The sequence below is a fragment of the Gossypium hirsutum genome, chromosome D07 (assembly GCF_007990345.1).
Source record: "Gossypium hirsutum isolate 1008001.06 chromosome D07, Gossypium_hirsutum_v2.1, whole genome shotgun sequence".
Taxonomy (NCBI): domain Eukaryota; kingdom Viridiplantae; phylum Streptophyta; class Magnoliopsida; order Malvales; family Malvaceae; genus Gossypium; species Gossypium hirsutum.
In genome coordinates this window covers 7,333,496-7,477,674 of record NC_053443.1, presented here as the reverse complement: position 1 = coordinate 7,477,674, position 144,179 = coordinate 7,333,496, and the positions used below count along the sequence as shown (strand labels likewise).

At 32.6% G+C, this 144,179-nt stretch overlaps 11 protein-coding genes and 1 long non-coding RNA gene across 24 annotated transcripts; 8 read left to right on the top strand and 4 right to left on the bottom strand.

Moving 5' to 3' along the window:
- Positions 1–2,637: 2,637 nt before the first annotated feature.
- Positions 2,638–11,607, bottom strand: LOC107953321 (uncharacterized). 2 transcript variants are annotated; one of them, XR_001699181.2, is made up of 9 exons: positions 11,288–11,540; positions 9,289–10,542; positions 6,310–7,663; positions 5,300–5,579; positions 4,754–4,861; positions 4,393–4,671; positions 3,291–3,434; positions 2,841–3,161; positions 2,638–2,751 (listed from the first exon to the last, which is right to left on the bottom strand). XR_001699181.2 is itself a non-coding variant. In XM_016888593.2 (8 exons), exons 2-8 carry the CDS (start codon positions 10,487–10,489, stop codon positions 2,973–2,975), a joined length of 3,555 nt encoding a protein of 1,184 aa, XP_016744082.2. In that variant the 5' UTR covers positions 10,490–10,542; positions 11,288–11,607; the 3' UTR covers positions 2,638–2,972. The 2 variants fall into 2 exon arrangements, 1 of the variants encoding a protein (XP_016744082.2); XM_016888593.2 differs by having other exon boundaries at positions 2,638–3,161; positions 11,288–11,607.
- Positions 11,608–25,235: 13,628 nt separating this feature from the next.
- Positions 25,236–33,905, top strand: LOC107953322 (uncharacterized). 9 transcript variants are annotated; one of them, XM_016888598.2, is made up of 12 exons: positions 25,236–25,643; positions 25,726–25,804; positions 25,885–25,978; positions 26,078–26,227; positions 26,431–26,562; positions 27,289–27,439; positions 27,535–27,573; positions 27,657–27,731; positions 28,443–28,502; positions 29,148–29,212; positions 31,213–31,303; positions 33,649–33,905. In XM_016888598.2, the coding sequence occupies exons 1-12, from the start codon at positions 25,569–25,571 to the stop codon at positions 33,673–33,675; spliced, it is 1,038 nt and encodes a 345-aa protein (XP_016744087.1). In that variant the 5' UTR covers positions 25,236–25,568; the 3' UTR covers positions 33,676–33,905. The 9 variants fall into 9 exon arrangements, with proteins under 9 accessions (XP_016744087.1, XP_016744085.1, XP_040953251.1 ...); XM_016888596.2 differs by having other exon boundaries at positions 25,388–25,643; positions 25,885–26,018; positions 26,100–26,227; XM_016888599.2 differs by having other exon boundaries at positions 25,406–25,643; positions 25,870–26,018; positions 26,100–26,227; positions 29,148–29,157; positions 33,649–33,669.
- Positions 33,906–35,741: 1,836 nt separating this feature from the next.
- LOC107953323 (peptidyl-prolyl cis-trans isomerase FKBP42) lies at positions 35,742–39,359 on the top strand. The gene is made up of 6 exons (XM_016888602.2): positions 35,742–36,264; positions 37,419–37,508; positions 37,642–37,826; positions 37,908–38,030; positions 38,140–38,292; positions 38,884–39,359. The coding sequence occupies exons 1-6, from the start codon at positions 35,967–35,969 to the stop codon at positions 39,208–39,210; spliced, it is 1,176 nt and encodes a 391-aa protein (XP_016744091.1). The 5' UTR covers positions 35,742–35,966; the 3' UTR covers positions 39,211–39,359.
- Positions 39,360–40,444: 1,085 nt separating this feature from the next.
- On the top strand, positions 40,445–42,221 carry LOC107953324 (54S ribosomal protein L24, mitochondrial). The gene is made up of 2 exons (XM_016888603.2): positions 40,445–40,778; positions 41,593–42,221. The coding sequence occupies exons 1-2, from the start codon at positions 40,585–40,587 to the stop codon at positions 42,032–42,034; spliced, it is 636 nt and encodes a 211-aa protein (XP_016744092.2). The 5' UTR covers positions 40,445–40,584; the 3' UTR covers positions 42,035–42,221.
- Positions 42,222–42,661: 440 nt separating this feature from the next.
- On the bottom strand, positions 42,662–49,088 carry LOC107955921 (putative 3,4-dihydroxy-2-butanone kinase). The gene is made up of 12 exons (XM_016891702.2): positions 49,080–49,088; positions 48,629–48,684; positions 47,003–47,133; positions 46,840–46,932; positions 46,355–46,419; positions 45,508–45,651; positions 45,373–45,416; positions 44,051–44,134; positions 43,893–43,966; positions 43,711–43,823; positions 43,532–43,627; positions 42,662–43,222 (listed from the first exon to the last, which is right to left on the bottom strand). Exons 1-12 carry the CDS (start codon positions 49,086–49,088, stop codon positions 43,067–43,069), a joined length of 1,065 nt encoding a protein of 354 aa, XP_016747191.1. The 3' UTR covers positions 42,662–43,066.
- Positions 49,089–51,241: 2,153 nt separating this feature from the next.
- On the top strand, positions 51,242–52,591 carry LOC107955922 (uncharacterized). Its single transcript, XM_041097735.1, has 2 exons — positions 51,242–51,442; positions 51,527–52,591. The coding sequence occupies exons 1-2, from the start codon at positions 51,242–51,244 to the stop codon at positions 52,589–52,591; spliced, it is 1,266 nt and encodes a 421-aa protein (XP_040953669.1).
- A 14,074-nt stretch (positions 52,592–66,665) lies between these two features.
- LOC107953325 (annexin D5) lies at positions 66,666–71,185 on the top strand. Its single transcript, XM_016888604.2, has 6 exons — positions 66,666–66,961; positions 68,795–68,940; positions 69,085–69,303; positions 69,702–69,917; positions 70,002–70,091; positions 70,688–71,185. The coding sequence occupies exons 1-6, from the start codon at positions 66,886–66,888 to the stop codon at positions 70,889–70,891; spliced, it is 951 nt and encodes a 316-aa protein (XP_016744093.1). The 5' UTR covers positions 66,666–66,885; the 3' UTR covers positions 70,892–71,185.
- Positions 71,186–73,313: 2,128 nt separating this feature from the next.
- LOC107953326 (transcription repressor KAN1) lies at positions 73,314–96,942 on the bottom strand. Of its 4 annotated transcripts, none has more exons than XM_041097313.1 (7): positions 96,105–96,942; positions 95,915–95,991; positions 95,520–95,565; positions 95,133–95,268; positions 78,578–78,679; positions 74,933–75,017; positions 73,314–73,778 (listed from the first exon to the last, which is right to left on the bottom strand). In XM_041097313.1, the coding sequence occupies exons 1-7, from the start codon at positions 96,742–96,744 to the stop codon at positions 73,662–73,664; spliced, it is 1,203 nt and encodes a 400-aa protein (XP_040953247.1). In that variant the 5' UTR covers positions 96,745–96,942; the 3' UTR covers positions 73,314–73,661. The 4 variants fall into 4 exon arrangements, with proteins under 4 accessions (XP_040953247.1, XP_016744096.2, XP_016744097.1 ...); XM_016888607.2 differs by having other exon boundaries at positions 95,133–95,265; XM_016888608.2 differs by lacking the exon at positions 78,578–78,679 and having other exon boundaries at positions 74,933–75,014.
- Positions 80,230–88,369, top strand: LOC121219348 (uncharacterized). The gene is made up of 3 exons (XR_005916041.1): positions 80,230–81,431; positions 87,098–87,190; positions 87,673–88,369. It is a non-coding gene; the product is annotated as an uncharacterized lncRNA (long non-coding RNA).
- A 17,234-nt stretch (positions 96,943–114,176) lies between the features above and the next one.
- On the bottom strand, positions 114,177–118,477 carry LOC107956533 (spermidine synthase 2). The gene is made up of 9 exons (XM_041097312.1): positions 118,098–118,477; positions 117,159–117,235; positions 116,448–116,570; positions 116,166–116,270; positions 116,018–116,090; positions 115,511–115,582; positions 115,233–115,428; positions 115,010–115,139; positions 114,177–114,462 (listed from the first exon to the last, which is right to left on the bottom strand). Exons 1-9 carry the CDS (start codon positions 118,276–118,278, stop codon positions 114,400–114,402), a joined length of 1,020 nt encoding a protein of 339 aa, XP_040953246.1. The 5' UTR covers positions 118,279–118,477; the 3' UTR covers positions 114,177–114,399.
- Positions 118,478–128,417: 9,940 nt separating this feature from the next.
- Positions 128,418–130,398, top strand: LOC107953328 (protein DSS1 HOMOLOG ON CHROMOSOME V). The gene is made up of 3 exons (XM_016888609.2): positions 128,418–128,613; positions 128,742–128,844; positions 130,079–130,398. The coding sequence occupies exons 2-3, from the start codon at positions 128,751–128,753 to the stop codon at positions 130,210–130,212; spliced, it is 228 nt and encodes a 75-aa protein (XP_016744098.1). The 5' UTR covers positions 128,418–128,613; positions 128,742–128,750; the 3' UTR covers positions 130,213–130,398.
- A 4,684-nt stretch (positions 130,399–135,082) lies between these two features.
- LOC107956534 (bidirectional sugar transporter SWEET5) lies at positions 135,083–136,667 on the top strand. Its single transcript, XM_016892157.2, has 6 exons — positions 135,083–135,288; positions 135,406–135,442; positions 135,541–135,757; positions 135,841–136,002; positions 136,089–136,208; positions 136,355–136,667. Exons 1-6 carry the CDS (start codon positions 135,246–135,248, stop codon positions 136,481–136,483), a joined length of 708 nt encoding a protein of 235 aa, XP_016747646.1. The 5' UTR covers positions 135,083–135,245; the 3' UTR covers positions 136,484–136,667.
- The last annotated feature ends 7,512 nt before the right edge of the window (positions 136,668–144,179 follow it).

Sequence of the window (144,179 nt, the reverse complement as noted above, 5' to 3'; positions counted from 1 at the left end):
GTTGGGTTGGGTTGAATACTTGGGTTTGGATTGGGTTTAGGTGAATAGTGGGCCTATTTATATATTATAGTTTTATTTATTAATTTTTTCAGTTAAACCGAAAAAATTCGGTTAACCGACCAGTTTCGAACCGAATTAACCTTTAACCGAAAAATTAAAAAATAATTAACTGACCCCCGATCGAAAAAATTCGGTTAACCGACCGATTAGCCGAATTCGGTCGGTTAACCGAATTTTTCCGGTTTTACCCGAATTTTGCACACCCTTACGCTTCACCAAGTAGTCTTCTCCGCTACCCTCAAGCTCATGTCTGTTGAGTGTGCGTTCGCTTTAAATCAAAAAAAATTTACAAAATTACCAATGGAGAAATTTCACAATTTTTCTAAACTTTTTGGGTCAAGTTGTAAATATAAAAAGTATCTCTAAAAATTTTATGGAATAATTTCTTCAGAGAACTTTCTCTCTAAAAATTTTCTTTAATTCAAGTGTGTGTATGAATAATGACTCAAGCTCTCTTATATAGGGAGAGTTTAGAGAGAGTTCAAGGATTAAAATTTATCACCTTAATATCAAATTAATAAAATATTATCAAGATAAATATCAAATTAAATAATATTATAAAGATAAATATTTAATTTAATTTAATATTAAATAACATTATCAAGATAAATTAAATTTAATATTAAGTTCGTTAAAATAATATTATTTGTGGAAAAGTTAATTTGAAATCAAATTATCCAGTAGAGTCTCACTAAGAGTGTAATTCTTCCACTGCTCTACCGCCGAAGAACCATCATCGCTGGCCATCGATCGGCTACTAGATCATCGTCATCATAGCCATCATGCCTAGTGGTGTCGTCGCTAGTGCCACTTCCCCCGGCACCCCGAACTGTCACCATTTTGTCTAAATGGGCTTGGCCGTTCGGTCCAAGTCAATGACGACCTAACCGATCTAGCCCAACCACCAGTCGGACCGTTGGCTCAGTTACATACACAAGGCCCAGTTCAACCAGTTTTAGGTTTCGGTCTCAAGTTTTGGTTCTCAGATTCAATTTTTCGATTTCGAGTCCAATTTTTAAATTCAATTACCCATTAGGCCAATTGTTTGACTTGAAAATTAATTTTCAAAAATATCATCTTTATTTTAATTAATTTGATTAATTTAATTGTACTTGATCAAAATTAATTTTTCCAAAAATAACTAAAATTTTCCAAATTAATTTTCCAAGAAAACTCTTTAATCAAGTTCTCTAGTTGAACAATTCTCACAACCACCTAACTTAATTTCATATTGAATAAATTGACCCAATTAAATTATTTCTAAAGTCATAGAATTTTCTTTTGATTCAAATGCAGTCTGATCGAACTTTTGTTAAGATAACAGAGGGACCAATCATACATATACAATTAGGCTCGAATAATCGCAATTATATCCAGAAGCATTATTCTAATAATTTGCAATTTACTTAATCATGGAGTCAGTCCTTAAGATGTACCATGATTGAAAACTCCTTGTTGTGTACTATTTACGAAATCAATATATTCAATTGCTTTGTCCAATGATCTCGCCATGTATATGTTATCTTCATATGATATCCTTAATTCCTTTGAGTTAAATTTGTTCCCTCAATACAATCATATTTTATCTCAATGTCATCATTGTGTCTTCTTAATGATTAATATTACCACTTCCAACTAATACCTATAATAAATTGCTTGTTCGAGAACAAGCAACGGGTAACCACGTTCCATATTTATCAATCAACACAACGCCAATGAGAAGATATCATTAACTCTTTAATTGAGTTATTAATTCAATTATTGCTAGTAAAGCCATGTTATACACAAATCATGTACCCAATGTACCAGTTATCGGCTCGATCATCTTTAGAGTATAAGCCTCCACTTATATTAAAGCACATGAGTTACATATGTATGGTTAGTGACTAACTCAAGATTTAGATAAGTCATACCATAAACATCACAAGTGAATTAATTAATTCACAAACAGATTCAAAATTAATTCAACTTGAGTTCAACCTAACGTATCATTCGTACAATGAGTACATAAAAAAAATTTAGACTATATAGAAACATTTTTTAATCTCTTTCTATTTTTCTCTTTTGAGTTAAATTCTCTCATCTCTCCACTCTTTTAGATTCCTCTATTTGACTAATTTAAAATTTACAATTAAATTAGCAGCCCCTTTATGCGACATTTTATAATCAAATGTTTTAATTAAAAATGAAGTTTCAAAATTAATAAATATCAATTAACAATTTGTTCATTAAATAAAGTAAAAAGACTAAATTTTAAAAGTTTGAAAAGTATAAAGATTGACAGATAATTATTATTTTTCTCTGGTTCCAACCCAACCCAACCCAACCCAAACGAGAAAAGGAACGTAAAGCCACACTTCTACAGTACTGCTATGTTCCTTGGTTTTATAGATGATATATGCGTGTGTGTATATAAACACACAATGGTGATGCCAACCTTAATAAAATGCGAAGATGTAGGAAGCAGCAATGAAAGTACACTGAATGCAGCAGTGTGAGAAAAACTAACTTGGGGTTGCAGGTTTGATTGATGAAATAGTGCAGTGAAGCAGAAAAAAAAAACAAAACAAAAAACTATTTCACAATCTAATTCTAAAAGAATTATCACACCATGTACAACAAGATCAGATTCCCCTTCCACCTCGTTGATGAAGGAAACCTCTTCAGGATACACCGTTTCAAAATTACATCCTTCATAGTGTTGAATTAAGTACTACTTTAATATGGGGGGAAAGGAAATAAAAACATAAATATTTATAACCAAACAAAATCAAACACACCTTTCAATTGCATTTTGCAGGCATGTGAAGGGGGCTGACAGTGATGACTTCAAATAGATCAAAACCAACTCCGAGCCAGTAATAAAATACACCTTCCCCAGTCAATAAGAGTCAAGCAAATCTGCATGCAACTCAAGCTGATATCGGCTCATATGGGTATGATAGCCATGGATGCTTCAGAGCCTCTGATGCAGAAGGGCGCTTCTTTGGGTTTACTTCAAGCAAATGAGCAACAAAATCGATAAAGCCCTGGTCCCCCATAGGCAATCGATGCCTCAGCGATGTCTTCTTGGGTATCAGATATTCTAGTCTGTTGGTCTCCTGAGATATTGGCAAATACACACCACTTTTAAACCCAAATGCATTAGCACGAAAACTACATTCAAGTGGGAAGCAATGTCCAGAATAAACTACTTTTAACCAACAAGTAAAAAATTAGAAAATATGGACCTGATTACGTTCATAAAGCATGTGATTCTTGGTAAAATATTTGTATGTATCCCGTCCTTTTGCAAGCATGCCTTGTTCAATGGGACCTATGATTCCAATTACCCTCGCAAGTAATGTCGCAGGTGAATCATTTTGGAACAGGACCTACACCATCAAATTGAGATCAAATTGTACCAAGCATTCATAGACAGGTGTAGCAATAAAATCGATAAATTATAAACGGTAATGAATATATCCTACACTTGAGGCTAGAGAGAAATAGAACAGAAGGGGAAAATAATTCTCCGAGAATATTATCCATATTTCATATACACATATATACATATGTATCACAATGAAAGAATACCGGTAAAATTAAATAAAGAAATCAATCAAAGTTGTCAGTACACAAACCAACTATATTGATTGTCCTAGGGTATGCCACATGCGAGTATGTAACTGATACGGATATGTTCAATTTTTTTCTTTTTTTCCAGTATATAGCGGATCATATCTTCAAACCTATGTCTAAAATTGTATCTAGCATGGGTTATGAACATGGGTACTTCAAGAAAATGACAAGTCCGAATAACATATAAGTCAATGAAATGAATGAACGAAATAGATCTCGATACCACAACATAAGAAACATTTTCTTTTGGTCAAGTTTGTGCCACAACTTATGTCAGGCAACTTACATATCTTCACTTTAACAACTCAAGCAACTAGTCTTCCTGAATTTTTTTAACCAGAGACTTGCAAATAGTAAAGTTCCAAAATTTAATCCATCCAGCATTTATGGATGAGGACATCACCAAATGCAATTACAAAGAGGTCATAAAATTGAACAATATTTTATTCCTCTTCTTGTTTTAATTTTTTCAGTTTCAGAACCAGTGAGTTCACTTCAAACCTAAATCATGTTCAGTCGAGTCTTTTTTCCATCGAATTTAATGATTTGTTCAAATGCATGATATTCCCAAGCTTTTTTGTTTATAATACTTTTTCTCCAAAGTAGTAAAAGAAACAATGAAAAAAAAATTAGGTGGTAGAAAACCACATATCATAGCATGATTCATAAGAAGCAAATACTAATTAATGTCTAAAGAAGACCAATACTTACATTGCCAGTACAAAGTTCAGCCAAGATGCAGCCAAGTGACCAAATATCAATCTTCTTATCATATTGAAGCCCTAGGATAACCTCTGGAGCCCGATAGGACCTGGATTGAACATAGGAGCATAAATGATCCGTCTCAAAACAACTGCTCCCAAGATCAATGACCTTCACCTCACATCTACTATAGCTTTTCACTAAGATATTTTCCGGTTTCAGATCACAATGTACTAGGCCAAGGCTGTGCAAAAACTGAAGAGCCTCCAAACACTGAATGGTAATTGACTGCACAGAAGAATTTAAAAGAAGATTAAGTAATGGCAAGACATAGACTAGATGCTCTTCTGAAGAAAACAGCTTTCCAAACCTGCAATCTTGGCATTGTGAAGTAGACTTCTCCACCTGATTCCCTATTAAATTTATGAAACTCGTATAAGTTTGCCTTGAGAAGTTCACACACTATTAGCAAATGCTCCTGGAAAATAAAGAACAGTCAGCTGCTACTCAATTCAACATGCATTCTTGAGTATGTACAGGACACTATGATGCATTAGCCCAAAGATAAAAATTTTAATTTCACTATCAGAGAAAGCAGTTATAACATGCCAACTTGAACTTCAACAAATATAACCATTTGCCTCTGGGAGCCAGATTTGTTTAGAAAAATTTCCGCATTAAATGTATGTATCAATAGGAACGTGAAAGAATTAGGACTAGAAGATATAAAATAAAAACTATAAAATAAAAACTAAACATGTAAATGTATGTATCAACAAACTTGCAAACATCTAACCAATGGTAAAGAATATAAAATAAAAACTATAAAATAATAAGAAAAGGAAGTAGCCAGTATCTAGGAACATTAAAAAGCATGTACAAGGAATAAGACAGTTATTGGCCAGCATTTTCTTACTCGGTAGTAAAAGTAATCATACAATCGGAGAAGGTGATGCTTATCAGCTGGATCATGTTTGTTAACATACTTGAGAAGCTTAATTTCATCAAGGCTTTGATCAAAAAAATCCTTGTTGTTCTTTATAATTTTGACACAGACATCCATGCCAGTGTGTAGGTCATGTGCTTGTATAGCTTTACTAAAAGCAGCTGATCCAAGATACTCGGTGACATGATAGCGCCCAGCTATAACAGAGTTCAAAACAACATGGAAATTCTTGTCCTCCTCAAATCCAGTTCTGAAAAGCAAAAAGAGGGCATAACTAAGTTAGTCTGTTTGTAAGAACTCTACAGTATAAACCATACTAGGGAAATATTTCAAGCAAGTAGAAAAGATTAAGAAGATATGCCATAGGTTGTAAAAGCAGTAGAAATTTAGATATTTAGATGTTAGTGCCATCGATAACAAATAGCTACATCTATGAATATTCAAGCAAGTAGAAAAGATTAAGAAGATATGCCATAGGTTGTAAAAGCAGTAGAAATTTAGCTATTTAGATGTTAGTGCCATCGATAACAAATAGCTACATCTATGAATATTCAAGAAGCTTCTTTCTTTTTGGGGGTGTGTGTGTGGTCCAACGATAATTGCTATCAATCAATAGCAATCATTTAGTGATCAAGTTATAAGTCAATCATCATCTTACAAGTTAAACATCACATTAAAAATTAATAACAGGACAAATAAGTGAAAGAAAACTAGTTTCAACTGCCAAACGGTGAACTGGGTAAAATTTAAGCTAAGAAACAAAACATGAGCTTGCTAAATACTTGGTAAAGGAGTAGTAGTCAACAACGAGACACAAATTAGTTAAATGCTATGGTGCATAAAAACATTAATCTAAAACTCTTGTCAGTCAGAAAACTAAAAGAGGGAGCTTGCAACCAGCTTTGTCTCTCCAACCTCAAGCAGAGTTCATGGAGATACATCACACCATTTATGCATCATTGAAATTTTGAAAAACATGCCTGTTTTTCCTATGCACAATCTTCAGGTTGAAGGTCTCAAATTCCTCCTCCTGCACTTTAATTTGCCTCACTTGCTCTTGGACAGCAGCAACCTCTTCATCCTCAAGTGAGATCCCAGGATCTTCTCTCACACCACTAGTTTTCCCTTTTTTTATCTTTGTCTGCTCTTGTTCATCATAACAATAATTAGATAGACTAGAAGGACTGGAATTTGCAGATATTACAGCATTGCCATTGTTTTCATCCCTAGAACATTTTCCGGCTGAAGAATCACTGCTTTTTCGTCTCCATGTAGCAAGCATATCATCAGACCCCATCAAAGCACTCAAACAATCATGTTCATCACCAGCTGCATTACAATTACTTGACCATTGAGACTTACTAGAACCAGCCTGCACCGACTGCCCATCTCTTAGTGGAGGGGGAAAAGAAAATCCCCTATCTGCAAGATTCTTCACCTGGCAAGTCAGACCTTTATCATTCCCAGTAACATACTTATTTGTATCATTTTTTCCAGTTTTCCTTTTATCCCTAATTGATTTATCAATATTTTTCCTGTCTTGCTCATGATGACTTTGTCTAGACCCTCCAACAACATCGTGATCATGAAAATATTCAAAATCCCCTTCACTACTTTCTCCAACTAAACTTTCACGTACTTCACTGCCAATATCAGCAGCATCACTGTTGATTCCCACACCAATAGACCTAACTGAACCATGCTGTTCATCATCTATATATATATCATCCAGCCGAGATCTCCCACACTCGTTAAGAACTTTCCCATCCTCTAGCATGATAAGGTCATTTCTCTTAGTGACAAATCCCTGCCAAACAGGTTCAGAGCGAATCAAATTAAGCTCCCCTTCATCCATTAACTGCCCATCATATTGGGCAATTAAATCATTCTCACGGGTCCTGCTATTCATTTCAGTTCCAGACAGCCCTATAGGATCATCAGAAGCTGCAACAGGTTCAACATTCTTTGCCTGGATATAATGTTCACCAGAGAAGTAAGAATCATCCTCCGCAAATGATTGATCATCTTCTTCATCCTTGGTTTGACTTCTTTCTTGTGGATCAGGAATACTGGCATGCCCAGTTCCCTTCTCATTGTCACTAGGATAATCAATTTCATGAGCTAGAAACCAGGCTTCATCCTCGATAGGTTGCCTCATGTAACCAACATCATCATCATCATCATATTCATCAGAGTCCCAATACTCATTTGCATAATCGACAGGTTCACTCAATCCATCACCAATAGTAGCAAAACCAGAAACCAGATCAGATGCATCTTCTGCAATGCCCTGACTCACAGAGAGCCAACTACCTCCAGCATTCCTTTTTCCACCTGGATCATCATAAAATGGATTTACAAGCTTTACTCAGCAGAGTTAAAAGAGAAATAACCAACTGCTCTAAACAAAAGCATCATCGATAGTTATGAACTTTATTCAGGTCCAGACAAAGAAAACTTAGCATCCTACTCTAGGGAACCAGAGAATGCCACAAGTTGAATCCCTTTTATGAACATAAAGGGCTAAAGTGAAAAAGATTAAGCATGAAAATCAAATTAGAGTTTGGAGAGGAGAAATTAGACTATTGTTCCCTTATTATCCTACAGCAATTGGCTATAATTTTTTTAATGGCTGTCCAAAAGATTTAATATTTGAGTTAGAAGTTTTAGTTGTGGGATGATATATATAATCAAGGAAGAAGATTAACCACAGTCATTCACCCTATATGTTTACACTAGATAGTAGCAAGACTACTTGACATCAAATTGAATTTAACTTTTCCGGCATAGAATCTTAGTAAATTAGCAAGTTCAGCATTAGTGCAATACTCCAAATACAGCCACTCTTAAATTATTATTGAATATATCTGTCCTCTAAAATGAATTGATACTTAGCCTATGTTTGGATTGGAGGTTGGGAAAGGAAAGGAAAGTAAGGGAAAGGGTCATGCTTTCCATTGTTTGGATAGACTTGATAATTTAAGCTATGGAAAGTGAGGGGCATTGAGTATCCCTTGCTTTCCCTTAAAAGTTAAAATTTTTTACTTAGCCGAATTTGGGGGGAAAGCTAGGGAAATGAAAGCAAAACAAAATTTTAAGATGTAGAGTGTCTTTTTTCTCCTCTATTTCTTTTATAAATAGTTTTATAAAAAGGTTATAATTGTAAAAATTTATTATAATTATTCCTTTCCTTTCCTTTCCATTGTTTATCCAAACAAAAATTATTAAAATTACTTTACTTTCTTTCATTAATTTTAGTTATCCAAACAAGATAAATGTAATCATTTACTTTCTTTAGCTTTCCACTCTTTTACTTTTCCTTTCTTTTCCTTCACTACTTTTAATCCAAACATAGTGTTAGTTTCTGTGAGGTCTGAAACCTGAATTTGTCATTTCTCTAGTGAGAAGTACTTCTGTAGCTTATTAAAAATCGTTTTCAGAGGCTGGGATGCTGGGATGATGGGTTGAACTCCTCTTTGCAAAACTCAAGTGAGAAGATGTTTCTAAGCTTTTGTGTTTACTTTCAAATCATCATTTTTTTCTGGTTTCTATAACAAATATTAGGGATTAGTTTATGCGAACAAAGGCATAACTAAAGAAGTAAAAGGAAAAGGAATATATAGCATGAAGACAGCTTAACCTGAAAGTAACAAATATCTAAAATGTATTTAAATAACATTGTGGAATGTTTTAACCCACCAACTGCCAGATGGAATCTTTTCAAGTTAAGAAAGACTTTACTACAACAAATTGGACATGTCTTAAAGTCTAGACAATGCATACATATAGACACAGACAGAAAATTCATATTTATCTTACCAGCACATATAATAAAATGAAAAGGAAAAAGTAGAAACATTAGAAGTTCGGACAATTAGCTAATTGCAATCATTAATTTAAATAAAATCAACTATCACTGTAAGTATTCATCGAATAACCACATAGTTATATGAACCAACCTGAAGAGCTTATCTCTTGCCCAATGGGAACGTCCAGATAGGACCCTATAAGGAATGCATTGTCAGCACTAGTGAGCTTTGCACCTGGGACATCACGCTCATATTTTTCCTCCCAATTGACATTCAACGACTTCTCCTCCGACTTGAGTTTAACTGGTGGCAACCTAGGAAACTCTTCCTTTGGATTTTCAGATGCAAGAGGGACGACTAACCCATTTTTTCCTTTTTGCTGAGCAGCTCCTTGAGACTTCCCAAAGAATAGAGCCCTTCCAACCTCATCTACCTGTTCCTTAATTGCTGCCCTAACATCAGGTGCACATGCCTTCTGTTTCCCTTCTCTCTTTTCTGAAGTATTAACAACATCATATCTGATAGAAACATCCCCCTCAGGGAATGGGAAAACAGTCTTAACAGAACAATTTTTCCATATCTCTGAAGACGCACTAGCGGGTTCCTCAGTTCTAGACCATCTGCTATTATCAGCAAAGTTTTCCATCAAGTATGCACTGGTTGTCTTATAATGCTGATCAAGCTCCTTAGTTTCACTGGCATGAAACTTATCATACTTGGAATCTACATTAGCTTTGCTAGTATTCCGAAGCCATGAACTTTTGACTTCACCTGGAAACATAATCTCTTCTCCATACTTAACATTACCTTTATCTGTTTCAGAAGCTTCAGCTGTACCACATCTTGACAGGTCTTGTTTCTCTAGCTCCAAAAAGCTAGTGCGATTATCAAAACCACCATTTTTGTATAGATCAAAGTGATTGGTAGTATTTAAGTTCCTTGACTGCAAATTAAGTACAGTCTCCTCTGAATTTTTAGAGAAAGTGAAACTCTTATCACTTATCACTTTTGCTTCATTAGGTTTATTATGCTCCCCAGTAGAAACAGCATTTCTCGATTTGCTTTCAGACCCATTTCTGCCAGCCCCACACTCTATCTCTTTTATTATAAGTTCCTTAGAAACCTCACCACTGTTTTGAGAACCTAACCCATGACTTTCACCCACTGTTTTTTTCCCCTTTTCTTCTTCTAGAACCTTGCCAGAGTCCTTTTCTTCAAGGGTAAGTTTCTGAAGGAATCCATTCAAATCAGGTCGGTTACCGAGTTCACTACGCAAAGCCGCCTCAGCTCTAGTAAAGTGATTTCTCCTCAGAAAGTCCAAAATCACGTCTACTGAGCTTGGTTCCGTCATTATGAAGTGCTATAGATCTATATGCAGGGACTAGAAGCAATAAGTTACTGAACCTGAAATACCCAACCAAAAGAGACAAACAGTTTATTTATTTTAAGTCAGAAACGAAGTTGAACAAAAATGCCAGCTTCGAATGCTCTTTTCACATTAAGAAAACAAGCTTAGGAGAAGAAATCAATAAATTTTGAAACATTCAGTTTTCTCCATTTCCTACAAATTCAAATATAAGAAAAGTAGCCGAAAAGAAAAAAAACAGAACCTGGAATATCCATCTAGCATTTTATTTTCTTGGGCTGCCAGGTGAAATTTGATTTCTTTTTTGGTTTTCTTTTATAGTAATGGCCTAGTTCCTAATAATAATAACTGAATCAAGGTTAAATAACAATTGCAAATCCAAGAAAACAAAACTGCTACTATTAACTAGAAAATAAGGGTAGCGGTGATTTTTTTCTTAACTGGCATTACCTACTTGTTTTAACTTCAATTACTAAGAAGTACAAATCCGAATCCGATATTTCTCATTCTTTTTTTTTCCTTACTACTGAAGTGTAAAGTATTCCTTTTTCCCTCTTTAAAAATCTACTCCTGATTCCGAAAAAGAAAACATAATATTGGTACATTTTCGCAGACCTAGAGAAATTCCCAATCTAGTGAATCAAATCTAAGGATGACAAGATCCAGGGCTCCAACCCAAAACCCTAGAAATTGACTAGAAAACCTTAACAAAACTGAGATTCAAATTTTAATTGAGTCGGTCAAAACCGGAGAAGAGATTCAAAGAAAAAACAAAGAACTTACAGATCGACGAAGAAGAAGAGCAACCGCACCGATCTCTGTTGTTGGCCTTGGATTCCATGGCCCCATTCCACATTAAAGCTTCAAATGCCTAAAAAATTTACATCGCTTTTTTTCTTCAACTCTGCCCATCGTTTTATTTTTCTTATAGTTACTATTTTTCGTTTTTCTCTTCAGCTTTTTTCTTGGGGGGGGGTGTGGGGGTCGGTATTGAATTATTGGTTTTTGGCCTGCAATTCTCTCAAGCCTGCCATGGCACGTAAGAGCAAAAAATTTTAGAAAGGAAAAGAATACTAGTGTTCGATAATAATAACTAAAGAGGCAAAATACCATTTTAGCTCTCAATACTTACATTTTTATCAACTTGGTCCTTTTTAGCTAAATTTTACTATTAACTTCTCAACAACTGTTAAGTCGTTTTAAATAAAAATACTACTATAACATCAATTTTAACAATATTGGTATAAAACTTTGGATAATAATCTACTATTTTTTTATATGTTATGTCAACAAAAAATTTTAAAACTATAAAAAAATTTTCGAAAAAATAAAAAGTTCATAAAAATTCAAAAGAAAAAAAAAGCATGAAGTAAATGTGGATTACTATACAAGATATTATGTTTAAATTTTTTATGTTTTAATCAGTATTTTTCTTTAAAAAGTGACTCTTTTTAAAATATTAATATTTTTAAAAAAAGTTGAGGTCAAATCTATCTAAAAAGATACGGATCAAATTGATAAAGATATAAAAATTAAGGACTAAATTTACAATTATGCCTAACTAAATAAATAATTGTATATGATTTCAAAAAATAATAATTGTATAACGGATGCTTATGCCTCGGTTGCTTGGCAGTTCTGACATTGTCCCGTCCATGATCTCATAGGTTCGATTTAAAATAGTTTGAATTTACGACAGATTCTTAATAATTTAAATTAGTTCAACTTTTCTATAAAAAATATTGTTGAATTGTATTTAAATAATAGTAAAATTATTTTATTTAAATTTAATTATAAAAATTTTAAATACAAGTTTTTAAATATGCTTTCATATTTACTGGAATTTACATTGTTAAATTAATTTTATTTAAGTTTAAATTGAATTGATCCAATCTAAGTTACGTTAAATATTGTTATACATAAATATCAACTTAAGGAGGTTTTTCATGTTTTCCGCCACCATACATTATTTTTGGGCTCCTAACATCATAGGATTTGTCCACTTCTTCTCCCTTTCATATCAATCACTGACAACTCTCCGCTCTACACAGGTGAACTGTCTCAAACTTCTCACTATATTCTCCTCTCTTGTTGAAATCTTGCATAACAATTAATGCAATGAGAGTAGATCAAAATAAAATTAGGTAAGATGACTTTGTCCAACAAAAGAACTCCCAAAATACTTGTGTTTGTTCACAATAATTTCATAACTAAATCAATTTAGCCTCTCTTACCCTTTTCTATTCGATATAGATTTCAAATATGTAAGCCATTGGATTTCAATAGCTAATCTTAGAAAAAAAAAGTCGTGAATTCCTTGTCAAATTTAGGGTATGAACCTTCTCCGACCATCATATGCATTCATATATTTTATATATTTTAGGGTACGAACCCAACGAGAAATGTAACCCTCACTTATGCATACATAGTATATATCTTAATATATTAAGTGTTGGAAAAATTACTTTTATGGGAACTTTAAGGCATATTCCAATAGGTAAAGGTAAAGAGATGAATTATAAAATTATGGCTTTATATTCTACTCCATGAGACCTTTACAACAGTATATCATATGCTAAAAATGGTTAAGTGATGAATGAGAAATTAATACTCAAAGTAAGCTACTTGGAAATATTGTTGAGGAAAAGTAAAAGCTTAGATACCACATTGGTAAAATACCAAGTGTGAGATGTGTTTATATATGTGAACTCTCTTGAAAAATAGTTGAATGACTAAACTTGTAACATTTCCTCGTGCACAGGGGGGATGTAAGTGCAAACCTAATGAGGTTGGGGGGCACCGCACGATCTAGGTGACACGAAATGTACGAACCGGTTCCGGCCAAAATGGGCCTATGGATTAAGTCCAACACGAATTTATCTGCTTATATATGGACAGTATCAGATTTGATTCGATTTTTAAATCAATTTGAATTTTTGGCTCCTTAATGGCAGATTTTATTGTTATTTTCAAATTTTCGACTATCCTAAATGCCTATAAAAGGTTGTGTATTCTGTAGGATTAAACCTACATTCAAATAATTTCTTATACCGAAATTCTTTTCATTTCAAAACTCTTCTTTTGCCTCTCCATATTTTTACAATATTTCAGTGATTAAAAAAAGGCAAAGTTTGTTCATTGATCATTGTAGAGGTGCTACTATTTTGATCACTGCTGTTGTTGTATCTTGGGAGACATTCGACCAATGTTTCTCCAAGTACAGTAGGAGCGACTGAATCTGTCTTAAGGAAACTATGTTTCACAGGCTTCAACATTTCGTAAAATCCCTATTTTTCCTTCTGATTTAAACTCTTGTTCATTTTAATTTTGATTGTTTTTCATATTTGATAAATTAAATATAAATTATTTTATATTTATTTATATTTAATTTATTTTATTCGCTAACATATTTTATCTAACAATAAGAAACACCCACAAGGGTGTGTAAGGAAAACTCATAAGGGATTTTCCACGAGGGATGTACACCCCTCCTCTCATGTATGCATGTATGTATATATCATATTTTTATTAGAGAGATAAGGGCACCCATGAAGGGTGTGTAGAAATGGGGTATCCCACAAGGGGTTTGCACCCCTCCTATATATTACATATATTTAAAAAAAAACCACAAAGAGGTACAAGAAGAGAAAAACTCGCACGGGGTTACACCCCACACGCATATACTTTATATATTTATTAAAGAAAAGGAAAATGAGTGTTGTGATGTGATAATTATGTGTATATAAAAGGGATTGTCACCCCTCGACACTTTTAGGGTATGAACCCCTCATGCATATATATATGTAAGTATATATTAGTCATCCAAAGTTTTTATGTTCGATTGGTTTTACTGAACGGTGGAACCTTCCTTGCATTATGACCTCAAATTTGCATAATCTTGGGTAGTTCAATTGTTGATGATTGCACCTCCGCTACATTGGTAAATTGTGTAAGTAGTTCAACTATTGACAGTTGCACCTATGCTACTTTCTCCAATTGTGTAATACTAGGTCTAGCAGCATCATTTACAAAATTCTCCAATTGCGTAATCTCGAACCTATCAAGTCAATGGTTGTATCATTCATGAAATTCTACAATTGTATAATCTTAGGCAAGTCAACAGTTGTACGTTTTGTAAAATTCTCTAATTGCATAATCAAACCTGTCAGGTCAACGATTGCACCCTATGCGAGTTCCTCCAATTATGTAATCTTGGGCCTATCGAGTTCGGTTACACCTATGAATTTTTTCAAATGCATAAACACGAGTAAATCAAGTCAATAATTTCACCTTCTGTAAAATTCTCTAAATGCGTAAACATAAATATATCAATCAGTAATTGCACCCCCGCTATATTAAGGGTTCATCCCTCTAAGGGTGCAACTCTTTCACCCTTCCACTAAGGGTACAACCCTCTTACCATTCCAAAAATTTTTTGAGAATGATGGTTTAGAAAAAAAAAATTACGAGGAGTCAAAAGTACTTTGTAGATCAAAGAGTTTAGAAGATAATTTAGAAACAAAAAGGGAAAATCAAGGAAAGGGATCAAAATTGTTATGCCATGCACTTTTGAAAAGGATTGAAAGCCCACCGATGAAGGAGAATGGTGGCAAAAGGCAGTGACAACTGGTTGTGTTATGAAAGTAATAGAAGTTTTTTGGATTTTTTTATTCAAGGGAATGTTCTAAAGATTAAGAAACTTGAGAGTCGGCTAATGATAAAAAAAGCAAACTAAAATAATAATAATGTGAAAACTCTTTAGATTTAGGGTTAAATACAAAATTAATACCCAAACTTTTCTGCTTCTCCTAGATTGGTACCTATATTTTTTTTGTCCCAAATTAGTATCTGGAAATTTTTTTCTGTCCACTAATTCGATACCTGAGACTAACGTCGTTAATATTTTACTGACGTGACAATGCTAATCACTCATGCACCGCCACATGGCATCCTATTTGGCCTTCTTTTTGTTTTTGTTTTTGTTTTTATTTTCCCTCATTCTTTTCCCTTTTTCTTTTCTTTTCTTTTTTTTTCTTGCTGGGTATGCATTCTACACTTTTTTCTTTCTTCTTTCCTCCTTAAACCCCCCCAAATTTTCCCAATATTTAGACATGACAGTAGTTGCTCAATAGCTGGTGTTACTCAGCGATAAAGATTACAACAGTAGCACTAGTTACTGCTTCTCTTTTTTTCCTCCATCCTTTACTTTTTGTTCTTTTTCTAGCAATATTTTATAGCTAGAGAACCCAATATTCTTCAGTTTTCGATGATGGTGCACGATGGCCAACAAAAATAATCTCTCTCTCTTTTTTAAATATTTTCTTCTACTTTCCTTGAAAACGAAAAAAACAACTAAAAATATTTCTTTTGTTCTCTTTCAAGAAGAATTTTGAAACCTAAATAGCCAAAATTTTCTCTTCTTTTAAGCTCACCAAATCTATGGAGATGGTGGCCCCCTCATGGCTTAAGGGTTAAACCTAGGTGAGGCAATTATCATCGAAGACTCCTCCCTTTGTCATTCAAAAATCGAGCCTAAAATCCCCTCAAACCCCAAAAGCTTAACATGCATGCAAGATTTTTTTTTGTTCTGAGATTGTGTGGCCAATTGGTATTCTGATATTAGTTTCTATTTTTTGTTGATTTTTAGAGTTTCTATTTTTTGTTCCGAGTTTGTGTAGTCAATTGATATTCTGATAGTTTTTATTTTTTTGTTGATTTTTCGATCAATTCTTTTTTCTCTTGCTCTGCAAGTTTTTGTAATGTTCGAAAAAGTTTTTCAAAGATTTTATTTTAAACATTGATTATGTCTCTGGGTTCAAGATTTTCCATAAACATGTTCATCAAACATCAAAATTTTCAATCTTGCATTATTGATCAGGTAAAAATTTTAAGAGCGATAAAGAACCCAATGTGAAAAGGAAAATAACTCAAAAAGGTTGAGCCTTGAGAGTATCGAAGAAACAGCCTTCCATGGATTACGTAGAGGAAAATTTTGAAACTTGTGTGAATATAACAATGAAAGAAAGAGATCTAAGGGGATATACAATAGCAAAAAAGGGGATTTTGTGGTGATTGGATGGTGAAAAAGTGAGAGAAAATTTTGAGAATTTTTTTCCAGAAGAAAGATGAAGTGCAGAAGCAGGCTAACAAAAGAAAAAAAAAAGAAAAAGAAAAGAAAAAGGGAAGAGGAGGGAAAATAAAAAAGAAAATAAAAACAAAAACAAAACGGAGGAACAAAAGGATGTCATGTGGTGGTGCATGAGTGGTCAGCATTGTCACATCACTAAAAAATTAACGTTGTTAGTATTAGGTACTAAACTAGTGGGTGGAAAAAATTTCGGATACTAATCTGGGACAAAAAAAATCATAAGTATCAATTTGGGAGAAGTGGACAAGTTTAAGTACCAATCTTGTATTTAACCCTTATATAAATAAAGTGATTATTAAATATTTTTACATGAGAGATATAATTTAGATATTATATCATTTATATTATAGTATTTTTTAAATATAGTTTTATATTTACCAGTTAAGTTTTAGCTCGATTGGCATTGGCATTGTTGCTAGTGCAGGAGAACGTGGGTTTGAGTATGCTGAAGCGCGTTATCTTCCTATTTAAAGATTTGGGAGGGGTTACGAGTAGTTCTAGGCATTATATTCTATCAAAAAGAGTAGATATAATAAGAACTTATACTGAGATTAATGTTAAAAATATATATTTTTATATTTTAATAGTAATAAATTTAAAATATTTTATCATTACACATTTTAATATATTTGATTGTAAATAATATATTATAATTCTTTAAAAAAATATTAAAATTATAGAATAATATTTTTAATATGTTATATAATAAAACTTTTATTAAATTAAACTTTATACTTAAAAAAAATTCTTTTTTAATTCAAGGGTAAAAGTGACATTTTCATTTATTCTTTCTATATTCTTTAATATCATTCCATTCAACAAAACAAAGTAATGCAATTTCTCATCTATTACATTCCACTAAACCAAACTACATAATATCTATTGCATTCTTATCGAATACCCACTCCATTAATCTTCTATTATATTCCAGCAAACTAAACATACCATAAAGGTTCATTCCACTAAGAGTACAACTCTCTCTCCTTACCAATAAGGGTTCATTCCGCTAAGGGTATGTCTCTCACCCTTCCATCAAGGGTACAACTCTTTTACCTTTCCACTAAATGTTCATTCTATTAAGGGTACGAGTCCTAAGGATGCAACTTCCACACCTTCCTAAGGTCTAACTCTCACACCCTTTTAAAGGTACTGCTCCTAAAGGTAATATCCTCATGTACTTTATCTGTTTTTTCTTAATCTTCTTCATTGGTCTGGATGAAGGAGAGAAAGATTGTGAGAGGTCTACATGGAGGAAAAAAGCTAAAGTTTGTAATGGATAATTTATTAAGTTGGCAAGTTTCTTAACCTTTTTGTGTCACGGAGTTAAGTAAAGGAATGAAAGTTAAAGATTTCAGCTATCTATCGATTCTGTTTTGTATTGGATAAGGTTGTGGGTGATCATTTTAATAGCCTCTGCATGCAAAAGAAATTGGTTTTTATGATGATGAAATATCTCCATTGAAGATTCTGAAATAGTTGCAAGTCTATCTATGAGGTATAAATAAGATGTTTGGTGTAATTTTTGTTGGTTATGTTTAGAGGTGAGCATTCGATCGAATCGAATCGAAAATTTTTGAGTTAATCGAGTTTTTGAATCTTATTTTATCATCCTAACTTTATTTGAAGTTTTCTCGAATCGAGTCGAGTGAGATGGAATTCGAATCGAATAGAATCGAATATATTTGTTCGAGTTAAACTTTAAAAAATAATTTTGGGTCCTTGTAACCATTGTCACCCATCGTAATAAAATTTGTCCACCTTAATCAAATTTTTTATTAACTTTCATCACTTCATAATTTATTTATTAATTTTTTACATACTGGTTAGCTTATTTGCTTGCTTAGTTGTTTCAATTATCTTCAGATTCTTGTCACTATGTATTTTAGAATTAAAAATATATATTAAATGTAAAAATATGATTTTTTAATAAAATTTATTTTAAAAATAAAATGTGAAATTGATGCCAATATAAAATTTTAACACGAATATTTTATGGCATACTTAATAATTCAATTTTAATATAAATATTCAATATGACTAAACAATTCAATAATATAAATAATATAAAATGTGAAATTTAATTTAATAATATAAATAGTAGATATAAATAAAATTATTACTATTTATGTTTAGTGATTTTTTTTTGGATAATTTTAATTTTTATTTGACAGTAAAGGGTGAGAAGTAAAAGTTTAGGGGAAAAATAAAAAGTTTTGGGGAATAAAAGTTTGAGGGAAAGTAAATAGGGGGAGTAAAATTTTGGAGGGAAAATATTAAAAAAAAATTGGAGGGGGAGGGTTTGGGATGATAGATGGGAGGTGGGATGGGAAGGGAATAAAAGTTTTAGGGGAAAAGTGGGAGGGAGTAAAAATTTTGGGGGAAAATAAAAGGTTTTGAGGGTTTTTGGGAGTAAAATTTTGAAAAAAAAATAAATGGGAGAGTAAAATTTTGGTGGGAAATGGATTTTGGGTAGATTGGGGAGTTGGGAGGGGAGGGGAGTAAAAGTTTTGGGGGGAAAGTGGGAAGGAGTAAAAGTTTTGAGAGAAAAGTAAAAAGGTTTGAGAGTTTGGGGTAAAAATGTAAAATATTATACTTTGATATTCGAATTATTCAAATTATTCGAGTTATTCGAATTCGAAAACTCAACTCGATTCGAACTCGAAATTCGAAAAAAAAATCGAGTTGATTCGAATAACTCGATTCGTTTAACTCGAAATTCGAATTTTTTTTTATTTTTTCGAGTCGAATCGAGTTTTGCTCACCCCTAGTTATGTTGGTTGAGTGTTGAGAAAATGTTGCGTCATCTTATGGCGGGATGTTGTGTAATGATGAGTTACTCCATAACAGAATATTGATGTATCGTGAGGTTTGTTGTGTTGAAGTGAAAAGTTTATGAAATGTTTGGCATAATGTGTGTCGTGCAAGAACAGTAGTGTTAGTAGAATGCCTGTGTATGATTATGCGGAGTTGTAGAGGGTTGTTTGGCGGATGATAGATGAAGAAATATCACGATGTGCACTCTATGCCATGTGTTAACTAGCATTGCAGAAGTTTGGGCAAATAGCACAGAGAATGTATATGCTTAGTTTTTGAATTTGCGGAAGTTCAGGTGGATTGTACGGAGATATATGTGCAAATGAATATGATAACCCAATGTGGGTTCTATGTATGTATGAGACTCTACGGAGTCTAAGGCTTTAAGCCTCATATGTGTAAGCAAGCCCATGGCCATGACACATGAAAGTTATGAAATATATGAAAGTTTGCCTGATTTAATTCATAAGTCCGCCAATAATGAGTTATCTGTTTATGCGAGTCCGTATATGCAAGTTATGACAGTCCATCAGAACTATTTTACGTGAATGATCTTGCATTAGAAAATTCACTCCTAAGTATCCGCTCCCATGTTATTTGTTTCTAAAAGTATATCACTATGAATGGGTTACCTGTGATTTCAAAACAAGGGCAAATATGAAGGTCTGCCAAATTTGTTTGTTTGATTAAGATGTGTTAGTTTTCTTTAATGACCCGTTATGGGGAGTCTTCTTTATGAATCCGTCGGTATGTTCGTAAAGCATGAATTCATAGACTTGGGTCTGAAACAAGAATCTGTGAGAATCACAATATGAATCTAAGTCTGTTAGGACAAGTAGCAATAACAATCTGCACAGGGTCTAGTCACCAAGATTGTCTTATCTGATTACTTGTATATATTGGTGCAAGATGCACTATGAGTTTTCTTTCATACATTCACAAGTAAGAATCCGCAAAGATTTCCTCTCAAGGAAATAGCTACATATGGGTCTACAAAGGTAACTAACGAAGATAGAATATGCAGAGATAATTCGACAAGTAGCCAAATGTTTATTTGCATTCTGATATTTCATTTGTGAAGTCTCATCATTGAAAGCTCTTTGTGTGCAAGGCTTTGTATGGCCGATTACGGAATCCCTATTTTCAAGACGTCCGTAATATATTAAAATCAGTCAAGCAAGATGAATTGTTCACCAGGTTGTGCAGTAATTAAGCAATGGTGTTTTGTATGGATGATGTACCAAGTATGGGTTAGCCAAATTGTGTGATGTAAATACCATACCAATGAGATTGGCGAACCAACCTAGTAGAGATAGTCAGACTTTAATTCTAAATCTTGAAGTGCCATCTTATTAACATTCTGCTAATGCAAGGTACGCAAAACTTACTAAGTTCATTTGAACTTACATTTGTGACATTATATATTGTAGGTAATAAGAAAATTCAATAGTTCATGAAGGGACTAGACCAGAATCTATCGTATCCAGGCAGATGTGCTTCCTATTCATAATATGTATACAACAGAGCGACCCAGAGGTGGTGTCTCAGGGTCAAAGTCTTATTGTAATTAGTTTTGATAAGAATATTATTTCCAAACTAAGCAAATAGTTGATATGTTTAAACCACTTTGTGAATTATTTTGTATCTTAGATTAATGTTACATAATCGAAATAAATTTGTGGCATGGCCAAATAGATAACTGTATTTTAATAATAACTACATTAAGTTAGAATGACGAAACATACTTTTAAAAGAATGTGTTAGTTAATTTTCGATTTTGATGTGTTGCACCCTGTAATCTAGATCCGATGATCAGGCCGGGTATGGACTATTACAAGTACCCTCAATAAATTTAAAGAATCATATATATTAAGTCACATAATTTCTTAAAAAGTCAAATGTTTTCAATAAAGATCATTAAAACACAAAATATTTTCAATTTCATTGAAAGTTTTAAGCTCAGATACTCTACCCTTATATGTACCTAGGAACCTAAAAAATCACTTAAATGCTGCTAGGGCCAGAGGTATCAACACATATTGTATGTGTATTCGTATCTAATATAAAAAATGATCAAACGGTCATTTCTGGGCAAAGGTATTGATACGTCATAGTTGGTATCGATACCCTATAGCAAAAGTGCAATAAAAAGCCTAAAAACCTATATAAACTATTCTAAATCCTATACAAAGTATACTAACACATGTACAAACATAAAATATGCATAAACAACTAAAAACAACACAAACATGCATGAATGTAAGAATCATTAGGTGAGTTCCTTGTGTGAGAAAAATATATATTAAACCAAAGTGCTAAGTGCCATAAAATGTTCAAATGAGACATGCATACTTAGCAAATGGTGTAATGCCCCAAATTTCGGTACAATAAATGGTATTGTTTTGGGTACATCTACAATAGAATTTATGAGAATAGTTGAAATGGATATGTTTTAAAGGAATTAATTAGATATTTGAGAAAAGAAATTTGTAAGGACGAGCGTGAGCTCAAAATTACAAAAAAATGATTAAATTGAGATTTGGAGAAAATGTGAGGACTAGAGTATTGATTGTTAAGAAGAAAAAGAATGGTTTAATAATTATTATTGGTATGAAAGAGATATAGAAAATATATTGCTATGGGGAATTAGAATAAATGTATGGACTAAATTGAATGAAAGTGAAAGAATAGACACTAAAGTGTAATTTTTCCATAAAGAGAATTATGGTAGTGAATTGAATATAGGGATTAATAAAGGGGTAATTTGGACATTTCATGTGACATATTTTGGAGTATTAAAAGAAAAATGTGTTGATGTTGATAAGCATTTTGAACCATTAGTTTTTAATGAAAACAAGCGATTAATATGGGGAACTCATTGGGTTGACTTTGACCCAATTTAAATGAATTAAGGGTCTGTTTGATTGCCAGTAAAATATTTTCCGTAAAATGATTTCTGGAAAATGTTTTACTTTTCTGTAAAATGATTTACTGGAAAATATTTTCTGGTATTTAATTGAATCTGTGTAAAATATTTTCTGTTGCTTGGCAGATTTTTTGAAAATATTTTTCGAAAAAGTTGTTTTTACATATATTAATATATATTAATAAATTTTATATTTTAAATTATTTTTACATATATTGCAATGATTTATTTATAATAATACTCAATTATTAAGCTACAATATTAATCGTTATAAATTGAAAAAAACTAATATCAAATAAATTATTTGTAATTGTGTTAAAAAACAAGTATTGAATAATTAAAAAAACAAGTTACTGGAAAATCGATAAACAGAAGTAGTTTTCTACCGGAAATGAATGAAGGAATGAAGGAGGCGATAGAGAGAAGAGCACGGAAAATGTCTTACGGAAATTGAAAGGGTAAGACATTTTCCCTAAAATGTAACCCATTTTCCCTTGTTTTGGAGTTCCTTTTCCAAATGGAAAATGTTTTCCGCCAATCAAATGCTGGAAAAGTTAGAAATGATTTTTCGGAAAATTAATTCCGTCAATCAAACAGGCCCTAAAAGAAAAGAAAATTGATATTTTGGCCTTTCTTCCCCTTTACGGTTGATTACCAATGGAGATTAGAGGATTTCAAAAACAAAATAAAATTCATGGGATATAAAAAGTCGACACTCCTATATCTTAAAAGTTGAAAGTTCTTCCCTCTGTAGATACACATGCTAGCTATCCACGCCAAGTAAGAAAACACCTTTGGATTACTTTGTTGAAATTTAGGGAGATTTATTATTGCAATTTTTTCTTTTGTAAAAATAGACTATTTTTCTAGAGTTATTGCTTCGAGATTAGTTAAGGACTATAATTGGATTTAAGCAACTAAAATTTGAGACCTAGTAGCATACAATGTGTTGCCAGTTTAAGGGAGGGAAGGAATTTTGTGATTTATCATGTGTTCAAAGTTTCAGATTGGACCCGCTCTCCAAGCATCCATAATTTCCAAAATAGTGAACAATATCATTTAGTTGAAAGTTTGAAACAATTAAATTTTCAATTATGATTGATTGGAAAGTTCGAGAACCTCTCCAAAGGCAACTTGTGATTCTCAGTCTCCCTACAACACTGAACATACATGCAAACATGTAATTTATTTGATTAAATTTATTACTTTAAACATCATGAGCTGATTCGTTTTATGAAAATATATTTTGAAATTTCACTTCAAAACATTCTTTTATGTTTTCTTCACGATTTATAATAGTTTTAAGGAATGAAATAGGTTTGGAGAATAAAAATAGGTGCATGTGTCATTCTCATGTATAAATTAACATAAGGCAAGCATCGAGGAGTTGAAAGGATAAATTTTGAGGTTTTGAATGAGGGCATAATTGAATGACGAAGGGAAAGAAAATCAATATGAAGGATGAGCAAGAATGAGGAAAACCAAAAAAGCTGGAAAATGGCGTGGTTGATTCACAAAGCACCAATAGAGAAAAAAAAATGCTGAGATTAAGAGCAGAAAAGAATCGATGAAATCTATATGTGAAGGGGTCAGGAAGATTAATTATTAGAGTGAGGTAGGAACATAATTATTAATAGTGGTTAAAAGGATTAGGGTTAAGGTTGAACCAATATGAAGAAGGTGAAGGTGATTGGGGAGGGGGAGAAAATGATACACACGCTCACGAATAGGGATGTAAAGAAAATGTAATTAAGGTCAAATTTGGAGTAGACTCATCCCGTCCCTTTTTAGAATATTTTTAATACACACAAGTAATAAGTTTTGAGGTTACCCTGATCTCCTCCATCCTCATCTAATCGTTTGCCTCCTCTCCTTCTTCACTTATATTTTGCTATTTTTGTGTTCTATTTTACATTTTGAAAAATTAGCCTACTTAATTCATAATGCCATTGTTGTTATTAGTCTCCTGCATGTCGTGGTTGCAAAGTTCATGGATGATATGTAAGTGTGCTTAACTTCCTTGTATAAATCACAACCTTATTTTTGAGTTTGGGGTCTTCTTTGGGGTACCTAAGTGTGTTCCTATGAAAAATTATTTTGTTTTCCTCAATTATATATATGTATATATAAATTCTTGGATGTTGGATACTTTGATCTCTTCCATGTTCATAAATTATGATTGGTTTTGACAGTTTTTTCATTCCTGTTTTATTTTTTAACTTATTTTTCTTGTAAAGACCAAATGACTAGAATTGGTGGAATTGTAGAATTGGTGGATTAAAATGAGGTTGAATTTTTTTATTTAATTTCAAGGATAGTTCTTTTTAAAAGATTGAAATCAAGATATGGTGATTATGAGTTAGTTTAGCATTATTTCTAGAAACACTCTTGAAATAAAATTATTGTTAAACAATATATTTTTGAATTTTTAAAAAATGCTGCTTTTTTTTACTAAAAATAAAGTAGAAAATTCTAATTTTTGCCTAAAATACTTCTTCACCCAAAAATACTTTTAAAAAGTAATATTAAATTAACTCTAAATTTTAAAGTGAGATCATAGAGGGCAAAAGTGTTAAACTACCTATAAAAACTAGGGTAACCATTCTTACTAGAGAATTATGATTTAGCTAATAAATGATTAAGTTATAAATTAACATAGAGTCTCTAAAATTAAAAAAAAATATTTATTTTAAAAATAATAAAAATAATATATAATAAATTAAATTTTTGAAAATAATAAAAATATTTTAATCTGTAAAAAAATCTATAATTTAATTCTGTTTCGTCTTGAAAAATTTTGCAAGGCCCCTGCTAAAGATCCAGGCCTGCAAAAGGTGAAAAACATTGCATTCGGCAGTCATGAAGTTTTGGTCAATTTTCGGCTTAACCCGCTGAAAAAATTAATATTTTCAAATTTAAAATTAATAAAATGAGGAAAATAAATATTTTACTTAATTAAAAAAAAATGATAATGAGCTTACCTAAAAATTGAGGCGAGTATTTTACGAATATAAAAACGACAACGGAATCAGTTGAATTTCTTCCCATAATACTCCCAGTTTCGTGGTTCGAAAATCAATTAAAAAAAAAAACTGCAAATCAATATCAACATTTGCTTCTTTAGCAGTGGAAATGAGATTCACTGTTTGATACTAATACAACTAGAATTCTTGAAAATGGCTCTTTACCTATCTTCCTTTTTTCCCCTCGCCGCCACTACCACTAGCCTCTCATTCTCTTCCTCTTTCTCAGTAAGATACTTCCAACTTTCACTAATTTATTATCTTTTTCGATTTCTTTTTCTCATAATTTTACTTTTTGTGAACTTTTAAGAATATGGCTTGGCCTAGGCGCGCGAATGCGGTACGGCTGCTGGGTTGTAGTAATGCCGCGGTGTCAAGACATGGCCAAGGTCCTTTTTCTGATGCCTTTGTTTGTTTTTTTCCCCTAAAAGGATCTGCTTTAAATTTTGTTTAGAATTTTGGGTTTCAGTTGCGAATGAATACGATCCGGAGCTTCGAGTTGTGCTTGAACTAGCTACGGATGAAGAGTTATATGAGCTTCAAAGAATCCTATTTGGTCCCAGGTTTCCGATTTCGCTTGGTTTTGATTGCTCAGAAATTCAGGTTTTTATTTAAAACAATTTCTTATTTGGAATTTTTTGTAATTTTGTTACGAATTTCAGCTACTTTAGTCCCTTATTAAAGTCTATACTGAATAAAGATGATGTGGAGGATATGATGATTGAAGAGAATGTTGAGGAGCGAGATGCTTTTATAGCAGGTCTTGAATCACGCTTCTTATTCCTTGCTGCTGATGCCCGATCGACATTGAGGTCAGTGCCTTCGATTGCTTTCATAAATTTGGTCTTGTTGGATGCCTGTTTGCATTGCTAGTTATCTAAGACACTTTGCTGAAACCAAATCAAGCATATGATTGTTGCTGATGGTAGACAGTGACAATTTTTATTTCTTTTGGTGTCTGCTGAGTTTCTGTTTTGATAGGCATCTCACCGATCCCGTTTGATCTTCTGATTAGGGGTTGGAGGCCGTCATACAGAAATGTCCTGCTTTCTGTGAGGAAGAAGTTGAACATTCCTTGCTCAAGCAAATTGTCCACTGAAGATCTGGAAGCAGAGATTTTCCTTCATCTATTGAGGAATTACTCTAGGTAACCTCATTCAATCTCAATGTTTAGCAAAATTTATCCTCATAAAGTTTTTGGTGGCTACAAAATCGTGAGATCAAGGACCACAGTAAGTGAATTCATTGCCAGCCAAAATTGAGGATAAGTTTATGGGTCTGTTTAGGTTTGGAAAGTGTTTTTCATTTTACACCTCCACTATTACTGCAATATGATGAACAAAAATGTTTATAAAGAGATTCAATTAAACTGGTAAATAACTAAGTTTTGAAATCCTTTTTTATCTAAATTCTGAACAAACTAGACAACTATTTTAGCTTGTTTCTTTTTTAATTTCTAATGTATTATTGAAATCAATTTGCTTAAGGTAGAGATAGACGAAAAAAATCAGTTCTATATATGCACAATGGTAACTTTTATTTTGTGCTGCCTTGTTTAGTGAAGAATCAGGAACTTTTCCAGGCTTATGGGTCTGTTTAGGTTTGGAAAGTGTTTTTCATTTTACACCTCCACTATTACTGCAATATGATGAACAAAAATATTTATAAAGAGATTCAATTAAACTGGTAAATAACTAAGTTTTGAAATCCTTTTTTATCTAAATTCTGAACAAACTAGACAACTATTTTAGCTTGTTTCTTTTTTAATTTCTAATGTATTATTGAAATCAATTTGCTTAAGGTAGAGATAGACGAAAAAAATCAGTTCTATATATGCACAATGGTAACTTTTATTTTGTGCTGCCTTGTTTAGTGAAGAATCAGGAACTTTTCCAGGCTTATGGGAACATAATAATATTTCCAACATCCAAAATAGTCTAGAGTTGGGACTTAGCCAGTGGAAGGTGCAGGTCCTTGCTGCTGGTAAGGTTGGGGCAACAGAATTCCAATCAATGGTTTTGAAGGTATTTATACTTTTTTTAGTCCAGCTTAATTTGTTAATGATTATTTTGATTCTTAATATAAATTGATACGTAGTTCATTCCTTCTCTTTGTTTAGGGTGGTGGTATAGTTACTTTGGCAAAACTTTATCAATTGGTAAGATATTGACTTTATAGTAGTTTATGTTTTATCTTGCATTGTTCGTTATTTTATTGAGCTTTATTTGTTGTTTGTGGTAGTTGACGAAGAAATTGTCTGGAAAGGTGTTCCTAGAAGCTGCCAACTATTTGATGAAAAAGGAAGCTCTTAAAAAGGTGCCAATTGAATTCATAACTTTCTAGTTGTTGAAGGAATTGATCTGTGGATGAATTATGAGGATTTGTATTTTACTCAATACTAGAATTCCACATATTTTTTGTTTAAAAATGTCCCCAACCTTTGTAACAACTAGAGGTGTCAACTAAGTAGGTTGTAATAAATTTGAGTTACGTTGGTTTTTAGATTTGAATTTTAACCTTGTCTGGTCATTTTTGGGTGAACGTTACCCTCCAACCTCCCCTTTTTTTCATGCTACTGCTATATGCAAGGCAATCATCTTCTGTGTTTCTTCTCCTTGCATGGAGGGCAGAAGGTAATATTTCTGCATGTACTTGTCTCTCCCTGTGTTCTTCCTAGAATAGTTTATTTATCAAGGGTAGGTGATAATGCTTTTATTCTTTCCTGCATGCTTGAATGTAAGAAGAGCAAATCATTTTTCTGCTACTTACCTATTTGTTCTAAATGTGTTCTACTTTCTTGATTATGATGTAAATGTATATCTTTATTGTTTGATTAATGAAAATTATGTAATGTTCCTAACAGATTTAATAGTGTTTTCCTATTATTTTGTTATCTTTTTAGTTGTCATGTATCAATCTTCAACTCTCTTTATATCGATGTAAATAATCTTGGCTGAGATGATAGAATGTATAGCATAATTTAGCTTTGAAACTCTTAACTAACTTTCTTGCTTTCTTGGCTTCTAGGGGGGGCAGGTAGTTGCTACTAGTGTAGAGTCAAGAGCAGCCTTGCTTGCAGCTAAGCAGGTAATTTTATTATCATCATCATGATAGAATATAAAGTTCCTTCTTGTTAATATATACTGTCATATGGAAAATAATCTAAAATTACTAATGAATAAATTCGATTTTATGGGTGCAAATGTACATGCTACTTTCTTAGTTTATGCATTTTCCCTTCTTCCCTGTTTGGCTATGCATGTGCTTGGATATTAATATATCGAGTTTTTATTTGATACAAGTGAACAATTACATTACAATGGGGAAAGGGGGAAAGGGTTTACAAACACAATGATCAAACCCTAGACCTCATGCCAATCAACTTGAAACCCACACAAGTTTGCCACTGAGCCAGTGGCATGATTGGCAATATATCAAGTTACAACCTATGCTCTACTATATACTAAAATATTAAGTGCTAATCTCTACCATAGTATTAGTCTTAAAGTTAAGTCTACATGGTATATATTGATTTTCTTTGGGTTGAATATGGTAATTTTTGTTAAAATATTTTTATGGAGAGAGCATTACTTCATCATTATTTATGAATACTTGCAAAGCTAATATGTGTGAGTTGTTTGTTTTATGCATTGTAAACTATATGATAGGTGTTGCGCACCTGGTATTATTGTTTGACATCTTCTTCTTTGTCTGCACTCTAATCATGGACAGGGCTTTGCAGGTGCTACATCCAGATATGTGGGCTTGAGGAGTATGATGAATTTGCTTGGCCCACTGTATTGACTCTTTTCTGTTTAAATATTTATCATTTACTTTTTCCTTGCATATTAAATGTTGTTGTTCTTGGCTTGCTAGAGAATTTTGTTTGATGCAAACCCATCTTCTCAATGTTCATAAGTTTAAAGCTTAATGTGCATCATAGAGAGATATGATTGTCGCCTCCTTTTTTTCCTATCAATAAAACAATCATACTAGTCTTCAACAAACCAACTTCTTTATAGCTTACTGACTCATGATTGATACTCTAGCACACCTTTTTGTTTATGGTCCCTAGTTACGGACTGAGCCACCATACGATTCATAGGAAAATAGTTTAACTTAGCGTGGCTTTTCCCATTGAATTGTTTCTTTCACGCGAATGCCTTATGGAGACTGTGTGGAACTCTTTTTAAGGGGAGTCCCTTACCTTAAACTCATTAGAGAGAGTCTTAAAGCTTTTAAAATGGGATTAATCTGCTTTCTGGAAATTATTAAATAGAGTATTTATTAGATTTTGATTAAGAGATTATTTTTGGAAATAAATTAAACTGATATCACGTTAAGAGGATATCACGTTTGTTTTGATTTTCCTTAATATCCTCAAAGTGATTTATGGACTATGGTTATTCAAAAGGGAGTTTTGATAAAAGGATAAATCAATTATCCCATCTTTCACCTTTTGACCCCGAAATACTCTGCTTAGCCTACAAGGGTTCTTCTAGATAACTGTCTGAAAGGTTTAAGAGAGTGTTCTGTTCATGTTCGTTGAGTGGATATGGTAGATGTCGGAATGAAAAAGTTTGTGGCTATTCGGTTCGACCTTTGCACTAAACGCTTTTTGGGAAACCCGAGTCTGTCTACTCAGATCGTTTGAAGGTATATTTTGAACCTTCTTTATCTCGGGTATGTTATCTTGCACATGGATCCATGGTGCGGGTTTGTTGTAAATTGTTTTCCCGATGCGCTGAAGGTGCTCAGGTGACCCAACAAACCCATAAGAGATTGGGTTCCTCCTTTTCCATTTGGTAAGACCTCAACTGTGTTTCTTCTGTCATGTGAAAGCCAATCCCTCTTTATCTACCTCAGTTGTTCTGATTTGAGAAAAGTCTCTAACACCTGTATAGCTAAATCAATGAATCTTCCATACCATAAAAGGTTGGAAAGTTTAATTTTGTATATTGTGGCACTATTCTTGACCCGCCTTTTAACTCTTTATCTTATTCTCTTGCCTATTCGGTTGACTACTTGTTTAGTTGACACTGTTGTTTCCTCTGTTACTCTTTTTCTTTTTCACGGTTCTAGTTGGAAGCCATCAATTATTGTATCTGCAATGACAATTGCTGCAATAGCTTATTTCCCAACTTGTCACTGCTTTCAGCCATCCTAGATTCTTCTTCCAGTTTTGTGTCAATTTGCTCTCAGAGGTTCGAATCATCCATGGTGTTTGGCTCTGATAACAAATTGTTACAATCCTGAGTTACGGAACAAGTCTCCAAATGATTCGTAGGAAAATTGTTTAACTTAGTGGGGCTTTCTCCCTATTTTCTGTTTCTTCGACGCAAATGTCCTATGGTAAAAGTGTGAAACTCTTCAAATGGTGTCTCTTATCTTAGACTCATTAGAGAGTCTTAAACCTCTTAAAAGTGAATTACTTTGACTTAATTTTATTGCTGTTGATCTGCCTCTTAAATAGAGGTTACATAGGTCTACTTGTTTGAATAAAAGGCTTAAGCTAAAGAAATTAAAAGAAGCTAATACTGTAAAGATACTTTAATTAAAGATCTAATAAAAAATAAGCTAATATCTCTTTAAAAATAATAATTAATGACTTCAGTGTCAAGATATAATAATTAATGTCTAACACCTTTCCTGGGTAGATTTGACTGATCAATTTGTAGCAAATTATCACAAGCTATTGTCATCTTATTCATCGAACTTATAAAAAAGTTCCACCTGTGTTGCGATTACCAATATAGCTTGCTCTTCTTCAAGTTTGATTGTGTTTCATGTAATGTAGGTTTTGGGGAACATTTCTGGCTGACGTTGTCATTCAGATGCTAGGAACTGATTATGCTAGAATTTTGCGAGCTATCTATGGATTTGCACAGGTATTGTTGTCACTTTATTATATGCATGCCTACATGTTGTGCTATTTCTTGCCAAATAAATGTGTCATTTGGATCTTCTATCAATATATCTCATTTTAACTTAGTAGAAGTTTGGCATTTTTTAATAATAAATTATTAATGGAATGATGTTTATGATAACTGAAGTTGAAGTGAAGTCGGAAATTTATATGTATTACGTATATTGTCTTGTCCCTGGTATAGTCTAAGTAGGGAAAGAAATTGGTACAACCTAATAATGATGTATGAGCAGTCTTGAGGAAGGGATCATATGGAAAATACACGTGAGCTGCTCGAATTGTTATGCTTATTCATCCTCTTGTCCATTAGGTCTATTGACATATCAGATTTGTTTATTGCCGTCAGAAGATATGTTGGAGAAAAGTTACATTATAACGTCTAAAATCCAAATTGGTATCACTTTGTCAAATACTAGGGTCAAAAGTTATAGGTTTATGGTCCAACTGTTATTGTTGTATTTCAATGAGATCATAGTATCATGACTATTTCAATATTAATTTGGCTTAGTTTGGCACCTCAGTTAAGTTGAAATTTGTGGTGGGAAATTTAAGGATGGAAAATTTGTCCGAACATCATGATGGAAAACTGTGGTGAAAGTGTGCTTTTGTAATGTGTTGTGATGAGATGGAGTGTCAAAGTTTATCTTATTGACAAATCCACAGTAGATATAATTTGATCATTATTAAGGAATATAATTTTCTTGGCATATGTGTAATTTGATAAGAGCTTTTCATATGCCAAATTGTGTATGAACTGGAACAATGAAAGTAGCTTGAAAGCAACTTTTCATTAAAGCTAGTGGGGGAGTAAATTAAAAGCTGCTGCAAGTTTTAGTCTTAGGCAGACTTGTTTGCCTAAAGTTGGAAAATATAACAATGGTTTACAAGATTGTAATCCTAGCATCTAATGGAAGTTTATATTTTACATTAAATGAGATTTAAGATGAGGTGTAAAAGATGTAAATTTCTGGAAATGTAGTCATGAATCTGGATTACATTGGTTGTCAGACTAATGACCTATTAGCCCAGGGTTAGGACAATATTAAACAATTAAAAGCACAAATTTACCTTCACAGACATTGGGCTGGCTTTTTACCTCTATTGACAGTGAACCTAGCAGTTTAAACCTGAATCAACTAATTAATGTCAGCAGCTTCAAATATGAGTAAATACTAAGGGTGTGTTTAGAAAGTCACTATGTGACTTGATTCGAGTATAATTGTTTGTAATTACACATGTATGGCATGTTGAGGTAACTCTTGTGATTATTGGGATCCATTGAATTGAGTGTCTTAGTGGGGGGGGAGGGGAGTGAGAATTGAGGTACTTACTCGGGCGATTACAACTAATTACACTCAAATGTAGTTACCAAATGGTTTTCAAACACACTCGGTACATAACTTGAGTTTAAGTTTTTTTATATATAATAATTTTATTTTAATTTTAGGACATTTTATTTTTAAAATATAATTAATGTTATTTTAATAGCCTTGTTTAAATAATCTAAAAATTTTATTGACAAAAGATAATTTTTCATGCATTTTGTTCTACTAAATATTTAACTAAATTACATATATTAATTATTTATACTTGGCTAAAGACCAACCGATGATAATAAGGAATTTATGTTTACTGTTAGAGAGGGAATAATTCAACAAATATGGAATGCTAAAATAATTAAATAAAAATTCTATAGAATTTTATTGTTAATTTTATTAGTAATAGTATTGTTGGATACTTTTTTGGACCAATATACTGCATATGATGATTAGATTCTATTTGTTACTTGTTTAGAGATTTTTTTTCTTTAAGTATTATTGATAATTTTAATAATTTATATTCTTCTTTTTAGAATTTAAAATTATGTAGTGTAATTACAATTTATGCTACCAAATTGAGATAATTACATTTTGTCAGCTAAACATGTCTAGAGAATTAGAATTCTTTATAATTAAAAAAGAGTTTAATTACTACTTTAATAGTTACACTTTTATCCAATTATTCTCTAGTGTCTAACACTCCCTAAAAGTAGATCGCAACATTTACATGTCAGTTTTTTGGTTTTGCGATTTAAATAAATATTATGTGTTTCCTGATATACTTTTGGAAGCCAATTATTTACCAGGATTTTTGAAGTTTAAGCTGTAATGTTGGCTTCAAACTACTAGAACTCACAACTTCAAAAGAATTTGTGTCTACCAAAGCGACATGTACAAAATGTTGCCTTTACTATGATTTATAAGATGATTATATAATATCTGCAAGAATGTTGAATTTGAAGTTCTAACATTCTTTTTTTCCTATCAGATCCGTATCACACGAACATACCGGTAATAATTCGCAGATGATTGAGTAGTAGTTAGCTTTTCAGGTGGTCCATCTTGAACTTCTCTAGTGGTAGAAACATAACTTTGGAACTGATGCTGCAATGACATTAGGTATGTTTTAAGCTGTAAAAATTTTCTCATAGTAAATTTGTAGTATAATTATCTCTTCTTTAGTGTCCATAAGTGTTTGTTTTACAGCTTAACTACGATAAATTTTGAGTATTGCATTCAACTTTAGATATGGATGATATTTGTGATCTTGTAGTGCTAATGTGGGATGAAAGTTGCTGCTGTAGTACTAATAGCAGCAGCAGCAGCAGCAGTATAAATTATATGGACATTGATTGTGCTAATAATTACATTAAAGAGTTGAAATGATTTCTGCAATTGTAGAGATCAGCTGCATGTGCCTTTGTGATCGCAAAACCATTGAAATATAATCCAGTTTCTTTTTATAATATATAAATAAAGATGGAAAAACCTTTCGGCTCTACAATTTCAAAAAACTGCTGGTTGTGGTCTGCCAAATATACTCCATCGTCTTGCTGATTTTAGCCTCCATTTTTCTTTCCAGCACGCTGCCAACCCAACATTATTTACAACAAGAAGCTTCATGTAAGATCCATTTTATGACTCTTGAATTAAGCACATTTTTCCATGTACGTTGGGGCCTGAACACAAATAAAATCTAAGGCCAAATCTACTCATGAAACACTTCAATAACTAAAATTTAACAGGTTTATATTAAACGCATCAATATCTGTGCTTATAGTTGTGCAATTTTAAAACTTAAAAAATAAAACTTGGTCGAATTTGAAGGGGTAGGTAGTAATATTGGTGTCAAAATGAGAAAGGCTTTGTCTGTTTAGGTGTTGAATTTACATTCCGAAAATACTAATAATATTTGAATTCAGCTCATCCCAACAAAACAATAGTGCATAAGCTGGAAGTTTGTTTACCATAAGTGAAACCACCCTTTTTAAGTAACACTAAATTTTAGCTTATAAATTTACTCCATCTTTATATTCAAATTAAAATTTAAAAACAATTTATATAGGTATTCATATAACATAATATTCACAATAGGTTAACACAAATTATTTTATCATGTTTGTACTATAATCTAGGTTGAATATTTATTAATACCAAAATAATAATTTGGCATTATAGTAACAATAATAAGGCATGAAAACAAAAAACACTTTATATTTGAATCAATTTTAATTTTTATTGTGATTTAAGCTTATTATTTAAATTCGTTAATATTATAATATATAAAATATATAAGCTTAAATTATAATAAAAATTATAAGTTTGTAAGGAGCTTATGTCCAAATCGACACAGTTGATAGTAACTTGGGTAAAATATCCATTAACTATGTCAATTTAGACAATTTGACATGACATCAATAAAAAAATTTCGTCTTCCAAAAATCCAAATCGATATAATTGGGGACGGTTTGGACCTCAAAATTATGTACCCTGCCCAAATTGTGTCCATCTGTACCTATTTGAACCTTTGGAAAATAATAATTTTTTTTGACACGAATCTTTATCAAATATCATTTTGGTAAAAAAGTTTTTCGCATATCAATAAAAATAAGTAATTACACTAGTCACTAAATTATGGAAAGTTTTTGTTTTGGGCACTTAATTAAAAGAAAATTACAATTTGATCATCAAACTATTCAAAAGTTTTCATTTAACTTACCGAACTATTTAAAAGTTTTTATTTAAGTTATTAAGTTGTTAAGTTTTTAAAAAAAAGTTTCGCCAGCAAGCTAAAAAAGAGTTATTTGTATTTTGATTCATAAATTCGTAACATCCAATGTTGTTTCATGAAAAAAAATTGAACTATAGAAGAGAGAGGAAAAGAGAGCTTTTGATTGGTATAAGCAATGTGAACAGAAAAAAGCCATATAGCATCGGCTTTAACAACCAGTTACTTAAATAAAACTTTTGAATAGTTTAGTAACCAAAATGAAAAATTACACATAGTTTAGTGACTAATGGTGAATTTACCCAATTAATTTTTTAATATTATTTTTGTCAAATAGTCTCATTTATTTGAATAGTCTTTTCCCTTCCTTCTATCATGTCTTCGCCCTACCATCGTCCCTCTTCTGCCTCTCGTCTCTGCGGATCAGTTTTTTTTCCTCTTCTCTCCTCTCATCTCAGTTCTCGCTCACCGTCGATTCCGCTGGTTTTTTCCGGATCTGACCCGTATCCCGTGTCGGATCGTGTCGGCACAGGTACTGCACCCCAAATTGCCGAGTCCGGGTAACGAAGTTTATAAGTATGTTCATCTCAGGTGAAGATGATAAGAATGAAATAGGTACTGAAAATACTGCATTTGTGCATGGGAAACCACCTCAAGATGCTGCTGGACCTCCGAAAGTTGAATCTGATATGGAAATTGTTGAGGAGAATGAAATAGTTACTGAAAATACTGCATTTGTGCATGGGGAACCACCTCAAGATGCTGCTGGACCTCCGAAAGTTGAATCTGATATGGAAATTCTTCATGAAAAAGTAAAAAAGCAAATCATTAAGGAAGGCCATGGTCAAAAGCCGTCAAAGTATTCAACATGCTTCTGTAAGTATCAAAAACTTGTGAAATGTTTATTTCTCTTCCCTATTTTGCCATGCTTTTAATCCACTGTATGAAAAGCTGAAATTCTTATATCAGAAACCATCGCCAGTCCTACATATGTTATGGTTCGATCTGGTCTAACTTTCTGTACTCACGCTGCAACTAGAAGCTTGAATCTTGTATCTGGTTATTTTAATCAACATCTTAATGAAGTTTGAATCTTTTATCTTATTCTTTTACTCAACATCTTGATGAAACTATACTGATAGTCGTTGTCCTATTAAATTGCATCAGTGGAGGTGTGATTCTAACAGCTTGCCACTTTTGTCATGTCTATGTTTCTGGTATTTTAACGCATTCCTTCAGCAAAATGCTAGCCTCGTAACTATAGATGCTTAGTCCTGTTGAGGGGAGGTCAAACTCTCTCCCATTGTTGAGGTGGGGATCGACTCCTCCGAGAGAAGTCTTTGAAGTGTTGTCCTCGAAGACGCCGACCTGGTCCTTCAATAATGAAAGGTATATTGCCTCCAGGGAAGGGTATATGGTACCAATTTGGCTAAAGAGAAGTTTTTGAAGTGTTGTCCGCTTGGGAGCCAATGGATCCTTCAACAGAAGGTATTGTACCAGTGTACTGGGTTAACAGAGTGGAAGCGCCTTGATTGGTGGAGATACAACCTGCAAGAGCTCAGGGGAGAAGCGTTACTATTGTGCACAATAATAATCATGAAGAATACGCGCGCGGGGATTTGAGTGGTTGGTGGTTCGAATTTTTGCGTGCATTCTCCATGATTACCATCGTGCACAATACTAATGCTTCTCCCTTGAATACTTGCAGGTTATACCTCCATCAACCGAGACGCTCTCATTTCATGAACCCACAGGGCTCTCTGTAGGGTTAGGAGACAAAACCCTAACACAAGGACAGTACCTTCTGTTAAGGGATCTATTGACTCCCAGGTAGATGACACTTCAATGACTTCTTCCAAGAGAGAGTCCGACCTTCCCTCAACAAGTCCAATGATCCATTTTGAACTTCTACTGCCCTTTGCTTTCTCAAATTGTTACTCAGTAGTCTTGTAAGAGGTCAAGGAGTTGTACTATTTACTTTATGTTATATATTCCATACTAACATCTCAGTAACTGCAAATATGAAATAGTGCACTACAGGGCATGGACTGAAACTACCAAGCATAAATTTGATGACACATGGCATGAACAACAACCACTTGAATTGGTCTTAGGCAAAGGTATCCACTTGACTGTTTTCTCTTTTGTTGTTTCTTCCTATTAGTAAAGATGCACATTGAAATTTATGCTTTATTGATTACTGATGTATAGGCATATAATGAAATATTAAATTTCTCTTTACTGTGGTGGCAGAGAAAAAGGAAATGACTGGTTTGGCTATAGGTGTGTCAAGTATGAAATCAGGGGAACGTGCATTGTTACATGTGGGCTGGGAATTAGGTTATGGGAAAGAAGGAAGCTTTTCTTTCCCAAACGTTCCACCAATGGCAGACATATTATATGAGGTTGAGCTTATTGGATTTGATGAAACCAAAGAAGTAAGTTGCTCTTTTGTAGTTTTCATGTATCATTTTTCCTCATACTAACTAAATGCATCTATTAATGAGACACTTCTTTAGGGAAAGGCTCGTGCTGACATGACTGTAGAGGAAAGAATTGGTGCAGCAGATAGAAGAAAGATGGACGGGAATTCTTTATTCAAGGCGGATAAGCTAGAGGAGGCCATGCAACAGTATGAAATGGTTATAGACTTGTGTTCCTTTAAATTAGGATATCCTATCATACCTATTTTTGTTTTGTTATTTTGGCAAGTTCTAATTGTTATCCTCCCTTTTCTTTTTCCCATGCTAGGCCATAGCGTACATGGGTGATGACTTTATGTTCCAGTTATTTGGGAAGTATCGAGACATGGCTTTAGCTGTCAAAAATCCATGTCATCTGAACATGGCTGCTTGTTTGATAAAGCTCAAGCGCTATGAAGAAGCCATTGGACACTGTTCCATAGTAAGTGTACATTCCATCCGACAGCTTTACTTTTCTATATAACCGTCTTCTTAAAGTTTGTTGATCTGTAATTTCAGATGGCAACTGTTAAAACTTGAAAGAACAAACCTTAGTCTAGAATTATCTCCATTTGATTTTTTTTTTTTGATGGTTTCTAAAGATAAAAGTGATTAAGGGTGAGTTTGGATGGGCGGTGCGTTTAACTGCGGTTAGTGTAAAAACAGCGGTGGCGGTGAGATTAGATACTGTAGCGATACTGTAGCGTGAGACAAAAAGTAAGCTAAACGCACCGCACCGCACCTAATCGCCCATCCAAACCCACCCTAACTTGCTTAGGAGTAGTTTAATTGTTGGAAAGAATCAGTATGAATAAAGCTGCTGATATTTTGTCATTTCACTTTCGTACTTCCAAGAACCAAACAGTGAGTTTTAGGTCTTTCCATGTCCCAGTCTTGAACTTGTAATGAAGCAGCTTTGTATAATGAATATATACATTTGATTAAAATCCCATCCTATCTCTTCTTACACATTTGGCAATTGTATGTTGATTAACATCAACAGGTATAATAACTGTGTCTGTGTGGTTCTCAGGTATTATCAGAAGATGAAAATAATGTGAAAGCAATGTTCAGACGTGGAAAGGCCCGAGCCGAACTCGGGCAAACGGATGCTGCACGGGAAGACTTTCTAAAGGCTCGCAAATATGCACCTGAAGACAAAGCGATTGCAAGGGAGTTGCGTATGCTTGCAGAACAAGACAAAGCTATATACCAGAAGCAAAAAGAGATTTATAAAGGAATTTTTGGACCAAGACCTGAACCTAAATCCAAGAGAGGTAATTGGATAATCCGATTATGGCACTGGCTTCTGTCACTATTCTATTACATGTTTAGGCGTGAAAGAGTGAAAGCTGATTAGTTTAAGCTCCGAAAGATTTTCCCAAAAAAACAATTTAATCAAAGCTTTAAATCATTTTGTGGAAAAGTTGTGGGATACATCACCAAACTTAAAGGTGTAATACTAAACATGTTATCATGTGTAATGGGATATCGGTTTATTATTTTGCATATTACTTGCTAAAAATTCAGTTAATGGAATAATGATTGTTATTTGTGTTAAGATTGAAATTTCAAAGTTTTAAAAATATAGGTACTTAAGATGATCTATTGGATCAGTATTAAAATTCTTAAATTTGTTTGAAAAGTATAGAGGTTAAAATTGATCAATTTGAAAAGTATATAGACTAAAATTGATCAAATAAAAGTGCAAGGGCTATGTCTATAACTTTTATAAAGTACAATAATTAATAACATAATTTAATCGAATTTATATGTTCAAATTAAAATTTACAAGTAATTTATATTAATTATTTAAAAGCATTTAAAATTTACTTACATGAATTAATTTATTATGTTTATACCAGTTTGAATATTTGATAATATCAAAATAATAATAATTTGGCATCGAGCCATTGAGGTAATAATAACACGTCAATTAAAATTTTTATTATAAATTTTATATTTTGTATATCATAATATTAATGAATTTCATATATTCTATATATCATAATATTAATTACTTAATGGATTTACTGAGCCCTCATAATATTATAAATTTTGTTTGTTGGGAAGTTTTTCTACCGAGTTAATTTTTGTTAGATAATTATGTTTATTTTCTTTAAATTAAGAGTTTTTTTTTTAATTTAATGTATTATTTATTTATTTTATTACTCTTTAAATGTAGTTATCTTATTAGGTTATTCAAGTAATAAATTATATTTCATTAAAAATTTTTCACACATGAAATTCTCATCATCCCTGTTAATTTTGTTAACGATACCTTCAGTAAATCTGTTAGAAAAAGTAGATTGAAAAAAAGAAGAAAAGTTAATGGTAAAAAAAGACTTAAAAATATAAATAGGGTTAGAGTCATTTTGATAAAAATATGCGAACGTTAGTGATCAAATTTGTTATTAAATCTTTAATAAATAATAAAATATACTTGAGTCCTTTGATAAAATTTTAGTTTAATTCTTTAAAAATTATAAGTATTAAAATATATATACATGATCCAATCATAACTTTCATATCCCAAGTCTAGGACAACTTTTTCCTTTAAATAAACTATAATATTTATTTATAATAATCCTAAAAGGAATTATTCATTGGGGTTTCAAATTAGTTTCTTCTCTAGGGTTTATTTAAAAGCCCAAAACTCGTACCCATCAAAAGCCCTAAACCTAACTCTTAAGTAAAGAAAAAACACTGGTACGGGGGAAAGGGAAAGGCAAAAATGGCTTTCAGAGGGAAGGAGATGATGAAGCTGTTGAAGAAGGTGGGGGAGAAAAACCTAGCGCATGGAGTTAAGGAACAGCTTCAAAAATCCATTCCAGACAGCAAGGTCGTCATGAACCGCGCCAAACGCGGCCTTTACGCTGGCCGTCACATCCAGTTCGGCAACCGTATAAGCGAAGACGGTGGAAACAAGTACCCTCTCTTTATCTTTGCTACTTTCTTAGACTTATTTTGTTCGATTTATTTGTTTATTTTGTCTCCTTTTTTTATGTATTATTTATCGGCCTAAGGAGATCTGTGGAGGTTGAGTCTTTAGCTGCTGTTATTGAAAGGCGGTGATGTCTTCTAGGATTCATGTATTAGAGTTAATATTGATTTTTAAGAACTAAGTTCCGGGATTTGCTGCAAATTTGGCTTGAAGTTGTTCGATATCGTTTGGGAAACTCTGAATATGTGTTAGTTGTGGGATATTAAACTTAGAGTAGCATCCAATTTAGCATTTTTGGTGATTTGGATCTTGGTTTTGGAACCCTACAATGCTCTCTATAGGTATCTGACTTTCTGCTATTGTTGGTTCTCTCTACTTTTAAAAAGTTTCGAGGAAAATTCGTCCTTGTTGAGATCACTAGTGACATGTTGTATCGAGATGTGATGTATCCTCGTAAGCTTGTAATTTGTTCCGGTTCTTGGTTGCGAAATTGGTTGCGTGCACTTCGAACTCTAATATCTGTGTCTGAATTGGTGCAAAAGAGTAAGCGGAATGGTTGCTCTCTGTTTTCATGTTTGCTTGCACTTAAGAATTTATTCTAAGACAATATTGGCCATGATCAAGAACAGAGAAGATTATTTGAATAGCAAATCCTTAGTAGTTGGATTGAGGCTTTAATTCAGGAAATGAGATTTTTCTATACTGCAATAATAGTAATGAGATTTTTATTGCTATGTTGAAGTTATGTGGTCTTTGTATTCATTGGGAAATTTTAACATCGTGCAATGGTTGTGACAGATCGAGGAGGATTTGGAAGCCTAATGTACAAGAGAAGCGTCTATTTAGTTATATCTTAGATCGCCATATTCGAGTCAAAGTAACCACTCATGCCCTCCGTTGCATTGACAAGGCAGGCGGGATCGATGAGTACCTGCTGAAAACTCCCTACCACAAGATGGATACAGAAATGGGTCTGTTCTGGAAAGCTAAAATCGAGAAAATGTATGAAGAGCTTGGGCAAATGGAGGTAGTCTTCTTTTCGCCGGAGGATGAAGCAAAGTTTGAGCAAGGATTCAAAGAACTGAAGCTAGCGGAGAGAGCAGCTCGAAGGGATGCTAGAAGACAGATGTATGGATGGTCAGGGAAACTGGAAGAAATTGAGAACAGAAGAAGTCATGATGGAACTGGTAATGCCAGGGAAGATAGTTCCGATGGCGATGTGCTGGTTGCAAATTCTTGAGTGTAGAACTGGGTGCGTCCACTTTCTTTTTGGCTACTGTATAAGGGAATATTTGTTTTGGATGAATAATTTGGTAGCTAAGCTTTTTATATTGTGGTACTTATGGAATTAGAGTTATCATGTCGTCGACTAAACAGTTGACGTAAAAAGGTGATATTACTTTACTAATGTATGATTAAATTCTTCACTATTCATTTTTTATTTTTTGATGGTCAATAAATTGGCTATAATAATTTTTAAATAATATATAATTAATATTTAGAAAAAAGACATCAAGTAAAAAATAATAAATTAATTTAAAAAACTTTTTTAAATGATTGTAATTGTAAACTTTTTGTAAAAAATAGAAAAAAATTACGGGTAGAGAAAAAATAATTCACTATATCAAATTCGAATAATACAAGAAGAGAGATGACTATGTCTATTTATTGTATTAGGTTAAAACATTTTATTCTAATCAACATTAAATAGATGAAGTAAAATTCTATACGAATGTCACTTGTAAATCTCTTATCTTGTCACTTGTATTTTATTTTCACGAGAATTTAACTCACCAAATTCTAACAATTTTTTATGTCAATTTTAACATCAATTATAATTATTTTATCTAAACTTGTTCCAGACTCTCACTATCTAGATGCTGACGCCCGCTCGAAGGCTTTGGATTAAAGCTCAATCAATGTCCTTAACGAGCTTCGCGGTGGCGACAGCATTGGCTCCTCGCTGGCAGACTTGCTAGGCGTGGTTACAACAACCCTGGGCTCCTCCGAGCACATTGGAGTTGTTTGGGTGTCTAAGGTTTGGGCTGAGCTTGTTTGCCCTTATTCTTAATGTTCTATTTTTTCTGGGCTTTGGATGTACACATTTATGAGTTAATGAAATGATTTAAATTTACTTAATTATTTTATTATTTTTATTATAATTTAAGTTTAAATACATATTTTCTATTTTACAACACTTTTGAAAAGCAAGGCTAAAGCCATAAAAGCAACGCTTTGGTAGATTCGATTAAAGAAAGACTACAAATGAATATTATGATTTTGATTTATTGATAGATGAGTTAAAAGAAGGATGGAATTTATCCTTCACAGCCAAAGCTGCAGCTCTGTACCACGCAGCTGCTGCCATCGCTCCAGGATCCGGAACTGTTGCAAGTATAGCTGCTGACACATAGCTTGACCGCCCAGCCTGCATAAACACCAACCCCATCACATCCCTAGACATATGGTGTGCAATGCATTAGGACTAACAACAACACTACGTATGTATATGTGTGTGTTTGTGATCAGTCCTGTTTCTTCTAGTAAGTTGCTTCTGTATGGTGTCTAGAGTTTTATTTGCAGCACATAACTTGAAAATGCTTTGGAGATATGGCATGTAGCATCACATCATTTTAATAAAATTTTGTACCCAAGAACAACCAGACAATTGGACCAGCCAAGTGCAATCACAATCCTAAATGAAGTCTATAAGGAAAGGAAAAAGTGACAAAACAACCTGGGCCTGCATGTCTTTAGTTGATCCAGCTCCTGCCACTGCTGCTTCAGATGAGAGAACAAAAGAAGTACAAGAATCTTCACCACTGGTTAACCTCTGCTAGCAACACAAAATATTAGTACATAATCTTAAACGTCATTAATGAAAAAGAGCAAAGAAAGGCTGCTGTTCTGTATAACCTCCTTAAGAACTGCTAATGCAGGAATAAGAGCATCCAATAACGTGCGATATCCAGTACTAGCTCCACCATATTTACTGACTGCAGCGATGGCAGCTTCAAGTGCTTCAGCCCCTGATATCAAGAGTTCTTTAGTCAAGGTTTTAGTCCAAAAAATCTTTCAGATGAAGAGCATCATCTCACATTGCTTTGCTGTGACAGTTGAATCTGAGTTTGCTTTCAACTGTGCATATGCTGCCTTACAAAATATAGTGTATCTGTTCAAAGTGAAGTTCTGAGTTTATATTTCTAATGATCTGTCCACGTATATATCAAGCACAGAGAACAGGCAAGTAAATTACAAGACCCCACTAGTTCCTCCCATAGCTCTTCTCACAGATGATCCAATTTCATTCACTGTTTCTGCAGCATTATTCAAAGGATAGCTGGAACCAGATGAAGATTATTCATCAAGAAATGAATGAAAAGCATGATAATCACTAAGGTGTAAAAACATTCTTTCACATGCAAAGACAGCTATCAACCAATGCATAACACTTCCAAATTGAACTATTGTTCAAACAATAATGGCAGCAATTAAAGCAATTACCCAATAAGTCATACCAACTCGGGTGTGAGGACCAGATACAGGTATGTAACAGCGACAAGTATGGTTAGATTCTTCTAAGTTTTTTCTTCATCCTTGGAGGTTATATCATCAAATCCATATGTCAGAGGCGAGTGTTAGACACAGGTATTTCAAGAAAAATGAGGAGTCCAAGCAACACAAACTCCAGCAACCTGTTTGACTATAATAGTTTTATACATTGATATTTCTACTACGAGAGATTCCTCTTACTGAATCACGGGCCTCCAAGTTTCTGAAGCATTACAACCAACAATTTTTCCAAGACTCTTGGCATTGCCATGACACTAGTACAACTGCATAATAAGTGAAATACAAAATGTTCACAAATATTTCACCATTGTAAGGTCCAAGTAGTTTTACAACCAATAATATGTGAAAGCCACGTCACCTAACATTGGAGGAAATCTTAAAAATATATTTAACACAGAACAATTGGCAAGCCTTATAGATCAAAGTTGGTTATGACTCCAAATCCCTACACTCTTCGTATATTTGGAATTTAGTCCTCCACTTCTATTTCCAGGAATTTAGTCCCTCTACTTTTTGGATTTAAAAAAGCAAGTCATTGTTAATATTGCTAAATTTTTTTGTTAAATTTAAGTCCATTGCATTTAATTTTTTATATGGTTACCGAGTGAGTATTTGTTTATTTCAAAATATCACACTAGTAAATTTAACAAAATAAATTTAATCATGTTAACAATTGGATCTGAATTATTAAATCCAAAATGCAGGACTAAATTCTTGAAAATAAAATGAACTAAATTTCAAATGTACAAAGAGTACAGGGACTACAAAATTATTTTAACCTCAGTTAATATATCCCTTCCACCACGTATAGAATAATGACTTGTAGAAACCTCCGACACTTCATCAAAAAGTTAAACACGTTCAGCACCTAAAAACCAATCACTATGGTGGGCAGACAACTTCCACAACTACATATATGTCCCAGCATTCTGGTTGAGGATTGTCACAACTATCATGGTTCCCCTATTCAAGCAACAAAAGGGAAAAAATGGAGAAAGGGCATACTATTTTTTCATATCATCAAGGATTGCTGTTGCCCCTTTATACATCTGCAAAAGCAAATTAATCTTGCATATCATGCAATAACTTGTGAACCAAAAGCTAAACAATAAACTAAGACAGTTTGAGTGCACAACTTACTGCTGACCCGCAGTCACCATCACCGATTGTGCTATCCCAATCATTCAAAATATCTCTCATATTGATTATGGCATTTGCAGCTGCCTCAATAGCCACTTCAAGAATATGGCCCTGTTCAGTAAGCTGCAGTGGCCGACTTAATAACTACCAAAAACAGACAAGAAAGGTCAGCGTGAATGAAGGTGTTACGGTCCCAAGTTACAGATTGAGACTTGAGTTACCGGACGATTTGTAGAAAAATCGTTTGACTCAGTGGGGCTTTCCCCATTGTTTTTGTTTCTTCCACACAAATAACCTATGATGAGAGTGTGGAACTCATCTAAGGGAATTTCAGACCTTAGACTCGTTAAGAGAGAGTCTTAAACCTCTAAATATTGCAATAAATTCTGACTTTTACATAGGTTTACTAATTTGAAAAAAAACCTATAAGCTAAGTAAATTAAAACAAGGACTCTAAATAAAGAAAGAATTTCAATCTCTCTCTAAAATATTTCAATTAAAAAAAATTCTCATAAATAAAATCTTCTAATACTGCTCCTAATAAAATAATAAACTGATTTAATAATTAATTGATGTCTAACATCACTCCCCTCCTGGAAAAAGAGCTTGCCCACAAGCTCCAGATTGAATAACTCGTGCACTTTTTTGGCCCTTTGTTACATGTAAGGATGTTTCAATTTCCCTACACTCTTTACTTTTTGGTAAAGCACCTAAAAGCCCAATATCCATATTCTGTATGAAAGGGATGCTAATTAACCATAAACCATTAATTGGAAATTTCACTTCAATAAATGACATGTCCATTCCTAATATACCCTTTTATATAACCAATTATTCCAGGACCTACCTCATCACTCTTCATTGAACGTGATGATGGCAATGGAACTGGAGTCTTGGCCGGTGGACGATTACCTACAAGAAAACAAGCACTTGAGTAAAATGAACCGCAATTTGCCTCTGAACTTTAATTTAAAATTTCAACCTAGTAAGGTTAACTGTTGTAACATATATAGCTTTTAGCCTTAGACTAGGGTATGAGTATCAAATTCAAGTAAGTGTCCAGCAAAGGAATATTTAACTTTTTCTAGGAATTTCTTTCTATTTGAAGGGTTATACCGCTAGATCCATATTCGAATGTATTAAACATAGATGCAAATACAGGTATTTCAAGAAAAGTAAAAAAGGTCAAGATTACATTTTTAACAATGAAATCTAGATCATGTTATAGATGGTGTTCATTAAACCAAATTTCTTCAAGCATCTTATAGACAAGTCAAAAATAAAAATGGAAACATAAACACAAGGTATCAAATTTCTAACACATTCACAAACCAGCAGAACCGACAGGCCAATGTGGAGCCTTAGTGGAAGCATCCAGGTGTTGCAACAGAGTTTGATCTACCTTCATTATAGAGATTGAAAATCCTGAAAGAAATATTGTACTAACAATGAAATATTTCTAATAAATAATGAAGTTTTTTTATTAGCAACAAACCTTTCATATCGAGAGAGGTCATAAATGATCCTGTATACACTCTTTCAACAAGTAGTCCAAATTCTAGCTGCAATTTAGGGACAGTCTTTCCAGCTGCAATCATTAGTTCCATCACAGGAGTGGCACCTAATCTGCATGTCATAAGATCTTTAAAATAATGAGAATAAAAACAAGAACAATATAAAAGTATTGAAAATACTTTGGACAAAAACCACAACATAAATGCAAATGGATCAATACATGAGCCAAACCAAGCTCAATTAGGGAGATAATTTAAGCATTCATCAAGAAAAAGCTTTTATTGAGCTTAAAATGGATTGATAAAAGTATTTTTATGGCTAATATATCAAATAAGCCCTTGAACTTTCTTACTTATTTAAATAGGCCCTCGTACTTTTGTTACATCCAAATAAGCCTTTAAACTTTAATTGGTACCTAAATAAGAATTTAAATTTTGTCACTTCATTTAACTAAGCTCTTATAGTTTTGCTACATCCAAATAAACTTTTCATTTTATTTAAATAAGTTCTTATTCTTTTATTACATCCAAATAAGCCGTTAAACTTTAACTAATACCCAAATGAACCTTTAATCATTAACATACACCTAACTAAGCCATTATTATGCAAAATTATGCTATTGTAAATTATATTATATTTTTAAATTTTTTTAATACTTAATATTATGTACAACTATATTTAATGCTTCTTTCTCATATTTTCATTTACTATACCTTTAATTTTGATCTTTCATCTTACGTGAAACTCTAATTTTTTGATTGAATTTAAATAATTAAGAAATAACTAAAATCGTTTCGAATATATAAATCTATTGAAAATATCGAAAAAAATTACGAAAAGAAACATGTAAGCGTAATTAATTAAAAATTAAATGAAAGATTAAGTAATATTAAAATAAAAGGTTAAAAATGATGCACTGCCCGTATATCAAGTACTCACCTTTAAAAAAAGTAAAGTTGAAAGAAAAAGTGAAATGTTAAAAAAACCCCTATGTACATTAGTCTTTGGGTCTTTATTAACTTGGGTTTGAAGGCCCAAAATATTTTTCATTGAATGTATAATCCATTCCAACAATATTAATATATTTTAATTTATATTTTATTTTTCAAAATTGTTTACAATCGATAATGGTTAAAAAGAAAATAGCTTAATAAAAAATATATAAAATGAGCCCCCGCACCTGGATCCCTTTATGTTGTGTCTCCAAATCTTGAGTTTAACTCAATTGACAAGTTAGACACCTAGGCACATACCCATAAATGAGTGCAAGCAACATAGGTTTAAGGTCATTCTCAGCCCTCAATCCACGTCCTTTTCCCTTACCTCTTCTTTTGATAGCCACAACTAGTCCTATAATCTTGTATCAATATAAATACCAATGATAATGCAAGTCTAAACAACATAAAGAATGAACAAACTAACCACAAAACCATGAATTGCAACCATTCTTCCTAGCTTAAGGTAGAAACATGAAATGCTAGAACCACAATAGATTCAAATTCCAAAGCCCCAATACCATACTAACCACAAAACATCCCCTAGAACCCCAAGAAGGAAGTAGGCAAAATTTTTTCAGCAAAAAAAGAAAATTAAAATTCATACTTACCCATTAATCATGAGCACCACTCTATTAACTCGAGTAATTGGAACATAATTACTTTCCTGAAAATATTATATAATTAAAATTAATGGCAAACTAGAAAGCCTTCAGCATCACTAATAATTGGACTTAACTAAAGCAAACTAGAAAGGGGAAGGCTCAAATAGAGAAAATATCAATTGAATCCAAAGTGCAACTTAACTAGTTTCCGGTGAAATTATATGCATTTTTTTGGTACCTCCAAAGTAGAATAATAAAAGAAGACAACCAAAACAATATATAATAGTGCCCTACTTTACTAAAGAAAGCAACTCAAGGCATTTTCTTCACAAAAGCAATAGTAGACATCATAATAGTTAGTGGTATGAAATGCCTATAGCATAAAGTTTTCCTTAGAGGTAATGAAAGAAGGCTGAGTGTTTAATATATATTTTTTCCACCCCCCATATTCAATCACATCACCCATCTTTTCACCCTTTCTACCTTATTTAATTTATCAAATACCAACATGCCCCAAACCTTAGCCAACTAAACTCATTTTCAGCTTTAGGCCGAAATTAGCCTCGTCAAAACCCGTGAGTTACGAACCCGAGTCATTTAACTCCTAAAATTCCAGTACTTATTACTTCTCCGGATTAAGAGTATGATTTTGTCAACTCATAAAGTCAGATCAACACTAAGTCAAAAAAGACGTCGTTTGGTTTAGTGTGGTTAGACGTACAGTTGGAATTCCGAAAGGAAGTTTCTAATCGGTTTTCTGTGAACACATTGGCGTGCCAAGTGGAGATTGTTGTTTGGTTCCGTCAAGGGAAGTAGTAACCAGATTTAAATGTCCCACGCGGTTGAGGGCATTGGTTCGAGCTAGGCTCTTCTAGAACATAAAGCTACCGGAGTTCTAAATCACAAACGTTTCGTGGTTGTTCGATCGGTAAGAATTAGTTATTGGACGTTCCATAACTAATTTACACAAGGAAGAGTTGATGTCCGAGACGTCCTTGGTAGCTATAACTAGCTTATTGGAAAAGAGAAGTTCATCCAATTTCGAGGATCGGTTCAAAGACGAGGAAAATTCGCGCCTAAAGCTGAGCTCATTCTAATTATTTTTTCTTAATATTTATTTCACGGTTTTTATTATTCTGTTTTCAACTTTTACTTTTGACGTTATTTTTCTGTTAATTTCAGGTTTTCAAATTTTTATCCCCCCGAACGTCTTGGGCACGACAGCTGCCCCGACATAAATCTGGTCAAGCGAGCAACAATTTACAGTAAACCAGTCTCTGAGGGATCGACCCTACTCCCTATACTGCATAATTTGCAAACTAAGGCGTAGGTTTATATTGGTGGATTCGACACCCATCAGTTTTGGTGCTGTTGCCGGGGACTGGCAACACTCACAATTGTTTAAATCATCTTCATGACCAAATCTTCATCCAGAGATCTCAAATACGACCCAGAGATCGAAAAATCAGCACGAGCGCGACATAAAGAGATGGAAGTTCTTAAACGTGTAGAAGCAATTGAACGTGGAAAACAAGTCGAAGTGGTTGAACCTGAGACCAAACCACTTTGTGAAACAAAAGAGGCGGAAGACAACCTCGGTGAACCAGAAAGGATGGCGAACCGAACCATTCGTCAGCTAGCTGCTGCTCCCAATGAGCAAACACCGTTATGCATCAATTATCCACCCTGAGAAACCCCGTTCGAGTTGAAGTCAGGCCTGATTCACCTTTTGCCCACTTTTCGAGGCTTGAAGAACGAAAATCTACATACCCACTTGAGAGAATTCCACATGGTCTGCTCAAGCATGAAACCACAGGGAGTAACCGAAGATGAAATCAAACTTCGGACCTTTCCTTTTTCTTTAGTTGATACAGCAAGAGAATGGTTATTTTACTTACCCCCCGGTTCTATTACAACGTGGGATGACTTATCTCGTGTTTTTCTTGACAGATTTTTCCAACATCGCGAGCAGCTGAACTTAGGAGAGACATAGTGGGAATTTGCCAAATGGAGAGTGAATCGCTCAACGACTATTGGGAGCGATACAAAAAACTGTGTGCAAGTTGTCCTCAACACGGTTTGACCGAACAATCACTTCTACAATATTTCTAAGAGGGTTTGCTCCCTATGGAAATGAAAATGGTTGACGCTGCTAGTGGAGGGGCGCTTGTCAATATGACTCCTCAAAGGGCAAGAGAACTGATATCCACCATGGTGGCAAATTCTCAATAGTATCGGCCAAATTCAGAACCCACAAGACGGGTTAATGGGGTAAACGTTTCATTCTTAGAAGATAAATTGGATAAGCTCACTAATATTGTTCAATCTATGCTTACAGAAAAGAAGAATCGAACCCAACTGTGTGGAGTTTATACTACATCTGAACATCCGACGGATTTGTGCCCAATCCTTAACGAAAATTCAACGGTACATGTCGATGCTGTCGGAGGTTTTCCGGGACCTCCACAAAGATGATATGATCCTTTTTCTAACACCTACAATCCCGGGTGGAAGGATCATCCCAACTTGAATTATAGAGCTAACCCCCGATATAATCCATCGTACCAACCAAGACCTCCACAACCGCCACCCAAGCCAAGCACATCGCTAGAAGCTGTTATGGAAAGACTTACCGTCAATGTTGCGAAGTACCAACAGAGGACAGACACATCAATACAGGAGTTAACTAATCAAGTTAGTAAACTCTCGATGGCAGTCAATCATTTGGAATCTCAAGGTAAATTACCTTCCCAGACAGAGCTGAATCCTCGGCAGAATGCAAGTGCAATAACTCTTCGTAGCGGAAAAATTCTAGAACCAGTTCCCGACAAAAGTCTTGGGCAAGACAAGGAACGGGAAAAGTAGATCTCTGATTTAAAAGCCAAACCAGAATCATAAATTCAGAAACCAGTTGTGGTGCCACCTCCTTTTCCGGGGAGACTCGTGAATGATAAGAAAGAGAATGAGGAAAAGGAAATCCTCGAAACGTTCAGGAAAGTGGAGGTGAATATCCCTTTGCTCGACGCTATCAAACAAATCCCTCATTATGTGAAATTTCTCAAGGAATTGTGCACTAGAAAAAGGAGGTTAATAGGTAACGAAAGAGTAAATGTAGGAGAAAATGTCTCCGCAGTACTGCAAAAGAAAGTTTCGCCCAAATACAAGGACCAATGTATGTTTGCTATTTCCTGTGATATAGGTAATGTAGGCATTAAAAAAGCCATGTGTGATTCAGGGGCTTCCATTAATGTTATGCCTTATCCTATTTATAAGTTGATGAATACGGGTCCTTTGAAAAGGACAGGAGTAATAATCCAGTTGGAGGACAGGTTAGTCATCTATCCCGAAGGATTGCTTGAAGACGTCCTTGTTAAAGTTAATGAATTAGTTTTTCCTGTAGATTTCTACATTATTAATATGGAGGACGATAACTCAACTAATTCGTCTGACATTTTACTTGAAAGACCATTCCTAAGTAGTGCAAGCGCAAAAATTGATGTTCAGAGTGGCACATTGACAATGGAGTTCGATGGCGAAATCGTGAAATTCAATGTCTACGAAGCCATGAGTCATCCTAACTCATTATCAAATATTTCCAGTATCGATAGTATAAATTGTTTAACTCAAAATTATTCAGAATATCATGACTTTGATGAGTTGGAAACTGTCCTTTACAGAAGCATTGACATGGATGTATTGAGTCGTTTCGAAGAGTTAGCAGTTATAGAAGATCCGTTGCGAGAAATTGTCAAACACTTAGAGACGCAACCATCGTTGATGAATCGAGGTAACCAATTTGAACTATTACCTTCCCAAATTAAAATGTTACCTTCGATTTTGCAGCCACCAATCATGGAGCTTAAAGCGTTACCGGACCACCTAAAGTATGTCTTTTTGGGAGAGAAAGACACCTTACCGGTAATAGTGTCAAACAGACTAACCGAAGACGAGGAGAAAAGTCTAGTTTGAGTTCTGAAGGATTATAAGGAAGCTATTGGTTGGACAATAGCCGACATAAAAGGGCTAAGTCCATCCACTTGTATGCACATAATTTCCATCGAAGATAACACGAAACCAAAGAGAGATGCTCAGAGGCGCCTTAATCCACCCATGACGGAGGTAGTAAAAAAGGAGATCCCGAAAATGTTGGATGCTGGAATGATATACCTGATCTCTGACAGTGATTGGGTTAGCCCGGTTCATGTCGTGCCCAAAAAAACTGGCGTGACAGTGGTGCAAAATTCATCAAAAGAGCCAGTTCCTACCCGAGTCCAGAATGGATGGAGGGTTTGCATCGATTACAGGAAGTTGAACGTAGCTACCCGAAAAGACCATTTTCCACTTCTATTCATCGATCAAATGCTCGAGCGATTAGCTGGTAAGACTCATTATTGTTGTCTCCATGGATATTCAGAATTTTTCCAAATTCCGATGGCATCTAAAGATCAAGACAAAATAACTTTCACGTGCCCCTTTGGAACGTTTGCGTGTAGACGAATGCCGTTTGGACTTTGTAATGCTCCGGCCACCTTCCAGAGATGTATGGTAAGCATATTCTCCGATTACGTCAAGAAAATCATTGAAGTCTTCATGGATGACTTCACGGTGTACGGTAACTCTTTTAACGAATGTCTCGATAATCTTGCTAAGATATTACAAATATGCCTAGAATTTAATCTTGTTTTAAATTATGAAAAATGTCACTTCATGGTTGACAAATGATTAATTTTAGGTCATATAGTTTCCTCAAAAGGTATTGAGGTCGATAAAGTAAAAACGGATATTATCAAACTCATTACCTTACCCCACATCTGTGAGGGAAATTCGTTCGTTTCTTGGGCATGCAGGATTTTACAGACGATTCATAAAAGACTTCTCGAAGATCGCGCAACCGCTTTGCAGTCTGTTACAGAAGGATAAAGAATTTAAATTTGACCAGACTTGTAAAGATGCATTTGATATATTGAAGCAGAAATTGGTCTCCGCCCCTATAGTGCAACCACAGAATTGGAACTTCCCGTTTGAAATCATGTGTGATGCAAATGATCGAAGTGTGGGAGCTGTTCTTGGCCAAAGAATAGGGAAAGAGCCTCATGTTATCTACTACGCTTCGAAAACCTTGGATGCTGCCCAAAGCAATTACACAACCACTGAGAAAGAATTATTAGCTATTGTGTTTGCTTTAGATAAATTTAGATCTTACCTATTGGGAACTAAAGTGATTATTTTTTATGATCATGCAGCTTTGAAATATTTGATAGGGAAGAAGGAGGCAAAACCTCGACTGATTAGATGGATTCTACTCCTGCAAGAATTTGATTTTGAAATCTGGGATAAGAAGGGATGCGAAAACTTAGTAGCTGACCATCTGAGTCGATTACCAATTCCAGCAGATGACACACCATTGAAAGACAACTTCCCAGATGAAAACCTGTTTTTAGCAAATGCGGTTCATCCTTGGTACGCAGATATAGTAAACTATCTCGTCACAGGTACTATACCTTCAGAATTACCAAGGTCTAAAAAAGATAAGATTAAAAAGGACGCTCGATATTACATTTGGGATGATCCTTACCTATGGAAGCATTGCTCCGATCAAGTAATCCGGCGGTGTGTAGCAGAAACAGAGGTACAGTCTATCTTAACTTTTTGTCATTCTTATGCATGTAGAGGACACTTTGGACCCAAACGCATCGCACATAAAATTCTTGAGTGTGGACTATTTTGGCCAAACATATTTCGTGATGCTTTCTTATTCTGTAAAACCTGTGAAAGATGCCAAAAAGTCGGTAACCTTAGTCGTCGAAATGAGATGCCCCTTACTCCTATTCATATTTGTGAAATTTTTTATGTGTGGGGCATCAATTTTATGGGTCCTTTTATTTCTTCTTTCGGTAATCTCTATATACTCTTAGATGTTGATTACGTTTCTAAGTGGATAGAAGCAAAGGCTACTCGCAATGATAATGCTAAGACTGTGGTTGACTCTCTTAAAAGTTCTATCTTTTCCAGGTAAGGCACCCCACGAGCATTAATCAACGACAGAGGAACTCATTTCTGCAATAAACTCGTAAGTTCACTTATGGAAAAATATGGAGTGACTCAAGGAATTGCCACTGCCTACCATCCACAAACAAACGGACAAGCTAAAGTGTCAAATCGAGAAATCAAGTCCATATTGGAGAAGACTGTTAAACCTAACAGAAAGGATTGAAGCTTGAGACTAAATGATGCATTTTGGGCTTATAGGCAGTTTACAAGGGACCAATAGGCATGTCACATTATCGACTTGTTTTTGGTAAACCGTGCCATCTCCCGGTCGAATTAGAGCACAAAGCATTTTGGGCAGTTAAGCAGTGTAATGTGGAGATGGAGACCGCAAGAAGAGCTCGAAAGTTGGACATTCAGGAACTCGAGGAAATTAGAAACGATGCATATGAAAATGCTCGAGTTTATAAAGAAAAGACGAAGGCGTTCCATGATAAGATGATCACTAAGCAGTAGTTTTTAATAGGACAAAAAGTTCTCCTATACGACTCCACCTTAAAAATTTTCGCTAGTAAGCTTCGATCCAAATGGATAGGTCCATTTACTATCACTAATTTATTCTCAAATGGTGCAGTGGAAATTCAAAGCGAAGAAACCCGGAAGTGCTTTAAGGTGAATGGTCAACGATTGAAACCCTTATACGAGAATTTTCAAATACACACGATTGAGGAGATTGTTCTCGAGGAGCCCAGAATTTGAATAACAGGTCGTCGAGCTAAACGACGTTAAATAAAGCGCTGTTGGGAGGCAACCCAAATTTTCTTTTCCTTTATGCAAATAAAATTTTTGGTAAAATGGAAAATGAAAATGCATGTTGAGGATTAGTTCTGTCTAAGGAAAGACTTGGTACTTAAGTATGTCCATTGTGACTCACCTCTCTTTCCTGGAACTTACTTGGCGCATTTATCACGACTATTTTTCCAAATCTCGTAATCTTAGTTTTTAATAATTTATTTCTTGAGTTTATAGCTTAGCTTATAAATTTGAAAAGAAATTTTTTTTAATTTTCCTATTATTATTTAATTTTACTATTTTATTTTATTTTTGTAGGAAAACATTCCAAGACAAAATTAAATTCTACATGTCAACCCACAAAATTTTTTTTATTTCAGCCAAGGCCCACTCTACCTACGAGACCAACATCCACAACATTGAAATGCATGGGGAGTTTTTTTTCTCTCTTTCTCCTAATTATCTTTATTTTTATTCTTTGAATTACATTGGGACAATGTAAAATAAGTAGGGGGGAGGGAAACATAAATTGGTTCTAATTTGCTTATCTGTCATCGCTATTTTTGCATGTTTTTTGTAAAAGGTAAAATTATTCTTTTAAATTGGGATGGTACACTTATGGTTTGACTTATTTAGCTATTTAATTCTTTACGCATGAAACTTTTCAATAACCTAGACTTAGTGGGTAAGAAATTTTTGGGAATTATAAGTTTGCTTGACTGTCTACTTTTTATCATATGTCAAATTTTTGAATGCAAAAAAAAAAATCCTCTGATACGAATGTTAAGAGTGAAAAATTGGGGCTGTACATCGGGCTGAGTAACCGGAACGTGGTGCTTGGATTCTCATTACATCTCGCGTAAAAAGGTTCGTGTGGCTGCTCAATTTCTTTGCACTCACTCCGCTAACAAGTTATCATGAGTAGGGTGAAATAACCCGCTTAGAGACGTCCGAATTGAGTAACCGGAACATGGTGCTTGGGTTGTCATCATATCTCACGTCAAAAAATTCAAAAAATGTCCTAAGTACAAAAATAAATAAATAAAATAATAAAATGAAGCTAAGTCTATCAAACTCTAATAAATTCTGAAATATATTTACTTAATTCTTAGGCTAGGTTATTTGAGATGTTAATGTGCTAGGATCAAATTGTTGAATTGTGCAAATCATGGGGGTTAAGTCCTATTTTGGAGAAAATTTTTCCTTTTGCAGATACATAAAAAATGCTCAAGGACTAGCATAAGCTAAGTAGGGGGGATTTGATTAAATGCTAAAGTTACATATTTTATGTAATTAATTTGATTAATTTATGAGAATGCACCACTAATTTTGTCATATTTATTGAATTTTGTGCAGGAATACAATTTGGGGCTAAATAGAAGAAAAAGGAAACAATTGGGCTAGATTGAAGAAAGAAGCAAAAAAGGAGGGCCAAAGCAGAATTTTTTCAAGATTAATTAGCTGAAATTTTAGGGGAGATTATTTTGGGATTTATTTTATTATGGGATATTTTTTCCTTAATTTCCTATGACTAGTTGGCTCCTAATTTAGTAAATCCACTAGTATAAATAGAGCTTGTATTGTTCATTTATTCATCAATCAAAAATATTAAGCTTTTATCTGACAATTCTGTCCTTTCTCACGCAGCCTTTGTTGTTTCTTTAGTTTGTTTTCCTTCAACTTATTAGTTCCAGTAGCCTACCATCTATTTTACCTTTATTTTCAACTTTTTTATTTATTATCTTTAGTTTCTTTAACTTTCAATTCGTAAAACTTCCAGCTTATTACTATTTACCATTTACAACTCCTTTTTCAAAATCCCTTTTTCAACCACCCACTTTAATATATTTTTTCCACCCCCCATACTCAATCACATCACTTATCTTTTCACCCTTTCTACCTTATTTAATTTATCAAATACCAACATGCCCCAAACCTTAGCCAACGAAACTCATTTTCAGCTTTAGGCCGAAATTAGCCTCGTCAAAACCCGTGAGTTACGAACCCGAGCCATTTAACTCCTAAAATTCCAGTACTTATTACGTCTCCGGATTAAGAGTATGATTTTGTCAACTCATAAAGTCAGATCAACACTAAGTCAAAAAAGACGCCGTTTGGTTTAGTGTGGTTAGACGTACAGTTGGAATTCCGAAAGGAACGTTTCTAATCGGTTTTCTGTGAACACATTACGGTGCCAAGTGGAGATTGTTGTTTGGTTCCGTCAATGGAAGTAGTAACCGGATTTAAATATCCCACGCGGTTGAGGGCATTGGTTCGAGCTAGGCTCTTCTAGAACACAAAGCTACCAGAGTTCTAAATCACGAACGTTTCGTGGTTGTTCGATCGGTAAGAATTAGTTATTGGACGTTCCATAACTAATTTACACAAGGAAGAGTTGGTGTCCGAGGCGTCATTGGTAGCTATAACTAGCTTATTGGAAAAGAGGAGTTCATCCAATTTCGAGGATCGGTTCAAAGACGAGGAAAATTCGCGCCTAAAGCTGAGCTCATTCTAATTATTTTTTCTTAATATTTATTTCACGGTTTTTATTATTCTGTTTTCAACTTTTACTTTTGACGTTATTTTTCTGTTAATTTCAGGTTTTCAAATTTTTATCCCCTCGAACGTCTTGGGCACGACAGCTGCCCCGACATAAATCTGGTCAAACGAGCAACAATTTACAGTAAACTAGTCTCTGAGGGATCGATCCTACTCCCTATACTGCATAATTTGCAAACTAAGGCGTAGGTTTATATTGGTGGATTCGACACCCATCACAATGTATAAATAATTTTATGGTTGAAAGAGATATTTAAGATTAGATGTATGGAGGAAGCCAGTTGACTTGGAATTAGTACGATTCTCTTTTAATTTGATGTTAATAATTATTTTTATTTTGCTTATAATTTTAATGATAAATTGTATACGATTAAACAAAATTTAAATTGTAAACATTAAATTGATACAATCACAAATAGAAAAATGAATTGAAATTCCTTTTTTTTGAAAAATTCGACTGGACTTTATTAATAAATTGTAAAAATAAAGCTCAATTGGGCTAAACCCAATTTGCCCTAAGAAAACAAAATAACAAAAATAACCAGGCCCAGTATCTGTTTGTCTTGCACAAGAAAAGAGAAAATAAATGAAAATTCAAATTGTTTCCAGCCGAACAGTCAGTTGATCTTCATAAATGATACTGACGTTTCTTCTGCCCAAGACCACTGAAACGTAAAAGCAAATCTTTCCATATCTTTTCACTATCAATTTTGCATTTCAGAACGGTGCTATTCCACCCATTTCAAGCGTCGTCCCATATTACCGAACGCTGAAGTCTTCCCATTTCTTTTACACTGAAGTCTTCCCATTTCTTTTACTCTGAAGAAATCCGATGATTTGGTACCATTTCTCCTTTAGATGATCGAAAGGTCTCTCCCTCCAGGTACTGCTCTCTTCCCTTCTTGAGTGTTTCTCTAGCTAGGCTGTGGGCTTCTTTGTTCTCTGACCTTGGGATAAAATGGAATCTGATCCTTCGATATTGATCTTTTAAGCTTTGAATATCACTGATTATCGCCCCTATTTCTGATTTGTCACGACTTGTATTTTGGCATTTTGTAATCACTGTTCTTGAGTCTCCGATTATGTCTACAGTATGAAAACCCAACTGAATCCCTAACCTTCGGCTTGAAGACCTGCCACTGCTTCCGCCGCAAATAGAGATGCGATATCTTCATGAAGGGTCGACTTTGCTGCAACGATCTTACCTTCCTCATTACAAACAACAAGGCCTGACGCAGATCTGGAGTTCTTTAAGTCGAAGGCCGCATAAAAAAGGATGGCATTTTTCCCCCTTTGTGAACTTTGTCTAAACCTCACGCTAGTTCCCTCGATAAGTTCTCTTTCTCTACTCCCTTCTAGCTCTAGAATATAACTTTGTATTTGTTTGGAGATATCCCAACTAGTGTTTGATATGTTTTCATATAATAATTTATTCCTGTTTGTCCAGATTAACCAGAGCCCGCAACAGAAACTCCTGCAATGTTCATTTGTCCCTTGGCTGAAAACCCAGGTAAGCCAACTCCAAGTATCCATATGACTGTTGTTGAATATCCATGAGAAATTTAAGTGACTCCATATCTCCTTTGCTGTAGGGCACAGATAGAAAACATGGAAACTATCTTCTCCTTCCTGACCGCATCTCAAGCATCGATCCTCAGCCATTACTGTTCACATCTTCCGATTGAAAAAAGTGGGAATGTAGTTCCAAGATATTCTCCAAATTGTAATCTTGATTTTTGAGGGTAAATGTAAATTCCATAGTTTTCTGAAGAAATTTTTTGTATTGGTCTGTAAATAAACACTAGGACCAATTGTAGCTTTCTGTAATAGTTTATAGGCGCTCCTTACGGAAAAGTCACCAGTTGCCTCCCTTCTCCACACTTGGATGTCTTCCTGAATTGACTTTGACAGCGGGATCTGTAGTATTTTCCTAGCGATATTCGAGCTAAAGGTATGAACAATCAAATCCCTGTTCCATGTTCTACTATCTTCATTGATTAAATCAGACACTACTCTGATATTTTCAATGTTATTGTCCTTCTGTAATCTGTCTGCAGCCATTTTCGGCACCCATATATCATCCCATACTGAAATGAGGTCACCTTTACCAACCCTCCAACATAATCCATCTGTCAGGAGTTTTTTTTACGACCAAATACTCCTCCAGGTAAGTGAAGGTGAGTTACTCAGAGGAGCATTTAAGAAATTTGTTTCTGGAAAATATTTCGCTTTTAAAACTCGGGCTAATAAAGAACTTGGATAATTAAGAAGACACCAACCCTGTTTTTCCAGTAAAGCTATATTGAATTTATCAAGACTTCTAAAACCTAACCCACCCAATTCTTTTTCAATGCATATATCCTTCCAAGAGCACCAATGGATCCCTTTTTTCCCCTTATTTTTCTGCCACCAAAATTTAGCAATAATACCCTCTAGTTCCTTGCAGAAAGATTTAGGAAGTAAAAAACACATCATCGAATAGGTTGGTATAGATTGTAAAACAGCTTTTATGAAGACCTCTTTACCTCCTTGTGAGAGATATTTGATACTCCAATTGTCAATTCGTTGCTTGAATCTATCCTTCAGCATCTGAAACGATATCTTCTTCTTTCTGCCCACCAGGCTAGGTAACCCTAAATATCTTTCCAGATCATCTGAACTTCATACCCCAAGCATCCGAGTAATTGTTCTTCTTTCTCCTTCCTGAGTGTTGCTGCTGAAAAAAATTGTAGATTTTGAAAAGTTAACTTTCTGACCCGAGCAAAATTCGTATTCACAGAGGACCTGTTTTAAAAAAATTGAACCCCTCTCAGAAGCTTCCCCAAACAGAATACAATCATCCGCAAAAAGCAAATGTGAAACATACGGCCCTCTTCTGCTTGCTTTGACGCTTCTAATTTTGTTTTCCTGCATACCCAATCTCATAAGGCTAGAGAGACCTTCTCCACAGAACAGAAATAAGAACGGACTCAACGGATCCCCTTGTCTTAAACCTCTTGAAGGATAAAAGAAGTCTCCATGATGCCCATTAATACCTATTGAATAAGAGACTGTATTAACGCATTTTAACAGTTTGGTTACCCACTCTGGATCAAAACCCATTTTCTTCATTATTTCCTCCACAAAACTCCAATCCACCCTATCATATGCCTTACTCATATCCAACTTGACTGCCATAAAACCCTTCTTCCCTGACCTCTTCTGTTTCAACGTATGGATTAATTCATAAGCCAGCAACACATTATCCGATATCAATCTCCCAGGCACAAAAGCACTTTGTGCAAGATCAATGCATTTGTCTAACACTTTCCTAATACGATTCGCTAAAACTTTAGCCATTAATTTGTATATGACATTACACAAACTAATAGGCCTGAAATGCGATATATCCATTGGATTTGAAATTTTGGGGATTAAAACAATATTTGTTCTATTAATTGGTCCTATCTCCATTCTTCCATTCAGTTGATCGAGACAAAAAGAAATTACCTTTTCTCCGATAATTTCCCAACACTTCTGGTAGAAAAACGCTGGAAATCCATCTTCTCCTGGAGCCTTAGTGGGCCCTAATTCTGACAGAGCCTGCTGAATCTCCTCCTTTGTATAACTCTCTTTTACCATTGAATTATCTTCGTTTGAGATACACCTGTGAACTCCAGATAAAACATGCTCAAAATTTCCAGATCTGCCACCAGAAAATAACTGATTGAAATATGACCTGGCAATTAATTCCATTTCCTTTAAATCTTCCGTCTCCATCCCATCCTCATTCTTTATTTTGCGAATCAGATTCCTCTGTCGTTTCTGTGTAGCTTGTTTGTGAAAAAAGGCTGTATTTTTATCCCCAAATTTCAACCAGTTCACCCTTGCCCTTTGTTCCCAATAGCACTCATCCTTTTCTATTTCGAAATTAAGTTGGATCTTTGTATCAATCAGGTCAGCTAAATTTTCTTCATCTCTTTCCTCTTCAAGTAATGAAACCAGCTTGGATGATAACAACTTCTTCTTTACTTTTCTAGAGAACCGAATTTGATTAGCCCATCGCTCCAGCCCCTCTTTCATGCTGTCCAACTTGCTTAAAAAATCTCCTTCAGAATGTTCCCATATGTCTTTAACTGTATTTAAAAACGAATCCTCCAATACCCACCAAGCCTCAAATTTGAAGCTTTTTTGTGTTCTCTCTCTGCACTCCTTCTTTGTATTAACCAGTAATGGGCAGTGGTCAGAAAACGTATGAGGAAGATGTTGAAGCTGAAAATCAGGAAACAAATACAGCCACTCTGCAGTCGCCACTCCTCTATCTAACCTCTCTTGAATATTATTCTCAGGTAAATTCCCCCTTTCCCAAGTAAACCAGTTCCCAGTAAACCCCATATCAGATAAATCACATTCCTCCAAAGTCTTACAAAAATCTTCCATTCGTCCTTCCTCTCGCACTAAACCGCCTTTTTTTCAAAACTATACAGAATTTCATTAAAATCTCCACAAACCATCCATGGTAACTCCCTTTCTGTACCTAGAAGCCTTAATAGGTTCCAAGCCTTAGCTGTGCCTTGTGAATATGGAGACCCATAAAAACCTGTATACCTCCATTTGTGCCCTTCATCCTCTTCATCAATGATCACATCAATATGTCTTCTTGAAAAACTCTTTAGTTGGATTCTTTTGTGCTCACGCCAAGCCAAACACAACCCACCCCTAGAACCATCTGAACTCACATCAATACCGTGTAAAAACCCACAACTCTTTCGAACTCTTTCCATTTGATTACTACTTATTTTTGTCTCCATAAAGAAGACTACTTGGGGATTATATAACTTCAGCATGTACCGAAGTCTCCGAATTGTCCGTGGACTCCCCAATCCACGAACATTCCAACTTAAGATTTTCATTGCCCTCAGTCAGCTTGCCATTTGGCAGTCGCCGATGATTGATTGCTCACCTCCAATGTCCTCCTACTCCTTACCGTCGAGATGTTCGACTCTACTTTGGCCAAATCCGCCTCCATCTCCCTTCTATTTCTCTTCTTTCCCTCCTCTCCAATAAATACTTCATCTTCAAGATCATGTTCCATTAAGTTATTCATCAAAATCCCACTCCACTTCCCGTTTACTTCTCATGTCTGAGATCTACTTCCTACAAGATTAATCCCCAATATTGGATCGATATTTTCATTATTAACCATATTTTCTGCCAAATCTCTTGCCGCGTTCCTTCTAAGTTGCCTTTTTCCATTGATCCCACTTCCTTGTTCGTCCCCTTCTTCTCGCAACCATACACTTGTCATCGTTTGAGCTCATCGAGACTGTGCCCTAAGTGATAAATCCCATCCCATCTCTTTAGTTTCCACTCCTTCCGCCATCCTTGCTTCACAAAAGGAATCACTATGGCCCAAACAACCACAATAAAAGCAAAAGAGTGATAGCCTTTCATATTTAAACCAGACATATGAACACTTTCCATAACACATTATCTGTTTTTTCCTTTTCAAATGACGCCGTACATCAATTTTAACTCTTATTCTCATGAAATTCCTGCTATCTTTACCCAGACTTGAACCATCATACTCCATGAATTCACCAATGAAATTGCCCAATTGAATTGCCAGATTTTCCGAAACAAAACCAATAGGAACATTATAAAGTTAAACCCACAAAGGTGAGTAGATTAAAGAAACCTTCAAAGGATCCTCCCCCCTTTGCAACTTATGAAGAATCAATAAATGATTGTTAAAAGTCCAAGGTGAACCTTTAATAACCCTTTCAAGATCCATTATATGAAAAAATTGAAATAGATACCTTTTTTCCCCCAAATCTCTAATCTGAACTCCTTTTACACGGTGCCACAAATTCGCCATTGTACTCCTCATTGCTGGAAAATGAACAATACTTGCAGTTAAAAAGCATCCCACCAATTGCAAAACTTCCGTTTCTCTGTCTGTATTAGTTTCAGTTTGTACTTGTAAAATTTCATCTTCCTCCTCCTCCAAAGATAGTCCCGCAAATTCTGTCTCCATACTAACTCGTTACTGGAAATTGCTGTACTAAAGAGATCTGATATTTACCGTCGCATCAAGAGACAGAAAGCAACAAATCAAGATAAAATAAAACCTAAAAAAACAAAAACAAAAGAAACCCTAATGAACTGCAAGGAGCGCAGACAGAGGCGTGCTATTTTAGCAGACTTTTTTAGCCTTTATATTTAAACTCATTTAAACTTAATTTGATGAAAAAGTTAAAACTTTGACCTTAGAAAGCTATCGGAACTCAAAATGTCTTAAATTCAAAATAGGCAAAACTAGAAAAAAAAATTTCTAAACATGAAAAACCACGAATTCGAGACTAATCCCACAAAAAATAAAAATTAAATGGTAATCAAATGGCTTTTATAAAAAAAATTCTAATATTTATATAAATTAATTGAAACTTAAAATTAATATTATATATGATGAAAAATAATTTTATCAAATAAATATATAATATTATATTAAGGTTATATACAAAATCATTATTTAATTTTTTTTTTGAAATTATCATGATATAATTTTAGATATCAATATGATTAATTTATAATATATCATATATTTATAATAAATTATTTAAAACAATTGGTTGTATATAACAAATTACTGTTATATCCTATTAGTGTTAATAATAGACATAATTAAAAATTTCATGTTACGACAAAAGTTTATTTAAAAGTAAAAAATTAATAATCTAAATAATTAAGTTGTACTAAAGTAAGTGAAAAAGTTTATTTAACAGGTTTATAATATATATATATATAAATCAAGTGTAAATTTGAAATGATCATATAATGTGATAGAAAAATCTCTTCAATTCTTCTCAATTTCGAATTTGAGTAAATTAGTTTCTTTAAAAGAATAAATTAATTTAATCTCTGTCAATTTCGAAAGTGAGTAATTAATGGCAATTAATCATGACATTAATGTCTTCCGTCAATTGTATATAATTTTGATTAATATAATAACAAATCTAGCCATCAATGTTTACATATTTTTGTCATTTTAGCCTTAATTTAAAAACTTTCAATAAATTCAACCTCAACATTTACACAAATGTTACGAGATAAATTTATTAAATTAGAACCAAATTGACAGAATGTGTAAACTTTAAAGGTTAAGTTTGTTATTATACCAACCAAAATAATGTACAATTGATGGAAAGTATTAATGTTGTGATTAATTGTACTTAGTTACTCATTTTCGAAATTGATTAGGATTAAATGACTCTAATTTTTTTAGAGGTAAAAAACTAAAGGGATAAATATCAAAACTATCCATGAACTTTAATAAAATGTGCAAAGTCATACATGAATTTTGATTTTGTGCAATTTGATACATGAAATTTTGATTTAGTTCATTTTTCACGTAGCGCTAATAACATTATCAAATTAGTATAATTTTATGTTGATATATTGCATACACAAACAATTAAATTAATCCGATATAAAAATAAATATATGTATTCAATTCTTTAAATGCGCATAATTATATCAAAATTAAAGTTTCATGTATACATAAGATAAACAATTCAAGTTTCATGCGTATAATTGTACTAAATCAAAATTTATATATCAAATTGCACATGAAACCAAAGTTTATGTAAAAATTTGATATTTATCCCAAAACTAAAATAATTAAAACCTAAACTCCAACGAAGACCAAGACCAAGACCTAGTAAAAAAAAGTTGAATAAATCAACAAATACAAAAGAAAAGGGTCAGAATCGATTGGCTAAACTTGTACCTTTAATGTCATCTACCCCCCACATTGACTATTCCGCCGGCGAACGCGAGCTACTCCCACTCGTTTTTTGTTTCGGGTAAATTACAATCAAACTCACTAAACTATTAATAAATTTACATTTTGGCTATTCAACTTTAAAAAGTTACAATATGATCATTAAACTATTCAAAAGTTTTCATTTAAGTCACTGAACTATTTAATTTTTTTTAAAATTTAGTCATTTTCTTTAAAATTTGACTAACAAGCTCCAAGAAACTATCCGATTATTGGTACGGTAGATCGGTGCTCATCGATGAGTAGAAAAACATATCTCTAATCCAAGTTGATCTGATGATCAACGTTGGAGATTTGAAAAAAATATTTAGATTTTGATTTGTAAATTTTTAACATTCAAAGCTGTTTCATGAAAATTAAACTAAATTATAGAAGAGAAGTAGGAGAGTTTTCAATTGGTGCAGGCGGTACGAATTGAGAATGTCATATAATAATGATTTTAACACCTTAGTGAGTTAAATGAAAATTTTTAAATAATTTAATAACCAATTTGTACCTTTTTGAAGTTAAATGATCAAAATGTAAACTTAATAAAAGTTTAGGTGTAATTTATCCTTTTGTTTTTTATTAAAAAAAGTTAAAATACGTTGTTTACTTCGTATTTTTTAAATTAAAATTTTATTCCAGTCATTATCGTGATAAATAGTTTTGTCAAAACTTATTAATTTAACATATTTATTTTCTATTAATCATACGATAATCTAATAAAAAATTCAAGTTAACAAAATTTGACAAACAAGATAATTATAATTTTAGTGACTAGAATGAGATTTTTAAATAAAAAAATATACAAACAAATGTACAGGGACTAATAGCACATTTAACCAAAAAAAAAAACTATTCCAACTTGTTAATTAAAAAAAGATGCATTCCTTTTAGATGGATGTGAATGAATGTAAATATGTTATCAGCTTTTTCAAATATAATAATAATAGTCTAGAATTGATTTGAGTTGAGTTGTGTTGTTGAAGTCGTGCCGTGCGGGGTTGGCTGACTATAAATTGGGGAAAGAGGAGTTTCAGTTTCCAAAATTCAAACACCAATTTATTGAAACGGTTTTGTTGAGAATTGAGAGAGCATCAAAGCAAAGCAAAGCAAAGCAATGTCGACTTTGAGCGTTCCGCCTGTTCTTACCTCTCCTAGAGACGATGCTATTCAGCTTTACCGTGCTTTTAAGGGTACTTGTTTTTTCCCTTTCATTCTTTCGCCTTTACTATTTGCACTGTCTATTGTTGAGTGGTGGTCAATTTAATCATCCATTCTGAACCCTAACTTTGAGTCAATTTCATTTTGAACTCAAATGGGATTGAAACTTTGTTATACCAAGTTCAATTTTCTCTTGCGGATCAAAAATTTCCTCTGGATCACTATAGCCTTAGGACTGTTTTGGAGAAATGTTTTACCATGTGGTTCTTCTTGCTATAGTCAACAAAGTCAACTGTTGGACTGTTTTTTAGGCCTCTTTCTCTATCTTTTTATATATATATACATATTTGTAAATTTAACATGTTAATTTGTGGTTGGGAATGAAGAGTAAATGGTATTTTAAGATGAAAAAGCGAATGATCTTCTTTTTTGAAGAATAAAAAACTAAGTATTTAACTTTTTGGAGGTGATTTTGGAAATAAATCGTGTTATATTTTTATATATTTTCATGTTTTTAACAGAATCTTAATTTTCTTTTCTTCTTCTTTTTTTGCTTATGGTATATAGAAAAATCATTGAACAAGAGCAAGAAGAAAATCAGTAACACATGCAGTCTTAGCATCTTTAAGAATCAATTGGTAAACATTTATATATAAAAGTTAATAAAAATTAGTCAACATTTAAGTTAATAAAAAAGCGGAATTTTATTTTAATAAGGGCTTTAATGTTATTAGTAATATAAAAATTTAATATTTTCTTATTGAAATAATCTATGTAGAAACCTCGTGGAGTAGTTCTTTCTACTTCAAACAAAAATTTATACTTTCATTTCTAATGCTCTTGTACTCTCTCAAAGTTCTCAAATAAGCTTTTAATTGAACTGTTAAAGTATTATTTTGTTGATCTATATCCTTACTTTGCTTGAAAACCACTACAATTCCTTGTCAAAATCTTGGTGATCATTTTTCTTTGCCAAAACGGATTTCGCAAGACAAAATAGGAAACTCATGATGCGTTTGTTTTTATATGGCATTTAGCACAGGCTCACGTAGCATACTGTATTAGCACTATATCGATTCGGCAGAATTTAAAATAAAAACTTTAGCCAACATTTATTTGTGGTTATTTTTAAATCATTTGATTACTTTGATAGCATATCATTCCATCAAGGTAGTCAATTCTACTTATATCTATTTGGAAAATGTTGCATTTCACATGCTCTTCATTTCTGGAATCAAACATTCTATCTTTTCGTGTTAAATACCAGAATTAGTGTTTTCATCACATGAAGTTCTGATACTGCTCTGCAAAGTTTCCTGCACTGGCAACTTTTCATTATTCTGTTACTGTTCATTCGTAGACCCATGAATTTCGGCTTTAGAGATCATTGCATCTAGTTGACTTCGTACTCTAACCAATTTGTATTACACACTTGTACAGGTTTCTTTATCTTTAAAGTAGTTGCTTCACTTTTCACTTCTGAGTTAATGAAAAAGGTTATAAATATACTAATTTTCAGTATAAAGCTGTATGATCTAGTAAATCCATTTAGAAGGTTAAGATCATTTGGTATATCTTAATTTAAGAGCTCTTTCATCTTTTATGGACGAGTCTTCATGCAGAAAATTTTATTATGATAATGCTTTAAGTTTCTTAACTGATGCAACCAATGGATGGAGTTTTTATTGGAGAACTTCCAAGTTGTGGCATTACTTTCTACTCAATTTCTTTGTGGAAAGCATCAGTTGTGCCTATAGGGTCATGATTTTATATTAATATGAAATATGCCAAAAATAACTGATTCTAAGAACAAAAGGTTAAAAGAATATTTCTTTTCATTTTTTTTCCTCTTATTTTTCCTCTAGGGCTGGGATGTGATACTGCAGCAGTGGTCAATATTCTTTCCCATCGTGATGTGACACAGCGTTCTTTCATCCAACATGAGTATAAAACAATGTATTCTGAAGACCTACTCAAACGACTGAAGTCGGAGCTCAGTGGAAAACTAGAGGTACCAGTCTTTTTACTATTACTCTAATATTTTGGTTTTACAGTGTCTTGTTTATTCAGTTATGTGTCTTTCTATATATTAATCTGCGGTGTGCATGTATGCATGTTGAATTTTCACCTTATATCTCGTCTTTAATTTGTTTAGACTGCTGTCTTGCTATGGATGCTTGATCCTGCGGAACGTGATGCAACTGTCATTAAGCAAGCTTTTTTATCGGGTGTAACAAATCTTTTTGCTGCAACTGAAGTTATATGTTCTCGCACCCCATCCCAGATTCAATTAATTAAACAAAATTACCATTCAAAGTTTGGGGTTTTGCTTGAGCAAGATATTGCAGTACTCACCTCTGGTGATAATAAAGAGGTATGTTTTCCGGATTATACCTTTCTAAATTTGGTTCCTATGTCTCCTCTAAGAACTTGGCATCCTAGTTCCCTAGTTTTGATAACACTGAAAAGCATTTCACTTTTTTTAGTTTAAATATGCTAGAGGTCTCACCAAACACCCGCGGTTAGTCTCTTGTTAATAGTTACCCTCTTTAGTGTGTCAAGGTTTGAGAACAAAAGTCACTTGCAGGGTTTGTTGTCATAGAAAGTAAAGATTAGATAAAATCTTTTCAGAGTAAGAGTTTGGCCCTTGATTTTCTATACTGAAGTCTGAGTTATAGTGGAGAGTTTAGGTAAGTTACGTAGAAAGCATGTCACAAGCAATCACCCTATCATGATACTGCCGCTGATATTGTTATTTAATACTTTGTATAGCTCTTGCTTGCATATTTAAGCACCCACCGTCATGAAGGCCCTGAAGTTGATAGAGAGATGGCTTTGAAGGATGCAAAGACTCTCTTTAAAGCAGGAGAGAAGAAATTGGGAACTGATGAGAAGAAATTTATCCGCATATTTAGTGAAAGAAGTAGGGCACAGCTAGCTGCTATTAGCTCCGCTTATCATGACATGTACGGAGGCTCCTTGAAAAAGGTAAATTTTCTTCTGTCTTTTCTTCTCTTTTATTTGAAGTTTTGTTGCAATGATTTGATTTTCATTTTTTTTTAATCTTTTCAGGCAGTAAAGAGTGAAACATCTGGGGAGTTTGAGCATGGTCTTTTGACAATTCTAAAATGCTCACAGAATCCTGCAAAGTATTTCGCCAAGGTATTTAGTTTTTTTTATCCTTAGGGTGTGTTTGGTTGAGTGGAAAAGTGGGAAGAAATAAATTTTTTAAGCGTGATCGGCAGGAAAGAAAAGTGAGAAGAAAAAAAAAAGGAGAGATGATCATTTTCCTTTCTAATGCATAAAAAATAATATTTCCAAATTAGAATGATAAGAGGAGAGTAAATGAGAGAGGGATGAATGCTAGTTTAAAATTATGCATTTAAAAAAAAAAATTCATTTTCTTTCCTCTTATTTTTTAACTCTACTAAACAATAGACGGAAAGAAAATTACTTTTTCTTTCAATTTTTCCATCTTTCTTATCTAGCATACCTATGGAATACCTATGGAATGAAAAAAGAAAAAATTACATTTCTATCTTTCTACCCTTTCAATTTTCTTTCCACCCTACCAAGCAAAGTCTTAATTTCCCATGTTGCAATTTGGTTATAGTGTTGGAATATTATCAATTTGATTTAGTTGAATAGGTAAAACCTTGCAAGATGTTTCTTCTGGGGAACTGTTATGCTACCATTTATGTTCGATAACACTCATAATTGCATCTTTGTTGATCTTATCACTTTTTTCAATTATGCAGGTACTACATCAGGCAATGAAAGGTCTGGGAACCAATGACACTACAGTCATAAGAGTAATCGTGACGAGAACTGAGATCGATATGCACTACATAAAAGCTGAGTATCTGAGGAAATACAAAAAGTCCTTAAACGATGCAGTTCAGTCGGAAACATCGGGCCACTACCGGACTTTTCTTCTTTCTCTTTTGGGACCAAGCCATTAGTGTCAAGGTTGTGGATAATGGGTAGGATATACAAGTGTAATTCAAGTAAAGCTTAAATGAAAATGTTTGAGTGGATCCAGTTCTGTTCATTTAGTTTGATTGTATTTGTCTAATATTTGTGAAATGGCGAGTGATTGCTGTTTTTGTGTAGTAATGTCAGTCTCACCATGTAGGGTTGAGATTTTGTGTATTATTCTTCCATCGGTGTAGGATCTACCCATGAAATGTATGTTTCATTCTTATGGAGTGTGAAATTGAATGATAAAAACTAACAGTTGCCGTGTTTGCCTTCCACTAGACAGCTGTTATTATCTGTTATCATTTTTAAATTAAAATTGATCTAATTTTGTTAAGGTTTTTTGAGTCAAATATGTGTAGATAAATTTGAATTAAAGTATAAAAAAAATGAAAACACTAAAATTTCAAGATAATAATTTTTATTTTTTTTCATTTTTTAAAAATTAACCCTCGACGTTACAAAGAAAAAAAATTATAAAGTTGTGTTATTTATTTATTCGATTCTAATCTTTAATCACCAAAATGGTTCCTTTAATGAAATCAGCTCTTTGTAATTTATTACTTGACAATGATCTTATATACTTGGGAGTAGTTGAGAAAAGTGGCAACCATTCTGAGTTTTTAAATTATCACTCATATTTTGTTTTTTACTTTTTACAAGCCAAGACTTTGTCTGATGAATTAAACTGAATAAAATATTAAATTATTGCAACCTCGCTCCCACACATTTACGATAAATACTTTCACCAAATAAAGTCTTTTCTCTCAAAAGCATCCAACTAATAAAATAATTTAATACATAAAATTTGCACAAAATATGTTCCTCACAATCAACTAGATTCATGCACTCTTTTAATCCCTCTTAATAAAAGTATTATGTAGAGTTTTTAGAACATATCTCAATAAAGCCGAAAAGGATCATTCCTAATCTTCTAAATTAGTTAAATACGGTCAACATAATTAATTATCCTTAAAATCAAGGAATAAAGCTAATCTTCTTTAATATTACATTCGAATGCATTATATATATTTTAATCTTTTTATTTACACATTCTTGAAATTTTAGAATTATGTTAAAATTTTAAAATTAAGATTAAATTAACAAAATAAATAAATATTAAAAATTAAATTTATTATCATGTCAGACCCTATTAATATTTTATTTGGCGACTAAATACATTTTAACACTAAAACTATTAAAATACGAAATTGAATTAATAAAAGTGACTAGATTAAAAAAAAAATTGATGATGAAAACAAAAACATACTAATAAATCACTATTTTTACTTCCTAATGCTTGCTTAGACGAAAATGGTGCAAAAACTAGATTGTAGGGCACTTGTATTCGGATTTGTCCCTAGTTACTAAAAATGTAACCTCAATTCATCTTTGAATTATAGGTACGTGAAAAAGAGTAAGGTGGAAGTCGAACAGTATTCGCCCCGCACATCCAACAAACTTGGAAAGCGAAATATGGTCGGGAATGAGATATGTATGATATTGTATTAACTATGGTTTTCGGAATTGGATCGAATCGATTAAGATACCGGTTTAAAATAAGAGATACTGATCGTTTGAATTGAATTAAAAATCTGTTGAATGGTTTATTTGTAGTTTTTATGAATTCTTAATGATTTTTTTAATTAAATTTATCCAACAAGTTCGACTATTGATCCGATTTTAGAAACATTGGTATTAACAACCAAAAACCAATTACAGATGAGATGCCTATAGCTGCGATCACCATCATCATCAGGGTGGCGTAAAATGTAAAATTTCAAGTTTTACAAAATTTTAATTTAATAAATGGTAAAGTTGTACTTTAGTTTTCTTAAAAATAAAATTTTTTTAGTTTAATCCTTTAAAAAATATGAAAATATTAATTATTAAAATTATGAAATTACATTTTAGCTCTCATAAAAATATACAACTTAATTCCGCTCTAGAAAAATTTTCTAGCTTCGCTACTAATCATCACGAGAAAGCCGCTCTTTTCTTTTTGCATGAACGCATTTGTGCATTGCTTGTGAACTATGATCAACGCTACACTATATATCCAATATTCTCTACATTCCTTTAGGCGGTGAAAGTATCATAAAAGTTTCCGTATTAGGAGTCAAATTGTATTTTACTTTTATTTACTTAAAGAAATAGACAAATTAGTCCCTGTGCGTTAGATCAATAAGTAAAATGGTCTCTTTTTTGTAAAAATATCATCCATTTCTACTGTTAGAAACAAGCGTGACTGACAAAATAATTAGACAGTTGCATATGGTGTGCCACGTGTACCTCATTCTAATGTACAAGGACTAGTTTTTAACGGTAAAAATTGATGAAATTTTTAATAAAAAGATCAATTCGCTTTCAATCTAATATACAAAAATTAATTTACTCATTTTTAAATAAAAATAAAATGCAATCTGAATAATATAATTACCCAATGTGGAATATCAAACAATGAGATAAAGTAGATATTGAAGTGAAGCAATCACACAGTAATCACTGCAATCGATCCCATTCAATACAGCATAGTGGAAGAGAGTGAATAGCAATATAACAATATAAAGTAATGCACCATTGAAACTCATTCCTTTCCTTTTGCTTTCAATTCATGAACCCAAGAACACTAAAAAAAAGAATATACAGGCAGAGCGACGTGCATGAAACTTTGATATGATGAGTCTATATACCTATTGTCAAACTCTGATGTAAGGAATCCATCCATTAAGCTTAAAGCATTCAGTCAGTGAGTCAGTCAGTGAGGTCCTTGCACTGCCAGTCTGCTCTTCCCAAGCTGAACTCCAAGCTTGGATTATGGTGTTCTATGTTTGGCCCCCTTTTCATTTTTTCTTCACTCAATCTGCTTCCCTGTAATCCAATCATGTAACACTTTATATATATACACACATAATCCATTCGTAGCTTTCATATCCCAGTTCTACGTTCAATTTTTCTCTTAGGTTCAAATATGCTATAAGTCCCTATAATTTTCAAACTTTTGAAATTTAATCCTTGCGCTTTTATTTCTAGGAATCTAGTCCCTCTATTTTTCAGATTTCAAAATTCAGGTTCAGCTATTAACACTATTAAAATTTTTGTTAAATTTGTTGGTGTGACATTTTGAAATAGAAAAAAAAACACTCAATTGGTAGCCATTAAAAAGAAAATAATATAATTAACTTGAATTTAACAAAAAAAAAATACTGTTACTAATTGGACTTGAATTTTAAAATCTAAAAAATAGAGGAATTAAATTCATGGAAATAAAAGTGCGTGTACTAAATCCTAATATTTTGAAAAGTACAAGGACTTATGGAAAATTTAACCTTTCTCTTAATCAACTTATTGATAAGCAAACACTTATTATACTGTATTTGAACATAACATACCACACCTCTTTTAGCAATTTAAGAAAATTTACATCATCTCCGAGTAGAAACCACTCTTCCGATCCTCTCACTTTTGATATTAATAAATTCGTCCCCTCAAAAAATTAAAATAATTTAATTTTTATCAATTTCAAAAGTAAGTATGTAAGAACAATTAGTCACAATAATAATATTTTTTTATTAATTTTACATAATTTAATTGGTATAATAACAAATTTAACCATCAAAATCTATAAATGCGGTCTATTTTATATATATATATATATATTTGAAGATAAAGTTTTTTCTATATATATTCTTTTTGAATTTTTTTTTATATTTAAGAAAAGTATAAATTTTGTTCAAATAATTTTTTAGAATTAGGACGACATTGATAAAATATCTAAATATTGAGGGCTTAATTTATTATATCAATCATAATTATGTAAACTTGACGGAAAACATTAATTTTTATTATTGATTGTTCTTAGTTGCTTACTTCTGACATAGACCAATTTGCTTAATATCAAAATCAAGAGGGACTGGAATAGTGTTTTTATCTTTATCTCCTCTGTAGTTAACCTAGATGCTTTGTTACAGATCGTTGCATTACATGCACACATATGGAGCTGATAAGATGGTCTGACCACTTACCTCAAAGTGGTTTCCGGCCTGAGAAGACGGAGGTTCAGGTCTAAGCTGGTCCGGATTCCTCGAATTCGGTAACCAAACTCCTCTACTGCACAAAAAATCATAATTTAGTTAGCTGTTTTTCAATTAAGTACTCCCTTAACATCGAGTTTGAGAGATTGTGCAGAAGGCAAAGTAACGAGTTAATGAATTAGTGATGATGTTGCTAGTATTGCTCATCCTCAACAATCAATCACAACTTCCATATTAGATAACATGAAGAACAAAAGACAACATCTACAAGTACTAGATGTTGCCATTTTTGTAAGTGAACAACCATAATGGTAAAAGAAAAAAGAAACAATCTTTTTGACAGATGACCCTTGAGGTCACCTCTTATATAATGTTATGAGAAACAATTGCAGTAGCCTTAAATGAGGTTCAATTTGCATCAACCAGAAATATGGTGTGCAGTGCAGTACATGCCATATTGCAACCCCTCTTCTGATCTATTATTATCAACAATATATATATATATATGATGAGATGGTAAAAGTACGGAGTTCTCTATATAAAAGTTAGATTGCATTATATTTCATTTACTTAAAAAATGGAAAAATTAGTCGTTATATATTAGATAAAAGAGTAAATTGATTCTCCTATTAAAAATTTCATCCATTTCTATAGTTAAAAATTGGTTGCCATATGTTAGCATGAGATATATGCGTGGCACCACTTGTCACTGTTTGATTATTCCATCAATTACGCTAATTTTTAACTGTATAAATAGATACAATTTTTAACAAAAAAGAATCAATTTGCCCTTTAATCAATATATAAGAATTAATTTACCAATTTTTAAAGTAAAAAAAGATAAAATATAATTTAACTCTTAATACGGAGATCTCTATCATGCTTTTACAAGGTTGAGATTCATTTTAATGAACAAAATCCAGTCACTGGTACAATCCCAGACCATGTATCCACTAATGTAATACTCGTCTCTTTTGAAAGCTATCTCTCTAATAGCTCTTAGAAAAATGAAATCTGATTTTAGAAAGAAAAGGAGCTAAAATTATGAAACAAAAAGTAGCACCAAAACAAGATTATAGAGATACAATATAACACCACTCGCCACTTTTCTATCTATAAAATGCTTCATTCAACTTGCTATGTTATACTAATTCAATCATTGAGAAAATAATTATCCTTACCAAGGAAACTTTCTAATTTCAATGATTATATTTATTTTAGGTTTAAATTGTTTTTATATATTATAGATAAAAAATATATTAATATTTGTTATTTTTTTTAAAAAAATAGTATTTAATTTTTCTAAAAGAATTAGTGTTCGATCAACTTAAAAACAAGCAACATTCTATAACGCACAAAGACGTCATGCATACAAATAAACTTATGAGTGTGCACGGGATTAATACACACATAAAATTTGATACGAATAAATCAAATTATATCAATTCAGTTAAAAATTATTAAAAATATTTTTTATAAAGTAATAAGAGATTTGAGTCTTTTATATATATATATATATATATATATATATTCTACGATATCTGAAAACATAAAAGAAACCATCTCTATTAGAGATTATTTTAAAATAATTACAATTCCTTTTTAAAAAAATTACTCTTATTTAAAGCTGGTAATTTCAACTTTTGAATTAAAGTGATAAATTTATAGATATCATCAAATAAAAAAAAAAGTCAACAATAATACTTTTTTTTATTAGAAAAGGGTAAAAAAAAAGTACTGCAACTCACTTTCATGATTTTAGTTTTTTTTTTTTTGAAATTTTAAAGTTTTGATTTTAAAACTACTTTATATTACATATTTACAAATATAAAGATTTCTGGAATAGATCATATACATTTCTTAATAGTCGATTAAAAAATTAAAAAAACATGTCAGAACAACAAAACCCGACATTTTTCATTCAAATTTGAATTGAATGTAATAAACCTTTTTTTAAAGATGAATGTAATAGTTTTTATTTATTTTTTTTGTTAAAGTTTTTGGTTGGGAGATAAATTACTATAGTTTACCGTTATCATTTCATCATGTCTTGTCTCTTACTCATGATGATTTAATCAAGAATGGCTAGAATAATATGAGTTTGATGTAACCGATTAATTTGCTTTATTTATAAAAAAATATGAATTAATTATATTTTAAATTAATTCAAATATTTATTTTTTAAAATAAAAAAGAGTAAATTTTAGAATGTAAGTTCCATTTTTTTATGGTTAAAACTAATTATTGAAAAGTAATTTTAACATTTTTCTTTAATTTACGAAGGAGAAAAAAAGAATTACAATTTCAATGTTTTTATAAAATATTTTATATACCAAATATGAAAATTGAGGTTTTTAATAGTAAATAATGAATGTACCATTTCTCTAATAAATTTTAAAATTATACATGAATTTTAATTTAATGTGTAATTGTATAGATAAATTTTGATTTTGATTTAATCATACACATTTAAAGAAATAAATATATCAATATATTTTTATATTGAATAAATATAATTATCTATGTATGCAATATATAAATATAAAATGATGATATATCAATAATTGTGGTAATAATTTAAAAGATTGGATCAAATAAAATTTTCATGCATAAAATTGCACAAAATCAAAGTTTATGTATACAATTACACATTAAACTATAATTTATGTATAAATTTGGATTTATCCCTTTTTTTTATTAAGAGAAAAAAAGCTATTCAAATAAGAGAAAGACTATTCTTTCCTTTCTTCTCTATTTCTGTATGCAATTCAAACATAAGATTAAGTTGAATCAATTTTCAACTTCAAGTTTTGATTAAGTTTAACGGAAAATAAAAGAAATAAACCATAATTTTCAAATTGTTCAAAGTTAAATTATTGATTTCTATTAGATTCTTTGTTGATTTTTCATACTTCTCTTGATTTTTTTGATACGAGGGTTTAAAGTGTGTAATGAATTTGCAGAAAGAACCTACTGATGGGAGGAAATTATTTGCTACTGCTTTAGACCAGTCATTGGAATTCTTTCCTCCGCAAGTTCAAGATGGTATCATCATTGTTAAGCCATCGAAGAGGGTATTAGGGTTTGGCAACATTCTCTAGTTGCTCAGTTCTTGGGACAGCCTCCTAATTTTAGTTTGCTTTAGAGGGTTATGAATTTGCTATGGGAAAAAAAGGGCCATGTGGAAGTAAGGCTCGCTGGTAAGAATCTTTGTCTTTTTCGGTTGTCGAATTCAGATGCAAGGGACTGGGTACTTGAGAATGGTCCCTAGCATATTCAAAATAACCCTGTGATTTTGAGAAAGTGGGAGCCTAATATGAAATGTATAGATTTTGATAGCCTGTTTGGGTTCAGTTGAGGCAAGTACCTTAAGAACTTTTCACTAAAAGATGTATGAGTTGCATTGCAAGTGCAATAGGCACTACATCGTACATGAACAATATTTCTACTTCTAAGATGCTAAAGTTTATATAGAAGTTGGAGCTAATCTAGTGATACCTAGGTTTAGTAATGTGGAGCTCAGTGATGGATCTTTAGCTTTTATTGTAGTTAAAGTACCCTGGCTTCCTGTTATGTGTTCTAGTTGTTGTTTCTTTGGTCACTCTATTAAAATTTGTCTTACGAAAGTGGTAGTACAAGAGAAGGATTGGAAGCCTAATAAAGTTGGTGAAGGATCTAAAGCTTCTCCAACTGTAATGGAAAGTCAGCCTCATTTGATGAGTGAGAATTTTGTTCGTCCTGCAAATAATGAGATAGGGATTAGTGATGTAGGATTTGTGGCAAAGGTGGTGTTGGGATCTAAAGTCATTAGTATAGTGATATTGTCAAATGTATTTGTAATTTTTCGAACATATTGTTTAAATTAAATTCTCTCGATTTCATTAATATCCTTTGTATAATGTCTTCAATAATTTTTGCACACAAAGCAAAATCCAATGAAATATTAGCTTACTGAGTACTTAATGTTTAACTAATATTAAGTTGTATTATGTGGTTGGATCATAATGGTAGAATACAACTTATATTAATAGATAATTTAAATGGTTCATAGTCTAATCCAAATAGAGCAAGTCGATTAAAAGACTATTATGTAGTCTAACAAGTACAAATGAGGAAATACCTTATCTTATCTTCGGTATTGGAGTGAATGACTCTTAGAAGATAAAGACATAGATATGATTGACTGGACTGACAATACATCGGACATGATCCAAGTAAAATAAATCTTAGATTCGTTTATGGATTTATTCATTTGATGTTCATAGTGTGACTTACCTCAATCATAAATAAGTGACAGGCTATGTGTGTATAACTCGTATACTTTGATGTATTAAAAGCAAGAGTTCAATTAGTAATAGAGCCGAAAGCTGATATGTTATGTATGCTACTTCTGCATGACATAGCTTTATTACAATAGTAGAATTCATAGATTAATAAAGGGTAAATGATATCATCTCACCCACTTTACAGGGTAGATGGAAAAGTAATGTGGCCATAGGTCATTTGTCTAAGAATAATTTACTTATTATTTGTTAGTAAATGACTTTTTCATGAATGAAGATGTGATTGCTAACATGAGATAAAATAAGATCATATTGAGTGAACAGATTTAATCCAAAAAAGATTAATAATGTCTTATGGGGGCAAGACACATAAGACAAGGTTATTGGACAAGCAATTGATAAATAGTTTTTACAATGGTATATAATAGGGAGAGCTTAATCATAATACTGTAGCAAAATGACTCCATGATTAAATAATGTGGTAATTATTAACACATGAAGAGCCATAAATTAATTACAAATTATTTGAGACCTATTTATATACGTATAATCGATCCCTCTACTAGCTTGATTCAACTCTAAATGATTTGCAATAGAATCGACATGAATGAATGAAAATGACGAATTAGAGAAATAGATCACATTTATCATTATTCGTAATGAATGCTTTTTCTCGCTATATGTGAGAGTTGACTTAGAGATTAAATTAATTTTTTCGAATTATTATTTAATTATTTGAAATTAATTCATTGGAGTTTGGAGTGGAAATTAAATTAATTAGTCATCACAGTTTTAGTGAAAAAATTAATTTAATTAATTTGCTCATAGTTTCTAGTATAGTAAAGATGTCATGACTTTAACGAAATTAAAATTGGATTGAGAAAATAATTTAACTAGAAAATTAATTAAATAACCAATATTTTTAGAAATAGAAAAATAGTTATTGGATTTGTAAAATTATATGAGTTGATTTAAAGATCAAATAACACATATAATTAACACCAAATACATTAGATAAGCCTGGAGGCCCATCTATATTGCAAGAGGCAACAACCCTAATGTTCATAGGGAGTAATTGTTGCCCCTATGTATCCCTAAATGGGAACACATGTTTTCCTATCAAAAGAATATTATTTATTTATTCATTGTTGGACTGAGACTATTGGTACTCTTGTAAACATGATTTATTTATCCCCAAATAAATACTATATTTTGAGAGAGTTCATCTTTCACTTTCTAGCCTTTGAGAGAATTAATATTTCATTAGATATTAATAAAACTTTCCATTGTGTGTGACTAATTCGTGAATTTAAAGCTCACACTGTAAACAGACTAGAGTTTAAGATTAGCAGAATAGATTGTTTATTCAAAAGTCGGGAAACATTTTAAAATGTCTAACTCAAAGCACAATACTAATTTAGTTAGGATTTATTACTATAAATGTCACAACCACTCCATTTTAGAAAATCTTTTAATTTTCCAACAAGTGGAACATTCTACTTGTTCTCCAATAATTAATACTTTGAGTAAGGGAAAAGAAGTGATCTCGAGTTCCTCTAATAAGTTTGTCATTGTAATAGCTCGTTTTTCAGTAGTTTTGAAAATAGTGATTTTGGGATCACGATTCTGACGAGTGAGTTGTAAACATTAGTAATTAATATTTATGAGTTAAATATGATATTATGGTGAATTTTGATTGGATAGATTTTATTAATTGGCTAGTTAGTCAAGTAAAAGTGGTGCGTAACGAAAGTCAGTAGTTTTGAAAAATGAGGTATTAGGATTTCGTTTTCATAAACTGAGCTTGTAAATATTTTTATTAAATATTTACGGAGTTGTGGTATAAGTGGATTGAAGTTTGGTTTGGTAATGTAGATGATTTAATAGTTAATTAAGGAAAAAAAAGATTAAAACGTAAAAACCATAAAAGTTAATTGGTGTTGAATTTTATTAGTGAAGTGACTTAGTTAATGAAGGTGCAAGGGTCTAGGTGGCAAATATACCTCTTTTTCACTATGGTGGACGGTTGGTGGCCCTTTTGTTTATTAAAAAAAATTACTTAAATTATATTAGAATTTAATAATTAATATATGATAATACGTTAAAAATAAGTCATCATCTTTAACATTTTCTTCTTCCACCGAATTTCCACCGTAGTTAAAGAGAATGAAAGCTTCAAGCTATCAAACTTTCGGCCCTCTTCCATGGTAAGTAAATAAATTTTGTTTCTTTTAAACTTTATATTTTTGAGATTGTTGCAACTAGGTCCAACTAACCTAACCTCTATTTTCAAAACTATTTGTTGAGAGTGTAAAACTGTTGTACCAGCATTTGTATAGTTAGTTAGAAATTAAGTAACAGTATGTAATTAGTTATAGTGTTAGTTACATTTTCTGTATATATTTACTGCATTTTTACTCAAAGGAATTAACAGTTATTCATTCAACTCTTTAAGCTTCTTTTCTTAACATGGTATCAGGCTAAACCTTTTTCCTGATCATCTTTGATCTAGTTTTCTTCTTCATTCTTCTCTTCTCTTCTTTCTTTTTTTCTTCATGGCTAATCCTTCCTCTTTCAATTTGCCATTTGGCCATCCTCTTTATTTGCATCCTTCTGACATGCCAGGAATGCTTTTGGTTTCTCATCAGCTCACTGGAACTGAAAACTATTGCGTTTGGAGCAGGTCTATGCGTATCGCCCTTCTTGCCAAGAATAAGCTTGGTTTTATTGATGGTTCATGTTCCCGTGCTGACTTTGATGCTGATCTAATGCCTCATTGGGATAGATGCAATGCTTTGGTTCTTTCTTGGATCCTTAACACTGTTACTCAGGAACTTTCTGCTGGAATTGTTTTTGCGTCCAATGCTGCCATTGTTTGGAAGGATCTTCAGGAACGATATGACAAGGTTGATGGTTCTCGTATTTACTATCTCCATCGTGCTATTTCCACTCACACTCAGGGAGCTTATTCTATTTCCACTTACTTTACTAAGCTTCGATTATTTTGGGATGAATATGATGTTCTTGTTCCTTCATCTACCTGCGATTGTGATCTTATTCGCCGAAATGCTCAACTTCAACAACAACGTCTTTTTCAGTTTTTGATGGGTTTAAATGAAACATATTCTAATGTTTGATCCCAGATCCTTTTGATGCAACCTTTGCCCACAGTTAATCAGGCTTACTCGCTTGTCATGCGTGATGAAACTCAACGAGAACTTGCTTCTCCACTACCTGTCTCGGAACCTACTGCTCTTCTTAGTCAGCAATCATCAACTTCTTCAGTTTCCAAGAAGCGTTCTGATTTGTCTTGTAGTTATTGTCAAAAACGGGGTCACATTCGAACCGACTGCTATCGCCTCAATGGCTTTCCTGCTGATTTCAAGTTCACCAAGAAGAAATCACCAACTGTCAATCAAGTTGTTGTTCCTTCTTCTGATTCTCCTGCTATGCCTGCTTCTTCACCATCTATTGTTTCGGCTCCTACATTTACTGCTGAACAGTATCAACAGATCTTGGACCTATTACACAAGAACTCTTCTGTGCAAGCTGTAGCTCACATGGCAGGTATATCTTATGCATCTGATCCGATTCATTGGATTCTTGATACTGGGGCTTCTAATCACATGACGCATGCTTTTAATGCTTTAATTCAACCTGTTGCATGTGCTAACAACACTTTTGTTAAATTGCCTACTGGTAACACAGCCACCATCACTCATATTGGTACTCATAATCTTACACCTCATCACACTCTTAAAGATGTTCTTTACATTCCCTCATTCAATTTTAACCTTCTCTCCATTTCTAAACTCACCAAAGATCTCAATTGTTTTGTTTCCTTTTATCCTACATTTTGTGTTTTACAGGACCTTTGCAGTGGAAAGATGATGGGGATTGGTAAAGAACAAGATGGTCTTTATCTACTCCTCCCTCAACCCTCCTCAACTCCCACTTCCCTACCCGTACCTCTTCCTGTACATTCTTCAAATGTTACTTCTTTGTCTGTTTTTAAGCATGTTGATTACCCTCTGTGGCATGCTAGACTTGGTCACACATCTTTTTCAAAGATGAATAAAATACGCTTTTTACATAATGGCTCTGTGCATTCTCATAACATTCAAACATGCACTGTCTGTCCATTAGCAAAACAAACACGCTTACCCTTTCCACAAAGTACTTCAAGAGAATCAAAACCTTTTACTCTTGTCCATGTCGATCTCTGGGGTCCTTATCGCACTTCAACTCATTCTGGTCATAGATATTTTTTAACCATTGTTGGTGACCATACTCGAATGACGTGGATATATCTTTTAAAACTTAAGAGTGATGCCCTTTTTTACCTTAAGCAGTTTATTATGTTAGCCAAAACACAATTTTCTGGAATTGTTAAAACTGTTCGCAGTGACAATGGTCATGAATTTTTTACTAAAGAAGGTACTTTCTTTTTTCAATCCCTTGGAATCATTCACCAATTATCTTGTGTCCACACACCTCAGCAAAACGGTGTGGCCGAACGCAAACACCGCCATCTTTTAGATGTTGCCCGAGCATTAAAATTTTAATCGCATGTACCTGTTAAGTTTTGGGGGGAATGTGTTTTAACAGCTTGTTACTTAATTAATAGGTTACCTTCTGCAGTACTTCGCTGGAAAACACCTTTTGAGCTGCTGTATAATAGGCCACCAAATCTTTCTCACCTTAAAATTTTTGGTTGTCTTTGCTATGCCACAGTAACCAATCTGCGTGATAAATTTTCTCCCAAAGCTACACCATCCATTTTTATGGGTTATTCTCAAGTCCAAAAAGGATATATCCTGTTCAATCCTGTTTCCCAAAAATTTTTGTTAGTCGAGATGTTCTATTTCATGAATCTGTCTTTCCTTTTACAACACCCTCCAAAGATCAACCCCTCTTTCCCTTGGATGACAATACATTTGGTTCTTTGCATGATCCTGATTTTCTTTTTACCACTTCAACACCACCACCACCACCTTCCCTCCCTACTTCCTCTATTTCTTCTACCCTACCAACATCTTCCTTACCCTCTTATCCTTCTCGAAGAAGCACCCGAAACACCAAACCACCTGTCTGGATGCAAGATTACATTTGTCCTACTTCTTCATCTTCTTCTACTACTGCACAAGGTCAGTATTCAATCTCCAACTTTATAACATGTCATCACTTACCTTTACACACTCAATGTTTCGTTGCTTCCATCTCTACCACTTCTGAACCTCGAACCTACCAAGAGGCCATTCAACATGATTGTTGGAAAGCTGCGATGCAACAGGAAATTCAAGCTTTAGAAGCAAACTCAACTTGGGAAGTTGTTCCACTCCCACCAGGAAAACGTCCCATTGGCTGCAAATGGGTGTTTCAAATCAAATACCATTCAGACGGCACTATTGAACGCTATAAAGTCAGATTAGTGGCTAAAGGCTATAGTCAAAAGGAAGGTATTGATTTTCAGGACACGTTTTCCCCAGTTGTTAAGCAGGTTACAGTCCGAATTGTTATTGCTCTTGCTGCTTTATTTAACTGGCCTCTCATTCACATGGATGTCTATAATGCATTTCTTCAAGGTGACCTTCATGAAGAAGTTTACATGCACTTACCTCAGGGATTTGGCACTCCAGGGGGCAATCATGTATGTAGACTGCTCAAATCCCTTTATGGATTAAAACAGGCCTCAAGACAATGGAATTTGAAGCTCAGTGAGGCTCTCATCAACACCGGTTATGTTCAAAGTAAGCATGACTACTCTATGTTCATCAAATCATCTGGTAGCAAAGTTGTTATTTTGCTCATTTATGTTGATGATCTCTTGATCACTGGGAATGACAAATCCTTAATTGAAGACTTACAAGCAACTCTTCATCAGAATTTCAAAATGAAGAATTTGGGTACTCTCAAGTATTTCCTTGGCATAGAAATAGCAAGATCTAAAGAGGGTATCATTATGAATCAGAGAAAATATGTTCTTGAACTTATTAATGATCTTGGTTTGACAAATACAAAGCCTGCAAATACACCCTTGGAGCAGAATCTAAAAATGACAAGTCTGGAATATGATGCAGCACTAGACATACACGATGCAGATACAGAATTAGAAGATGCAAGCATATATCAAAGATTAATAGGAAGACTCCTATATCTTACCAATACTAGACCAGATATTGCATTTGGAGTACAGCACCTTAGTCAGTTTATGCAGAAACCGAAGAAGGAACATTATGAGGCTGCTTTGCGTATTGTGAGATACCTCAAGAAGAATCCTGGTCAAGGTATTTTTCTCACAGCAGAAGGAACGACAGATATACATGCATATTGTGACTCTGGTTGGGCTTCATGCAACATGACTAGAAAGTCAGTTACAGGATATTGTGTCAAATTGGGAAATTCTTTGATTTCCTGGAAATCCAAGAAACAGAATACGATATCTAGATCATCTGCAGAAGCAGAATACAGAAGTATGGCTACCACAGTTGCAGAGCTAGTCTGGTTGAAAGGTTTATTAGCTGAGTTGGGAGTTAAAATTTCAAAACCAATGTTGTTACATTGTGACAATCAAGCTGCCCTTCAAATAGCTTCAAATCCGGTCTTCCATGAAAGAACAAAGCACATTGAGATAGATTGTCATTTTATTCGAGAGAAAATTCAAAAAGGTGACGTGGAAACAAAGCACATCTCAACAAATGAACAAATGGCAGATTTACTCACTAAAGGATTAAGCATTCCTCAGCACAAATACTTAGTGACCAAGTTGGGAATGAAAGACATTTTTCATCCTCCAACTTGAGGGGGCATGTTGAGAGTGTAAAACTGTTGTACCAGCATTTGTATAGTTAGTTAGAAATTAAGTAACAGTATGTAATTAGTTATAGTGTTAGTTACATTTTCTGTATATATTTACTGCATTTTTACTCAAAGGAATTAACAGTTATTCATTCAACTCTTTAAGCTTCTTTTCTTAACACTGTTAAAGGTTTTAAAACTTTCCATTGATGATTTTAGATGTTTTTGATAGAAAATGGTAGATTTGGAAGCTATGAAATGTTTAAGGATTATTTGACAAAATAATTTTTATTAATTTTGCATTTAAGGACTAAATTGTGAATATGTTAAAAGTGACTTTTAATTTCTATAAATTTGGATTTTTGAGGGCTTAGAAGGACATAATTGAAATTTGGAATGAAAAGCGAAGCTCCATTGTGAAAGTTATACTTGTTTCAGTTTTAGAGGCTAAATTGAATAAAATGTAAAAATTTAAGAAAATTGTATAAAATAAAATAAAAATATTATAAGCATGGATTTGAGTTTTATTATGAGATTGATATTGTTATTTTGAATCTTAACTATTATATAGATCAAGTTGTTGACTTAGACGAAAAAGAGAAAATTATTGAGTAGTCCCTGTTAACTAAACTGCTACGATTTATCAGGTAAGTTCATACGGTATAAATATGTTTAATTTTCTGTTGAGTTTTATCAATATGTTCATTAATGTTTTATTAGCAATTTGAATTGGCTAAGAATTAGTACCTAAATTGAGAATTAAATCAAATTGAAATGGATTGTTGTGAAATGGTATAATGCGAGGTTAAATCTTGATGAAAATAGTAAAGTCATATATATGAGGTTATGAGTTTTTCCCAGGTTCCGAGCTCCTACATATGTTGCGGACTCGAGAATACATGAATAGGTTTCGAGCTCCTATATATGTTGTGGATTCGAGAATACAGGAATAAGTTTTGAGCTTCTGCATATGTTGCAGACTTGAGAATACAAGTTTAGATTTTGAGCTCCTGCATATGTTGTGGGCTTGAGAATACAGGAATATTAAGCCCTGACCAAGTTATTTATGTTGTAGGTTCAACCATAACGGGTAACCAAACACTATTACTTTAACATGTATACGGAGTTCTTTTACGAAGTTCCATCGGGTAATGTTATGAATAAAAAGGTGATTTTACGCCATTGATTGTTGGCTAAGTTATATGCATATGAGTTGAATATGAGGTATAAGTTGGTTTGAAATGAAAATAAGAATATTTGAGGTTATATATGTGATTGAGCTCAAAATCTTATAAGTTGATGTTGTTGTTGGAAGTTTGATACGTATATTTGAATTACATAATGGATGTTTATGATAAGAGTATATGATACAAATTGAGTGGTGCTTGTGAGCAAAGTGATAAATTAGAAAATGAATTCATGATATAGATATTGGGTTGAGTTTGGAAATTTACCATTTGGAGATATATATACATGTATGGATTTTGCTTTAAGCCTTATGTATTTGATATTGTTTTGAATACCATGATAGGTAAGATTTTTTCACATTGAATCATGTTTTTCGTAAGTGGTTAAAGTAAGTTGAATGTTTCTATTATATGAGCTTACTAAGTATTTTATATACTTACTCATGTTACTACTTTTCTATAGATTTTGGACTTCTGGAACGTATCAATTGGATCAGCGAAAAGCATACACCTTTCATCTCCCGATTCGATAGACTTTTGATGTTTCGAGCTTGGTTATTTGTGGCATGTACTTAGGAGGGTTAAATATTGAAATGTAAAGTTTGTGTTTGTGTTTGGCATGGTTGAGTTAGGATGTATATAAATATATGAATATATGCATATGGTAACTTGTCATGTTATGGATGAATTGTTACAAGGCTTGATATTAAGAATGTTTAGGTGAATGGTATTATACTTATGTTTATGATGGTGGTATCAAATGGCTATAGACTTTGGTTGTGTTAAGCAAATGCTTATGTTTGGTATGATTGAGTTGTGATATGAAATGGTTGAGACATGAATTGAGTTTATTGAATTGTTCGTATATTGGTTGTATGATTATATGATTAGATGAATTAGTGTTTTAACTTTAAAATATGTAAGTTTTGGTGTTGGTTTGATTGGCACAAAAATATCATTAATATAGGTCACTTGAATGGTTGGATTGCAAATGGTTCAAAATAGGTAATTTTTTATGCACACGGGCTACAACACGGTTGTGTGTCACACATGGTTGGATGACATGACCACGTGCTTAATACGTTCAGGATGGTTTTTAGTCCACACGGCTACAGTGAGTTACACGGGTTAGTAACATGGTCGTGTGACCCTGAATTACATGGCTTCAGTTTGTTACATGGGTTGGTAACATGGCTGTGTGATAGCACCACACGGCCTGACCATACGACCGTGTGATCCCTATTTTACTATTTTACCTATCTTTTTTAAATGTTTCAAAATGGTCTCGATTTAGTTGTGAGCTTGTTTAAGGGCTTTCGTAAGGCCAATTGAGACTCGATTTTGTTTGTAATGCATGTTTAATGTAGACTTAACTAATTTATATTGAATTATGGAATATTATTGAGTAATTTGTATAAAAAAGTTTCTATTTACTATTGTGACATCCTATAGCTTGGGTCCAACAACTGAACCTGGTATGGGGTGTTACAATTGCCTTGAATAACTCTAAGGAATTGGAACTTACTATTGTTAGTGCTTCTTGGTCAAAAAAGGAGGAGATTTTTAATGTTGTAAACTCTCAAAGTTCACCAAGAAAAGCCAGGGCTACTTCTACGAGGGTGGTTAATATTTTGCAAGAGGTCAAGTCTAATAAGAGAGATAATATGGAGAATGAGGTAAGGTGGAAGTTTAGGATTTCAACCTAAAATGGAGGTACTTCTATTTCTCATCAATGGTTATTAGTTTTTAAATAAAAGACTTTAATATCCCTTACAAAAGCAAGTAGCTATTATATTAAAATAAATATATATAATTTTAAAAAGAGTTTTAAAAAAAAAATAAGAATATGACTGTATAAAGCAAGCTTGAATTAATGATTTTAAATGTAAACGAGTTTAAATAAAATTTGAGATTCATAAGTTAAGAGATATCAATTCAGTAAAAGATATTACATAAAAGTCAAATTAATATATATATACACTAAAAAGTATGGCACACATGCATGATAAAATTATGCAAAATAATGTAAAACATGATAACTTGTATATTAATTTTATATAGTTTTTTTTATTAAACATAGGAAAAAACTGAAATTTTTTTATTATAATTAAGTTGGTGTCCAATTAACTTGTAATATCAACTCAATTCAATTTTAAATTGAAGAATAATATAGATTTAAAATGTTATCTATACTATATATAAGATTTTTTTTTGACATAAAAAACAACAAAACTAGAGCAAACATATAATAACGGATTCGAAATTGTAACCAAGCATCGCCCATTGGTTCTATACTCTATTCATAACTAGAATTTTTTCTGAACTCTTTCTAATCGGGGCTAAAACTCTAGAAATTAGAAATGCCAAAATAGGAATAGCACTTGATATTATTAGAAATGCCCAGAAAATATCATATTCGTAAAGCAAAAACATAGACGAACTCCTATAAATATGAAAAATAGATCGGATTAATTGCTTCAACCTGGAATTCATTGTCAAGTCATTCACAACTGTTTGTTTAGTCAAAACAACAATTCAGTTTGATCAGATTGTCTATTTCGTTTGTTTGTTGTGTTTCCATGTTGTGTTTTAAGATTTATTGATTGGAATTAATCCTATTTTATTTGCATTCCACTTGAGTTAATGCCACCCATTAAACGGATCTCAACTCAATGTGAAATTATCAAAAAAGTCATTTTTTACAAATAAATTATTATTATTTCGAGGGTATTTTTTAATATTTTGATAAATAAAAATAAGCAAACACATAATGAGTATGATGAGATTTGAAATCAAAACATCTTAGAGCTAGTTTGGCAATGCTTTTGAATAGTTTGGTTTAAAATTTGAGTGTTTAGCATTGCTGTCAAAAAGTGTTTTTGAGAAATAAAATGTCCATTTTAGACATGTTATTATCAAGTAACAAATATGCATTTAAATAATATTTAAATTAGTTAATATTATTATATTTTAGTAAGAATATAAAAAAATTATTATAACTTGTTGTTAATATTTTAATATATGAAATATACATTTTAAATAATTTTAAGCAATAAATATTAATTATTTATAAAATTTAATTAGAATATATAAACTATATTTTAAATATTTAAATATAACCATTAAATATTTGTAATTAGTATTTTAAAAAAAATATTTTTTTTAATTAATGATTTTAACACATTTGTAATTAAACACCAAGAAAAAAAAAGGAAAGTACTATGTTATTTGAGGGGTGAAAAGTAATAAGCACCAAAAGTGCTTTTGGGATAGAAAAAGCTAAAATTTTTAGCTTCTCCTTTTCAAAAGTGCTTTTCAGAAACACTTCTGAAAAGCTAAAAATTTCAGCCAAAAGCAGTTTGTTCTGCACAACTTTTCTTCCAAAAGTGCTTTTGGAGTCGGAAGTGATTTTTTTAAGCAATGAAGAATTGGCCCTTAGTCTGTACCATTTTAATTTTATCATTTCAACTAAAATCACATTTAATTGTTTTGTCAAATTTTTAAATAATTTTATTACATAAATATTCTCATTCTCATTTTGAGTGTGTCATAATCTAAAGTTAAATGATGAGTTTCATTTATATCTATACTTATTTATTAAACATTTTATTGAGTTGGTGTCCATCAATCGGGTCCCAATTTAGTTAGGGAATTACCAAAAAATTATTTGGTAATGCCCTTAATTTTGAACTATTGTTGTTAGTTTTTATTTATAATTATGAATTTGCTTCCGTGGTTAAATATTTTGTTGTGTGGCTGAGGTTAAGGGTTCAAGTATCACTTTTAAAGATTTTGTTTCCCTTTTGGTTCGACTCTTATCATTAAATGTTTGACTTAAGTTTATTTTTGCGTTAATTCGGGTCAAGAGTGAGCCTACTGGTTTGATGGTTAAGTTTTAGTAACATTTTAGTTTAGTTAATTTTTTTTAGTTTCTTCCCTTCTCTCCCTTTCTTTTTCTTTTTTTTTTCCATTCTATTTTTTTTCCTCTTTCATTCGATTGCTTCTGTAACTTTGCTACCAGGTTAAATCGAGGGTACTGCATTATTCATTGCTTCAATTGAAAGGTTTCTACGTAAGTTTCGTTGTTGGTTTTCTTCGGTTTCGTTTGATTTCATCTTTACTTTGTGAGATTGAATGCTACTATTAACGGTTCCAAACTCTTTGTTAATTATTCGAATTGCTTTCGTTTAGGTGAAGATCTTGAGAGGAGTGTTCCTCCATCGAGTTAGTTTTGATTAGTGGCTATATGATCGTTGGTAAGTGAATAACACTCTGTTTCGGGGTTTTGCTCAAAGTTTTTGATATAGTTCAATTCGATTGCTAAGTTAGCGTTTTAGTTAGATTAATTTGTTAAGATGGATATTGGATGGTGGTTTTTAGGTTTTGGATTTTTCTGCGTTGTTCTGGCATTGAAACTACATCAAGTGTGTAACAAAAACCTATTTTTCTACGATTTGCGAGCGTCAGAAAACATGATTGTCAACGCCACACGGCTGTGTGTCAACTGTGTGATAGATCGTGTAACTCACTGTTTGTGTATTAAGGTCACATGGGTCAGGGACACGGACCATGTAACCTACATCGTATGTGTAATAAAATTTAGTCCAACTTTATACAGATCGATTTATTAATTGGACAAAACATGTATCAGGTTGGAATTCATTTTAAAATAAATGATTTTTTTTTTGCTTTCATTTAATTTTTTTTTGTTTCTTTTGGTTATTAAATTTGCTTTATTTGTAAAATTGCTTCAAAATGAATGAAAAAGTTGTTAACTTTGCTGATGTGGCATCCACATGGCATTACGTGTATGTCATGTCCTCAATTACTTAATTTATAAAAAAATTAAAATATATTCTTTTAAATTTTTATAATTTTTATAATTTTAAAATTTTTAAAAAATAATTAATTGTTGAAATGAAATCCATATGTATACCACATCAACAAAGTTAGCAGACGGTAACTTTTTCATCCATTTTGGGAAGATTTGACAAACAACGGAAGTTCAAAGATTAAAATAGGCAAAAATATAGAGAGCTAAAATATTTTTTTTTTGTAAAATTAAAGGGCCAAATAAATCATTGAACCAATAAAAAAATAGTGAATATAAAAATTAAATACATGAAAATTATCACTTTTTTATGATTATAAATTTTGGTAAATAAAAAGTCTAACATATATATTTCACACACATTAATATTTACCAAATTTTTTATTGATATGTATCATCAATATGATTGAGCTTCTATTAAATATTTACCAAAATTTTTTAAAGAAAGTGATAATTTCCGTTTAGTGAACTAAAATATATAATCCTGAAATCCCATTTGAAATGGCAATTTGGTGTTTCACACATTCAAAAAAAATATTATTTTGTGTTTCATGTAAAATAGTTATAATCATTTAGAAGTTATTGAAAAATTATTATTTTTTAAAAATGTTAATGAAAGCACTTTGAGATTTGGTATAATATACAAAAGTCATAAAAAAAAACTTATTTTTATCAAAATAAATCTAACCATCCAAAACCAAAACTTAAAACTAAATCAAATCCAACTAAAGTAAAATCATCTAATGGTTAAAAAAAATCCATCCAACTGAATTCACATCACTCTAACTTTAACTTTCTTTTTGGATAATTATCAATTTATGAAAAATGCATACAAATTAAAAGGTGGACCCAAAGTCCACTATTAATGTCATTGTAATTTCTTTCCTAGTGGTTCAAAGTTCATCAACCCCCAACCAGAAACAAATATATATATATATAAGGTACCTTATTAAACCCTAACAATAACCATTGCAATATAAGTAGCATTGTAAGGGGTAAGCGTTTGACCGAGTCGAGTAGAATTGAGTGAAATTTTTTTTAGTTAATTGAGTTGATGACTCGAGTTCTATTTTATCATTCTAATTCAATTTGATAATTTTTCGAATTGAGTCTAGTAAAATAAAATTCGAGTTAAGCCGAATCGAGTGAAATTGTTCAAGTTAAATTTAAAAATTAAATATGTCAAATTAAAATATTGTTACAGTATAGCTAATTCCATATTAAAGCACATAAATTTGAAATCATATATATTTGAAAACATTTTCAAAGAAAAATAAAAAAAATATTTTAGTATGATAAACTTGAATTATTAATTAACTTATTTAGGTCCCTACAATTATTATTCTGAAAATTTTTAAATTTTTTAACTTTATTTATATATTATTTTAGAATTTTTATAAATATTTTTAACTTTAAAAATTATTTTGAATTATTTTGTAATTTTTATTGGGAGAGACCGATTTGCTCATTTTCAAAATTGATAGGGACCAAAAAGGTATTTACACTAATTTGTTATTCAAATTGTAAAATTCAACTCGATTTGAACTCAAAACTCGAATTAATTATTCGAGTTGATTCGAATAAATTAATTCAATTAACTCAAAATTCAAAAAAATATTTAAATTTTTTCGAATCGAATCGAGTTTTGCTCTGCTATTGAAATTCTAAGGATTGTTATTGTAATTTTACCCATCCAGAAACGAAGAAAAAGAGACTGAACGAAACAGCAACTGACATACACGCAGACAGACAAACAGACTCCTGACAAAATTTGAACGTCGAGAACTTGGTTATTATATTATAAAAGGAAAAATAGCCTTCCTAGTTCCTACTTCCTACTTCCATCTATAAAGCTAAATGCTTATACAAATTTATAAAGCTCTTTCTTTTTCTTTAAAAAAAAAAAACTTGAAAAATAAAGGTTTATTTAATTGGATGAGTCCTTAAGAAGTAAAAGCATATCATTCCACTTAACTTTAGACATCATTTTGATTACTATCGATTGATTTCGCTCATACCAATAGAAATATGGTATATCAACCGGTACCAAAAAATTTAAATTTACAATATATTTTAACTTTAAATTTTTATTATTTATTTGTATCAGAAAAAATAAGTTTAAAATATATTTTAATTTTTTATTATTTATTTTAGATTTGTTGAATTATGAACTGTTATATGCAGAATAATCTTATTGTTTAATTTGTGAATTTTTTTTTGTTTGTTTAATGATGGATTGTATTTGGGAAGATTATTGAAAAATATTGTATATATTCAAAGAATTTTTTTTTTATCTTAAAATTTACGTGGGTGAGATTTGAACATGCCACCGACTCTTTTAAAATCTTTTCTTTACCACTTCAACCAATGTTGGCAGTAGAAAAACAGTATGTCCACTAGTACGTACTGAATACCTTAGGTAAAAGTATTATATGTTAGATAAAAAAGTAAATTGATCCTTTTTATTAAAAAATTTACCCATTCCAATGTTAAAAACTGATTTAGCTAATGAAAAAAACCAGACAAGTATGTGTACCTTATGTTGACGTATATGGACCAACTTTTAACAAAAAAATAGATAACTAATTTACTCTTTGATATAATGTACATATACTAATATATCCAATTTTTAAATAGAGAAAATAAAATATAATCCAAATTTATCATACTTTTACCTCTTATGATTATATTGAAGAAAAAAAAATTAAAAAGTTATATATACACTACTTTCTACACCTGCTAGGGCTCTACTTTCTACATTTAAGAAATTGGCATCTGTTGAAAAAGGAGGTTTATGTTAATGTAAGCATCTTATGATTTTTTAAAACAAAGGCATTTTTAGTATCTTTTACCATTAACTTTTTGTAGTTATATATAATCTTCCGTACTACTCATGCATTAACAACACACATCTATAAATCTAAACCAAAACCTGCCAGCATACTATATATTACTCAATCCAATCCAACTTTAATTAATTATAGAATTTTTTTTAAAAAAATTCTGTCATTCTGTGTTTTAAAATTTAAATGGATATAATATTTTTTGAAAAATAAAATGAGGTAGAGAGAGAGAGAGAGAGAGAGACATACCTAGAAGAGTTACTCCAAAGATTACTATTAGCAGCAGCATTATTATTATCATGATTTAAGGAGGAATCTGGACTTCCTGATCTCTGCCGGGGAGCAGCAGCTGCCCAATAATCTTCTTCTGATTTAGATCCATCTGCTACAATTAATTAACCCATTTTTTTTACTTAATTCACTGAACAAGCAAATTACACTACCATGAGTGTTTAATCTTTTCATTGCGAGTATTTTCTAAAAAGATAAACAATTTATCTATGTTCCATTTTTATAGATAGGGAAGGAGATAAATAATCACTACATTGCATCTCATGATTACTATCATTCTATATATTGTTTATAATGATTAACAAAATTCTTAATATAAAAAGTGTAGTGAAGAATATGAATTGCCTGAGGAAGATGCAGGTTTGTCAGTGGTCTTAATCGTTCTGTACATCTGCAATGAAAAAAGGACACAAAGATGATAATAAATTTAAAAACCAAAGCTATATTATATATGAGAGTCAAAAAGATAAATCAAATCAGATGCTTCTCTTTGTGGGTTTTTTGTTGGTTTGTTTAATAACCACGAGATTGATGTTTGGTAAGGTCAGTAATTGCTTTGCATTATTGAGAAATGATGGCTTCTTTTTTTAACCTTTTTCTCTAAAAGTTGAATTTGTTCTGTATCACAAATCAGACTAAACTGTTCATTCATAGGCTCCTGTGCCACCCACTGTCACACTGGTGAGAGAGATGAAATGGAAAAAAAAAAAAAAGGTTATATAATTAGGGTTTTCAAGTACCTGTAAATGGCTTTTGACATGGGCGAGGGTTAGATCTTTGACATCCATTAGCTCTAAAACTGATTTAGGAGTCGCTCCTGTGTTCAAGTACACAACATCAAGTTAGTCCTCCCCCCCCCCCAAAAAAAAAAAAAACAAAAAAACAAAATCAAATCCCAAAAAGAATTTTCAAAGAAAAAGATTGAATTACTTTCATGACCGCCGAGAAGCTCCACGGCATGAACAAAACGAGCATGAAGAGAACTGGTCCAACGCATTCTGGGTGCTCTCATGTTTCTTTTGCTTTGTAATTTAGGGATAAATCTCGATCTAACCATGCTGTTACAGAAGTCTGAACCTCCCAACTGATGAGGATAAAAATGGGGTCTCAGTGTCACCATTGAAATCCCATTAAACCTAGGTGGTGAGTGCAAAGCCGAGGAAGATGAACAATTATACGATGAATAAGACCAGGCATAGTTACTATATACTGGAATCCCTTTGATGGGCTTCAGTCCTGAAACATCAAGTAATGAAATCCCATGGTATATATTATCATCATCGGTTCTTGCAAGTGGGGCAAAGCTTTTCTTCTCCCAAGGGCTTTCACTTTCAGCTTCTAAGGCACTGGTGGTTGGATTTGCTAAGGAAAGCTGGGTGTCAGCTTGGGAGGCAGGTTTTATGGAACTATCACTGTGTGATTTTGGGTTTACACCATCGTCCTTGCGCCAAATATCAAAGGAAGAATCCCCAGCAGCACAAATAGAGGAAGGAGCACTGTTGGGAGGGCTAATGTGCAGGGAAAGATCAGGAATCCGATTCAAAGAAGTGAAATCTCCTTTATCAGACATATTTAAGTACTAGCTAAGGGAAAAAGCAGTGGAAAAACAAAAGAAGACTTTTTTTTCTTTTTGCAAATGATAATGGAATTATTGGTATTATTATTATTATAAATATATATGAGAAACAGATGAGGAAGGGAAGAGAAAAGGATAGATTGGGGAGGGGGGCTGTTGGGAGAGACTGCGTTTTCCTTTTGTTTTGTTGCTTCTGCTGCTACCTCGAGAATATATATAGGAAAATGACACTTCAACAAAGCCCTCTCTTTTCTCTCATTTTCTCAATAGTCAATACACTCAAACGCCACACAATGTAAACGCAGCATCATTTTTGTACCCACTTAACAAACAAATTCCTTGCTTATTTTCTCCTCCAAACACGAGGGGTTGGGTTAAATTTTACATAAGAGACTGAGAAACCACAAGTGCTGTATGGTAGAAATACCATAGAGGCCCTTATATTAAGAGGCAAATTGTATTTTATTTCCTTTACTAAAAAATAGATAAATTAATCACTGTACATCAAATCAAAAAGTAAATTGGTCATTTTTATTAAAAATTTCACTATTAAAAACGATGAAAAATCAAACAGTGAGATGTGACGTGTCATGTGTATTTTATGTTGACATTCAGAAATCAATTTTTAACAACAAAAAAAGATGGAATTTTTAACAAAATGACTAATCTGCTTTTTGATCTAACGTACTTGAACTAATTTGCCAATTTTTTTAGTAGAATGGACAAAATGCAATCTGACTTCTAGTATAGCGGCTTCCATGGAGGCACTTGTACTAGAAATCAGATTGCATTTTGTCTCCTTTGCTCAAAAAATAGGCACGTTGGTTTTTGTAAGTTAGATCAAAGAGCAAATTTGTCATTTTTTGTTAAAAATTCCTTCCATTTCTATTGTTCAAAACTAATATGGCTAAAAGAATAACCAAACAGTTACACATGACATGCCATGTATACCCCATGGTGACATATAGGAACCAAATTTTAACAGCAGAAATGGATGAACTTTTTAATAGAAGGATCAGTTTGTTCTTTTATCTAACATATATGGACTAATTTGTTTACTTTTTAAGTAGAAAAAATAAAATACAATCTGACTCTTAGTACAAAAACCTCAATGACATTTTTATTTACATGTTGCTCTTCTCTTCCCAAAATTTGTGAATTTCTCCTTGGCAAAATATCTTTTCATCTTTCCTACAATCACATGCTTCTTTCTTTTAGTTTAGGTAAATTAAACTGTAAGCTCTAGGTTCATATAGATTTGATTTTTTTTATGTAAATACAACCTCATGAATATCCTTGTTGTAATCCAGTCCAAAAGAAAAATCAAAAGAATTTATGAGGCCCAAACGGCCGAATCTACGAGCCACTTTACTGCACTGAACGATTAACATGTGATTAGAAGAGCTAAACTGGAAGTGTAAAGCAAAATTATGAGCCTCCTCTAAGCTAAGGCCCAAAAATGTCAAATTCACATCAGAATGACTACGTTTAGAAATTAGAAACATATTAAAAATACATTATTTAGTGTACGAGTTTAGCTTCAATGTTATATTTGGTAATTAAATTTTAGCTTTAATATTTGATTTAGTACTTAAAATTTTCTATCCCATTTAAATATTTAAATTTAACTTTAATATTCAATTTAATACGCTTAATTGAGTAGAAAAAAAATACTATAAAGATAAAAGAGAGAATATGAATAAGAGGCATTGGTGTCCACAACTTGGTTGTGATGGAAATAGTAAAAGAAAGGGTAGGTTGTGGTAGTATCTCTCGCAAATAATAAATGGGGGATATTGATTAAATAGATGGACCCATTGACCTGAAAATGTGGGAGATAGAGCCCCTTTAGTCTAAAGGTTTCTTTGTTTGCTTTCGTAATTCCGTAGTGAGAGAGAGTTTTAGATTTGATATATGGCTTTGTAACTTTCTTATTCCTTTTCATCATCCCAAATATTCCATTCTAATCTTTCTAAATACTTTGCCCCACCCCTTTCCCAAATAATTATATAAATACATATTATATCTGTTCTTTTTCGACACAATGTCTAAAACTATTCATATTAATTCCTCTTCAACCCATAAATAGGAGGATAGCGCACTCGAATTCACATCCTCCTGTATTGACAACAATACTCATGCCAATCGAGTTAAAATTCAATCAACATATATTTTTGTCTATTTATAATATATATATATATATATATATATAAAAGCATGAGTTTGAAAAAAAATTTAACCGACGAGAATATAATTTATTTTATATCATATTATTAAATTGACATTTAAAAATAATTATAATATTTAATTTACATTTATTAAATAAAAAAGTTGAGTAAAATAACATTTGTGATAATTATATGTTGGCTTAACCCACAAATTAGTACTTACACTTTTATTTTTTTCATCTTGGTACATAAATTTTTTGTCACGTGATACCTAAACTACTTTTTTTTCTCTCTCAAATTAGTACCTTTGTTAATCAAATTATTAAGTCTATTTTTTTAAAAAAAGAGCTTAACCCATAAATAGTACCTAAACAATACTCTTTTTCTCAAGTTGGTACCTGAACCTTTTTTTTTGTCACAAATGGTTCTTAAACTATTCTTTTGTTACCAATTTTACACCAAAATGTTATATATGTTAAAAAATATCCAGCTAATAGTAAATTGCCACGTCATACAAACTTTAAAAATAATTTTTAATCCCTTTATTTTATTTTACATTATTTCTTTCTATTTGTCTTATCTTTTCTTATTTTATATTTTCTATTATTTTTTCTGCATATTAATTATATATTATTTACAAATTATTATAGTTAATTTATTGACTATTAAGAAAATAAAAATAAAAATTGAATAGTGAATAGTGAATAATTTATTTTACAAATTCTTTAATATATTTATTGTTTGTACAAATTCTTTAATAATAAGATTTTTTTATTAGTACTATATTTGAATTATTAAAATAATTAATATATTTTAATAGCGTTTATTGTATGTTGAAAATAGTATAAATTTTTTAATTATTATTTGATTTTTTTAAAAATTATTAAAAAATTTATTGATCTATAAAATATCAATTTTAATATGATATTTGAAAATTTTTATTATATTTGAATTGTTAAATAAGTTAATATATTTTTATTATATTTAAAAATTCAAATAATGAATTAAAATTTTAATAAATTAATTAAAATTTAATATTTTTAAAATTAATTAAAAATTAAATACTTAAAATTACATGCAACGCATGTGTCATTAAAAATTAATATATATATATCAGTTGAGAAGAAAGTTTTTAACTGATGAAAATATTTTTATTATTCATTGTGTTACTAAGTTGATGATAGAAAATGATATTTTAATATATTACTGTTAGAATTAAGTGACCTAAATCCTTATTTAAATCAAACACAGTGGTAAAATAAAATAAAAGTAAAATCCCTATAGAATTATAGTTCTTTTATTTTATTTTAGAATAAGATTTTTTTTAAACCTTATTAAACTCCATCTATTTGATATTGATTAGAATAAGGAGTTTCACTCCTATTAGAATAAGGTTTTACAAGCCTATAAATAGACATAGGACCAGTTCTTCATTGCTTTTGAAAAGTGCTGTGGAAAAGTGCTTTTGAAAAGTTTGGTTTAAAATTTAAGCCATTTTAGACATGTTATTATCAAGTAACAAATATGCATTTAAATAATATTTAAATTAGTTAATATTATTATATTTTAGTAATAATATAAAAAATTATTATAACTTGTTGTTAATATTTTAATATATAAAATATAAATTGTAAATATTTTTAAGCAATAAATATTAATTATTTATAAAATTTAATTAGAATATATAAACTATATTTTAAATATTTAAATATTTGTAATTAGTATTTTAAAAATATTTTTTTATTTTTAATTAATAATTTTAACACAATTGTAATTAAACACCAAGAAAAAAAAGAAAAATACTATGTTATTGGAGGGGTGAAAAAGTAATTAAGCACCAAAAGTGCTTTTGGGAGAAGAAAAACTAAAATTTTTAGCTTCTCATTTTCAGCTCATTTTCAAAAGTGCTTTTGAAAAGCACTTCTGAAAAGCTAAAAATTTCAGCCAAAAGCAGTCTGTTCTTCACAGCTTTTCTTTCAAAAGTACTTTTTTTTAAGCAATGAAGAACTGACCCATAGTCTATTTCTTTTGTAATGAATTCAAATTCGACATAGTGAATTTTCTTCTCCTCTGCCCATGGTTTTTTCCTGAAAGGATTTCCACTTAAAATCTCTGTGTTCTTTATTTTGAGAAGCAAAAGAGAGTTCGATTCACCAGAGGAATCTATAATACGAAAGGAACGTTGGAGTATATTCATTCTAATCAGTAGAGGCCATCCAAAGTACCTTCAAGAGGTGGAGCTAATTATATGCTAACTTTTATTGATAGTTTTTCCAGAAAAGTGTGGGCATTCTTCCTAAAGCAGAAAAGTGATGTGTTTTCCGTATTTAAGTCTTGGAAAACCATGATTGAAAAATAGACGGAAAAGAAAATAAAATATCTCCGCACAGACAATGGCTTAGAGTTTTGTCCTGATGTGTTTAATAAACTGTGCAAGTCAGAAAGGATCGTGAGATACTTGACAGTTCGTCATAATCTACGGCAAAACGGTGTTGCAGAATGAATAAACAGAACGATCATAGAGAAGGTTCGATGTATGTTGTCAAATGCCAACTTACCAAAGTCATTTTGGGTCGAAGCAGCAGCCTCTACTACATGTTTTTTGATCAATCGATCTCCATCTGTTGCCATTGAGGAAAAGACTCCACAAGAGGTATGGTCTGGTAATCCTGCTGACTATTCTGATTTGAAGATTTTTGGTAGTCCTGCATATGCTCATGTTGATAATGGAAAATTAGAACTGAGATCCATTAAATGTGTTTCTCTTGGTTATAAAGCTGGTGTAAAAGGGTATAAGTTATGGTGTCCGAAAAATAGAAAAGTTGTGATTAGCAGAGATGTTGTTTTTGATGAAACTGCTATGCTACCTAACTTATCTCTTAAAGAATATTTCAATAAACAAAATCAAAAGCAGGTGGAGCATCAGATTAATACAAAATCTACAACAGAGTTAATTACTGAAGCCAGTACAAAAATTCAAAATAGAGTTGCTTCTTCACCACAATACTCTATCGCCAAAAACAGAACTAGAAGAGAAATTAAACCTCCAAAGAAGTATGCTGAGGCTGATCTAGTTGCTTATGCTTTAAATGTGGCTGAAGATATAGATGCAAACCAAGAGCCATCTAATTATTCTGAGGTGGTTAGTTGTGAAGACTCAAAAAAGTGGATATTTGCTATGCAAGAGGAGATGGAATCAGTCCACAAAAATAAAACATGGGATCTTGTGAAACTTCCTAAAGGTAAAAAGGTTGTTCGTTGTAAATGGGTGTTTAAAAAGAAAGAGGGGACTGCAGGAGTTGAAGAACCTAGATATAAAACAATACTTATTGCAAAAGGTTACAGTCAAATTCCAGGAGTAGACTTCACAGATGTGTTCTCCCCAGTTGTGAAGCATAATTCGATTTGAGCTTTGCTTGGTATTGTGGCCATGTATAATTGGAGCTTGAGCAGTTAGATGTAAAAACCGTATTTTTGCATGAAGAACTTGAGGAGGATATTTATATGCAACAACCAGAGGGTTTTACAGTCTCAAAAAAAGAGGACTATGTTTGCTTGCTGAAAAAGTCCCTTTACAGTTTGAAACAGTCATCAAGACAGTGGTATAAAAGGTTTGATTCCTTTATGACTTCTCATGATTTTAAAAGAAGTAGCTTTGATAGTTGTGTTTACTTTAAGAAAAACAGTGATGGTTCTTTTGTGTATCTACTCCTTTACGTTGATGACATGTTGATAGTAGCGAAAGATAAATGAGAGATAAGAAGGGTCAAAGCCCAACTAAGTAAATAATTTGAGATGAAAGATTTGGGACCAGCAAAGAAGATACTTGGTATGGAGATTCTTAGAGATAGAAAATCAAGTAAATTGTACCTAAGTCAAAAGGGGTACATTGAGAAAGTTCTTTGCAGATTCAATATGCAGAATGCTAAGCCTGTTAGTACTCCTTTAGCAGCCCATTTCAGACTTTCATCGGCTTTGTCTCCACAATCAGATGATGAGATTGAGTACATGTCACATGTTCCATACTCTAGTGCAGTGGGATCTCTCATGTATGCTATAGTTTGTTCACGTCCAGATTTATCATATGCAGTCAGTGCAGTTAGCAGATACATGGCGAATCCCGATAAAGAACATTGGAAAGTAGTTCAGTGGATTTTAAGATACTTACGAGGTACTACTGATGTTTGCTTATAGTTTGGAAGAACTAGAGATGGAATCATTGGGTATGTTGATGCTGATTTTACTGGAGACCTTGATAGAATAAGATCTCTCACAGGTTATGTCTTTACAATCGGAAGTTGTGCAATCAGTTGGAAAGCCACTTTACAAACTACAGTTGCTTTGTCTACCATTGAAGCTGAGTACATGACGGTTACTAAGGCTTGTAAAGAAGCTATTTGGTTGAAAGGACTCTTTGGTGAACTCAATGAAGACCTTCAAATCAATACAGTATTTTGTGACAGTCAGAGTGCCATCTTTCTTACAAAAGATCAAATGTTTCATGAGAGAACAAAACACATTGATGTTCAGTATCATTTTGTTCGTGATATTATTGCTCGTGGTGATATTGTTGTGAGCAAAATTAGTACTCATGAAAATCCTGCAGATATGATGACTAAGTCACTTCCTATAACCAAGTTTGAGCATTGCTTAGACTTGGTTGGTGTTCATTGTTAAAGTTAAACCCTTAAGGGGTTTTATGGAAGAGGTGGAGAACTTGTTCGTTGAGAGTTCAAGATGAAGAACTTGTTTATTAAGAATTAGTGTCAAGGTGGAGATTGTTAGAATGAAGTGACCCGAATCCTTATTTAAATCAAATACAGTGGTAAAATAAAATAAAAGTAAAATCCCTATAGAATTATAGTTCTTTTATTTTATTTTAGAATAAGGTTTTTTTTAAACCTTATTAAACTTCATCTATTTGATATTGATTAGAATAAGGAGTTTCACTCTTATTAGAATAAGGTTTTACAAGCCTATAAATAGACATAGTCTATTTCTCTTGTAATGAATTCGAATTCGACATAGTGAATTTTCTTCTTCTCTGCCCGTGGTTTTTTCCCGAAAGGGTTTTCACATAAAATCTCTGTGTTCTTTGTTTTTCTATTTCTAATTTCTTTGCGATATATTGTCATTATCGATATTCTATTTTCACAATTACTAATTATTATTATAGGATAACAAAAAAATAATATTTAATTACAAATAATTAAATTAAATTAAGTCATAGATATAATGAAATCGATTTTGTATTCATTTTAGTTTACATTAATTATTTTAGATTAATTATCAAATTAAGATTTAACACTATAAATAAATGCATTACCATAAAATATTTACACATTTTTATTCAAGTAGCATCTAAGGAAAATCATCCTTAAAAACTAGGTTTTGCTTCCCTCACAAAAAATCTATTCTCATTATTATTTAAATGTTTAGCTTTTATTATTATTTGATATTTGATCATTTTATTATGAGGTAATTAATAATAATTACTTAATATTATTGCGAATATTTTCATCGCTTTCTTGAAATATTATGCCTATTAATTAATAATTATTTATATCAATATAGATTAAAAGGAGACTGTTAACATTGATAAGCTACACATATCTCAAAAAGAATAGAGTATTATAATAATGGTTCAAGAAAGAGAAAATATTGAATAATATTTGAATGACAATGGCACTAAGGAGAGGTGAAAGAACATTTTAATCGATGATAAGATAATATTGTTATATCAACATAGTTGTTGAGATATTAACTATGTGCTTGGAAGGAGTGACTACGGAAGTGGGCAGGATAAACAAAAACAAAGCAAATGACACAAAGATTGTTTACGCAATTCGATTTTCCTAAGTTTGCGGAGTCTAGCTCAGTGAGAAATATTCACTATTGTCAACACTTAGAACAAATGAACCTAAATTTATCACACACCCGTGACAATTTCTTCAATTTTACACCTTAAAGACTGATACTCTCACCAATAAATTTACCCTTGCGAATTCAACAAGTAAAACCACAACACAATAGGTTTTACTATCACAAAGCACTCATAAAATAAAGTCCCTCACTTGAACATATTAAGTTGTACCTCTCACAATACAATAACCTATACAAGTCTCTTAATTAATTAGAATATCTTGAGACTTGCTAACATAAGAAGATCTACCACAATCCCTATAAAACAACAATAAGATAAATTGAACATAATAGAATAATAATAGACGAGGTAAACATGGACTCTTGGTAGTTAAGAATGCAATGTTTCAATCCAATCCAATATTCACGATCCAAGGGATTAGATAATGGTGATCTAATCCTATCCAATCTTCCAAATATATTTCCCCAAGTGATATGATCTTCATTGATGGGCTAGATATAACCCACAGAATCAACATAGCTCAAAATTTTGATTCAATAAATTCCCAACAACATGAATATAAAAACTGCATAAGCAACCGCAATTATTCAGGGAGTGGGCACTCCCTCAAGAAATCCTTTATACTTGTCATATTTTTCAACAAATATTATCATATTTATATTTTAAATATAATAATATAAGTTATTTTTTTAATTAGGGAACCAAATCTCAGGCTATGATATTTAATGATGTATGGGCCTATTTGGTTGTGAATTTATATATTTTTCAACAGTATAATGTCAATTTTATAATTAACCCTCGTATGCATGTATAGGGGTGTTCATTCGGTTAACCGACCCAAAATAACATTAACCGAATTAACCGACCTTTCGAAATTTTTAACCGTTAACCGAACTGAAAATTTTTCAAAAAAAGTAACCGAACCGAAATTTTTTCGGTTAATTCGGTCAGTTAACCGAATTAACCGAAAATTATATGTTTTTTTTATTTTTGGTTAAAAATTAACCGAATTAACTGAATTAACTGAATTACCCGAATTAATTGAATTACCTGAATTACCCGAATTAACCGAATTGAATCACTACATAATTAAATTATTTTTAGACTTTTAGACTTTAGTTTTAGTTTTAGAATTTTATTTTTATTTATTAAATTATTTGTAATTTTTATGATTGGGTTGGGTTGGGTAATTGGGTTGGGTTGAATACTTGGGTTTGGATTGGGTTTAGGTGAATAGTGGGCCTATTTATATATTATAAATTTTATTTATTAATTTTTTTGGTTAAACCGAAAAAATTTGGTTAACCGACCGGTTTCAAATCGAATTAACCGTTAATCAAAAAATCAAAAAATAATTAACTGATCCCCGAGCGAAAAATTTGGTTAACCGACCGATTAACCGAATTCGGTCGGTTAACCGAATTTTTTCGGTTTTACCCGAATTTTGTACACCCCTATGCATGTATAATCATTATGAATGTGTTGAGATACTTTGAGTTGTTCTAGCAACGTAATGTGACGTCACACATTCGGATCCAACAATTGGGTCAAATGCAGGGTGTCACACCCTTTGCTCTGTTGTGTTTAGCCTCATCAAAATTCATCTCAATGGTTTGTAAAGAACCAATGAGTTCATCAATAGCCAACCTTTCGAGATCTTTAGCCTCTTCAATAGCAATGACCTTAATAGAGAATCTATCAGGAAGAGATCTCAACATCTTCTTGACCAACTTGGTATTTGTGTCTTCCTCTCCTAGAGCAAAAGTCTAGTTTGATAGATCACACACCTTTGCATAGAACTCTCCAATAGTATCTTATTCTTGCATCCTTAGGCTTTTAAACCTTGAAGTCAGCACTTGCATCTTTGATTGCTTGATAGTACATGTTCCTTCTTGAGTAGTCTCCAAGATATACTAGACAAATTTAGCAATAGTGCATTTGGCAATCCTTTTTAATTTCTGCAACTCAACTCCACAGAAGATGACATACAAGGCTTTAAAGTTGGCATTAGCGAGCTTTTCTTCCTTGGTAGTCCATTAAGTTTTAGGCTTTGCCACTTTACCACTCTTAGAATCAATCATAGGTGTCTCCTATCATGTAAGAATTACTCTTCATCCCTTATTATCAATGGATTTTATATAAGTCTTTATGCGGACTTTCCGATATAAATATTGCTACGTGAAGGAGAGGAACCTTACATAGCTAGAATCTAGAAACACTAAGGACCTCCACTAGCTACGTTAAGTTGTAGGCTCTAATACCAAATGTTAGATCAAAAAAGTTGTTGAGATATACTTAATTTATTTTCCACTTCCGCACGAAACTCTCAAAATTTATCAAAGGTTTCACTTTTGCGGTGCATTAGATAAACATATCCATATCAAGAATAGTCGTCGATAAAAGTCACGTAATAATCGTAACCTCTTCGGGCACTGAAGCTCATGAGACCAAATACACTAGTGTGCACAAGTTCTAAAGGTTGGTTGGCCCTCGTACCTTTTGCATTAAAATTCCTCTTAGTCATTTTACCTTCCAAGCAAGATTCATATTTTGGAAGACTAACTTCCTTAAGCATACTTAAGGGACCATCTTCCATGAGTTTAGTGATTTTTTCTTGGTTAATATGAACAAGTCTTAAATTTCATACGTACCCCTCAGTAGAATAAGAAGTTTTAAGCTTCTTATTCACCATTTCAGTTTGAAGCCTCGATTAGTTATTTGTTTTGATAAAATAAAGATTGTTTTCCATCCATCAATTACAAATCAAAGAATGATTTTTGTGAATAACAATCCCTTTATTGAATGTCACGGAATAACTGTCATTAAATAAACATGCTACAGAAATTAAGTTCCTTTTAAAATGAGGTACATAAAACATGTCCTTTAAAAAAATCTTCCTAAAATTATCAAAATATAAAATAAATTCTCCCACTGCTTCGGCTGAAACATAGCTCCCATCTCCGGTTCGCAATGAGAGGTTCTTATCACACAGACTTCTCGTTTCAAGGATTTGAACACTATTTCAATCTGAGTATTTATGTCTTGTTCAGCTCCAATGTCCTCTACTTAAGCAAAGAATCCTATAAGCTTAAGCATATGTTATTTGATCGGAGTGTCAAGTTTCTACTGAGAGTTCATAAAATTTGTAATAGTAGATTGTCGAGCCAATGCGACTTGGCCTACGAGAAAATCCTCCAAATTTTTCATGATCTCTTTGGTAATACAAAAATTCTTGTGTTGCTTTTGCAGCACACTACTCATGCTCGCTAACATATAACATTGAGCAATCGAGCCAGAATGTTTCTAGTGATTTTTTTCTTTGGGTTGAGCTTTAGCTGGGCAAGGCTTGTCTAGGATGAATTTGTGTTTCTCACAGCTGAGAACTATCAGCAAGTTATTTTTCCATTCTCAAAAGTTATCCACATTCAATTTATTCTCAGTAAGAATACTAATAAGAGGGGTATGAGACATATTTGAACTGAAAAATAATAAAGATTCACTAATTACTATATTTTTATTAAGCAAATATTTTCATTTCAGCAACATATCAAGAATGTAGTATGATGCATGCGTCTTGTATTAAAATCTTTGAAAACATTTTCTGTTGCTACGATCATTCTCACACCTATCAATCATGTCATGTTGGGGTCCCATGATTAATTAGCAAGAACATAGATTACATCCAATCAATTTGTGAATCTTAATTCTCAAGACTTCACACGAACCAATGATCGTCTAACATTTGACCATCATCTCTAGCTTAAATATCATTTCTTGGGAAACAATTTAATAAGACAGGATCTTGAGTGTCTAACCATTGACTCAACACCCATCACGAACATGCTTTTATTTGCGAGTCATCTTGGGACAATCTCATTAAGAGTCAAGCATCACTAGTTGTTCTTAAAAGGAAATCTCATCCAGTGAACCCATATGATAAAGTTTACCTTGGGGTACGACCAGAGTAGGAACTAACTTGAAACTTTATCATGCTATCACTTAGGGACCATCAATAGAGGCCATAAATATTGTTCAAAGACCTTCTTCCACTCAATATTTTAAAAACATGCAAGGTTTTTATCCTAGATTTCAAGAATGATCATACAATAGTTCTAGTGACATTTTTACCTTGTAACAGCCCGGTTTTAGCTAAATCAGAATAGTGGTTTCAAAACCACAAATTCGAGGTCATAAAATTATTTTAATATTATTTTTGGCATCTACAGCATGTGAATTTGATGGTATTAAATTTTTGTAATTTAATTTTACCGATCGAATGTTTAATTTGATAAAATGACCTAATCGTGTAAAATGCAAAAGTGGCATACTAATTGTTTAAGGGCTTATTTGCTATGATTAATTAAATGTAATGCCCTTATTATGTAATTAGACCATAATTTTAGTAAATGGACATGGATGGACATATGTTAGTAGATTTTAAATGAATTAATAAAGGTTAATATAGTAATTTATGAATTAATGTTAATAAATTAAAACAAAACAAAATATTAGTGGTGTTCATCTTTTTTTTTTGCCGAAAATAGAGAAGGAAAGAGTTCATCCATGGCTATTTAGGGTTCGGTCACTTAGAGCTTCAATTGGTATGTGATTTTTGTTCCGTTTTTGATAATTTCTATGTTTTTGAGATCGTTGCTTTGTATTCTAGCTAGCCCAAGCTTTAATTTTTGAATTTGATGATGATTTTGTGAAATGCCATTGATAAATATTCAAGATTTTTGTTGTTTAATGATAAAAAAATAAATATTTGATGTTAGATTATCATGTTTTATTAAGTGATTTTTGATAAAAATGCTTATTAGGGATTAAATTGAGAAATGTATAAATTGAGTGGTTGAAATGTGAAATAAATGAAAATTTTGGGCTGTTAGGGACCTCTAATAAATTTGGCTAAGCATGGATGTATTGAAATTTTGTGTAATTTTTGATTTTGTGAAATAGGGACTAAATTGAATAAATGTGAAACTTTAAGGGCTAAGTGAAAAATGTCCAAATAGATATTTTTGAATGAAATTGAATGAATAGGTGATTAAATGAGCTAAATTTGAATTCATATAGATCAAGAAAGAAAGAAATCAGATTTAGATTAGGGGAAATCGAAAGTTGACAAGTAGTTGATCCGATCTGTTCATCGTATATATGAGGTAAGTTCATATGCAAATAAATACCTTTAAATTGATTTGTATATGTTTATTTGTTATTGAATTGCTTTGGATGCTGAATATTTGAATACGAGAAAGTATCAACCGAATTACGATGTTCGAAAGCCTCGTACGAACCATAAGAATAGTATAGGATACAAATGTCATGACATTAGGATTTCGAGGTGTGATTTCATGTAAGACCATGTCTGGGACATTGGCATCGTATATGATTTCATGTAAGACCCTGTCTGGGATAGTGGCATCGATATATTATAACATGTAACACCATATCTGAGATATGGCATTATACGAGCTTTATGTACTATCCGTGTATCCTTATCAATTCTGAACGATTCAATGGGAAATGTTGAGAAGTGGATGAATGTGAGAATGATTAATTAATTCAGGTATGTATGATGTTATATGAAAATTGAAAGGTTAAGGTAAGTGATGCTTATGAATCATTAACAAGTGAGTTAGATGAGGAATGTGATATTTATACATGTGATTAGCCATGATTTTTCATTGATGAGTTGGTTATATTTACTTCATGTATTATAAGTTTATTTGTATATGGCTTACTAAGCTTTTAAAGCTTACTGTATTATTTTTCACTATTTTATAGATTATCGAAGCTAGTTCAGACTCGGGGATCATCGGGAAACGTCATCACACTATTGATAATCTTGTTGGTACTTTTGAAGCTTTGTATATATGATATATGGCATGTATAAGCTAATGAACTTTTGGTATGTTTTGAATTGTAATTCTAGCCATGTGAGTTGGCTTGGAAATGGTATATCTTGTGTGATGGATGGTGGCAATTCGGTTTGTGTAATGATAAGATGCTGTCCATTTTTTAGCATATTAATGCTGTCCAAATTGATGGTTAATTGCTGTCTATTTTTGAGTATATTAATGCTGTCCAAATTGATGCTTAATTGCTGCCCATTTTTTAGTATATTAATGTTGTCCAAATTGGTGCTTAAATGCTATCTATTTTTGTACAAATCAATGTTGTCCGAATGTTGTTATTGCTGTCCAAAACAGGACATGTTTCCTATGATTACCTGGTGTAAAAGCTTGTTTAATTGGAGTATAAATGCTGTGCAAAACAGGGTAGGTTACCTATGTTTTGTCTTATTTTTCATGCTTATTGTCCAAATGTGTTGTCATTTATGTGGTTTTATTTAACTAACTAAGCTGTTAAAATGTGTTAATTTTCACTGATCAGTTGTGATGCTGTTATGCTGCTATATTGTGTAATTTAGTTGCTGTCCAAATGGAAGAAAACTTATTGATTTAAATGCTATATGTTGCTGCTGTTTATTGAATTAACTGCAAAATGTTAAGTGCTGCTCGAAAAAAAAATAGGGATTATCCGAATGCTGAAATTTCGACATTTATCTTTTGATTATAATATGTTGCTGGGTTAGTATGGTTTGGTATGTGAATGTGCATAGGTTTATAAAATAGAATGATTAGTAATTTGTTAATGAAATAAATGTATGCAAATGGATGTTTTGGCATATGCTCAGTATATGAAATATAATGATATATGCTTGAAATTTGATGGTAATGAAATGGTTGAATTTCGAAGTATGATTTGAAAATGTGATTTAATTAGTAAAGCATGTTTGTTTAAATTAGCTATGTGTTTTAATTATGTGTCTTATTGATATGGTTAAATATTGAAATAAAGTTTGATTATGTGAAATAATTAGTAAGGCATGATTGATTTTTGGTTGGCTATGAGAATCTAATATGCGAATTTGGTTTATGTGAATAGGAGAATTAAGGCTAATTGAGTTTAGAAAATTTTGTAAAGAAGTGGATATAACTTTGTGCATGAAATGTAAAAAATGATTGTGCTTAATTATGTTTTGTTTGGTAATACCTCGTAACCCTAATCCGGCGACGGATACGGGTTAGGGGTGTTACATACCTAATCTATATGACATGCTTCCAATATATGCATGACATACTATGGCAATTTTATAATATTTATATTCATTTATTTACAAGAATCAATCAATCATAAAACAAAAAAATTTAATTTTCCAAAGTTTCTCTTTTAAGGGAAAAACTGAAAAAGTGAATGTGAATCATGCACCAAGTAGGGTCCTAGGAAAGAGAGGTGAGTCTTATTTGACAGCTTAAAAACCAAGTAGCAAAATCCAGAAATATGCATCTTACGACCTTTGGTTCAAGCTTTCCTTGACTTACTCTTATATAACCAGGACAACTGAATACTCTAAGGTTAAAGTAGTTTGGAGTATTACCTGACCATATCTCTTTGGGAACCTTTCCAATCAAAGATCGATGTGAAGACTGATTCACCAAATGCTTGCCAAATGTATGGCTTCAATACAAAAATCCTTTTCTAGGCCTGTGTTGAAAAGCATAAATTGAGCTTTCTCAAGTAGGGTTCTATTCATTCTTTCTGTAACCCCATTCTGTTGTGGAGTAGCAACAATTGTGTAGTGTCGCTCAATACCGTCCTGCTTGCAGTAGTCATTGAATTTGGCTGAATAGAACTTGAGACCATTGTTCGTCCTTAAGCTCTTTATAGATTTCCTAGTTTGTTTCTCTAGTAAAGTCTTCCACTGCTTGAAAGTCCCAAAAACTTCAATATCACTTTTTAGGAAATAAACCCATACCTTTTTGGAGTTGTTATCAATAAAGGTTAGGAGGTATCTGCTATCTCATTTTGAGATGATCAGAGCTAGACCCCGTAAGTTAGAGTGAATGTAGTCGAGAGTGTTCTTCATTCTGTGTTCTACGAAACTAAAATTAACTCAAGTTTGTTTCCCATAACTGTAATGTTCGCAAAAATTTAATTTCCCAACTCCTATTTCCAGAAGAAGACCTCTTTTGTTCAAAACGATCATTCCTTTTTCGCTTATATGGCCTAGCTGCATATGTCATAATCTTGTCGTATCTAACTCTAGCTCTGCTGAAATTTATTGCATCATTGTGACGTCCTAAGTCTCCTCGTTGCGACATGTTGACTATTTTGGCTCGATTTCAGACGAAATCGTTGTTGCACTTGTAATAATTGGTCATTGTAGAATGTATAGACTTTTGATCTTCTAACCTCTCATTAAGACAAGAGCTCCACAATATATTTTAAACCGTTTAACTTAATGACGATCCTACAACCATTCGAGTCTAGAATACCCAAAGAGATGAGATTCTTCTTTAAATTAGACACATGCCTAACATTTGATAATGTTCTGATTATCCCGTCATGCATCCTAATTTGAATGGTACCAATGCCGATTTTGCAAGGTAAGTTATCTCCAATAAGCACAATTCTACTTTTAACCGAACGGTATATGGAGAACCAACCCTTTTTGGGACACATATGGTAGGAACACTTTGAGTCCAAAATTCACTCGGACGTAAACTTAGACCTTTTGGTTGTTGACGCCAGATTAAATCACCACCTCTGTCCTTTGCTACACTAGCATCAGCTACATTAGCTTTCTACTTCCTTTTCTCATCGTTTTCAGTAAATCTCTTTTTTTTTTCTGAAGTTTATAGCATTTTGTTTTGATGTGATCCTTTTTTTTGCAGTAGCCACATTGTTTGTAGTGGCTTCTTGATTTTGATCTCACCGTAGATCTTCTCTGACCCAAATCCTTAGACTATTGCCTTCCTCTAGTAACCAAAATTCAAGCTTGCCCATTTGACTTGTTCTTCTAACCTAACTCGTTTTCAAATTTATGAAATAATTACTTATATAAATTAAATAAATTAAAATATATAATTAAATAATTAAAATAATTAAATAGATGTGCAACACACGTCATGTAAGAAACTAGGTAAAATAAAAAAATATTAAAAGTATAATAAAATCAAAATTAAGAAAATTCTTAATTAAACTAACGTTTTCATCATTTAAAACAAAAAAAAACTACCCATTTTTTTAATATCAAATGACCTTACCCTTTCTAAAGATATTTTGAAAAAGTAATTTAACATGTTTTAATAGATAAATACAATAAATTTATACTGTGTATGAAAACTAATTATATAATATTTATAAATATATTTTCATAAATTAAAAAATTGTCATTTATTTTTATCTCGAACTCGGATCATTACACTTGAATTTGATTGGATTTAAACTTTCTCAAATTTTAATTTTTTTTAAGTTTAAAATTTTTAAAACTTAAATAATTATGAAATCATACTTTAATCATTACAAAACTCGAATTTTCTTGATAATAGCAACTCTACATCCTTTTTATAATAAAAATTGAAAGAGCGTATAGTTTTTATGAATGGAAACATAAACTATATTAGTATTAGATTGATGAGAAAGCTGACATTTGAAAATGCGATACAAGGGGAAAAATCATGTTGCTATTTGCACATAGTTTTATTGGAAACTTGCATTGCGCACATTGTGAAACATTAAACAATCTACTCAAACATTGAGGTCCATTGTCTTTTTCGCAAAAGTTGGCAAACAAAACGCAGCTGAGTGTACCTGAAATTCCAATTACACAACTTTCAATATAATTACACATCCTCACTTTTCTTCTTCTCGTCACTAACACATGCACCATATTTTTCTTTATTCACAAAAGTTTTGTATTATTTTTTCTTAAATCTTTTTAATACAAAACTTTCAATATAATAAAAATATTGGCTAAAATATTAAATTTTGAATGAATTTAATGTGACAATTCATTTGGTAGTTTATGTGTGCTTCATGTTGAAATGACACTATTTGTTATATATGTCATGCCAACTAATAATTTAAAAATTAAAAAAAAAAACATGAAGTATACATGTATTGCCATGCAAACTATCATGCTTAAGAATTTAACGCTGTAGCCAGGATTTTCATTAAGAAAACAACAATTCGACTCCTTCTGAAAAGTTGATGATCAAATTTAACTCTTTTTAAAAGATTGAGAGCCAAATTTAACTAAAAAAATAAGGGTTAACTTGATAAATTTTTTTGTAAAAGATCATTATCCCATAGTCAGGAATCTTGGTAACCTTTCCAAAGAATGTGTATTAATTATTACCTCTGAGTTGTAAAATTTCAAGGGTTGTTTGGCTACACCCGAAATCTGGTCGGGATCGATGGGGTTGACAGGCACTTTGAAGTCAACATATGGCCCTTCGGTTGAACAAAGCAAGAAACCAATCACTCCACTGTCATAATAAAGTTTGCTTTTATGTTAGACACAATTATAGCTTCTTATTGTTCCCCAAAAATCAACACACAGAAAGGGAGTTGAGACATGCCTTGGATAAGTGGGAACAATAGTCCAGGCATAGCTGATAGATCCTTTGAAAATATGACGAAAACTTGAAATGAGTTGTTTAATGTCGAATGGCTGATACCATAGGCTTTCTGCCTGGATGCACATCACTCCTCCTGGACGGAGAGCTTTTGCTGCCAACTTAAAGAATGGACTGTCCAAAAGTTCATGTTCTGGTCCTGCATCATATATACATATATAGTCAATGTAACGAACAACTTAAAATGACTATTAACATGCATAGATGGAGGAGGGATATACTTATGGGGTCAAATGCATCCACTATTATTGCATCATAGGTACCATTTGGAACAGATTTCAAGAATGCAGTTCCTGCAGGCGAATTATTGTTGAGAAGCATTCAAATTATTATAGATAAGCTAAAAGTATAATGGAAGCTTCTCTACTATAAATTAGATTGTGTTTTGTTTTCTTTATTCAAAAGATGAGTAAATTAGATCTTTTTGTTAAAAGTTTCATTCAATTTTACTTTTAAATATTGGCATAGCTAATGAAATAACCAAATAATTATACGTGGCATGCCATGTGTATCTTATGCAGAAGTAGAGGAATCAATTATTAACCGTAAAACTAGATGAAATTTTTAACAAAATAATTGATTTACTCTTTGATATGATATTTAGGGACTAATTTGCTCATATTTTAAGTAGAAGAAGTAAAATACAATCCAACTTTTAGTACAAAAGCTTCTATGATACTTTTATGATTTACCATGAAAAAGAAAGAAAAGCATGCATGCATGCATACCATCTTGAACATTAAGTGTTACGCGAGGATCATCATAGCCAATGGCAATATCAGGGAAGAATTCCTTATACACCTTTAAAAATCAAAACATAAAATTAAACCCAATTAAGTGAAGGACATTTAGTTGTAGGGTTGTTGCTCTACTTACATCAATCAGTACAGTGTCTATCTCGCATATATCAATGTGGTGGACAGAATTGTGGCGAGATATTTCCCGGAGGATGCCACCATCTCCTCCACCAATCAGCAACACCTAAAATGGATGGAAATGACAGTTACCGAACCTCAAAATTTTGCTGCTGCTACCAAATAAAAATAATTAAACAAATCTGGGTTCATCATGAAATCTTATTATTGCACAAAAAATGGTAGACATTGGACTATATATATAGACAAGTGATGATGTATATAATAATTAATATATAAGAACCTTGTTGGGGGCTGGAATGGAGCAAAGAGGAAGGTGGGTCATCATTTCTTGATATGAACATTCATCCTTCTCGGTCAGTTGGAGTGCCCCGTCTAACACAAACACCTTTCCATATCCTGATGACTACAAATTAACATGTGCCAGCCAGGCCACCATTTATAAATTTAATTATGAAAGTTGGATTTTAAGAATATATTCAGGGGTAAACTACATTCAAGGTCACTAAACTATTTGAAAGTTTATCCTTTGGTTATTTGACTTTCAAATGCTACAAAATGGTTATTTGACCATTCAAAAATTTTCATTTAAGTGATTGGGCCGTTAAAATTGATATTTTATGGTTTTTTTTGTTCGCACCACCTACTCCAATCGAAAGCTCTCATTCTTCTTCTCTTCTACGTACAATTTAGTTTTTTTTTCATGAAACATCTTTAAACATCACGAATCTGTGAACCAAAATTCAAACAACTTTCTTTTCTGATCACTGACACTAATCATCAGATCAATTTGGATCTAAGGTATGTTCTTCTATTCGTCGATAGGTATTAAGGAAAAAAATTAACAGTCCAGTGACTTAAAAAAAAACTTTTGAATAATTAAGTGATCATTTTGTAACTTTTTAAAATTGAATGACTAAAGCGTAAACTTACAATTAATTTAATGACCTTAAGTGTAGTTTACCCTAATATAATTAAATAAAATTAGTATTACCAGAAACACCATCATTCTTTGGTACTTTGACTTCCCCTCGAATAAAACTTTCTCGACCTTTATGTAGTGTGCTTGTCCTTCAAGATACATTATGAATAAACATCCACAAACCTTATCAACATTCGGCAACATCAGTGGAACTACAAAATCTAAAATCTAAATCCACATCAAAATGTCCTTGCTTTTATGATTGCTTTTAGGGCTACTTTTGTAAATTATTTAATAATATTTTGGTTTAGAAAAAAGTTTGAAAATTTGACATGACAAAACCGGAAGGGTTTCACTTGCCAAATGAATAGAATTCCTCTACCCATGCATATTTTATTAATGGTTGAGAGAATGAATCTGTGATTAAAGTGGGGAAAAGGGTTTTAAACGTATATAAACAATATCCAAATATATGAAATGGTATCTAGTTAGAGTTAGATTTGTGGGTAAAACTATCATAAAGGTTTTTGAGATTAAAAAATACTAAATTAGTCCCTGTACATTAGATCAAATAGTAAATTGATCTTTTCTACTAAAAGTTTAATCAATTTGTACTATTAAAAATTGACGTGATTGATGAAATAATCAAAAAATAACACGTGGCACCTCATGCTGACATATAAAGATTAATTTTTAATAGAATAAATGAATGTAAATTTTAACAGAATGACTAATTTGCTCTTTTATCAACGTAGAGGCCCTCCATAGTTCTTTTACCTAGATTTGTGTAATGAAGGAGAAACCTTAGAACCAAAAAGAAATGAAGAATACTATGCATATATATATATAGTATAGTATAGGATATAACCAAAAGGAAAATGATATGTAGGGTGAGTTTCATGAAGTTGATGTTATATAAAGAAGGGAAAAAACAAGTTAGCTAGGTTTATAAAGATGACAAAATATGATATAAAAGTAAGAAAATGTAAGGCAGTAGTGGGCATTCATCACCTGGCCATATTGGACAATGCTCAGCAAACCATCCACCAGCTTCTTTAATATTGTCCACCATGTTTTCATCACCTCCACTAGTCAGAGTCTCACAATTACTACCATTGCTGACACTCACAATCTTCCTCTGGTCGCTTATGTGAATATTTGCACCAGAAACAATGTTATTCATCTCTGCCATTAGGGGTGTAGGCTTGGTTCTTAGTTTCTAATTCTCAGTGACAGAATATTTGTTTAGAGGTATGTGAGCTTGGCTTGGCTGCCATGGATGACAATAGTAGGTGGTTTTTATATGCTCGTTGAGTGGGGGGGGGGGGAGGGGGGAACACCTGTCCCTATGCAATTTCTCAATCTGTGTGCTTTTCTGGTAAGATCATCATAATTGTTCATATCTCTGCCTTAAAACTGAAATCTGTATATAATTATCATAGGGACAAAATTAACCAATTTTTGTAACATGTTAATAAATTACATTTCGATTTTAGATCTAGAATTTAAAAGGAAAGGTTATAAAATAAAAGGAAATAATTAGTCATGTTTACATTATAATTTTTGACATATGTTCTTCATTTAAAGCATTCATTTATAAGTTGAGTAAATTATTCTTTTAATCATTGCTTTTTAATTATTTTTAAGTTATTTCATTTTTAAAAAAAATTATAATTATTTATATGATAAATATAAAGTTAATTTTAAATAAATTATCTCTTAAAATATTTTATTTAATTGAATTAAGTTTTAATGTTATCATATTAAAATTAATAAATAGTAAATTTTTAAGTTTAAAATATAATTTAAAAAAAACACATAGTACTAAAATTTATCAAATTAAATTTATATTTTTAAAAAATATAATAATATTACATTCATTCATTAAAGTGGAGCAAAGATAAGTATAGAACTAAAAAAAATCGAATATTAATAATTTTAACATTCAAAAAAATTAATTTAACAATATATAAAATAAATAACTTGTAAGAATTTATTAATAATATTATTTAAATTATAATAAATTAATATAAGTGATTCTAAATTAGTTAAACATTTTTAAAAGTATTTTGTAATTACATTATTGTTTCAATTTATTAATGATTTTTATGAAAATTTTCATTAAAAATTTTAAACAAGAACTAATTTTACAATTGATTTGTGTATCACATAGAAATATAAACTAGTTAATTAATATTACATCTCTCACTCACTTTGTAATTTTAGTGGTACATTCTTTTTTTAGTTTGACCAAAATACATCTAAAAAGGTCAAGTTCATCATATATATTAAAAATATATACTATATACAAAATGACTGACTGAGTTGGTGTTATGAATTAACTCGATATCAATTCAACTGTAAAAATATTAATAATACCCTTATTTTAAAGGGTAATTAATATTCTTATAATGATATTTGTCTTTTAATACTTTTATATCAAGTTCAAATAAAACAATTAAAAATCATTATCAAGAATCAAACACAAGACCAACAAATTTATATGCAAATCTCTTACCACCCTACCAATAATAATTCATTGAAATAATTGTGTAAATATTTTTTTAATATAAAATATTTTTATTTACCTACATCATGGGTGTGATAGAATCTAGTCTATATTACTCTCCCGATACTTTTTATTTACTTTAGTTTAAAAGAAGTTAATAAGGAGAGTGGTTTTTTTTTTTGATAAATAATAGAATGCATCGTATTGTCTTATATCAATTTATTCTTACATAAGGAGAACCAAATTTATATTCTAAAACATGAAATGTAGGAACATCAAGAATACGTAGATTAACATCAGTCAATGACATGTTCTGGTCAACCAAGTTTCCTTCTCTTTTCATAAACTGAACTGAAATTTAACGGACTCAAATTGTCGAGATACTTACTTCATTCTTTTGACGATAGTTACCGATGATGTACTTCCCAAGCAATCAAACATTAATAGCGGAGTGGTCCCTTTTAACTAAAACATATTAATGAAGTTTGGATGATCAAATTCATGCAAAAAAAAAAAAGAAAACAAAAAAGCATTGCTTTTTTCTTAATAAATTGAGTTACCAATTTATATGAAATGCTTTTCCTGTTTAAATTTGTTTTTTCATATTTCTTCTGGTTTACATTATACAGACCTACTCCTACTCCATCATTGTACAGTAGTTAGAAAATGAAAAATAAAATAAAAAATCCATCCTTGAAACCACAGCAAACGTTTCTACTAGCTTGTTATGCAATCACACAACACTCTTACCCTTTTTGCTATCATTCATGTCATGCAGTTTGCCATTAAACTAAAATCTCCTGCTCCTTGCCGACACAAATATATTATTATCACTATTAATTATTATTAAATTATAATAATTATTTCACAACACACTTGTTTTTAGTTACGGAGTTTTACCATCAGCACCTTAATATGCTGTTATGGTGAGGTGAATCCTCTTTCTCCACTTACATGTTAAATTACTTAATCTTTTCAAAACATTTTTATATTTTGAATATAATTCTATTAAGCAATGTTTAATGTTGAGGCGACTTAGAGTAATGACCACTGCACTTAGCAAGGCATAGTTTTATAACTTGTCTTATTTGTTGGCATGTTTAAGCCAAATGTTTTGATTATTTGCTTGTATATTTTCGATACTCTTGTGTTTATTATTGGAGAAGAAATTGAATCAAACAAAATTAGTTTTTAAGGATTCTTATGTGATATACTTACCTTATATACCAAGATATGCAATCCAAGATTCTATGGGTTGACTTTATGAAGATTTATCTCAATCCTTTATATCCTTATATAAAGAGTAATTGATTTGATAAAATTCGGACAAATCATGATGGATTGAAGTTTGCTTGTTGAATCTAAATTTGTGCTTTAAATATGGAATGCTTTTCCAACCTTGATGGAGTTTTTATTATTGAGGCAAGTCTGTGAGCAGTGGCTCACGTAGTGCCAACGATAGTGGCCACTGCAGTTAGCTTTGTAACAAACAACATAACTTGCCATAGTTGGAGTTGACAGTCTTTTAGAACAAAAATCTTTGGATTGAAAATCTTGTTGATATTGTAGTAGTATGACAACCCATCTACAAAGAACGATCTATTTTAAGCAGCATATCTTGAGGATTAAAATATTGTGTATTTTATTTTAGTTGTTGTTTTATAAGGGGAGTTGATTGTAATTGATCTATTATGTTAGCAAGTCTCAAACTCTTATATATTTGGAGAGATTTGTATAGGTTTTGTATAAAGTGAATTAGCACTGATCTGTTCATTGACGAGCTCCTAATTGAGAGTGCTTTGAGAATGTAAACAAGTTTATTACTTGGATTATAATCTAAGTTTTCAAGGGGAAACTTAGAGGTGAATGATCTAGATCGTTAGGTACAAAACTGAGGTTACTATATCGGCATGTGATAAGACTTAAATCACTTAGTATTAGATTTATAGCCTAAGTTTCCAGGGGAAAACTTAAGATAGTGGATTTACTCACTAAGCTAGAATTCGCAAACTTAGAGAAACTAAACTGCTTAAATAACTTGTTGTGCTCTTGCTTTCTCTGTTCTTATCGCAATTTCACCTTTAATGGCACTATAAGTAGCACTTATGTTATCACTAGCAATTTCCTTTGCAAGTTTCTATCGTAGGTTCCAACACTAAAATTTTAAGAAACCTTTTCTTGTTTTATGTGGTTCTTACATATTTTAAGTGATTATTTCAAGTATTACAAATTACCTAATTTCTAAGAAACCATTTTATTGTTTTAATTAATTTTTTTAATCTATTACAAATTACTTAATTTCTTAGAACACTTTCATTTTTTATGTTAAAGTTGTGTGACCCAAATTCTTGTTAAAAAAATAAAATATGGTGGTAAAACAATGAGATTTGTGTACGGACCATGTCGCATAAGTAGAATCTGTATAGAACTGCTCTTTTTTTTTTATGAGCTAGCCTGATCATGGAAATGCAAGAGGAGAAATTATCCAAAGATCACAAACAAGGATCTAAAATGAAGAGCCACCAGGGAGAGCTTAATGAAGTTGTATGCGAGAAGCGTATCTCATAGGAAGATTGAGGGATGTACTCCCAAGATAAGGGTTCTGTCTAAGAGATAGGATTTTGTCGAGACTATTCCTCTTTGAGGAAAGTCTGATACGGGTACACCACCGTGATGATAACCTGTAGGGAGGAAACGAGCAAAGGGGATGGCAAGCTCATATAGTCGTAGGGATGATGACTTGCTAGTTCAGCTGGACAGAGCGATCTTCGCTTATGGGACAAGAGAGTTCCCAAGTCAGGGCTGGTGTGAGGGATAGATTATTGGAATTAATCTCACACTGCGAATAATGGAGTGGAATAAGAATGGGTTCGCCAGAGTGGTGAGGGTAGTCATGATTCGATATAACCTTTTTGTGATGAATTTTTCATATATTATATCATTTTATCCTTTATATCTAGATTGTACACAAGTCATGGTATAGTTACACTTGCATAGTCCAATATCATATTTCTTGATGTTCTGAGTAGACTACAATAAACAAATAAGTGTGATATCTTATATCAACTTATTTGAGCATGGTTATGCATTTCTAGTCTCACTCCATTAAGTGACCTAAGATACTGCTCCCTTTATGTAGGAGGGACAAATCCTATCTTGATTAATCATATCTCACTACATAGATTGTGACATACCCAACATCAGTCTTTATAGTACAACCTGTTACGGTAGACGTTTGACTGTATCAAAATATATGACTCGCGATGTTGGGACAATGATGATCTCAAGTTTAAGGATAGTATACATAGTTATCACTATGAGTAATGTTGTGACTATTATATAGTAATCCAAGAAACATACGCCTAGCGAGTCAGTCTAGTATGTTGTTTTCTAACACATACCCATGTATTGATTTTGGCATTCCTATGTTAATGACAACATTTTGTCATTAATCAACTACACATTAGTCTTAATGCATTATTATTGTCCAAGCCCACAATAATGCTTGACTAAGGAACTTTTAAGAATAATCATATTATTCTCAAGACTTTATTATTAATCAGTTTATTTACTCATACAGAAAAAGAAACTGAAACAACAATGGCAATGCCTTATATTAACAAACACAACAAATGAGTATGTGATTACAATCATCTCATGATTGGTCTTTGGGCATGCTTTAATAGATAGTTCTTAGCTAGATTTTAGAGTTGTATTGTAAACAACAGATTGATTAAAGATAGAAATGAATTGAATGATTAAACATTCAGCGGCTTAAGGCCTTAGCTGTAAGAATATTTATTAATATTATTAGATAAACTTCATTTTAGTTTGTTCACTGATAGCTAAGCTGAAATTTATTAAGTATAGGTCTATTTGTGATGCTCCATACCCAGATTTGATGGACAAGTCAGGTTTAGGGTGTTACATTAAATTTGTAGTGGCATTTTTCCCAAAAACTGTCGCCAGAGGTGCCACATTTAGTGGCAATCCTTAAAGAAACACTGCTAATTAATGATTTTAGAATGTGGAAATATGAATATTTGTGTGAAATTCATTAACAACATACATATAACAATATTTATTCTAAAAATGTCACTATTGATCCAAACATATGGTGGTGGTCATAATTTAATCACCATAAATATTATAATTAAAAATCAAAATGTTTTTAATATTATTCATTTATTTTAGCAGCATTTTGTTTTTGAATGTTGTAAATTCTATCACTTTTAGCAGCTTTTCACTTATAAACGCCGCAAATTTAATGGCAGTTTGCTTATAAATGTCGCAGATTCTATCACGTTTAGTGGCGCGCATTCAAAAACACTATGGCACCCCACACCCAACTTGGTCAATGGACCCGAATGTGAGATTTGATATTCCATTACTCTCCGACATTATTACTTGAAGCTTTGACAAACATAGTTGGACTAGCGACAACAATTTTACCTTTCTATTCAATATCCTAAAAATCCTTTTCCAAGATTCTCTCTACCAGCAATTAGAATCTAATCAATTTTGTCATTACTAATATTGAACTTTTTTCTCCTTTTCCTTCAACCCTAGCCCTAGCCCTAGCTTCTTATTGTGTCATCGATGCTTCACTCGAATGATGAAACATCGTCTAAAACCACCCAAAGAAAAGCCCAAAACCCTCTCTCTTCCCTTCTCTAAATGTTTTTCTTGAAAAATCACTGGAAATTTCCAAATATCTTAAGAGACTTTTGAGCTTCTTGAACCTAGATCTCTCTCATTGGTTGTTAGACTGGCCCAATTTTAGGATATGTTACTCTTCTTGATGGTGGCTATTTCTTCACAGTTAGGATTTATAAAGTGACGACCGGAAACCCATAAACTGTCATTGACTTGAGATAAATTATCTTATTCTTATTGTTCTTTTTTCAGTATTTTCCTTCTGATTTTGGTTAAATTTGTACATGATTTGATTTCTTTCACCTTATTTTTAGCCACTATAAAAAGGCATAATGACATTGTACATGATTCCAAAGAAAATTGAATAAAATTGTGTTTCTTCATGTGATACAAGGCTTGGGCATGATGTTACCCTTTGTTTTTTCACTACTATTCTATGGCGAATATGGTAAAGAAATTACTGACCTTTTTTCTAGTTGATTTGTTGTAGAGGAATTTGGTGAAGATTCCAAGCTTGAAGTCTTAGAAGATAAGGAAACCCTCATCGTTAGAAGGTGCAATTTGATTGGGGAAAGATAGGTTTTGGTTTTCAACTATTAATTCATATAAATTAAATTTGTGTTTTGGATTTGATCAAGAAAAAAGGGAAACTAAGGTTTAAATCTTTTCATAGGTGGTGTTTGATTGCCAATAGAATCCCTAAAAGAACAACTAAGGAGGTTGAGAAGTATTGGACTTTAAGATTCTCTAATAATAATCAAATGCCCAATCTAAATTAAGGTTATCTTCATATTAGATCTTTGAGCTTTGCATTGGTTGATTGTTTCAGGATTTTTTTTTTGTTCATTGTTGACTGTTTCAACTTTGAATTGTATTACATACATGTTTTTCATTTCTAACCAGGCAAATAAAAGAATGCTTGGGCTTTGTATATTATCTCATTATTGCTATTTTTAAAAAAATCAAATAGTTCTAATTTTTTTATATAGTTCTTCTATAATTTTATAAATTTTTTTATTTTTCTATAATTTTTACCAATTTTTTGAATTTCTATCATATTTTTAATATTTTTTATTTTTAAGAATATTTTTATATTTATTCTTTTACATTTTAAATATTTTTTAATTAATTGTCGACATGACGTGTCAACAATTAATACATGTGGATTGCCATGTGGCATCCATGTTAGCAAGTTAGCGACACTATTACCATTTTCATCAAATTCTGATCAATTTTTAATTTTTTTTAAAAAATAATAGTTCAATGGCTAAAAGAGACAAAAAAAAATAAAGAGTTGATTTGATTTTTTAGAAAAGACTGAGGGCCAAAAATGTCATTATGCCTAAACTTTAGCTTAAAATTGGTCGAGTGCATTTGGAAACATGAGATTTTGTGTTTTAAACTTAATTTAATATGACAAATATGTATGAATGCTTTAGCGCATGTTTGACAATGTTTGAGCTTGTTTTGGGGTTGATTTGGTAGGCTTATACTGTTTTTTTTTTTTTGTAGATTTTTTGGGTTTTGGAGATGAGGTATCAAAACCTCTTCACCAAGCATCGGTACCTTGTATGAGATATTAGAACATGGATCACAATATCGATACATTGCATTATGTATTGGTACATTGGCTCTTATGTATCCAAACCTGTAACTTGCACCTGGAATTTTGAAAATCTGGTACCAAGTATAAGTACTTTGAGACAAGGTATTGAAACTTGTACCGTGTTTTTGATATTTTGGCCCCGAATGTTGTTTTTTAAGCTCCTTGCCGTTGTATCTTTGCTTAACTATTGTCTAGAGTGCATGAATGCTTATAAATACATCTCATCATGTTTAATAAACATGAACTTGATTGTTTCGATTTTGTCTAAGGTTAATCCGGTAATCAATATGGTATCATGCATCCGATCATCTTTCGGGTTGGGTGTAGAGTATTACATATTCTCGATCGGCAAAATTATTATATTAATATGATTGATTACAAATTGATGTTATTGACCCCTATGTGATCACAAGATGTTTAAAAATATTATTGCTTCATGTACGCCTTTGATAATCTAGATGTTGTGGTTACTCTAAATTACTTAAACATACATGATCAAATAACATCATAACTTAAAATTATACAATATTGTAAACTACAATTTATGTCATTCACCATATATAAGTACAATATGTTTAATATATCATAATTTAATGTATATGTATTCAGTATTTCAGTATTTTAGATGTTGTGGCTACTCCAATTTACTTGTACATATACAATCATATGACATCATAACTCAGTGTTATACAATATTATATTTAACATTGCATATAAATTGTATATACATAATAAAGTAAATATACATAATATCCATGCATTTTTCATACATAAAACATCAATTTATGTAAAATACAACCATCCAAAGCATCGCACAGGGTAATAAAATCCTTGATAACAAAAAAAAAATGTTTTTCTTATACGAGCTGATGTCATATTCCGGAGCCACGTCTTTTGTGTGGGCAGCCTACTACCTTCACTCATTGTGGCCTGCTGCCACAACTTTCTCTTCCAACCATCAAAACACTCGTCTAGTCGTCACAACCTCCAAAATTCAAGTTGCAACTTTGAAGTAAGTTTGATTATAGACTTAGAATGTTGCAGCTTGCTCCATAACATGGCCTTGGTTTTGAAAAAAGAAGAAAAAATATGAAAATTCTTTTGTATTTTGGAAACATAAATTTACAGAAAATTCAAGGCTACCATAGATGAACTTTTTGCAATTTCTCCAATTACCCAAAGTTGAAAAATACATAATAATGTCAAAATTTATTAGTCATCATAAAATCAACCAGAAAAAATCCGACCCTCATCGAGATGATAGAGGCAAGCAACCTATCAGAGGGATCATTGATGTGCTTGTTGGGGGCAAGCATGTAGAATGGGTAGCCTCCAATTTCAGGCGAAAGGCTCACCTTAGGAGTGTAATGTTAGGGGCGCCCCAGTGAAATAGCCCAGGACTTCTCCATGACAGGTTTAGTTTTCGGAATTTGATGAGAGGGACGTCTTTGATGTTAAAGGAGACAGTCTTCTCATGGTTTTTGCCACTATCTTCTCATTTCAAGTAAAGATGATCTTGATCAACACAGGTAGCTCTGTGAATATTCTCATTGTCAAGGTTTTCAATCAAAAAGAAAATTTTAATATAATAATAAAGAAATATATTTTTAATTAAAAATGATAGGTATCATTACATAATCGGACCAAAAAAATCTTGGCATAATGATTTATTTAGCCCTCCAACTTTATAAAAAAATTAATTTAGATATCCATTTAATTTTTCATCTTTTTTAACTCTTAAACTTGTGTTTTTGTCAAATCACCCTAAAATGAATGAAAAAATTAACAAACATAACTTTGTTGTGGACTGACACGTAAATGTCACATCAACAATTAATTATTTTTTAAAAAAATCAAAAAATATAAAAAATTATTTAAATTATATAAAATCTTTTGAAAAATTAAAAAAATTAAAAAATCTTAAAAATTTTAAAGGTTAAAAGAGGCGAAAAATTAAATGGAGTGCTAAAATATATATATATTTTTTGTAAAGGTTGAGTGCTAAATAAGTCATTATATCAAAAATCTTTAATAACCAAAATGAGAAAAACCATATACTTTAAATAGAGGTACTTATGGGTTGGGTCGAGTTGGGTTCAAACTGAGCCCATGCAATGTATCTAGACTAATTGTCCAAGCTCAGGCTCAACTCGACTTGAAAAATAGACTTATTTTTTTACCCAAGCTCAACCCAATTTAAGAAAAGTAAACTCCAGCCAGCTCATATTTAATTTTTTTAAAATTAGTTTTTATTTAAAAATAATTTTTAGAAAATATAATATACTAAATGTACTAAAAAACGCTAAAATAAAAATTTTCCAATACATTAAAAAATATTAATATTAAAAACATTACCATAAATATAATAAACGTTTTATTGTATTAAATATAAATTTTATATTTTGTATTTTGAATTGAGTTATGTAGTTGAGAAAGGTTTTTTTTTAAAGTTTTTGATAATTGATTTAATTATTATTAGGTTAATAATTATTATTTAACATATATAATTAATATAATTATTTTTATTGCTTTGAATTTAACTAAACTCATTTCGTAAAGGGGCCATCGGAATGAGCAGTTCTACTTTTAAGAACTAAAGTACGCATTGAAACAAAATTAAGTGCGCAACCCTAAAATAGTCATTTTGCGCGCTGCTCTCTCCTTATATTTGGGCTTCATCTGGAGTCTGGACTACGCTTTTCAGTATACGAAAACCCCTCCTCAAGAAATATTCAGTCTCTGTGCAATTACAACTCGTAAGTTAACTAATAATTTCTTTTCAATTTTTTTAATTTTCTAATATCAATTTTCTTTTATTTTAATTCCCCAGTTGCTGCCTTCACAAAATTAGGGTTTTGTGTTAATATTATTTCTCTGTTTTCAGCAAGAAAAAATGGCAACGGAACTACCAAAACCGGCAACCGAAGACGTAAAGTTTGATTTGTTTGAAGATGATGATGAGTTTGAAGAATTTGAGATTGATGAAGGTAATTGTTTTTACCTTATTTTTTTAAAAAAAAAAGGAAAAATTCGTGGAGGCTAGGGTTTAATTTTGGGTATACTAACTGATCAAAAATTATGAAAAAGATTATGCCGATTAGCTTGATTTTTTTACTTTCTTCTATAGTTTTCTTAATGTTGAATTATAAAATATGAGCTGTTCAATTTATTGAACTTCTACGCTTCTGGTTGTATCTAGATTGGAATTTATATTTGAATTAGAGAGGGAGTCTGTATTGCGGCGATACTTGTTGGAGTCCAAGAGGCCATTGGCTTTTATGGCAGATAGTCTTTGAAAAATGTGAATCTAATGTGGTCATTGCCTGGTTGCTGATTTGGTTGCGAACCCTTTTATATATTTGTTTTTTTGTGTCCGAGACTTTGTTTCTCTTTATATATGATACTTATAAGCTGCCTGAATTCATTTACTGGTTACTAGGATCATTGGAGTGCTTGTTTGTGCAATTAAAACTCCCATTTTTATATCTGGTTAACCATAATATACTAGGTCTAGCTTGAAACATTGTTATAAATTCTTGTTGGAAACGTACACAACTTGATTCTTGATTCATCAAACTCTTGTTGCAGTCAGAATGAGAGCTTCTCTTAGCCTCTCGCAGAATTTTGACACTCATAATTTTCTGACCTAGCCCCCAAGCTGAACTGACCTGTTTTCACCTTAATGACCATGTTAGTATTTGCAATTCACAAAATTTTGACATCATCTTATACCCATATTATCCTTCCATGAGCCTGACTTTCAAATTTGCTAATTATAGAATTATATTTACTTTCACCAATTAGGTATAAAAATAAAACATTGGATTTCAAGAGTTTTCCCTGGCAGCAGATCACAAACAATCTTTAGTATTCTTGGACTCCTAATCTCTGATGCAAGCAACTGATAACATGGTTGCATGCTGTTGGCTTAAAGAATGTTGTGATGATAATTAATGTTCATAGTATAATTTAATTCCACGTAGTATACTTTTTGCTGCCCTAAGATCATTACTTGTTCTTCTGGGATGTATCATCTGTTTCTTTTCTGAATTACAGCTTGTTTCCTTTTGATAGTGGTACTTGGTTCACTAAATACTTGCTCCCTCTTGCTAGTCTCAGCTGATGGATCTGTGTTTGGTTTCAGTTTTTTTAGAGAATTCGTAATGTATTTAATATGATATCTGGGAGAATTGCAATCTGAACTTTTCTGTTCTCTGGCAGAGTGGGAGTTAAAGGAAGAAGGAAAGGAGATTACACAGCAATGGGAAGATGACTGGGATGATGATGATGTCACTGACGATTTCTCTTTACAACTGAGGAGGGAACTTGAGAATAACACTGAGAACAACAACTAAGCTGGACTTATGCATTCCTCTGCACTGAACTTGTCTGAATCGGGGTTATTTTTTTTGTTTGATTTTCTTTTCCATGCAAAGCGAATGAAGGAATCAGCTGTAACTCTTTATGCTTGGGTGTACTGGTAGAAACTTAAAATGCAGAAACTGGTTTGATGGTTCTCTAAAATATAGACATTTGATTTAGCTGCTTGTGCCCCGTTAGAGCTATTGTCTACGTATTGTTTGTTTAACTTCTCAGGATGATCTGCTCCCTTTTTTACGTTTTACAACTTCCCAACCATTTCCAAGTAATCTAAAATGCAATCTCGAAGGGGCCCAAACTACTAATTAAATTGCCTGAATACTGTCAAGTTTGATTTGAATTTTAGAACTTGATATTTGGCTTAAGCTCGATTAAGCTTGTTTATCAACTTTTATATTTAAGTTTGAGTTTAGCTCGATAATTAAATTTAGGGTTAATAATATATATTAAAGGTAATAATGTAATTTAATAATGTAAAAATATGAAAAACTTGATAATGCTCATGAGTCCGTTCAGGTTGAGTATTACTATCAATAGTTAAAGTTGCATGAGCTCTAGCTCAGCTTGAAAATTACCGGATCAAGTTTGATTCTTTTTTGAGTCAAATTCGAATACTTTATTAACACCAGTATCTTATTTATTCTCTTAAACTATGATAACCTTTGAGAATAACAAAATTTGTGAGGGATATGCTAAAAGAAAACACGTCTTTTTTAAGTCAAAAAATGCAGTCTCAACATCTAGATCCACATTAATTTTTTTTGGACCAACTAGACAACGAGCTTAGGTGGTAAACAATATTGATTTGTGATTGTTGATGACTGTTTTAGATATACTTGGGTTGTCTCTTTATTTTCAATAGACAAAGCTTTGAAAAGAAATTCATTTCCTGAAAATTAATTCATATCGCATAAAGCCTCAGCTACACCCAACTCACCACTGCTCTCCACCATCCTTGCCATGCTTTGAATAAAGCCTCTGCTACACCCTCCCTTTAATCCAACTTCACTGCACCATTACATCGCACCAGGCAGCTTGGCATGGGATACCAGTCCCGATATAGGCACAATATGGTGACCAAATGATCAATGTTGAGGTGATAAGGGCAGGTGGAAGGAGGCTTTGTATGAACAGCTATCGATAGGGCTTAAACCATTTGGTGAATGATGTAGAGACTGGGGACAAAATCAAGGAAGTGATGGGGAACCAGATGATGAAAATGGAAGCTGCAATAATCAATGAAATGGCAGGGCAAAGGTCAGAGGTTGGTGGGGGTTGTGAGAATATGATGAAGACACTTTTCCAAGCTTGTAAAAGAATCGAAAACATTTTTCTATAAATTTTTATAATCAAATAATTTTTTCTATAATTTTTTATAATTATTAATAAATTTTACATAATTTTATATAATTTTTTTATATTTTTTAAAATTACCTAAAAAATTACTAACAAGATGAATCTAGACAATCATTTGAAAAAGTTATATGGAGGATTGTTGAGTTGGCAATCTATCGGAAGAAAACAATAAAATTAATGGCAGTGATCAATTTGTAAATTTTTTTTATTTAGAGTGACTAAAATAAGACAAACCCTATTTTAAAGTGATCATAGGTGTAGTTTACATTATTATTCATGTATTAAAATATATTTATATATATTCAAATAAATATTTGTTATGCTCATGTGCCACAGGTGAAAAGAAGTAAGTTAGGGAGGAGGTCGTAGCTAGGTATTTTCCTAGGGTATTGCAGCAATAGAAAGGGTTATAGAATTTATGATCCTTCCTCTAAGAAAATTTTGGTGAGTAGGGATGTTGTGTTCGATGAAGGTAAAACATGAAATTGGGATGCTACTGAAGTTGAAATACTTGAGCAATGGGAGTGCAAACAAGGTTCGCAAAATTATGATGATGGAAGCGAGCTAAGGCCGCAATCTGGTAATGATCTAATTGAAGCAAACTTTGACAACACTTTAGTAAAGGGCACACGATCGATTGATGAGATCTATCAGCAAGCTGATGTAGCACTACTTGAACTTGCGAGCTTTAAAGAAGCTAAAACCATAGAAGGTTGGAAAGAAGCCATGCGAGAGGAGTTGAATATGATTCACAAGAACCAGACTTGGGAGCTCGTTGACAAACCGTCGTACAAAAAGGTTATTGGCGTTAAGTAGGTGTTCAAAACCAAAATCAATGTTGATGGTTCGCTCAATAGACTGAAGGTGAGGTTGGTTGGGAAAGGTTTTAGTCAGCAATATGGCATTGATTATTGGGAGACTTTTGCACCAATAGCAAGGTTGGACATGATTAGATTATTATTGGTCTTGGTAGCACATATGGGTTGGAAAATTCATCAGTTGGATGTTAAATCAACTTTTCTGAATGGCTACTTGTAGGAAGAAATCTATGTGGAGCAACCTCCTGCGTTCGCAATTAGAGGAAAAGAAGAGAAGGTAGACAAGGTTAAGAAAGCCTTATACAGATTGAAATAGGCTCTGCGAGCTTGGTATGCTAGGATAGATGAGCACTTTACGAGTTTAGGGTTTCAAAAGATCCTTAGCAAGCCTATCCTGTATGTGAAGAAGACTGGCGAAATCACTTTGCTGATTGTTTCATTATATGTTGATGATCTGCTTGTGATTGAAGCAGCAATGATTTAGTAAAGGAGTTCAAGTTGCAAATGGAAAATATGTTTGAAATGTCAAACCTTGGGGAAATGAAATATTTCTTGGGAATGGAAGTGTGACAAGTTCAAGAAGGAATTTTCATAAGTCAATAGAGCTTCGCACTAAATATTTTAAAGAGGTTCTACAAGGAGAAATGTAAACCAATTGGCATGCCTGTTGCACTTGGAGAAAAACTTAGCAGCAGTGAAGATTTTCAAAAGGTTGATGAAAAGAATTATCGAAGTCTCGTGGGTTGTTTGTTGTCCTTATAAGCGACATGACATGATATTATGTTCGCAGCTGGCTTGTTGTCAAGATTTATGCACTGCTGTGATACTTCTCATTTGAAAGCTACGAAGAAGGTGTTGAGATATGTCAAAGGAACAATCGATTTTAGTGTTTGGTTCGCAAAGGCAAACACGTTGAAGCTTGTTGGGTACATTGACAGTGATTAGGCTAGATTAGTGGATCATATGCGAAGTACCTCCGGATATTTCTTTTCGCTTGGATCTGAGGTACTCTCTTGGATTTCAAAGAGGCAATCGGTAGTTGCTCAATCTACAGGTGAAGCAGAGTATGTAGTTGCGACAACAACAGTCAACCAAGCAATTTGGTTGAAAAAACTTTTGTTTGAATTGAATCTTGTACAGGTTAAAACAACCCAAATTTTATGTGACAACCAGTCCGCCATAGCAATTGCGAAGAACCCAATCTTTTATGGAAAGACAAAACATTTCAAGATCAAGTACTATTTTGTGAGAAGTCAAATAAAGGAAAGAAGTGACTTTGGTTCATTGCAGTACTGAAACTCAACTTGTAGACGAGGTTTGAAAAGCTGAGAAATAAAATTGGTGTTCGCAGAATGAAGACCAAGGAGGAGTGCTGCAAGATGATCATTCATGCAACATGCACATTTGGCTAACCCTCCAAGATTGGCGAACTCAAGGTAAGTGGTGAGCTACCTCAAATGAACAGTAAGTAGCGAGCTCATTACTTTGGCAGACTAGAATGTGAACTAGGGTTGCGGGAAAAATGCAAACTAGGATCGCAAAAAAGATGCGAGTTGTCTAAAGCTAGACCATGAAGCTGTGAAGCAACTAGATTTGAAGAACTTGCGTGCAAGTTATGTTTTCATGTTATGTTTTCCAGATTTTTAGGAGATTTAGCATTTATTAGCATAGTATATTTGATGTTTATTAGCATAAAATCTTTGTTATTTCTTTTCATAATTAGGAGTTTTTTTTCTTGTTATAAATATCATTGTTTCATTGTTCAAAAAGTGTGTTATATATGAAACTTTAGCAGACAGTTTTGTTGCTAAATTTCTTGCTTTTCTCTGCAATTCTTCCTTTTTTAGCGTTGAAATTTCAACATCGACCACTTGCCCTCCAGAATGTAACCACCATTCAATCCTCTAGGCATTTAATCTACTGTTAAGAGCATAATCCTTTTGGTCACTAAACCCCCACATGGGTTCAACTACTCCGTACCTCAAATCAGAAAGAATGACAAGAATGACACCCATCACAGACATCCTCATCCTATTAAGGACATCTACCTCATGTATCCTACAATGATGGTCTGATAACGAATCTACCACGTAAATGCTACCCAACACGGGACCTCACCTATAAACACTCCCCAAGATGATGAAGTGGGGATTAACTCTTCGGCACACTTACCTACACTCTTCCAATTTATTCCCAACTTCCACCTCCACCACCTTCACTCTTTCTACTCTCCAGTTCTTTCGCTCGACAGGGTGAATCGATCTCCGTCAGCACCACCACTTCCTCTTCCTTGTCTCCTCCTTGTTGATCCACACATCAATAAGAATCAAATTGATAGAAAATATAAATATTAAGGGCACCTTATTTTTAATCAATTTCAGATCACTCTCATATTAGAGTTTAGAGCTAAAAAGGATATAATTATGTTAGGATAAAATGAAAGTATTTTTAACCATTAAGTTATTATATCCAAGGCAAAGCAAACGCACCGCATCCTTCTCGGTTAGACTGGAGCTCGCATGAAACTGATTAAAATTAGTTGCATGAAAAGCAACTAGTTCGACGTAAATTGCGTATGACCAATCTTTTCTTTTCTTTTTTTAACCTATATATGGAGAAGTCAAGAGTTCTCTCTCGATCCACAGTTCTAGCAGTACAGCACAGAAATAATCTTATCTAACAACTACTATTTATGCAATTTGTTCACTAGCTAATTTACTCCACATAATCCTACATTTCTAAGCATCATTGCATTCAAAAAAACAAAACCAAGGTTTCAGTCCTTTTTGTCCTAATTTTCTCGACCTACTTTCTTCTCCAAAGTTGCAGTCAAAATGTTGAGCACAAATGCGATTAGAACCATCGTTGGGATCATCGGTTCGTACCCAAATCACCATTAAATCAAATGCTTAGTGAATACACACATATATATACGTATGCATGTATTTTGTTATTATTGTTCTAACTTTTAGTATATTATCTCTTTTTATTCAGGAAATATCATCTCCTTGTTCCTGTTTCTCTCGCCCGTGTATGCAAATTTATGCTTCTAATTTTTACATTTTGTCATTTCTGTTTTTTTATTAATTGCTAAAAGTGTTTTTGTTTGTTTGTTTGCTTTACGATTAGTCCCACATTTATTAAAATATTTAAATTGAAATCCGTGGAAGAGTTCAAGCCGGATCCATATGTAGCAACAATCTTGAACTGTGCCATGTGGGTGTTCTATGGTCTCCCCATAGTCCATCCCGACAGTCTTTTGATCATTACCATTAATGGTGTTGGCCTGGTGATTGAGGGTGTCTTCGTAACCATCTTCTTTATCTTCTCTAACAACAAGAAACGAGTTAGTATAATTACATACATACATATATATTCACCATAATTTTCCATATATTGAAAAGAAATCCCATTCTTTTCCTTTTGCAGAAGAGGATTTGCTTTTATCTTTTGATCGAAATCATCTTCATGGTAGCCGTAGTTTTGATTACTTTACTTGTGTTTCAAACAACCCAAAAAAGGTCCATGTTTGTTGGAATTTTGGCCATTGTCTTCAACATTGGAATGTACACTTCACCATTGACAGTCATGGTACGTATGAATTTAGTTTTGTTTTTATACCTTTCCATTAGCTAAGTAAAATTCTCATATTTATTGAATTATTGACGTTTTGGCAGCGTATGGTGATTAAGACAAAAAGCGTCAAGTACATGCCCTTCAGTCTCTCACTTTTTAACTTCTTAAATGGAGTTGTTTGGGTGATTTATGCATTACTCAAATTTGATATTAACGTCTTGGTAAACTCTCTGCAAGCTCCTCTTATATATATTTGGAATATATGGTACAAGAGTATTAACTTTTATATATAAGGAAAGTGAACATAATCACGTATGTTACATGTCCATGTCTATGACCTTAATCGACACTTTGTTTTTTTGTGTAGATTCCGAATGGCTTGGGAACCCTGTCAGGTTTGGTGCAGCTTATACTTTATGCATGGTTCTATAGAACTACCAAATGGGATGAAGATGATAAAGCACCAGCTCAACAAGTTCAACTTTCCGAGATTTGATGATGACGCCATCAAATTTTATTTCTCTTTATTCTCCTTTCAAGTGGATTTGTCGTTCTTGTTTGTCTATCATTCCCAGGTTTTCAGATTTTCGTAGACAAAATCTGTACAACAAATATTTTCTTGCCAGTATTTCCATTCCACTTTAATTGCAGAAAAATGTTTGGTTCCTGTTCCTACAAAATTTGAGTTCAATCTTGTTCTTGTTTCTTATTAGTTTACTACTTTAATTCCTCGGCTTCAAACAGGACTCATATGTGTGTGTGTGTGTGTGTGTGTGTGTGTGTTGCCTAAGACCACAATCCACCATTTGCAGACATGTTCTTCAACTTAGGCTATATCCTTGCAGAACATCTTATTGGGCACATTTCAATTTTGAGTGTTATGCAAATTTTATTGTCAGACCTGAATATCTCAAGAGCCATGTAACCACAGGTTCCAATCTCTCTTGTCATGTCATTAACCCAAAATTAACAATCCTCACTGTACGTTTCTTGTCTAGCTTATTTACATCTATGTGAATGAAAGTAACTCAACCTACAAAATCATAGACCCCCTCTTAAGCATAAAGCTCAAGAAAATTACAAGACACACAGATATGTATGCATTATGCTTGAGCTATGAAACCATTTCACTACAACACAACAAAGAAAAGAAATTACAAACAACAAAAACAAGACCTAGGTACTCTCTTGCAATATCAAGGGAATGTTGAGCAACCACTTTAAAAGCTAGCTTTCTTTCTCCTATTCTTTGTAAGATAATAGTTCAGAACACCCCTAAGAAGATATTCAAGAACAACACAACACACACTACTTGGCATGCCTAATTAACCACCCTTGGCCTGTATATATAGCCTTGATGAGCTCATTGTTGCCCCTATAAACTATAACGTTTGAACCAGAATTAGTGAGATTAAAAATAATAAGAAACTACAAAGATGATCAACGACCACAAAAATAATTAGAACTTACAAGCATGCTAGTCTCTTTTAGAATACACAAAACAGCCAAGTCCTTATAAATCATCTGACATAAACCCCAAGATAATAACCCATAGTAACTTAGAACCACTGAGGCTAATGAGCTATGAGACGAAGGGACCTAAAAGCAACAATAACGAGACCAAGTATTATAATATCCCTTGTCTAACATTGCATCAAAAACTAGAGTAAACCTTAGTAGAAACGCCTGATTTTACCGTCTGCTTTCAGCTGTGAAATCCTATTAAAGAATAACCTTGATTACACAAAATTAAACTGAACTATTCACTAATGCAAATCATGTGAGAATCTAAAACTTAAATTAGTCAATTCGTCTAAAAGGTGGGGGGGGGGGGGAATAGCCTTGAAAGAAAACAATATCAAGGGAAAAAAGAATTATTTTGCATTTGGGCACTCTAAAAAGATTCTAACCAGCAACATCCTGGCCATCATATTTTCCACGGTGAACAGTACCAAAGGTACAATGAGCAATGATAGTTTTGATGATGAACTTGGAAGATCGATCCCCTACCAATGTCTCCCCTTCTCTAAAGTTGCCTTCTTAATGGTGCTATATTTGCGAGCAAGCCTCATCATCATCATCATCTCTCTTACTCTTGTTGTTGCCACTAGTCCTAAGTCCTTGTTAGGAGTAACAGTTTCTGTTATTAGTTAGTAAGTTGTTAAGTTTTCGGTTAGTAGTTACTGGTGAGGTTGCATGTACTGCATGCATTAAATACCCCTTGTAATCAGCATTATGAGATATGAATGAAGAATGATTTCATTAAGTTGTTGAAAGTTTAGCATGGTATCAAGAGCCAAATTTTTTTTTCTCATCAAATAGTTTTGTTGTTTTTCTTGTTTTTTCATGGAGCCAAGTGCAGATACTCCGCATAATTCTTCAAATATTGGTGGAGCAACTCAGTCGCAGGATCTTGGCGTTGGTGGATCTTCAACCGTTCAATATTTTACCAAGCATGACACGGTCAAACTTGCAGACCATAATTTCTTGCTGTGGAAACATCAGTTGTTGCTGATTCTTGAAGGATATGGGCTTGAAGGCTTTGTTTTGGGCACGGTTTCTGTTCCTCCTGCTGTTCTTGTAGAGGCTGATGGTCGTGTTGTTGATAATCCTCGTTTTCTTGTTCATAAGAAACAGGATAAGTTTCTTGCTGCTTGGCTTGTTTCGACTGTCACGGACGAGGTTTTGGTTCATCTAACTGCAGCTAAAACGAGTCTTGATATTTGGAACACCATTGAAAGAAGGTTTGGCGCTACGTCGAATATTAAGATCTCGAGTATGCGTCATGCATTATACTCGATCAAGAAAGGTAGTTTAAATGTTAAAGAATATTTGCATAAGGTCAAGACTCTTATTGATAGCTTAACAGCTGTTGGCAGTGATGTTACGGAAAAAGAGCAAGTTAGTGTTATTCTGTCTGGGCTTCCCATTGAATATGAGTCTATTCGTGTTTTTGCGTCTGCGGCTTCAGTTTCGTTGGACTTGCTGACTGATATGCTTCTTGATTTTGAGGCTAGACAGTTGGTTGTTTTGTCAGAAACTCCTTTGCAGGTAAACTTAACTAAATATCAAGATGATGCAGATAGTTCGAAACCTTCTTATGCTCAGGACTCAAAACAAGGTTTTCGTGGTTCGACTCGCAGTTGGTCGCGTGGCAGAACTAGAGGCACTGGTCGAGGATGGTCTCGTTCTAGACCACAGTGTCAACTTTGTGGTAAGGTTGGTTATATTGTACAAAATTGTTATCATCGATTTGATGAGAATTATTTTGGACAAAACCCTTCAGTCAATTTTCATCAAGTGCACGAGTTTGCTCCTTCCTCCACGGCTTGCTCTTCTGTACTTAATTGTTCTGGTTCGTGCTCTCGACTGTCAACTTCATCGTCATCATCAGCTGATCAAACCTGGTATCCAGATTCTGGTGCAACAAATCATGTTACACCTGACAGATCCGCTCTTATGTCAGTGACTCCTTATACAGGTGCAGGTCAGGTTGTTATGGGCAATGGTAAGTCAGCACCTATCGCTAATATAGGATCTTCTAATATTCTGGCTGGCTCTAGGCTTTTTCATCTTCAGCGTGTGTTACATGTTCCTACAATGTGCAAAAATTTGTTATCTGTGGGACAGTTTGCAAAAGATAACGGTGTCTTTTTTGAGTTTCATCCTTTTCTCTGTTTTGTGAAGGACATTCAGACAGGGAAGATCCTTCTCGAGGGCCACATGCATGAAGGTCTCTACCGTTTTCAGCTGTCCAAGTCTACTCTCGATAGTACAAGTTTTCTTTCGAAGCCTAGTTCGTGCTCAATAAACAGTGGCCAACTTTCCTCTGCAGTTTTATGGCACAATAGACTTGGACATCCGTGCTCTAATGTCTTGTCTCAAGTGTTAAAATCTTGTAAAATCTCGTTTGTACAAAATAGTTTACCTACTATATGTACGGCCTGCCAAATGGGCAAAGCTCAAAAGCTTCCTTTTCCTGCTTCCACTACAGTGTACAAGATTCCTTCTGGGCTTGTAGTTTCTGATGTATGGGGGCCAGCTCATGTGCCTTCCAATGGGTTTTGCTATTACGTGTCCTTTGTTGACATGTACAGTAGATATACTTGGATCTACTTTCTTAAAAATAAATCTGAGGTTGCTTCTTGTTTTGCTAATTTTCATCAGATGGTAAAAACTCAATTTGGTTATTCTATCAAGATGTTCCAAACAGATGGTGGGGGAGAATATCGTGTTTTGACAAAAGAGTTTTCTCGACTGGGTATTCAACATAGGGTTACTTGTCCATACACCTCCGAGCAGAACGGAGTGGCTGAAAGGAAGCATAGACAAATTGTTGATATGGGATTATCTCTTCTAGCTCAATCTGGTGTACCATTGAAGTTCTGGTATTATGCTTTTGCACATGCTGTTTATTTAGTAAATAGACTGCCTACCTTAGTTTTACATCAAATGAGTCCGTATGAGAAACTTCACGGTAACAAACCTGACTATACTACTCTTCGGGTGTTTGGCTGTGCTTGCTATCCTGATTTGAGACCTTTTCAGCAATACAAGCTACAGTACAGGTCAAAAGTTTGTGTTTTTCTTGGGAGTACCCCGAATATAAAAGCGTTTCGGTGTCTTGTTGATGATGGTAGGGTGTATCTTTCTCGGCACGTTCGGTTTGATGAGGAAAGATTTCCGTTCCATGGTGGTTTTTGTTCAAAGTTCCACAACAATGTCATTAAGGACTCTTGTAAACAGCAGACCATGCTCCCTATTATTATGCGTCATAATTTTCCTGAAACAGGTTTAACACAAGCAGACACACGATTGGTTAGGACATCTCCAATGGCATGTTCTTTAGTTCCATCACATCATACTCCTTCTTGTTCCAGCTCGTTAGGTGGTATCTCTCTTCCAACAGAGGTTTCTCCATTATGTGGTCCAAATGAGTTTCGGTCAGAAATTTCGTTGACACATGGACAGAGTGAATGTCAAGTTGAAGCTCCTTTGAATGTTAATATGCACCCCATGCAGACCCGTTCAAAGAATGGAATTTTTAAACCGAAATTTTTAGCTTCGGTATTGACTGAAAAGGAGCCTTTGACGATAAGTGAGGCGTTTCAAAGCCCGGCATGGACAGACGCTGCTAAAGCGGAATATGATGCTTTGCTAGCTAACCAAACCTGGGATCTCGTGCCACTACCTAAAGGACGACGAGCCGTTGGTTGTAAATGATTTTTTAAACTGAAGAAACATGCAGACGGGTCTATTGCTCGATACAAGGGTAGGCTTGTGGTTAAGGGCTACTTGCAGGAAGCTGGTATCGACTTTCAAGAAACATTCAGCCCGGTTGTTAAACCAACTACAATTCGGGTTGTACTTGCCTTAGCTATGTCGTCTAACTGGCCATTTCGACAGGTAGACATAAATAATGCCTTTTTGAATGGCGAGTTGAGTGAAGATATCTACATGGTGCAGCCCCCGGGGTTCGAAAAGCGAGGGGCAAATGGTGAGCAGCTAGTTTGCAAGCTTCGGAAAGCCTTGTACGGTCTCAAACAAGCACCACGGGCGTGGTTCAATAAGTTGCATGAATTCCTGGTGTCCATGAAGTTTGAAGTTTCCAAAGCCGATAATTCTCTGTTCATTTTTCAAACCAAGTCCCAGTTGATTTATGTGTTGATATATGTCGATGACATTATCATTACTGGGAATGATACTGTGTTCATAGGTGATTTTGTTACTCAATTAAATGCCAGGTTTTTGTTAAAAGATCTGGGGAAGCTAAGTTACTTTCTTGGAGTTGATGTCAAGTACACTACACAAGGGCTGTTTCTCACACAAAGAAAATACATTCTGGATCTTCTTCAACGTGCATCTATGGAGAAGTCAAATAGTTTACCTACACCAATGGTCACCATCGGTCATCTTTCTGCTAATACTGGGAGTCCTGTTGAAGATGAAAGTCATTATCGAAGTATTGTTGGTGCTTTGCAATATGTGGTAATTACTAGACTCGACATAGCGTATGCTGTTAACAAAGTTTGTCAATTTATGCATAAACCTTCGGATTTGCATTTCAAAGCTGTGAAAAGAATCTTAAGATATCTACAAGGCACACTGAATTATGGGTTGAAGTTTGTTCGTTCGTCGAAGTTTTTACTTGAAGGATACACGGATGCTAGTTGGGGTTCGGATGTAGATGATCGACGGTCCACTTCAGGATTCTGTGTGTTTCTTGGAGGGAACCCGATCTCCTGGAGCTCAAGGAAGCAACAAGTGATCTCTAGGTCAACAGCAGAGGCAGAATATAGAAGTGTTGCTCATCTCGCTGCAGAATTGGTTTGGATTCGGTCATTACTGACTGAGTTGCATGTTCCAGTTCCAAGGAAAGCATTGATATGGTGTGATAGTTCAGCTGCTGTTGCAGTAGCAGGAAACCCGGTTTTACATTCAAAATTCAAGCATGTAGAGATGGATTTGTTTTTCGTTAGAGAAAAAGTTACAGATGGTGTACTTCAAGTTGGCCATGTTTCGGGATCAGACCAAATTGCTGATGTTTTGACAAAACCTTTGCCAGTGGGAATTTTCACTAAGTTTCGAGATCTACTTTGTGTTACTGATGCAAGTCAAGAAGTTTTTGATGAGAAGAAGAATTGATAAGTAAGGGGCATGTTAGGAGTAACAGTTTCTGTTATTAGTTAGTAAGTTGTTAAGTTTTCGGTTAGTAGTTACTGGTGAGGTTGTATGTACTGCATGCATTAAATACCCCTTGTAATCAGCATTATGAGATATGAATGAAGAATGATTTCATTAAGTTGTTGAAAGTTTAGCAGTCCTAACCCTGTAAAGATACCTGTCAAGTATCTAATCGGCCCTCACAAACCTACCATAGCTATCCTTCATACTTTTGAAAAGGCAAAAACTTTTTACAGAAACTAAAGGAAGAAAAAAACAAATAAAAAAGTGAAAACTGAGAGAGTTGCTCAATAATAAGTGATGGGTGATTGTTACACTGGGATAAAAAAGACCAGCCTTTTAGTCCTTGCTTCTTCTTGTTTTTTCTTCTTTATTGTTGAAGTTGTTCCCGGAAGAGAAAGAAAGAGAAGAAGAAAGAGAGGGAGGGCCACATGGACGCATGGAATTGCCTGAACATAAGGTGTGTAGCTCACCCACTTTTGTCTCGTCTTCTTTCTCCAATGTTTCAAATTCTACTACATTCACCATTTTTTTTTTCATTTTTCACTCTACATATTTTTACTTTTCTTTCATTTTTCAGATTAATTTACTAGAAAAAGGCCGATTTCTAAAAAAAATTACGGAAATGTGTCATTTTGCCTGATATTTAATGAGATGGCCCATTTTTGGTAAAACGCGTTGAGCTGAAATTAATTTTAGAGAAAAACTAAAAAAGCGTGTCTAATTCAGTACTTTTTTCCCCTCTGACCTGTACTGTAAATAGCGTTCATGTCAGCGCGCTTTACTAAAGCGCGTCCACGTAAGCGCGTCCACGTAAGCGCGTTTTTTTCCTTATTCCAACGGCCATTTCTAATGGCAAAAAAAGAGAGTATAAACCCCCAACACATTTTTTAGTCCGCCGTCATGTGATTGTGTCCATTGATCGAAGAGTATGTTAGTAAGGTATGTTGCCTCTGCTGAGTTAGTTGACTGCAATATTTCCAACATCTCATGAAAATGGTTCTTCATGATCTCATACCCTGTCAATATAAGTTAGCGACGATTACATACCAAAAAATATTTTTAAAAAACAAACGAAATATTACAAACCAAATAATATTAGTGGCAATTAAATACTCATGTTGGTCACTTGTCGTCACTCAGAGATACATGTCTCATCCATTAATTGAGTGGCGTACAGAGGTTATGTATTCCATTCTACCACCAAAACCCACTGGTTCGGTGTTTTGCCTCCCATGATTGAAATCTAAGGCTGAGACGGATGAGTGTATTCCCATTGATGATTCTAGGATATCATAATGGGAACTTTCTAATAAAGTGGTTGGACTATCAACATTTTCAATAGTTCTCGCCTCTCGAACAGGAAGAGATGTTGAAGTTGCAAGTCCTTCATCTGGCCTTGAAAATTCCGCTGTTAAGGTACGCCTGCACCATTGCCTCCAAGCCCCGAACACATTTGATATCAAATGAGTCATATCTCACAGGATCGACCAAAGCACAAAATCAAT

Excerpts from the sequence above, each read along its gene's own strand:
- LOC107953322 (XM_016888595.2), top strand. The coding sequence starts at position 25,569 with ATGGCTCTTTACCTATCTTCCTTTTTTCCCCTCGCCGCCACTACCACT. Across the intron at positions 27,440-27,534 it reads TCCAATCAATGGTTTTGAAG|GGTGGTGGTATAGTTACTTT; the intron begins GTATTTATACTT and ends CTCTTTGTTTAG. Across the intron at positions 31,304-33,648 it reads CTATCTATGGATTTGCACAG|ATCCGTATCACACGAACATA; the intron begins GTATTGTTGTCA and ends TTTTCCTATCAG.
- LOC107953328 (XM_016888609.2), top strand. The coding sequence starts at position 128,751 with ATGGCAACGGAACTACCAAAACCGGCAACCGAAGACGTAAAGTTTGAT. Across the intron at positions 128,845-130,078 it reads AGAATTTGAGATTGATGAAG|AGTGGGAGTTAAAGGAAGAA; the intron begins GTAATTGTTTTT and ends GTTCTCTGGCAG.
- LOC107953324 (XM_016888603.2), top strand. The coding sequence starts at position 40,585 with ATGGCTTTCAGAGGGAAGGAGATGATGAAGCTGTTGAAGAAGGTGGGG. Across the intron at positions 40,779-41,592 it reads AGCGAAGACGGTGGAAACAA|ATCGAGGAGGATTTGGAAGC; the intron begins GTACCCTCTCTT and ends TGGTTGTGACAG.
- LOC107953326 (XM_041097313.1), bottom strand. The coding sequence starts at position 96,744 with ATGTCTGATAAAGGAGATTTCACTTCTTTGAATCGGATTCCTGATCTT. Across the intron at positions 95,992-96,104 it reads GCTTCTCGGCGGTCATGAAA|GAGCGACTCCTAAATCAGTT; the intron begins GTAATTCAATCT and ends ACTTGAACACAG. Across the intron at positions 78,680-95,132 it reads CTTTGGAGTAACTCTTCTAG|GACGAACAAAATTCTCACTC; the intron begins GTATGTCTCTCT and ends CATTATTTGCAG.
- LOC107955922 (XM_041097735.1), top strand. The coding sequence starts at position 51,242 with ATGGAAAGACTTACCGTCAATGTTGCGAAGTACCAACAGAGGACAGAC. Across the intron at positions 51,443-51,526 it reads GCGGAAAAATTCTAGAACCA|AAACCAGTTGTGGTGCCACC; the intron begins GTTCCCGACAAA and ends TCATAAATTCAG.
- LOC107953325 (XM_016888604.2), top strand. The coding sequence starts at position 66,886 with ATGTCGACTTTGAGCGTTCCGCCTGTTCTTACCTCTCCTAGAGACGAT. Across the intron at positions 66,962-68,794 it reads GCTTTACCGTGCTTTTAAGG|GGCTGGGATGTGATACTGCA; the intron begins GTACTTGTTTTT and ends TTTTTCCTCTAG. Across the intron at positions 68,941-69,084 it reads AGCTCAGTGGAAAACTAGAG|ACTGCTGTCTTGCTATGGAT; the intron begins GTACCAGTCTTT and ends TAATTTGTTTAG.
- LOC107956534 (XM_016892157.2), top strand. The coding sequence starts at position 135,246 with ATGTTGAGCACAAATGCGATTAGAACCATCGTTGGGATCATCG. Across the intron at positions 135,289-135,405 it reads AACCATCGTTGGGATCATCG|GAAATATCATCTCCTTGTTC; the intron begins GTTCGTACCCAA and ends CTTTTTATTCAG. Across the intron at positions 135,443-135,540 it reads TTCCTGTTTCTCTCGCCCGT|TCCCACATTTATTAAAATAT; the intron begins GTATGCAAATTT and ends CTTTACGATTAG.
- LOC107955921 (XM_016891702.2), bottom strand. Across the intron at positions 47,134-48,628 it reads GTGGTGCTCATGATTAATGG|ATTAGGTGCCACTCCTGTGA; the intron begins GTAAGTATGAAT and ends TATGACATGCAG. Across the intron at positions 45,417-45,507 it reads ATGGTGACTGCGGGTCAGCA|ATGTATAAAGGGGCAACAGC; the intron begins GTAAGTTGTGCA and ends TTGCTTTTGCAG.
- LOC107953323 (XM_016888602.2), top strand. The coding sequence starts at position 35,967 with ATGTTCATCTCAGGTGAAGATGATAAGAATGAAATAGGTACTGAAAAT. Across the intron at positions 37,509-37,641 it reads TGAATTGGTCTTAGGCAAAG|AGAAAAAGGAAATGACTGGT; the intron begins GTATCCACTTGA and ends CTGTGGTGGCAG. Across the intron at positions 38,031-38,139 it reads CCATGCAACAGTATGAAATG|GCCATAGCGTACATGGGTGA; the intron begins GTTATAGACTTG and ends TTCCCATGCTAG.
- LOC107956533 (XM_041097312.1), bottom strand. The coding sequence starts at position 118,278 with ATGGCAGAGATGAATAACATTGTTTCTGGTGCAAATATTCACATAAGC. Across the intron at positions 116,271-116,447 it reads CCATTCCAGCCCCCAACAAG|GTGTTGCTGATTGGTGGAGG; the intron begins GTTCTTATATAT and ends CATCCATTTTAG. Across the intron at positions 115,140-115,232 it reads ATTGTTCCCACTTATCCAAG|TGGAGTGATTGGTTTCTTGC; the intron begins GCATGTCTCAAC and ends TTATTATGACAG.
- LOC107953321 (XM_016888593.2), bottom strand. The coding sequence starts at position 10,489 with ATGACGGAACCAAGCTCAGTAGACGTGATTTTGGACTTTCTGAGGAGA. Across the intron at positions 4,862-5,299 it reads ATGATTACTTTTACTACCGA|GAGCATTTGCTAATAGTGTG; the intron begins GTAAGAAAATGC and ends TTTATTTTCCAG. Across the intron at positions 3,435-4,392 it reads CTGAACTTTGTACTGGCAAT|GTCCTGTTCCAAAATGATTC; the intron begins GTAAGTATTGGT and ends TTGATGGTGTAG.